This window comes from Pocillopora verrucosa, chromosome 1, assembly GCF_036669915.1.
Source record: "Pocillopora verrucosa isolate sample1 chromosome 1, ASM3666991v2, whole genome shotgun sequence".
Taxonomy (NCBI): Eukaryota; Metazoa; Cnidaria; class Anthozoa; order Scleractinia; family Pocilloporidae; genus Pocillopora; species Pocillopora verrucosa.
Window position 1 is genome coordinate 2,636,653 of NC_089312.1, and position 103,131 is coordinate 2,739,783.

Sequence of the window (103,131 nt, forward strand, 5' to 3'; positions counted from 1 at the left end):
AGCGAACAGGGACGACCTTTGCGTTTAATTCTCGTTACCGTGCCGTCGTGTTCGTAATTATGAATTGTTGACAACTTGATTTGGTCTAAAAAATTTGTATTTAATGTAAACCAATCGAACTAAAGTCAAACCTGACGATCCACATAGGTAAAGTTACAAAATAACAGGCATTTTCTGTAGTTCTCCATCGGTATATTTAGGACAAAGAAAAGAAATTTATTGTTCCGTTCAAACGGTTCTGATTGATTATGGAACTTTCCAGTGAAATTAATCAATTTGGTCGGCCAGTTGTGTGGATCATTCTGAATGACAGCGTCTCGTGGCAGAACTTGCACAATGAAACCACCTGTTTTCCTTCTGTTCGATTAGAAAACCTTAATCTATCGTCTGTGAAGTATCCAAACGTCACGTCCCTTTATATTTTTGTGTCTTTTTTTGGTAAACAGATGTTCTGCTCTAATAAGCAATTTCATTTAAGTTAAAACCATTTTTTTATGTATGATTCATGACTTATAAATTTATTGATGTAGAGTTATCGTAGAACATAAGTAAACTTTTCAAAACAATCACTCAATTTTTTCTTCGATAACTCCACCGTCGACCTTGTAAAAATGGTCCTTCTAGCAGACATTCTTTACATCGAGTTATTCTGATCATCACGTGATCCGTAAACAAAGTAAACAGTAGTACAAAAGTTCCCTGACATTTAACACAATGCAATGAAGCGCATTAGTTTTTGTCACGAGATCTATATATAGCGTGCGTTTCCAAGTTACGGGGTCTACTACATAGACATTCGTACCACACTGAAAAGAGTAAAGAGCACTCGAGTTTTCTTTTCTTAAATTAGTTGAATGATCATTTCGCTGGATTTCTATAAATATATCCGACATCTATATACTTAGCTGGTAACTACTTGTAGAAACAAAAACGTTTTTCATATTATAAAAATAAATCTAGGAAAGCTCAGCGTCCGCTCGAGAAAATAAAATCAAACATATTCTATTTTTTTAGAATATTCATCCAAGAGAATTTTGGATATACTACATATTTCAACCATTGACATATAATTTTTTAAGATGCAATTATTTTAATGCCAATTATTCCCGTTTCTCTGCATCGCAAATACGCAAAGTGGTCTGATTAATTAACATTCGTCCTTGGAACAGGTTTAACTATCACGATCTTCCATTGTCTCCTTTCGGCTTTTCTTCTCTCCTTCTTTCTTTCTTCCTTTTTTTTTTTTTTTTAAACACTCGTTTGGTTTTTGTCGATCAATTAAACTTTCTAGACACGTGCTTATTTGCGCAGAGTAGTCTTTGGTCTAACTTTTCCCTTTTTCCCTTCCTTTCCCTTGTGCTAGTGCTTGGGCTCTTCGACGTTCGTTTTTATTCGGAAAATAAACCTTATTCCTGCGTTTGTGCTTACGCTTGTGATTGCGCCGCTTATGAAAACTGGGCTTTACCGCCGTCTGTTTCGCCTTACAGTGCAGCTGTACCTTTTACACGATCGACAGCCGCCTATGGTTAAAGATATTGAACCTCTACTAAAGATGTTCCAGTTTTGTCCCTAGTCATACATACATCTATTTGGCTTCCAAATCTTACCAATGACACGCACACTTAACTAATGTAGGATGTGGCTAAATCATTTTCTTTATATTGTCGAAGGCAAATGATTATTCGGTTTTTTTTCATATCAGACACTAAAAGAGAGAGAGAGAGAGAGAGAGATTCTGCTGAACGGGTAGAATATCATTCCTTTGAAAGAGTCACTGTTATTTACCCCTAAAGTCACAGAGCTAAACAACGGCCATTAGCAATCATTAGAAAATATGGCAACAAAGGAGAGCGTTACAATAAATTAAAATTTTACTCAGTAGCATTATCAATTAGAAGTCAAACTGGAAAAATAACAGGTCTTTTATATGTTTACGACGGAAAACCATTTCACCCGCAAGCCTCGGTTTCACATGTTAATCAGGAAAGTTTTCCCGAAAAAAAAAATACGTTAAAGGAAACCACAGATTCATTAAAATGCTGGTAAAAACACGCTTGGGGGTTTATTTTCAGTAAACAACGTCATCATGCCAAAGAGCAATTTTCGCGAAACGTGAAAGTATTAAACAAAGCTAAATGAGTCTCTACGCTTTGTTTTTTTTTTTTTTTCAGCTGTTGATCGAAAGGACTGTTGGTGTGTTAACTTAAGCCAACAAAAAGTTAGTTTCATATGATGTTCACTTATTCAAGACCTGCTGTTGTACATGGAGTCTTACAGTGATATTTATGAGGCCATTTATTTCATAAAACGAACCCTAAATAAAACCAAGGGTAAAAAGATTTTATGAATATTCAGAACAAGCGCTTTGTTTTATCACCTCGTCGAATTATCGATTTTAACCATTAAGAAGACAACGAAAGCAAAATGACCACCAGTGGAGAGAGATCAGTTGCAGTTTTCACGCTCGATTCAACACTTCCTTTTCGTCTTTTGTGGTCGGTAAAAGAGATTGTTGAACACAGAAATGGTCGCAAACTTCCTCATTTTCATAAACGTGTTTGTTTAAAGACACTTTTATTTCATTATTAAAGCAATTAGCAGGTAAACATGATGTCCCGATGAGCCAATACAAAGCTCATTTACACATTTCAAAAACCAACTATTACGTTTTCGTGCACTCTTGGTTCAAATTGACAGACGGCTTAATGAGTGCGACAGGACAAAGCTACCATTGTACGAAAAATAAAACTTATTGGAAAATAGAAATGAACACATTGACTAAACCTAGCATTAAATTGGAAAATAGGCATTGGAGATCTAAAAACAGAGAATAGAAATATCACCACCAGCCTCCTTAGTAAATGTGGTCTTTCGTTGCTAGACAATTGGAAGGTTGCGCGTAAAAATGCGGTATAGAATTAAAGGATAAGAAGTCATAATGTGCGTTTTATCTCAGTTATCATTAAAAAGTTCTGCCAGATCACGAAGACAGAACCAACTACAATAGAGCACGCCACTCGCATTACCACACGATCGAAAAGCATGCAAACCGACGAGACATCATCTCCGTTGAAGGCGGACAGCGACAACATCTTCCCTTGCCCATGCAGTGTCTGTGTGCCAACATATGGAAAAGATTTCAGCAGTGAGACAGCTCTAATGGCACCTCCTAGAGAGACAATGTCGAGGCATCATCGACTATTAGGCTTTACTGGCCCCCCGATTCCCATGTTACCATATACTCAGATTCCGGGTTCTCCTACTCGCCTCTTGATGCCGTACGCTCTTCATAGAGCGCCATATCAAAGAGCAGTGTTTGCCCCCGACGCCTGTTACAGATCGGGAAGTGTGCAAGAAACTCCCAAACAAGAAGTCTTACGAGAAAGCCATCTCATTCAGACTGAATCCTTAACACCAAATCCCGATGCTTCTGGGAGATATTGGGACCGATCTGGTAGTAAGTATAGTAATGCTTTAAAATCTTTCATCCTCATCGATGTTTTTCAGTTCGTGTCCAACAATAGGATACAAATCAATGAGCGTTTTTTATGGAGAAAGAGGTTGAAGTCACGTACTTTATTCACTACCATGTTTTTGGCTTTGCTGCATGCTCTCACCTTTTAAGTTTTTTTTTCTCATCCACAAAGCTTCCCAAATTTTCATCGAGAAAATGGACTTATAATAAGTTAAAATAGAAGCTATTAAGGCTGAGCGTGTTTGGGTGTGTAAACAATGAATAATGCTGCCAATTAGAAGTGAAAAGATTCCCAGTTAAGGATATAATTATTGAATTAAATTAAAGTATTTTGATGTCACGACATTTAAAGAAAAATTAACTTTTAAGTTGAACATTTTTCGGGAGACACCGACTCGACATCTAATTGATTGAATCACGTTTCTTATCGTGTATTTGCTTTCATGTTTCAATCCCAATTGTCTTAAACAACGATGTTTACTTTCACATTGACTAATTCTGCGCCATAATTATGAATATTAGCAACAGCTTAATTGCGTATTAAGTAATTAGAAATTTATGCTTAGTAAGTGTGGTGGATAAAAAGATAGCATTGATTTAGTTGGGAGTCGTTTGAATGGTTTCGCAGAGAAACAGTTGTCGAGCTGAGTACTGAAGTCACGCAAGAAGTGGAGTTTCTTTTCAAAGGATACAAAAAAAATAGCCGCAGAAAAGGAAAAACCTCTCTTTCTTTCTTACTACAGGACGTGGGCATAGAATATTAAGTTTCTTAAAAAAACCAGCAGCTTTATTATTCGATTCTCATCTGTATATTTCAGCTTCTAGTGTTAAACTCGATAGCTGACGAGTGAGCGCAGCGAACGATTGAGATGTCGAGTTGAACACGGGACATGTCCCAGCGTTGAAATATTTCGGCCTATTATTCCTTTGTGTCAATATACAATATCTACATAAAGTTTGTCTCCTTGTACTGCTTTTCCGTTTTCAAAAGATGCAACCACGGAAGATCTACAAACGCTTCACATATTTCGAAGTGGAAATGTCCCAGCGTTAAATTACGCCGGCTTATTATTCCTTTGTGTTAAATACAATATCTACCGAAAGTTTATCTCATTGTGATGCTTTTCCGTTTTCAAAACGTGCAATCACGGAGGATCTTCAAACGCTTCATCTGTTTCAAAGTGAAGTCGAATTTTCGTGCGAAATTTATTTCTAAGCCGCTAAATTCACAAGTTGTTGGTTATTCCCAAATTCAAAACCTGAAAAAATTTAAAATATCTTATTTGAGAATTTATTTACGTTAATCAATATTAATTATGTTTTACCATTTTCCAGATAAAGGTCCACACGAGAAATCACGCCGAATGCGCACAGTCTTCTCTCCTCAACAGCTCGACAGACTGGAACGATATTTTAAGAATCAGCAGTATGTGGGAAGTGCCCAGCGGATTTTCATCGCTTCACAGCTCGGTCTCTCAGAAACCCAAGTCAAAGTTTGGTTTCAAAATCGGCGAATAAGGTGGAGGAAGACAGCGCTTAATGGTCAAAAAAAAACTCTCACAGAAGACCAAGAGTCCTAATGAAACTTGTGGACTCTAACGAAGTCAATATTGCTTACGTGTACGCCGGGGGCTTTTGAGAGAGAAAGTCCTAACTCTTCAAACCATACCAACATAAACACACTGGAGGTGAGGGGAGGGGCGCGTACTGGAAAGAGGGCGCTTCATCGAAGGGGCGCTTATTATTCTAATGTACTGATTCCGCTTTAGTGGAAGCTTAAGAAGTCGTAAATAAAGTAACATTAATAAGTAGGTGTCTTTGGGGTTAACCGTTAGCTGGAAAACGGCCAAAAAAAATTAGAAGTGAGGCGTAAAAATTGACAAATTTTATTCGTTACCCGTTAAAAAACTGTAAATTTTTTTCTATAGATTTGAATGGAAGAAAGTAACCATTAGCCTTAAAATAGCCAAAATCTTAACCGGTAGCCGTAAAAGCCATCACCCGGTTGAGACCCTTTAGAAACAGGTTCTCCATACATCCCTATTATTTAAAAAAATTGAGGGAGGAGGGGGAGGGGGAGTTTATTCGAAAGGAGCGCTTGTTTGACAACATCACCTTGGCGATGGGCCCCTATTCGGGGGAGGGCTCTGATAAGAGTGTGGGCGCTTATTCGAGGAATTACGGTAATTGCCTTTTCAAAGGGGGTTTAATTTTGAATCTTTTTAAGGTAGTAGGGTTTCAAGATCCATAGTAAGTACCCAGCAGTTTTGGATTAATTGATTGCAAATAAAAATTTAAAAAAAAGACATTTACAAAGCTTGTCCATTTAAGTAACAGATGTACAAAAAAAAGTTTGCAGTCTTTATGATTCCTGAAGAAACAAGACCTACCTAATCGAAGCTCTTGATTGTTAAACAAATTCTCCTTGTAAGCACCCAAGGAAATGTATATAGAACGGTTTGAAGAATATACACACTGATGACAGGGTGTAAAGGGTGAAAACGAAACCAAGCAACATATATAATTGCTTTGTTGTTACGTTTTCAGAGCGATCAACGGTTAGGGTTTGAGCGCTACACCTGACCAGTTTCGCATTTCACCCAGCCTTCTCGCCCAATCATTATCATCATTCATCATCATCATCAGGTCGAGCTTGCTCGGTATTCCATGACACGCATGTAGGTCTTTTTTGGGCGTCCTTTCGGCTGAAGTCTATGTGTTGGCTTCCAGAGTAAAACATCCCTTGCTAGTTCTTCTTTACCGCGCCAACAATGTCCTGCGAATCTCATTCTTTGTTGCTGTAGCGATTCACTGATTGGCGGGATGTGGCCGTAGAGCTCTACGCTTGTGGGGTGGTCTTTCCACGATCTGTTTAAGGCAGTGCGTAGCATTCTAGTGTATGCTCCGTCGATTTTCTTTTCCAGATGTGTTGTTAAGGTCCAGGCAATGCTCATTTAGAGCATCCCACGCCTTTCCTAGTCTGATGTTTACATCATGTTCAGTAGAGGTGATGAAGCTTCCCAGGTATTTAAAATCTTCCACTTGCTTTATCTTCTCAACATTGAGACTCTTCATCCCTCGCCCAATACTAGCTCTTTATTATCCTCAGTATCTATCAGTTGCTGATTAACGCCTCCCTCTTAGTTAATACAAGTCTTGCTTAGCTCACGATGTTTATAATAATAACGAGTGGCTCATTATTTTTGGTGCGTTTTGAGGCGCTTACAAACTATAGCCAAAGTCATCAAAACAGTCAAGCAATCAGAAGAGAGACAACTGACGCCAAGCGAATGAAATATTTAGAGCTGCCTTGAATGAAATTCCCTCAGCTTCACATGTAATACTCAGTGGTGTCGCATTTGCAGGTATGTCGAGATGATCAAATTTAGTAACGATGTCAAAATCACGCGGGGCACGAGTAGAACATTTTTTACCTGAGAGGACATTAAAAGTTGATTAAGTTTCAGGTTTGCTTTGTTCCTAGTTTAATAGCCTATTCATTGTTCAATCCATGTAACTGAGACAGGAAATAAACGTTTTATTCTTAAAGCAAAATATTATCAAACAAACAATGAATTAAAGCAAAAACCAAGGTAAATTTTAATTGACGAATTTACGAGTGAAGAAAGGAATTGGCCATTGCGATATCAAAACAACACTTTTAAAAGCTTCCTATTCAAATAGATTGTCTGTGTTGCAGAATAAATAAACAATTTCTCAGAGTGGGAAAAAATATACTTTTTATACTATCTTTTTCAATTACGAAGGCACCGGAAAAACCAGGTTTTTTTTTCTTTGAAATACGTGCGGGAGCTGAACAACTCCCTTCTGAAAATAATTTTTAAAATTGCGTTGTCATACATGCAATTTTCATGCAAAGAATATTCGTTATTCTTATAATCAATTCTATTTTTCCCATTTTACCATCGATCTACCAACGGATTACAATATAAATTTGCTTCTGGTATAATACAGTAATGTAGCGATTATTTTTTCCTTGCAGGGGATCTGTTACAAGGGCATTAATTTTCTGCCATAACCTCCTCAAAATTTCACTAATTATCTTTCATAATCTTTGAGATCTATCTTTCTTGTGTTATCAATATACTTTCACTTCAGACAAGACAAGATGTTTGTTTTAAATGGACGGCGGTTTTACGCACGACTTTACATAACAACCTACTAATAGATCCTTTGTGTCCATGAATAACTAACTAGCTTCCTGCATATTAATCCATAAAAAGGTTCGGTTGCTTCGTGTCTTTGCCAGTCTAACAATCCTGAAGAGGAGACATTTTCAAACGTTAATTAAATGTCTTTCCTTTCAAAGACCACACACCGTTGCTACTTTTCTCTAGCTGACCCCGAGCGAAAGTCACGCTGACTTCAAGTCTGTGAAGTTCAAGGTAATGAATTCATATCGTGTTTGGCCCTCATATTTTTTTTTTCTGTTAAGGGAGATGTTACTGTTTCATTTTCTCCGAGACATGATATCTATAATATATATATGTAAACTTTTACTTTAATTTTACCCGCAAAAAATGCAAAAAAGAACAAAAATAAAATCAAAAGAGCGTTTTACTCCTTAAATTTGAAGGAATCTATCGCGAAATAACAGTTTGAATAAGATTGCGATGTGTTCCATTTTTATATTTTGATTTAGTTAATTTTTTGACTCTGCACCGCAATCCATTGAAAATGAATTTTCAGTAAAAAAGCACTTTACGTTTACTTAGCTCAGATTACAGTTTTATCTAGTGTGTGTGATAATTCTAAAGGCAATAAAAGATACAAGCACTTGCAAATTTTGGGTTCACCTTGGGCACATTATCTCAAGTACTCTTTAGCCTTTTAAAATAAAGCCGAAAATTTTAAAATCTTTCGAAGAGATTGATGAATATTCTTAGAAGTTTTTTGGAATAAATTCCTGAAAAAAAAGCTCTTGTTATATTGCGAACCAGAAACAAAGTGCAAAGTGATGTAAAAAAACAAATTATGGTTTGTAAGGAGAACAAAAAGACGATTATTGAAAGACAAAAACATTTACCCTTAACACCAAAGAAAAATCCGTATTTATTATAAATGCGGATTTCAATGAAACGTCCAGTTATAAACTGGAATTATGTTCTATGTTAAATTAATAAAGTTTTTCGAAAGGTCTTATTTTTGTGCTCTTGACCATTACTTGTTTTTGTTCATATATATTTTTTCCAAATAATAAATGTCATCAGATGGATACAAGTAAATTATCTTCTGCTTGGTTTAGCTAAAATATTGCAACGTAAGTCTTTATGAAATGGAAAGATGTTAGATTTATTTGCGTAGTAAATGTAATAAGTTTCAGAACTAAGTTACTTTCCTAGAGTCCTCAGCATTAGGCGAGGTAAAGCACAGGCACCTCAAAAAGAACATTGTGTGGCATCAAACTGCCAGTCAAAATGTGAGAATTTCAGGTGATAAGGTAGTATGTTTCTTTAACATGAAGAGATTTTAAAAGTAAGCTCATTGCACAAAATATCTATTTATTTAAGGAAAAGTGGACGAGAAAAATTAAAATTAGGTGTCATACGACGCATTTAGGAAGGAGGAAAGTTTAGAGGCAATTTGAGAGCCTTTTTGTGAAGAGCATTCAGTGATGACATATCCGTAAGATCAATCATGCATCCGCATTAAGATTTTCCTGTGTCCCATTTCAAAGTATCGATCACGTGCTGTCACTTTCAACAGACACACATAATTACCAGCAGACACTACGTGACCGGCCGTTTCTCGGAAATAAATAATTGGAAACAAGACAGTAGATAGCTGTCATCGGGGACGAATGAACTCAACGCTACTGACACTGTTCTATTGACATGGCTTTGTGACTTTTGAATTCTACATAGACTTTCTGTTTAGCTAAAGAAGTTTCGATTCAATTTTGACCTACCGTTGGCCAGCAGCGACATTAGACTCCAAGATTCGTCCATCAACATGAATGGTATGGTTGCCAAGGAAAAAAAAAGGCGTTTGTTGTAGTTTATGTCAGAGATAGTATCAAAGAAATGATAATAAATTGATTCAAGTAGGACCCAGAGATAAACGAAGAAAAAGTGGATATGAGAAACTGGAATTATTTTACTAATAATGAGCGGTATAATGCGCACAAACCGCGATAAAAACATCGCTAGATATATATCAATTTTTGGGCCATTTCAATTCCAAGCGGTACCTTGGAAATTAAAATCCTGAAAAAAATAACCATTATATTCACGCAGAATCGAGTGAATCTGATAGTCAAAGGTTTGATTTTGATCTCAATTTTAGAAAAAGTATTTGTTTTTATCCTGAAAATGTCAAGGTTTCGAAAGGAAATGAATGTCATTACTTTTTAATCTACGTGCGCGTATTAAAACATTTTTAAATTCTAGTTCCGTTGTTTGCTTATTCTTTGTCTGCTTTCAGATCTTACATAAACTGCCAAGACAGCGAAACCGCGACGGCTATGATGAACGTTCTTCATAATGGTAAGTTTGATGTTTTGGAAGATGAGCTAAGAAAAATGCTGGGGTGTTAGTAACCATGGTAGTATCTGACGATTCAGTCTCGTTTTAAGTTCGGGAAGTGCAAAACTATTTAACTAGATTAGCGAAGAAACGAAGACAATCCCACCTTTAAAAAAAAATGAAGCAATACAGTCAGTTTCCCAGGTGAAATTTGAAAACAGTAAAAAGGAAGTAGGGACGGAAAATAGTGTCTTGGAATCCAAGAAGAAAAGACGCCGATTAAAAAAAAAAAAAAAAAATTGTAAATCTTTGTAGAAGCGGAGACGAAACGAATTACTGCTGCACCAGTGAGTGAAGTTTGGAATTCAATGAAGTCCTTTCTTCTGAATACAGCATCTTTCAAATCCCAGAGAAAATTATTTTATAATAAACTTTTTCTTCTTAACCAGATTCTGATGGGAGCGTCGGTAATGACAGCGACCTGTCACAGTCTTCAATTTCCCTGAAACTTCAAATTGGTATGACGTTTGCTTACGTCATCATCTTTATCATCTCTCTGGTAGGAAACGCTCTAATGATTTACGTCATACACAAGACGCCTCGACTCAGAACTACGACCAACCTATTGGTGGCTAATATGGCTGTAGCTGACGTAATTATCACATTTTTTGCTGTGCCTTCAACTGTGATGTACTTATATCTACAGCATATTTGGTTATCTGGGGTGATTGGTGATATCACTTGCAAGGTCGTGCAATATGGCTTGACATTATCAATAGCTGCCTCTGTTCTCACACACATACTGATTGCGATCGACCGTTTCATCTGCGTTGTGTTTCCTTTCAAACGCGTCACATTCTTTAAGAAAGTTAGACCGAGCTACGTATTAACCTGGTGTGCTTCGTTGCTTCTAATGAGTCCGCATCTGGTTGTTTACGACAGCGCAAAGCTACCAAACGGTAAGAGCTACTGCACAGTAAGCCGGCTTGAATATCTCTACTTTCTTGAGATTTACTATGTCTTGGTGTTTGTAACACTCTATTTGATTCCATTGCTGTTCATTGCAACACTATACGCGTTTATCTGCCGAAAGCTATGGAGGCATAAAGTACCAGGAGTACGCTCCCCTGACCTTATTCTTAAGAGAGAATTCCAAAACAAGAACACCGTCAAAATGCTTATCATTCTGGTAATAGCATTCACATTGTGTTGGCTACCAGTTCACGTCGTACATCTACTGGAGTATTTTCGGCCTGAATTACATTTGCCTCATGTGGCATTACTTTTGTCCTTCTGGGCCTGTCACTCCCACAGCGCAATCAATCCATTACTGGTTGTATTTCTTAATGGATTGTACAGAAAAGAATGTCAAGAGAAAATTAACAAGAAATTGGCCAGCTTATCAATCAAGAGAAGTACAGGAACAAATATAGTTTTAGCTCCACAAATGCGAACTCGAATATCCCGAGCACCATCACCACAGGCCTTAGGATAACTATGACCAGAGGTACACACGGACGTTTGGGTAGTTGGGTGGGGGAACCCCCTGAGTTTTCACCAAGTTTGAGATGGAAAATTTAGAAGTAATGTAACTTTTGATAGATAGGGTACGTAAGGAGTATGGCACCTCCGATGGCATTGGCCCATAGACGATAGCCTCCTAAATAGCTGCCAAAACGGCCACCAAGATGGCTGCCATGATTACTTCCAAAATGGCTACGAAGACGGATGCTAAGAATTCCTCCATCATACGTACTTAAGCACCGATGTTAGCTTGATAATAGTAAATGAACCGTTATGATGAATCTAAAACTGACACTTCTCAAACCTCAGCCGGTTAACAATTCGCCTAAGCGATATTTCCATAGCTGTTCTTAATACGTTAATGCTTGGGTTTGTTTATCTATAAAGGAATATTAAATAGGGATTATCTTATAGCCTAAGGAAAAAAATGAATGCGCTTATTATGTAATTTTTCTATTTCATACAATGATCATTGAGTTTCTCTGTGAGAAACTCATGTGAAATGACACTGAAACAAGCTAAATGGAGGTACTTAATTTTACTCAAGAAATGAACGACAGATTGTATAGCCGCTTAAGAAAGTGGAATCATGGTTTAAGGGCTAGGTATTTCTATGTAGCACTTAACTTTTCCCTGCCGCGCCGGTTTTTGGGATATAACAAAGCTTCCCACACAATTAAGGAAGCTTCTTTCGAGAAGTTTTGTGTGATATACCAAAGAAAGACACTAATTAAAATATAGACGCATGGACTCTAAATGGTTTGACCATAACCTTTACTAAGATACTCTTCAAAATGCCTGAGTGCATCAAGCTCTAATGACCAATTTAAAGCTCTTCCTTCGTACAAGGTTTTTGGATTGTCATACTACACCTCTACAACTTGACCATAATTCAGCGAGAGACGTTGTGTGACCATCCAAAGTAACTGCGGCGAAAGAAGAGCACTTCAGGATGTATAGGTCACAATCAGTAATATTTAATGTAAACATCAACACAAACACGCCCTTGGTTGTCGCCATCATTTTTGTTTTTGAGATCTTCGCCACACCAAATGCGGAGCTCACGGTGTTTTTCCAGGTAAAATGGGACGCCAAAATTTGTGAAGACAAGCTCCTTGGAGTACGACTCATCCACCCCAGGCATCGCATACCACAGAGTCGACAGGTCTTTGAGGTACTCCGTCCTTGGGTAGATGATATTGTTTCTCTGGTCAGTGACAATGACGTTTAGGGGCGTTTTGCTACCTGAATGACAGCCCCAGCGACTGTTGTAGGCCTTGTTTGGCGTGCATCTGGAATCACAGAACAGCGAGCTATGTTGCAATCGTTGAAGTCATTTTTTTTTCTTCGGCGTTCAAAATCTTATTGATTTTGAAACTTTTAGCCTGTTTAAGGCATTCAGTGAGTAAATGTAGCGCGACAGAAAACGGCGCGATAACAGAGATGAAGCGAAAAAGAGAGAGAGATCTAGGTCAGGTCGGTTTAAGGCGCGAACGCAAATCTCTATCCCCTGTTTTTTTTCGCTCCGCCGCTACAATCTTGCCGTTTTCTACTGCGCTCTATTTTACCAATTGAACGCTTAAAATGGAAAATGAAGATTCCGTAGTGCTAGTTCACTAAGACTGGACAAGAAAACAGAAACAAAGGAGATGATAAACCAAGAACAAGTAAAGGTATCTGAGAATGGAGAAGGTTTGGTAGGATGGATGGACGATGAGTCTGACGATTGTCTTCGTTTCTTTAGTTTATAGTAACACCCCACCCCTCTCAGAAAATTGCTTCACTGTGATTGGTTTAAAATTTGTCTTGTTTGATGACTATGCTAGAAGTAAAATGGTGGTTATGGACTGAGGTAACTATGGCTACTAAAGCTCTTTAATTCATTAATTCAATCAGTAGGGACAGGAGAAATTTCTAGATGGTTAAAGTGTTGAGAAACAGTAAAGTGCTGATATAGTTACACAACGTCAATCCCAATTTCAGATTGCAGTGTCATCACTTGTGAGGAAATTTATAAATTTGCTATATTTCAGTTTTCGAAATGATCCATCTCGCTTCTACTTTAAGATTCCCATATCTTTTTCTAACCCACCGGATTTCACCACCTCTGTACACCAATTTCATGGCAGCCACCAAGCGAGGCTCGGAAAGGAAGTTGTATATTGTTCCATGACGGTCCCCGCTGCACTCAAAGCACACCTGTCGTAGGTTCAGCTGTGCCCACTCGAATGACTTGTTTCCTAAGCAACAAATATCATGTTATAAAGCTACTGTGAAAAAAGGAACTTGTCAGAATTATAACTACAGGTTGTAAATGAAAAATCTTTGGAAAGTTTCACATCAGTAGGAGAGGTGAAACAAAACTTTATTTTGCAGCACTATCGAGTGCCTCTTTCATTATGAGAATTTTCCTTGAAAGAGGCAGTTATTGTTTACAGAGAAAAATATGTATAAAAGGATCGTCTTGGTTCTCCTTCTCAAATTTCCAAAACAAAAAAATAAGAAGACGGCATACGCTTGTAAACAAAAGAATATAAAATTTCTTGCTCTTTCTTTTAAATGAATATGATGAGTTCAAAATTGTATTGTTTCCTTAGTTATTTTCTTCTAACGATGTTTAGGTTGTCTGAAGAAACTTTTTGTTTTCCACTTGTAATAAAAACATTAACTTTTATTATCCCTCTTTCTAGAGAGTTTTGCGAGTCAAGTTCGTAAGCAATGAGTAGCTTTACCTCTTATATATATATATATATATATATATATATATATATATATATATAAATGATATATATATATATATATATATATCTGTCTGATGATCGCGAAAGTACAGTACACATTATGATCAGAAATATCTCTATGGATATTTTAACATTTCATATCACAAAAAACTTGGCCTTTAGAGTACCCAGATTACTTATAAACTATAGAAAACCGGAAACTATAGATTGGAACATATTATCAGAAATCTCTTCGCAAGGAATTATGTTTTTCTGGGTCATTTCGATTTATACTCTTATACTCAAACTTGATATAAATGAAGGCATTTAATAAAAATAGTCTTAAACATAAGTGGTACTCACCCGGCTGTTGTGTAAAACTTGGAACTGTAAAGCAAAGCAGAACCAAAATCAAAAGCATTGTTGTAGTTTCGTTCTTCGCGGTGAGACCAGTTCGTTTCTGCAAAGCACTTCTTTGTCGAATGATTTTGTAGAGTAAAGAAGACGAAGTTTTTATTGAAAGAATATTTACTTTCCTATTCAATTAATTGACAGTTCTAATGAAAGAAAATGAATTCTTTTTTATTGCAATCAAGACGAGAAGACATTAATCAGAGACCATACTTTCATCATTTTAATAACTTAAGATGTAAAAAAGCTTCGGTTTTCAACCAAGAATTTGTTTACGTGTCTTATGGCTTTTTTTTTTTAAGGAAAGCGATTGCTTTCCCTGGCGACGTTGGGGAAACTGCTAACCGGTTAGAGATTATATGATTTCTAATAATTAAGTAATCAACCCTGCCCGAGACAAGAAAAAGAGCGCAGATTGGCTTGAAACAAATCATTTTTATTTCTACATGTGATCATGATAGCGATTTTAAGATTTTTATTCCACAGATCTACAGTCGAATGCATTGAGAATTGAAGATGACTCTTCTTTAATCAAATGCTCCCAATCTACGTTGTGTTATTTTATAATTAGAAATTGTCGTTCTATTTGCCTTTTCTGGTTAACAAAACCAAAAAACCAACAGTCTCCGTTGTGAATTAACCAATATATATTAAAGACGAGTTTAACAAGGAAATATTTTTAATTAGCTCAACAAAGGAATTTTAAATGAAATAAGGTCGCATTATTTCTGGTAAAATCACGAGGAAAAAATTCTTAAATCTGCATTTATTTGGTTGTTTGCGTTTCGAGAATTGACTTCAACAGATTGTGACAAATAGCCTTTCATGTATCCAAGAGTATGGGAGGAGCTTTGTCAGTCCACTAGTAAATATAAGCCATTTTTCTGTATTTGATCCGTGTTTGAGATGGCTTCAGTAAAACAGAACTACATGAGCCCTAGAGGAGTAGTAAGACAAGCGTCAATATCTACGGGTGCCTCTTGGGGGGATTGGGACAAGAAGGCGGCAGAAATTTCAGCTTAACTGTCTTTTTACTATCCAGAGAGAATTACGAAATTTACGATTTTTTGCAATAAGTGCATGCCTCGATCCCAACATGCCAAGGGTAAGGTCCGAATGATCGGCTCTCGTCATGCTTTTGAAAGTCAGTCGTTAAACATCGGCGAATCTATTCCTTGTGCTATCTGATTGGCTACAGTGCTCGCTATCTATTCTGTGATAGACATTGAGTAGAATAAGTGGCCCAAAAGTGTACAGCTGTTGGCAGAATGAATAGAAATGCGAGTCTGTGTTGTAGCTAAGTTTTTAAAAAAAAAAAATTTTAATTAAAATTAAACTTCGCTATCGATTTCTACATTTTAGTTCACTGGGGCTTCGTCGTCATGAGCTTTCACGCGACGTAAACCTAAGTCGAGTTCATCATCATTGTAAAATGTTTACTCCATTTTCTTAAAGTACCGTGGAAAATATCAACTGAAAATACAATTCGTTTGAAAATAAGAATACGTGCGTGTTCATGAAGATATGCGTGATGGAAAAGATTAACTAACTTCGACTTTGATTGTTTTTCTTTTGTTTTTCTTTGATTTTGTGGGAATTGCTTTGGAAATGGTTCATCGTCGTACAAAAATGTGACAATTGTAAACAGTTTTACAATATCGCCATAGTAAAAGACACACACGCTTTGCAACTGTTCTCCCATCAAATAAAACTTTGTTTTTCATGTTTAACTCTTTTCCAAGAAGACATTCTTTTTTATTTAATCAAGGTACATTGTTTGCGCTTAGGTAAGAGTCAGTTTACTTTTCCAATAAAACTTCCCTGTCAAATTTACTAGCTTCACTTGCACAGAGTACATCACAACATCAGCATCATATACCTGCATCACTTCCGAATCCGAGAAAAATTGGAAGATTATCCGAGAAGTTGTCACAGAAGCACTTGGTATCGTGTTGCAAGAATGATCTTTAAATTTCTTTTCATCGTTACCATTAGCAGTGTAATTGCAAACGGTAGGCCTATCATTGATTTTCTAAGTTAAACCTAAATGGTAGGACAACTTCTTGGTAATACAACGACCAGTTGCAAAAAAAATTGAGACACATTGAGCAAAAACTTTGTTTACCTCCTACTACAGATAGCTAACAAGTAATTGTGTGCTAAAAAACCAAAAGCTTCCCCCCTTCCCCGATTTAATGTTGACCATCAAAGTTTTTTCATAGTACTGCTTAGTTAACAACATTGCTAAGGGGGAAGAGGTGGAAAACATTATTTTGGATCACATGGTGAACAATTATTGCTTGTCGTGGTAACCTGTCTCAACTACTTTTGCGACTGGTTGAAACTCGGTCTCTTCGAAAGCAGGGGGGTAGCTTTGTAAAGAAACTGTGTTAAATCGCTCTGACGAAGGGCTAACGCTCGAAAAGTCAGCTTTGCTACTCTTTACGGTGACCAATTTACGTTATCAACTCATTTGATAATACTAAATTGGCTTCTTTGAAAGCGCTCGCGTTTAGTAAATTAAAATACGTATTGAAAGATTGGTCAACGTTTTGGACGCCAACTTGGAATAAAATCTAGATAAAATCTATTCACATGATGAAAACGCGATCGAAACGCGCCTTGACTATATGCAATCAAATTGCTTGGTAAAAGTTAATGATTTGATGCCGATTTTTATCGAATAAACGTCCGCGCTAATTAATCTCTGAGTTCATTAACTAACCAAAGTTTAGGAAAATCATCGCTGCTTCTATTATCAACCATTTGAACTGCCAAGCAACGATCTGCATCCTGAAAATATGCTACTGCAATTTAAATTTAAACGGCAACAGATGTTTGATTCGTTTCTCAAAAAAGATACATCTCAAATATCAAATATGGCTCAGTGTTACCTAAAGGCGTCCATACACCCATAACACAAAGTTGTCTGTCAAAGGGTAATGAGTTCAACTGCGCAAACTGATTCATATTTTAGAGGTCAAAATTATCTTGGATCGAACGTGCATTCTGTACTTTATGACGTCATGTATCGTTACAGTAAGGATTCTCACTCAGCTTTACCTACAAGTAATTCAATGGTTGGCAAATTTCTAGCGTTTCAACTTTCTTTACAGCTCAGCAAGAGGACGATTGGAAACAGCTCAGTTTGTTTCCAGTGTGTGTCAGGCCAAGAGATAAAGGTTATGGCCATTTGCAGTATCACGGCAAGAGTAAACTGGTAGCAGCATTGAAACTGAAGCATCAGACTGGGAAGATCAGGTGAGAAAAATGCTGTGCGTCGTGCGTCTGGTTTCAGGCTCGGAGCCTGTCTAGGACCACGGTTGTGTTTTCAGGCAGGATCATTCCCATCCGCAATGCCTGTCGATTTCCAGCCAAGACTGGCGAAAGTATCAGTGAATTGTCAAAACCTCCAGATGACGAAAGTGTTCGGAGCAAGTTAACACCGGTAATAAACTTGCCTACCATCTAGTGTAATACCTTTCTATCTATATGTTTATAAGACAAGGAAAGCGATGCCTCAACAATGCCTGCATGTGATACACTGTTCTCTATGCGAGGAATCCTTCGAACTCCTTACTATGTTTCCACGAGGCTCGACAACTCTTTCCTTATTTTTTCTTGCAAAAGTGGCTACATACATCAAAAGGGTATGGAAGCCATGATAAGTCTATTGGGAATATAGTGGGGGCGCAAAGGCCGGTGGTTGATTACGCTTTTTTTCTTTAAGCGAATCAAAAAAAGCTTTTTATCAGATCTAGAAATGTCTTACTCGGCATTGGCCAAACATAATAGCCCTGAAGAAATCAGAAAGCATGATGTAGCTTCCATATTCAACTATATAATTGCGAGACTTTCTAATTGCTTCCTAAAGGTGTACCAATAATGAGGCTTTCGACAGCAATTGGGGCTGTGCCAAAGAGAATGGATTCAACATCATTGTTACCGACGAATCTAACCATGTGATCTATCCGCGCGAAGAGCTTATCAAAGATTCTTCTGGAATGTGGTATTACCTACCACTGGCTGACGCAATGTAAGAAGGAAATCTTCAATATCTAGATCTATGATTGCTAATCAAGTTAAATCATAAAAGTTGCCAGCCATCCAATTTTTAATTAACACAGTTAATCAGTCAGTCAGTCAGTTGTTTAGAAAGTCTGACAAACCGACTTTTAGACATAATTTGGTTTTATCACTTGAGTTGATAATGTAAATCAGCCACCGTGAAGAGTTTCTTAGCTGACGCTTCGAGCCTTAGCCCTTCTTCAGTGCGAATGACGAAGGGATAATGCTCGTAACGTCAGCTCAGAAACTCTTTACGGTGGCCAATTCACATTATCAACTAAGTTGATAATACTAAATTACCTTGTTATACTTCCCCACCGACGCAGCACCACGGTTTCTTTAGAAACTGACCTCCTTTATTCAGGCAGTCAGTCGGTTAGTCAAACAATGTAAGGCAGTCCGACAGACAGGCAGTTAGTCGGAGTCAGACTGACGATCAGAAAGCCAGTCAGTCAGAGGATCAGTCGGTGAGTAAGTCGATCAAACAGTTCCTCGATGAGTCAGTCTGTAGGGGACTCAGTAAATCAGTCAATCAGTTATTCCGCGATTCAACCAGTCTGTGGGTCGGTCTGTTAATTAAAACTTTGAGTGCACCTCTGGCTCCGTTTAAGTCGCCCAAATCCCTTTTCAAACAGTAAGTAGCTCAGCCTGTCGGGATGTCAATTTGTAAATCACTCAGTATTTTAGTAAGTCAGACAATGAGTCAGCCATTGCCCCAGTCTCTTAAGTCCGTTAGTTATAATTGGTCGACCTCACACTCGGCCATCCAGTCGACATTTAAAGGGCATGTAAACCCAAAAAACGTTCATTTTCTTTTCACACAGATGTTTAGTAAATATATCAAGTACACCAAAGGTACCATTCGTTTATTCTCAAAAGTCCATTTTCACTTTGTAAAAGCTCTTCCAAATTCGAAACATTCGCCATCTTGAATGGCGCCATCTTTCCTGTGACATCACGGGTGGACCCTCCAAAGTCTCGTTTTATAATCGCGTGAGGCACGAAGGGGTCTTTTCTACAGCCGTTGTTTGCTGGTCTCGTCATGATTTTTTCACTTACAGTTTGCTTCAATATATTCGATTTTTTCGTAATGGTGAAGCGTTGTGTCGTCCAGTTTTGTACTGATTCAAACAAAACTGGGCATACAATGCAAATATTTCCAAATGACGCAAATTTGAAGCGCCAGTTTGTGAAATTCGGTTCATGTGAAAATAGCCGATTTCGTCGAGCCGTTCGAACGTTCTGTTGTTTGTAGCAGTCATTTTTCTTCCTTGTGCTGTACCGACGATTCAGGCCTCACTAGAAGCAAATTATTCGGAAGTATAAAAACGACCCATACAGTCGGCAGACGACGAGGATTCGGAAGCGGCCCCCGGCGACCGAACTGAGAAAGTCAACAGAGAAAGTACAAAATCGATTTACATGAAAACGTTTCGTTAATTAAACAACAATAGCTTTATTGGTTCTCTAAAAACATCTTTTTTCTCATCTAATGAAATATTATGGGGAAGCCAGTTGTTCGGGAGCCAGCGCTGAGCCCGTAAAAGACACTGACATGTCTGAACCTTTGCCTGAATTCGAAACACGTATCAAAGAAAGAGAATTCGTTGATATCAGTGTGTAATAACGTGATCTGGAATTTTGTCGTTTCGATACAAAGAATTCTATATAGGATCCCATAATCAACCCTTATGTTCTATAAGAAAATCCAAGCCAGCCCCGCTTGGTTCTTCCTTTGAGAAACCCTGCAGAGAAACAGCAGAAGAATTTGTGTCACGGTTACAGTGAAAATACATTCAAAGGTCAGTAGAACAATATTCATCATTTTGAGTACGACTTAAAAGATCCTGATTTCAGCTTGCAAAACTATCTTTTCAATATTTCAAATCGAAGCAAACACAAACAGGGTTGGATAATTATGAAGGCCACACAAGGAAATGTACATGATACAACTTGTTTATCGATGGAAATGCTTCTGAGATGAAGGATATTGTTTACCGCACAAGAAAGCACAGCGACCTTAAAGTGTTTGCCGAGATATCCCCAACACCAACGAACAAGCTATCTGTAGGCAATTTAGCGAAATTTCCTGCCAGGAAAGAAGCGAAAAACAACTAGCTCTAGTACTGTATTATTGAATCAATGGCAGAAACAACTCAAGTAAATCGATCTCAAAATGTAACAAAACAGATGAAACAGAAAATATTTAGCTTAGTCGTTTCCTGTGTGATTATCTGTGCTTTGCTGCTGCCTGTACGCGTACTTGGCCGTCTCCAGCACCCAGAAATCGAGGCAAATTGACTGAAAACCTGGATGCTCAGTGATACAACTTATCTGGGTTTCAGGCCATTTTGCCACAATTGCCCGATTTCCGTACAACAAACACTTTCATGAGTTGTCGGCATTAGTTGACAAGTTCCACACTCGCACCTTTGATAATTTTATATAAAACACTTTCAGAAGCTCAAGTTAAAAAAAAATTATGTTGCATTCCTTTAGATTGTACTCTCGCTTTATTGCATTTTCATGTTAAATACAAATAAATCACAAAGTAAATTAAATACCAGTCTGAGTTTCCGAGACTGTCGCATCGCCGTCGACATGTTCTGTACTGTCTTCGTGCGGATCGCTTCGGTGAACTCTACGCGGCTCATATTGTTAAGGACGTGGCCCAGACTCTCCTGAAGATTCTGGATTATCCCCAGCGCTGTCATGTACTAAGCCTAAGGCATTCGAGTCGCTCTCTTCTGAAAAAACATCTTCCGAACTACCGCCACTTACACGAACTCCCACACTAGTTCTACTGGGGAATATGTGTTGCGCAATATTTTGGTTCCACCGCTTACGTCACGACTTCTCACTATTGTTTTTACCGGAAATGGAATTTCAGTTGAAAATGCCGATTTTCTCCTAAAATAAGTCGAATTGGACAAAACTAATTTCAAATTCGTTTTCTACGCCACTTTTTACATAGTATAAGAAAAACATGTATTTTTGGGTTTACATGCCCTTTAAGAAAGTCAGCCAGTTAGTCAATCAGTGATTCAATCAATCTGACAGTTAGTCAGTCTATCAATCGGTCAGTAAATCAATCAATAGGCCAGTCAGTCAATCAGTCGGTCAATCAGTCAGCCAATTGGTCAGTCATTCAGTCAGTTAGGCAGGCAGTCAGTCAATCAGCAGTCGGTTAGTCCCTTGGTTAATCAATAAATCAATCAGCCAATAAGTCAATCAATCTATGGACCGATTCGTTTATAAATCGATTCAACCTTTCAGTTAGAATCTCTCGCTTCCTTTCTTGTCCCTCAGCTAGTACTAAAGAACAATCTATCTTTTATTAGAGACTCGACTGAGATTGTCTTCGAGGACTTTTGCCATCCGTTTTACTTGCAGCAGTATGGAAAACTAAGGTTTTGGTACGGGGAAGACTTGAAGAAGCACAGTGACACTGACAACCAGGGGCAAGTCTGTTTCGACGTTCTGGCGCTGTTCATATAATCTCTTGGAAAAGAACAGCTTTATGAGAAATTTGGCGGGTTTATCTAACATTCATGTAATTTAAGCATGTTTAAAGTAAATGGGATTTAATAAAGGAATTTATGGAATTACAGGTTGTTCTATTATGTTACAAATGGCCGAAAAAAAGACTCCTTCAAGCACGGGTTGGTTCTTACTCACGAAAAAGAAAAAGGAGCTCTTTTTGGTCTAAGAGTTATAATAATATGCTCGTATCAGTTATGTTTCTCTCTCAAGAGTGCAATTTGAACCAATGCAAATCCGAAAGCTTCATTGAAGTCCTCTTATCTTTCTTGCAGGCTCCTCATTTCAAAATTAAAAGCAGTCCTGCTTGGGGGCTTCGCCTGAGGCCGAACAATGTTTCATATCAATAACGTCATACAAGACTCTTTACGAACCACAATGCACTTGTTAAACTAGTTTTCCTTTACTTTCATTAGGCTTACTTGTCTAACACACAACGAAGGGTCCCGATCTCTCTCGATTCTGGACAAGTCGTACTTTTCTCTTCTCCCCAGATCTCCGACACTCACGTATTCCATGGACATGCCTTCGGCCAGATACGCACTCGAGGTGGTGTTGCTTCCCCAGGAACGCACTAAGCTCCCTGCGGGCTTGAAACAGCTCTGAAGAACATCCTTATTAGCGCGTCGGAAATTTTTGTTCAGGACTATGTAGAGATAGGGATTTATGGCGGAGTTAAGGTGTGATATGCCAAACGCTATCAAAATTATTATAGGTGATATCGCATAGTAAATTCGTAGATTGAACTTTGCCAATAAGTGAATCACTTGCGCAGGAAGCCAGAAGAGGGCAAAAACAATAACGATAATGACGAGCATTTTGATAGTTCTTTTCTTGCTCGCTTCTGCATGCCTGATGTTTGTAGCTGATGGATTCCCAGGGATTCTTCGCGCCCAGAGCTTAAATGAAACGATGCTGTAAAAGATGGCGATGAGGAACAGTGGAACCAAGTAAAGAGAAACGAAAATGAAAATAAAATAGGTTCGGAACGCCTTGCTGTGATCAGTAATGGGCGGTTCCCATCGCTGAACGCAATGATAATTATTGTCCCCCCCTAATAGCACTTTGTGAGCATACAAATACGGTGATGCAAACAAGATCGACAAGGCCCAGACGATCGAGCTCATCACAGAAATCTTGCGGATTACCTTAGGACGATTAAACGGGTAAACTACAGCGAAAAAACGGTCCAACGCAATTACCACCAAAGAGAATATAGAAGCTGCGATGGACAATGGAACTGAAAACATCAACAATTTGCATGTGACCGTTCCCAAGACACCTCCGAACCACCGAGCCTGTATGAAGGTGTAGGCGACCACATAAGGCATGGCGCTAAATGTCATAATAAGATCTGCTGTGGCCATGTTCGCAATCAGGCAGTTGGTAACTGATCGCAGGTAAGGTTTACTCCACACAATGTAAATCGTCATGGAGTTTCCGGTTAAAGAAAACAAGAACATCGTACTGTAGACGACGGTAATTATAACTTTGTGCGCATATGTTGGGAGTTGTGGAATATTATTCCGCCAAGCCTGGGTGTCATTAAACGAGTCTGGAAAGTAACATTATAACGTAAGGTTAATAACACAGTCACTTTAAGAATTCGTCTAATCATATAATCATTGTTTTGTAGTCCGTTTCGGTCAACCTAACTCAGTCAATAAGCATTTTATCCTATCACCACTGACTTTTGAAAATTTCTAAAATTTTTGCTTCAACTTAAATGGAATGCTATAGACGGGCACACACGGGAAAAACACAAAAATTATACAATTAAAGCTTTCCCTTGTCTTTTAGAGTCAGAAAAAAAATATTCACGATTTTATGAAAAACGCGCCTTTTTTTTACTCTTTTCTTTTTTTATTTAAGTTCTTGTAACAAAGCCGTGTGAGTGCGGGGCCGGACGGCCTTTTCCTTATTCGATCTTTTAAAAATGCGAAGACAAATTGCAGAGAAAAAGCGACATCGTTCGAAAAGATATGAAGGACATTTCAAAAATTTTAATAATCATGATTTACTTTTAATTAAAAGCTTTCTAAATTAGGAAATGACTGAAAAAGTCGCAAGAAACTTACTGCCCTAAATTTGCAGCATTCTATGTCCACGCTGACAAGTGCCCGAGAGAGAAGGAACAATTAATCTCTAGAAGATGTTAACGTAAATATTCCCCGAACTTCTCATTTTCTATCGGACGTCAAAGTTTTTTCCTTTTGCACGTTGTTTTTATTTAATAACCCATGCGCTTGTGCATCCTATCACCATTCCAGTTCGGCGTCTAACTTGCAGCTCGGTTATGCCCCAGTTACTGGAACCCTGAGGCGAGGCGTTACGTCGACCATTTTCATTCAAGGATAGCATTTTTCATCTTTTTTCACCATCATTAAAGCTAATTTCCTCAACAGAGAGAAGTAATGTATTTCGTATAGGATAACTGCTGATCAGCGGCTTTTTAACCATTACCAAAATGAAACGCTTGGGTCTTTCAGTTAAACTGCTCTTTGCCATTCCAACATTTATTTTAGCAGGACGATAAGATTCGGAGGTGTATCACTTAATCAGAAGCCGTATAGATACGAAAGAAATCTCTGTCCCATGTAATCAATGATTTCCCCGGGGGTGTTATTTCTTTCCTTCATCAATCATTTGTTTTCTTTCAATGAAAGTTTAGTTTCTTTTTTTTTCTTTTTTTTTTTTTTTTTTTCAATTTTTCTTAACATATGTAATACGGGCAGGTTCATTTAAGGAATAGTTATCAGCATTTGATCTCTCACTAGCCGACTCTGAAAGGCGCAGTTTTCATTTCCTTTGCCTTCATAAAAACTACGTGGGGGTTTAATCTCTCGATGGATTCTACGGGGGTTAGATTTTGAAACTGACTTCCAATGTCATGTCTTCTAAGGCAGTTGAGTGTTGATAAGTCAACCGAATTGAATGAAAATGTAGGCGAATTGATAAATCTAACGAGTTGGGGGCGACTCAATGCCTTTTTGCCTCAAATATTGTTTTACAGGAGCGATCAAATGTACATTGAAAAAAATCTTTTATGGATCGGAAGTTTGCGATCACGCACAAGACCTTAAATATACAGAGTACTCAAGCACTTACTATGAAGTCTTTATAGTTGAAAATTTATATCTTTAACGGAATTGCTATAGAGAGTTTTAATATACCTAGAAATGTTTGGGGAAAGCTGAGACCTGGTGTACCCTTCCTCGACTTTAGGAAGTCCTCGACTCGAATATTTGCCCAGGATTGTAAACAAAGATTGCGAATATTCATTTTCCGCGTAGTGCTGAGAAAGAAATCGCGCAGGAAGCCTTTGGAAACTGTTCTTTGAAAGGTTCCCCCTACGCTAAAAAGATCGTAATTTTTAATTTTATTTTACTACCTTTCTTCACAATTTCTCTCATGGAAGGAAATATGATAAACCAGTTGTTGTTTCAAAATGAATAGAAGTCACAGTATAACTACCTATTATGGCGATAATTTACTAAACACAACCCACGCCTGCCTGCATGTATGATACTGCCTCAGCTCGGAATTTGCTTAAAATTTCGTCCTCGTTATCACCCTTTTTTGTTTTAATCGTTTATTAAGTAACACTTGTTGTTTACCAGTTCAGTTCAGGCACTCACTCGTAGAATATTCTGTCCGGCAAAGTCTGAAGAAAATGCACCACAGTCAAACCGCCAAGACTTAACATATTTGCCCAGCTTCATGGTGGATATTTTGAATAAGACATGCAATATCTCTAAGACCGTCGTAAAAACTTACCATTTGAAACAGAAACATTCATTCTGATGCTTCAAGTTTCCTTTCAGCAATCCGTCTGCTTTTTGACTTGAAATGCCTTCAAAAAAAGGGTTGACTGACGTTATTATATGGTTTTTAACTCCAGAATGTGTTGCAGAAAATGACAAACATGGTGAATGTTCAGCTGCCTTTTAAAACCTTTCATTGGCCGATTTCCGCGCGAGATGATATGCCAGCGTTTGAAAATTAAACCGATAAGAAATCTTCCTTTATTTATTTTAGTTCATGAAATAATTGCTATTGTTAAAATTCGTGAGAGAAAGATGATTTTATCCCATTTGTGTTTGATGGTCTGACAGTGCCATTTTTAAAAAATAAAAAAGCTATTATCCGGTTTTGACTCATCAGAGAACATCAAACACTACGCAAAGTAAATAGTTGGAAATGTAGAAAAAGGATTTAAAAACAAACCAAAACATTTAAACCAGAATGATACACAGAAAGGGAAAAGGTGTAAAAAGACGAGACAAAACTAAATAAACAAACAACTAATGCATTTTGCCCATGAATCTATTAATTGCTTTTTCAATCAACAGCACGATCTAACCTCCCCGTTTAGAATCCAGTACGTGCACAGTATAAATTAAAGGTTCTAGAGTAAAACGTGCCATGCATCGAAGAGAAAATTACTTCTTAATCTTCCGAAATGATATTTGCCCTTCCAGTACCGATAAATAAATGTAATGAAAGGGAAACATGAGAAGTTTGCAATTTGGTCGGCGACATTGTAATTAACAATTATTCACCACTTTCACCCACACTGAGGTAAATAATCATTTTAGTATATACCACACAGAAACCAAAATAAAAATGTTAATTTTTGTCAATATACCGGAAAATTGGCGGAAATCAAGATCGCAATTTTTTTCTCTTCGCCTACACAGAGTTGAATAGTACTTGTTTATCTTCTTCGAACTAGCCAATCAGCGCGCGTGAAATGAACTATTCGCATGTTGTAGATACTTATTGTTACCATCAATATGGTCCAATAATTGACACAGTGATACAAGCTCACGGAACCACGGAGACATTCAAAGGCCCCTCATTAAAATAAACGTGCCCAGATTGATTTGCTCGACGTTTTATCAAACGACAAATAAAGTATACTAAAAGAGCGTGACCAATGCATTTTGCTGATGTCATTAGACAGTGTGTGTGCGTAGTATTACGTACTGAAGAAGGCAGCGCTGACAAAATTTGTCGAGAAAATGGTTTAATGGTTGTAAATTTAGTTTTTTTGCCCACTTACCCTGCTCTACGAGGAAGGAAGTTGCTCGAAAAGAGCCATTAGCAACCGTAATTGATTTACGCTGATCATAAAACTTTGTTTTATTGTGGCTAATAATGTGTAAAATTGTGTGCAACTCCAAAAATTAAAGACCATTTTGGAAACATTAAGTTCTTTCTCTAGTTGTTAAGGTTTGTAAAAGAAATACTAATTTTCAAAATGACCATAATTTACCCATTTTCAGTTCTTTTTGTGAATTTCCGGTCAAAGTCGACTTTAATTAATCAAACAGAATTACACGACATTTAGGCTTTCTAAAATATAGGTACATAATTTTATTTTGGCGATGGTCAAGGGCAGAGAGGGAAATGAGGAAAAACCAAACGTGTAATGAGCATTTAGCTCCTCTATTAAAAAAAAAAGCGGAAATTTTTTAGTATTGAAACTTTGATTAATTAAGGCCCTCCAAGATTTCTACGCAACATTCGATTGGCAATGTCTTTTTTAATTTCTTGTAAAACGAATTTCCAGGTTTTTTTTTCATGTCTCACGATGGCTATCGCATGAACGTGACTGAAAAGGTGATAACTCATGCGTGATTGGAATTTTTAAACATGGATAGGTGAACCTTAAGCTTTGAGAATTCGTGCATTCACGAATCAGTGTCTTTTCAATAAAAGACTGTTTTTTTGGAATATGAAAGACGAAAAAAATATCCTATGTATGCGCCATGTACTCATATATAAGCCAAAAGCTATCGTGAAAGGAATATTGCGAAACACATTTATACTACTTAATAGTGCATGGAACCTGCCTGATTCTGTTTGCGATAATCTGATAATCTAAACTTCAATTTTTCTCGTCGTCAATAACAAGCCATACTCCAAAACAACTGTCAATTAAGCTGGGTCGCTATGGAGACCACATTATGTCAATTATTTAAACGCGTGTCCCGATTATGACGTAAGAAGGTTAGAAAAGCGATAGTTAATTTTGCAGTTGTCATGGTTACAATTTCCTCAAATCAAGGTATTCCTTGTTAGTTTGTTACGCAATAGGCATCACTGGAATACAGCCCAAAGTAAGGCCTTATTTCTCCTTTTTTTTTTCTTTTTTTCTTCCCAAAAGGAAGGGAGGCACTTAACTCAGCGCGAGGCGTGCTAAAATAAAATTTATAAGGAAAGCTGTATCTGTTTTAATTCTCTAAACTGCCCAGCTTGGAAACACGAAACAAGTCCCTAATTTTCCTTTTCTTTTTCTTTTTATTAATGGGGAAAGAGGCACTTAACTCAGCGCGAGGCGCGCTCATATAAAATTTACAAGGAAAACTGAATCTGTTTAATTCTTTAACTGCCTAGCTTGGAAACATGAAGCAATTTATCACCGAATTCTGTGTGTTCGGTGCTGTTAGCACGAGTAGCACATGGATCAAATCATTTATCATGACTACGACTTCTACACATATACTCAATTTGGTTTGAACCTTCAAGCGTTGATTTCTTCAACCTTACTAAACACTTTACAAGGAAGAATTTTTCGGATAGCTTTCGCCGAATTGCCTGCCGATGTTAACATACTTTGGGCTGTACAGTTTAAGAAAGCAGATGTCGCAGTTCATAATAACCCAATCATATATACCTTAAAATCGACTCGATTTTTTTTTTTTTTTTTTTTTTTTTTTTTTTGTGACAAGAACTGCTTTACAAATTACACAAACTATCTAAAATACCTTTTCTGAAGCTTTAGATGGGACGATTCCTCGTTTCCTTTTTCTCACAAATAAATGATATGCCAGCAAAAGTGGAAGACATCTATATGAGGAGAAAACTACGCCAATAAAAACACTATAAATCACTTCTCATCTTGCGCTCGTAATTCTATTTACTATTTTGCAGTCAACTTCTTGTTTATATCCCGAATTAATTTCCGGTTTAAGAGTGTTTGATTTCGTTCGCTTGCAATATTTGTTTTTTTTTTGTTCTTTTTTTTAGCTCATTTTCTTTTATTTATCATTTATAAAATAAATGTGTTTTGTCACGTTGGTAAGATGAACAACAAAACTATAGACTAGTTACAAAGGGGGTGCTTTTGGTAATTTCGTGATTCAAAAATACTCAGATCAGAATAATAATGACGAACTAAATGAATCGACATTAGTTTCTGGCTGAAGTCGTTTGAGAACTTGATTTCTTTTATTTCACCTGCACTGCTTTTAGTTATGGCGGTCGATATATTTTGCTTTCACTGCAGGAGGCCAGCTCAGGATTTTGTTTGGATTGAAACGCCTGTTTATTTCTAGAAAGTAAATTAATAGTGTGTTTGAAGTTCTGAACGGAAGCTGTCATGTCAATATTGATCTCACCCGCACAATTTTAAAAGCATAAGCCGATTTTGGGGCGGTCGGCAGAGTTAAAGCAAGCCCGCTGGAGCAATTTCGAACACGAAAAGTATGAATGACGATTATATCAGCTTTTAGAACCTTTATCAGCAGTAAACGTAATTTCCTTTTTTTCAAATAGAAAAAATTTAAAATTACAAAATGTAATTTAATAAGACTTTCAGTTTCATTCAAATGCGCCCATCTTCCGTTTCTTTGACGTCATCATCACAAAGTTTCCTTTGTCTGTTTTGAGACCAAATGAAATTTCACTGAGAGACCGACCACTTCTATGTTATTTAATTTTTTTGTTTATTAGAATAAAATCGTTAAAAAGTGGCAGAAATAAGAGGAAGGGGAAGGCCAGGGGGAATGAAAATTATTCGACGGGCGCATGAAAGTCAGTCGCAGTCTGGTAACAATTACAATTTCGCTTTCTAAAGTACATCTCGTAAGAAGGAGGAACCTTTTGCATAACCAAGAATTTTTTTTCTTGTAGTAAAAAATGGAAAAGTGTTACAGAATATTTTCCTTTACGATATGTTCAATTACAATTTCGCTTTCTAAAGTACATCTCGTAAGAAGGAGGAACCTTTTGCGTCACCAATAAATTTTTTCTTACAGTAAAAATGGAAAAGTATCACAGAATATTTTCCTTTACGATATGTTCAATGCCTCTTTGTTAAATGGAATAAGAAAGAAAGCAAAACGGTTTTTGAAAATGTAAGAATTACCTATCATTACGGAAGATGCGACACTTTATTTTACCAAAAAACTGTAATTCATTAATAAATGCCTCGAGATTTTAGGATTGTTCATATTCAGAACCAAGAGACAAAAGTTTTATTTTAGAAATCGTACTTCGTAGATGAGAAAAGATTTGACACGATCAAGGGCGTAGCTGGGGAGAAAAGAGGGGGGGGGTTATTTGTATGAGCCTTTATTTTTAGTAGATGACGACATGGAGGTCGACATGACAATTTGTTGAGTGCCCTCTATCGGACAAAGTGTGACATTCCCCCCCATCCTCCTTCCCCTTTGAAAACTCCAGGCTACGCCCCTGAGGATGTAATTTTCTTTTTTTGTTTTTCATTCGTGAAAGGGCGTGATTCATTAAACTTGCTTCCAGTTTTGGTAGTGTTTATTTAGAAAAGTAAACGGGCATCCAACATATACGCGAAGAAGGCGGGTATGGGTTAGATGTAAAATGCTGGGTGCATAATAATCAGTAGCCGTCTGGTCAAAAATACACTTTCGTTTCTTTCAATACACCTCTAGAGGGAAGACTCTAATGCATAACTAAGCAATGTTTCCTTTTCGAAAAATGGACACAGTTACTGCAAATCTCGTTCTTTTTTTTTTTTTTACTTACAAGTCTTTATTTGCCCATAGCTTCCCTCGTGAATGTGCAGAAAATGATAAAAAAAAAGAAATGGATTTTGGAAAGGTAAATACATCTATTTTTCCGGAAGATGCGAAGCCTTCTCTAACCAAAAAACTAGCATTAATTTGAACGAATGCGTCGTGTTTTATAGGATTATTCAAAACAAAACGCAAAAGGAAGCGAAAAAAGATGTTTTTTGTTTCGTCAATAATACTCTTAAAAAGTTTTTTTTTTCCTTTTTTTTTTCGGAAGAGTCTGATTCTAAAATTTCCTTCCAGTTTTGGACCCGTTTCGTTAAAAAAGTAAAAGGAGCTTCTGATATATTTGAAAATGTGGTTGAACTTTGATATCTCAGAAGCGTCGAGTCGTTTGCGTAAAAAAATTGCGAGTGCCTATCGTAGGTGACGAAAACAACTGATTGTGTTTTTCTTGAAATTTGCAACGCCAAGAGCATAGTGAAGACTGCTCCAGCGAATAATGTATGTAAGTGGAAATGTTCCTGCTCGATATCTTATCTCCAAATAAGAAAAAGTTAACCAGCGACCGGTAATATAAGCTTACCTGGTGTTAGCACTTTGTGATACCTCGCGTAAGACTCAGATCATAAACAGGAAGAGAGCCAGCGTGTTGGAAAATTCTAGAGCTCGCAAGACGTTGATCTACATTGGAAAGCGTTCGGAATGAAAACTTCCTAACTCTTAAGAGCCTCTCTCATTAAAACAAATTCTGAATCTGAAATTGACAGACACTAATTAAAAAGTACGTGTACTTTACGTCAAAATGTATAATCAGCTGGTGTTTTCACACTTAAAAGAACGAAATTTCTGACACTTTAAGTAGCTTTTTTTCCACTGAAATCCATTAAGAATTGTTCATTTTGGGGTTCCATGGTGTTATTGTTTGTATATGTCATTAAAGTTTGAACAAGCTGCATGAAATGAGAAATTTTTCTATCTCGCTGAAGGTGGCTTCCTTAAATTAGATGGGGCTTTCATAGTCTTTCAAAACGGAGCTAAAAATCCAATCTTTTAACAAATATTGCTCATATATGCCCTTTTAACATAAACAGCGACCAAAACATTTTGTATCTAAATGAGGATATTCCTTTATGTAAAGAACAATTTACGTCTTCTTAAATATCGATGTATTATTCGTAATGTGATCAAAATTCGTCGATTTAATTTCAAAGATGAATACATTACACATCAGTAATACGGCTCCTTCATACGTTTTTAGTGGAAGCTGTATATAAATGCTAGAATAACCTCCCTCTACAGAACCACGAAGTACAGTGAGAGCACCACCGTATCCACTGCAAGGATGGGATGGTACAATCTTACGCTTAAATGTATTGGAAAATTGCTTTAACCTTTGAAACCGTAAGAGGCCCAGCATCTAATTCTCCTGGCAGTAACAGAGTGGAATCATTCTTTAAGATCATAAGAATAAAAAAAAAAATGATCACCAACATAAAAAGTTTTGATTGTTAGAAAAATTATCCATGTCAGTGCCGAAGAAAGGTACAATTGAAGAGGAGATGTTGACGCTGATGTTAGGGTGGAAAGGCAGCTTGAAGTGGCACTTGAGGAATCATTCGTTTCTTGTGTTTCGCCTTCCCTCATTCTTCATTTCTGACAATTTTAGCACACACACATACACACAATAACTTATTGCTTTGCGCACAAAGAGCGCAATGTTAGAACAGTGAAGAACGTAGTACTCGTCCCTAAGATTATATCAAATCCTTTAAGCTAACATCTCGTATCGCCCACTCAAATATCTCGCTGTCTTGAGATAAATCTTAGCCAAATAAATAGATTATTTCTGAAGCAAAATTTCTATCTTAAATATTAAAGGAAATAACAATCGGTTTAACGGATCTTTAGAATGTCTTTCTTTACGCTTCGCCCAAAACAGATCAGATCAAACATTTCGTTTTGAAATTGCAACAAATCATTATTATAAATCCAACACTTAAAAATATTTGAAGAGCACTTTTTATAGTTAACCTTGAACACGACTTAGTCCACAATGCGCTGTTGGCTGGAAATCGTGATCACTTCAGCTGGACTGACCAACAAGGCCTTACAACCAGAGTAAATTGAGTGCACAGAATAACTTTTAACTGTGAGTTAATCAGTATAAAACAGCTGCCTTCTATTCTTTAATCTTTTGTTTGGACCTCTTTGTCCCTTTTTTTGCATTCTTGCTGCTTTTTTCGCTAATCTTTTGAATTTTTGTTTGTATTGTTCTTTTCTGTTTTCCGAATCCCTAATAACATCTTAAAGCTCCTGCTCAATTTTTAATCGCTTTGCCTGCTCTGCGGCTAAATCCAGTTCAGCTTTCCTTTTCTGCCCACGAAGCTGTTGGTTTTCCTCAATCAATGAGTTGTTTTCGAGCTCATGATAGAAAATTTTGAAGGAGTAGTTTTTTGCCTTCCACGCATCAATAAGCTTCTTTATACTTTTCCCCCCACTTTTTGACGCTTTCTTGAACGCTGAGTGGAGGAGAGAAATCTTTTTCCTGAAGACGTTGAGAATTCTGGAATTTATAACAACTCCGTGAATCTCAGATTCCCTCAAAATTTTTTCCACGATTCCCCACAATCACAGAATCAGTACTTTCGTCGTTCGGCTCTTGATCAGACTTCTTCGACAGGGAATATAAGAGATAGCTGATTAAAAAAAAAACCAGTTCGGTGAAAAAAAATTGAAAAAAATTGAAAAGAAAAAAGAAACAGGTCGGAATACACTTCGATAAGCGCAATTTTTACTTACTTGTTTATTTCGTAAGTAAACCAAGGCAGTTTTTCCCCTTTTGGACCATTTGTTTCTTCGCCGAAATCGTTTTGTGCATCTACCGCCACCGCGAGAAGAGCCAGCGAAGAAAAAATCACCAGCGCGTAAACTTCGAGTCCCATTTCCCGAACCCAAACAATATCCAAACCTCATGTATTATACATCAAATTGCGCCAAATTTATTGTTTTTTTCGTATTTCGCGGTAATGACCAGTTATAGGCATGCGCTTTAGAGTTATAGCCCCAGACTCCATGGCCACTGCTTGCATGTGGCGTGAACCCCTCTTCGACATGTCTGAATCGCTAACCATAAGTCTCAAAAACCCGAACGAAATATTTTAATGATTGCCTTCAAATGCAGTGGTATAGAAAGCTTATGTACGTTAGTTTTAGAAACTGAAGGTAAGAAAGATAGCAATTCAAATGAAATACACGAAAAAGAGGAAAATGTTCGAAAATTAGCGTGTTTTTGACTGACCTTAGACTGCGTGACATGTCACGAAAATCTACAGAGGCAGATGTTAAACGTAAGTTTGATATGTATACGACTCTCAGTTCTCCGAGTTTTTCTGAATACCTAACATTTACAGCAAAACTATAGACCAGTTTAGACAAGTACGCTTTTCACATCGAGAAAATTTAAGAACAGCTGCCGTTTGATAACTGGTCTTAGTTTCATTACAATAAGTTTAGTTATGACGGTCATTAATTTCAATTTCACTACGGGAGGCAAATTTCTAATATTGATGATAATAAAATCGTATTACCAAAGCCATGGCAATGACACTTCATTCAGTACCTTTCATTCCATTTGTAACGAGGTCTGTAGTTTGGCAAAACGAGTTGTCTAAGGGTTCCACTTAGAGGCTTCGCCGAACCATTAACAAGCTGCGAGTCATTTGAAAATATAGAAACACGATACGAAGGCAGGTGTGTAATGGTCTTTCAGCCGGTTATTTTTCATTTTTCTGGCAGACCTGACAATGTGTCATGAGTTTTCTTAAAACTGATATGGTAAAATTTTAATTCTTTTTAATTCTTCATGACAGAACGGAACTTCGAAATTCTGAGCCTTGCTGGTTTAAAAGGTAAATATTAAAAAAACGAAGTTGAGAATATTAAAAAATGGCAATGATATAAATATTAAACTTAACCTTATTGATAACGACAAACCAGAGAGTTTGGATGGGCAAACACGTATTGACGCCGAAACTCAAACGCACAGAACAGGAGAATATCCCTACAAAGACGGAAAAAAAGAGAAAAGATTCGGAAGGAACCATTGACACCAGCCGGCTATTTATAAAAACGTGGCAGACATTGTAAAATTCTAATATAAAATAAAAAAGGCCAAAATGTCTGTAGCTTCATAATGTAACATTCAGGGTAATGGTAGATTATCTGAATACTTTCAATGGCGGAGACAAGACTTGTTAGGTCCCTAGCAAGTAAATTCTGGAATGGAATTGCGGAAAACACTTCAGAATCTCAGTGGAATGGACCACGTGTAGTTCGAACAAAGTAACAGTTGTTGTGAACACAAAAAACTAGCATGATTAGTCTCAATACGGTTGAGATCGATCCATAAGTTTTGTAGCGAACGCACCGGCAAATTTCAAAACGGTTACACGAACCATACAATTTATTCGTAACCAGTGGTTTCGGAAACAAGATTAACTTAAATTGCACTACAGCCAACTACCGACAACAGTAATGACGATCACAAAGCGAAACATCAAACGGTAAAAGACAACGCAAAACGTACCTGACGGTTTGGATAGAAGGAGTACACGAGATGCAGCAAAGAAACGATCACAGCACGACAAACTGCATAACATTACTGTTCTTTTTGCGCGAAAATTTCAATATATGTATACGGACGCGAGGAGACTGAAGCCTAATTGCAGATAAACCGCTGACCCTTAAATTTGTTGTAACAAGTTTGTTATTACAAGTTTCGACTTAACACAAGTAAACGCTGCAAACAAGTAGATAAAAAACAACAGCACAAAAGATGAAATACAAGCTACTAGTATTGTTTGAAACCTTGACCTTCCAAGATCAAAATGCAGATTCTCCTAATACATGAGCATACATCTTTGTTGATTGGCTATGAGAATTAATTATAAGTGTTCTATCTATATCCACATAATATGCACAGCAACATGGACTCTACTATTCTTACATAGTGAAGAACAAAATCTTGTTTATGATGGCACCCACCTACAAAAGATCATGAGTGAGGACCAATCAAAAAGCCTGTTTGATTCAGCTTATCATATCATAAATATTAAAAGTCAAAGCAAACTGAGTGAACAGAGTTTATTGCAGTTTTGTTTGATATCACATTAAGCTGTGACGATCTTCCACATCCAGCTTCTCTTCAAGGAAGGGTTTTCATCTGGACATTTCATCAAATTCAAACAAAAATCCAATGAGCCATGCACTCATTGAAATCCTCAACAAAAATTCTCAATGTAGCTTCAGTAACTACACTGTAGGCATTAAAGTTATAGTATTAGCTGAGAAAAACCTATAGTTCCATGAACAAAATGCTTTATATGTAATCCAAATACACACATTACTTGTGTCTACTTGATCTAGTCACCAGTCCACTTGCACCAATGAAAATCGTCCATTTTACAGCTGTGTGCTTGGTTGCCGAGCCTTTGAACAGGTGTGAGGCTAAGGGTTATTTTACAAATGTTACTCCTTTTTAAATGTAAATCACTTTGTTATCATGGTAACTAGACACTATCACAACAATATTTATCAATCTATCTCTATCACAACACATTCCAAATCAGAGGCTTGGCAACTAAGTGCACAACTGTAAAATGTCCTACAATCTTTGTGCAATTTGATTTCAGTTACAGACATTGCATGAAGGTTTGCTGTTACATCAGATCACAATAATTAATGCTGACAGCCACTAACTAGTAATTACAGTTATCTATGCCTACAGGTTCATTCTCCAAAGAATTTAAATCTTTATCTTGAATGTAATTTTTACAGATTCTACAACACTTTTCCTTCAAAACAAAGCAGAACCAAAAACATGTATTATTTTAAGCAGTTGTACATTTTAAATAATAAATAAACTTGATTATTATCATTATTATAACAGCCCAATTTATCACCTTAGATTTTTTTTACAACCTGTTTGTAGGACTTATTAATGCAATGTAGCTTTGTTATTTAGTTTTTTCCATTTACATGACTAGATGCTGTCCCACTGGCTTGTTCCTCCTGTTTGGGGACAAACTGCAGTGAGTCAGAGAAGATTCAGAACCTTGAGGAGATTCCATCAGGGCCATCTTTTATGAATTCATGTCCTAGACCATTGCCACATTTACCACAGCTAACCTTCACAAGAGAAAATAAAATAAAACATGAAATTCACTTCCTTCAACATGGTTCAGATTTTATTGGTTGCAATTGCAAATAAGCCAGCTGATGTTACTTGAAAACGAAAAGCAGAGAAATACCAGGGAAAAAAATCAAAGAAAAATAAAAACAATAAAAAAAGAACCTCTTTGGATCTTACAATAACCCCTTTGTTCCCTACCTGAGACCCATGTTATTAACCCTTTCACTCCCACGAGTGACCAAGACAGAATTTCTCCTTACAATATCAATACAATATCAAGCAGGCAGGTGATGAGAATAGAGAAGAATATCAATCATGGGATTATTAGTTGATCCAATACCAAATTCTCTGAACTAACATCATAAGAATTGTGTGGCAGATAGTAAGGAGAATTACTAATCAGATCTTGGGAGTGGAAGGGTTAATGTAACCCCTCCCCACTCCCCTCTCACCCTCTGCCTGATTTACCCTTTAACTCCCAGAAGTGATTAACATATCCATTCAGCAAACAGGTAATGAGAATATTCCAACTTATCAAGAAGAAGCTGCTATCTTGATTTAGCACTAACTTCTCGTAACTACAAGGAAATGAGTCGCAGTTAGAGGAGAGAATTAACAATAAAACCAGAGACAAGGTTTTATTAACCTTTTGATCTCTAGGAATGACTAGCATCTAATTTCTCCTTAACCCTTTAACTCCTATAAGTGACCAAGACAGAATTTCTCCTTACAATATCAATACAATATCAACCAGATAAGTGATGAGAATAAAGAAAAATATCAATGTGAGGATAATTAGTTGATCTAATACTAAATTCTCTGAACTAACATTATGATAATTATATGGTTGACAGTAAGGAGAAATACAAATTTGATCTGGGAGTTGAAGGGTTAATAATTAATATCAGCCCTGAATCACACACTAAGATCACAAGAAAAAAGGGCCATGATCATCAACTAAAGAAGCTCTTGATTGTTAAACAAATTCTCCTTGTCAGCACCTCAAGAAAAGTATAGAGAACAATAAGGAGATTATGAATACTGATGTTAGGGTGTAGAGGGTGAAGAAATGTAGTGGAACATTCTCCGCATCTAAAGTTTAAATAGGTCAGTCCATTGTAATTTAGCCAGAGAATTCTATGTCATGGTAAAAAAATTATCCACCCTTAGATAATTATGTGTGCTGAATGAATGCACACAACTTGATTGCCACAGTGACCTTCTTGCTGGTGAGAATAATGCCTCCCTCCTTTGTTGCTATCTTAAGGGCATCTACCCTCCAATTATTGAATAAGTTTTTTTAAAAACAGGTAAAACTGTTCAGATGAGAGACTGCAGTATACTAACTAGAGAATGCATCTCACTGCACAACTACCTTTAGCGCTTTAGCCTTACTGCTTGTCTGAGGTTCAGTTTCATCAGCTTTTGACACACTGTCTGCTCTGATTGTCTCTGTAAATGCTGGCCAAGGTGTATTATGCTTGTATTTTGCCTTGGCACTGAAGAGCTTGTGACCGCATTTGGGACAAATATAAATTCCTGCAAAGAGCAACAAAATGCAATCATCAAAATACCACACAAATAAAAATGCAATCACACTATCTAACCAAAACCCTGACAAAAAGAAACCAATCTCAACATTCAACCATTTCACTAAAAGTGACCTACAAGGAAGTTCTCCCTCCAATATCAAAACAGCATTAACAGGAAAGGTGATGCGAAAGATATTAATAGATCAACAAGAGGATATCATTTCATAAGCAAAAAGTTCTCAGTTCTAAAATTGAAAGAAATGTATTGAAGACAGCGAGGAGAATTGATTTAGAGATATTTGTAATGGAAGCAGTGCAACATACAGAGGTTGCTGTTTAACCCCCTTTTCCCTCCCCCCCCCCCCCCCACCTCCCCTGTGGGCAGAACCCTCCGCAAGGATGGAAGGAAACTCAGCTGATTCACACAAGAGAAGACTTTTCCATTGCTGTCCTGAAAACTTCCTCTTAGCAACAGTTAACTCAAGAAATAGATAGATTTTATCATCACAAACTCACAATTTATAAAACATCACAGCATTTGACAATGTTCCCAATGAAAAGTTCATGAAACAGAAGAAGCATTTTACAGACTTAAGTTGCTATAGAAAGTCATGGTCCAGATTTCACCTATTATAATTTTTAAAAAATCCAAGACAATTTTTATTTTTTAAATAAGGAACACTCCTAAACCACCCCACCCCAACCCCCCTTCTCAGTACTCCCCCCTTCCCTTATGATGACTCGTGTTGTCAAGGCCTACATGTATAAATGACTCAGCATTGTGGCTGCGATATCAGCCGAAGCACGTCATCTTTTTAAACCACAACCTTTGGCTAGATGCATCAACAAATACTTTTTAAACCGCTCTAAAATTGCCAGCATGGCTTGGGCCTGATTTCGTCGCGTCTCTGATTAAGAAGAACAAGCGCATTCGTTCATTTGTACAAATTCCTCAAAACAAGTAGCTAATTTGCTACTTTTTGTATGTACCACAAAATGCAGAAATTTGAACTCTCCTGTTGAGATCGCTCATTTCTAGTCGTAATTTAAATTCTAATACTCTTGGATTTGTCGAAAAATCCTTTGTACCGACAAATTAAACCTACATAGTACATGCACGTAATTTAAATTTCGTCTGAACACTTGTTTGCATAATCAAAGCGAATAACATACTCGCAATCTCCATTGATCATGGCATTGCTGGAGAGAGAAAGAAAATATTATGGCTTACGAAAGAAGAATAATATAAAATTAATACCAGCTTCAAAGTGGTTTCTGTATTTCTCGCCTCCGTCCCACGAGCAAAACGACATGATCGACTTCAAAACGGAGTGGGATGGTGCCTGTGATACTTCTTCTACAGCGGTAACAAGCTCAGTCTGTTTCCGTTATGTAAGTTAGTATAACTGTCCCTGTCGCACAAGGGAAGTTTACGTTGGAAATTGCGGTTTTAAATTCTCATTCTGAGCACCTGAGTAAATGAAAATGGTTGTCCCTTTGTAGTTTTTATTTTTTCTTTATCAGCCCAGGCCAGGAGCCCATTAATGGCTCCTTGCCAGGCTAACGTTGGCAGTAGGTAGCACATATTGGTATCTAAATAAAGGTTTTTCAAGGAGCCACTACGGTAATGCTCCTGGTTTTGTAAACTAAACATTCAGAAGATAAACGAAACATATCTTGCATCTCCAGAATTATTCTGAAATCTGATGGCCAGGTAAAGTGAGGATAAAGATTTTTTACTTTTTTTTTTTCTGTTTTTGTTTTTGTTTTTTAAGTGTTTTTTTTTTTTTTTACTGTCTTGTCCTTGGTAAAGTCAGTACAATATTATACAACGAACAAAAATTATTTTCCCAGGGGGAGGAGACTCGATGCAATTGCAGCAAAATTCTTCCCCTAAGGAGAGAGGACTGGACACAAATGCCAGCAAAATTCTTTCTCAGAACAAGAAGACTTGATACAAATGACAACACAATTATCTCCCCAGGAAGAGAGGACTCGACACAAATGGTAGCGAAATTTTTCACCAGAATTTGAGAAAGCGATTCAAATGGTAGCAAAATTCATTCCTGGATGAGGACTGGATACAAAATTCTGTCCTCAAGAGGAGATGTCGCGATTCAAAAGACATCAAAATTCTTTCCCCATGGGAGGAAGGCTATAAAGAGTCGCAAAATTCTCCCCGCAGGAGGGGAGGACTCGATACATTGGCAGAAATAGAACTGTTTCCTCGGGAAGAAAGGTTTGATTGCAAATATTGTCGACAATTTTTGTTAAGAAGCTAACTGGGCGTATTCAGTGGACCTTCATGGAACTCTGCTAGCAAAAGTACATGACTAAATGAGAAGATCAATCAGTAAGGGTCGAATTCTGTTTAACCGACCTTAATGAAAGAGATATTTGTAATACCATTTAGTTCCGTTAGGGCATTTAAGAATACACATGTTAAATAACTTTGTCTGAAATGGCTACAACGAGTCTTTCATGGAATATAACCTTTTTTTCTATCTTTTTGGCAACAAACCTTTTCGTCCCCCACGGGTTTGCTTAATCCTTTAATTTAACCTTTTGTCTTTGTTTAAATAGATAACAGCTTAAAATTGGCGTTGTTCGGATAAACATTAACTAGGATCCTTAATCTGCTTTGAGGAGCAAACGGGGAGAGACATTGGTCTAAATATCCTTATCCTTTAAACAATCAAAACATTTTGTTTTACTAACGCACCTCAAGTGCAATTGTACTGAATTACCTTCTTTCAGACACTTTACTCACCAGACTTGAAATGTATGCCGTATTTCCTGAATTGTGCAATCAATTGTATGTGGGTTACTGAAAATGTCCTGGCCTTAATGATTCATCACTTCTCGCTAATTCATGGCTTCTCTTGACTCCTTTGTCTTACTTTCCGTATTGAATTTGACAAATCTTCTCCATCTTTCAACCGCAACTAATCCTTTTGCAGATCATACCAGAAATCCGATAAAAAAAAAACCAGATTTGACTCACTTTCAATTATTTTTGTGATCGTTTTTTGATTTACCACAACAAATTCCAATGGAAACCACAAGGCTATGAAAAAAAAAGCCAACGTACTCCAAAATGAAACAAAAACCGCGTTCTATTCTGTTCTAATAACATAAATAAAAGCCAGTCTTTTCAGTTTAGTCAAGTGCTGTTGACGGAGCTCTTTTCTCTACACGATAGCACTGCTGAAATTTTTTCAACCTGTGTAGAGGGTCAAATTTGTTGGCGTATTTCATATTGACACTTGTGATCTCACTCAAAAACGTGCTAACACGACGCTATTCTCAGCACCGAAAGCGATTAACTGAGCATTAACAAAACTGTCTATATTCTATTCACGATCAGTGCCAGGTGTTCACAGCAAGAAACCAAGATGTTGTTGTTACAGATACCCACCTTGTCACGCGAATCGTGACCAAGGAGTAGTATTGACCGGAAGGGAGACAAAAGACGTAAAAGATAACTATCTCATTCTGTAATAACCAGCGCGTGAACAAGTGAGAGGGCTATTTATTCAAGAACATTCAAGTTGCGTAAGGACATCACGAAAATACTAACATAACAACTCCGCTACACATACAATGGTAGGAACAGCGATTGAAACTTTGTTACGCGGCCAAAGATGTTACAAACTTTGTTCAGTTATTATTCGTTAACCTAGTTCTCTTAGCGATTTTGTCTGTCTTTGTTGTTACAGGAGAAGTGTTCCTATCATCCGGCCGCAGCTTATGAGCGACCACCGCTCAAAAGTCCGATGGTGAAGAGAAGAAAGAACGGAACAACTTCTAGTGTTAAAAATGTTCAAATTGCAGTTCTGGGAAAGGACGGTGTAGGAAAATCAGGTAAATTTACTCCTTACTCGGTCATTAAACCTCCGCTGAACTGTTAAGGGTTGTTAGCTATGTACTGAACAGTAGATCAGTTCTTACGCTCTACATAGAATCTTTCCGCAACAATGTTTACTAATAACTAGAAACTAACATTGAAGTAGAAACGAGTTTCACTTTCATTAAGATAAAAACCACGATGATTTCAGACAATGAACTAAAATAAACATAGCGGAAGCTTGGTAGAATCTCGAAAAGCTGGTTTAACCGCAACTAGTGAAATCACAAAACTGGCGAGATCACATCACATTGTTTGTGACCAAACAAAAAGCTTTAATATGTATCATTTTTGACAAGGCGTTGAATACGTCTCACTTTGTTTTGTAAAAGAAACCCAACATAGAAATGTTCATTAAAAATCTCCCTCCGAGGGTAAAGAAAGGGCGAGCTGAGGAAGAATTTTCAAACAATTGTCCGGCTTTAAATTGGCGAAACCGCGGGCGCCCCACCTGCGGAGAAGCGAGCATTAATAGTCTTAGCCCAAGGAAGCCTTGGCGAGACGGCATCCGAATTACAAATAAGAACCTTTCAAAGGAACAATAAGTATAGGCAGATTTTTTCATTGTCAAAGAGAGAGTTTATTTTCATAATTACATTCACACTACATAAACAAGTATTAAAGTGCCCGAGTCTCCGCTCATTTGCCCGACCTCTGCTTTTTTTCGCTGAGGGCTCTTTCAAATGGAAGAACAATCGTCAGAGCGAGCAGATTACTCGGTTATTTGCGCGAAATTGTCAAAGAAAACTTCTTGACCTGGTAACGTGGTACGTGTTAACTCTACTGAAATGTCCAACTACGATGCATCAAAAACCACCGTCGCTGAGGTCGCGTTTGACATTAACATACTTATATATATATAGAAAGGTTCCTAGTCATTGACTGTTGTAACATATGTTCCCCAGCTTGATAGTTTACAGTATCAGATACCCTAAGGAAGATGAATTGACACGAACTCTCTGGAAGATAGGAATTATCTTTTATTAGCGTATGAACTATAATCTGCTTTTGCGATTGCTCTTTAAGACACTAAGCAAGATCAGCTTGTGAAAAGTAAAATATTTAAGTACAGCATTCTCTTCAGTAAATCTATTGCATTTAGTTCACGTGTCTTATCATTTTTTGGGCCGTTGTTCAGCACGATTACAATCAGTCTTTGTATCACATAATGGTTTGACGGGTATATATAAATATAGAGATACAAATATAACTTTAGGCTCGGCTCGGCTCGGCTCGTTAATAACTGTCGTGTCTATTAACACGGAAAATCTCGGCTGTTATTGACGTGCAATGAGCCGCATAAGAAGGGCCGCCCGTCCTTTGCAATTTCTAGTATTTCAAGCACCTGCTAGTATCGACAATTAACAGAGTCACGACTAAGGATTTAAGAATAAAAAACACTGGAGTTATCAGAGAATTTTATCGTAGGAGTTCATCTGTATTTAGGCTATGATTTAAGAAGCTTCATGTCACGAATTACAAAACCTTTTTTGCGCTATGAAAACATGGCTACATCGAGTTTGAAAGTGACCGTGCAATATTAATTTGCAAGAAACAAAGATACTGAAAAGACAACCGTTAACAAAGTAAGGGACAAGAGAAGTCATGGATGGAGAGGCGCAGATTTCAATCGGCGAACTTGGCTCAAAAACTTGGCTAAATCATGGTCTTCAAACCGTTGATGCAGTTTCATGCGCAAGCTGCAAAACCTGAAGTCAGAATTCGTTTTCTGGTTGATTGCTATAATTTAACATGAAGTAAACAGTCTTAAACTGCTTTTTTAATTCACTCTGAGAGCAGAATTGTAAAAGAGGGAAAAATATTACCTTGTTTTCCTCAAATACGTTTTTATTCCCTAATTTAATTACCTTACCCACAGCCGACTTGTACGTTCTTGTACGTTCTACATGTTCTGTATACATAGGCAAATGGGATTTTTACTAACAGGGTTTATCATTTTTCCACCCGATCCGCCAGCATTTACAGTTAGAGCTCTCACCAGACGTTTCATTGGAGAATACGACAAAACATTAGGTAAGCTTACGTTCTTATAACCGACATAGCAGTCACTACGTTGCCGGCAAGTTTACAGTAGTTCTGCTACACTTAGATAAGCTCTTGTTATCGTTGAATTGTTCCTTGGATAAATGGTTAATTACCAAAACCATCTTAGTGTGGCCATCTTGTCACTTTTCAACTAAATGCGCTATTGATTTAACTGTGAAATCTTAACAAGGGATCTCTACCCACTCATTAGCCTAAATTTAGGCCATGTATTGCAAGACGAAAATAGCACTGGAAAGGTCGTGAATCTATCAAAGGAAAAAGTCGACGAACATCACGAAACGAAACTCTATGGTTTAATTTGTAACTTATAAAGAAATTTGGAGATAGTTTTTTTCCGAAAAATTGTCTGGTTTTAGTATCATCAAAAGGGCGCACGACTTTGTGTAATTCTATATTTACTAGTGTTAACGCGGTTACAAGCTCATCAAAATTCGCCCAACTTTTCCCTTCATATACGACATGCAATTCACTAATAAAAACTTACTGAAAAATGAAAAAATAACTGAAAAAAAAGCAGAAAAAAATGAAAGTAAATTTATGGACCGTTTATAAATCTCTCACCCTCTACTCGAAAGTCTTTGTAAGTCGAGAATTGTTGTTATCGCCGCCGAGATAGAGGTAGATGACTGAAGTAAACCACATGAGGTTTATGAATCTTATCTCGACGGTTGATGTGTCATCTAGGTCAACATTAACACGACCTCTTCCTTTTAATGCAATGCCATGTCATTCTAACAGAAGCCTCCCTTGGAACAATTGCTGTTATTTATGGTATCTCTTATCATGTTTCCTTTATTTCTTGACGTATCTTTGGGCTTTCTATCCTCCCACGGAATAGGTGGAAGTTCAGTGTTTTATCGCAGCGGAAACATCGTATTGAAACTTTACCTTACATTAGCCGAATCACGCAGTCGCCCGTGATTTTATAGAAAATGATTTGACTGATTAAGATAGAAGGATAGTGCTTTAATCTTTCAGTAAAAAGTTGTTTGCATGGCGTTCAGTTTTTCACAATAGGAGAATGAGTATGAAATCAGTTTGAAACCGTAGGAGAAAAAGTGAACCTTCATGTATTTTCTCGAACATTCAATGATGGGCGCAAAGAGAACTTAAATGCATACTTCATGCGAGGAATTCTAATGTGCTTTTTTAATTTGCTACAGAATCTACATATCGTCATCATGTAGAGCTCGACGGTCAGTTTCTGTCTCTAGACGTCTTGGACACAGCAGGAAAGGTAAAGCAGGCCGTTTTCACGCTGAACATAACTGTGAACTAAATCTTGACAGGCCTTGGACTTCTCTGGATAAATATGAGTAGTATTTGCCATCTCGGTTCCGTCTGACGCCCTCTCTCCCTCAATCCACTCGCGAATTTCTTCACACGTGAAGAACGTGCGGATCAATGTCAGTATCTGAACAACTACGCACCCATCCCCTCCCCCCCACCCATCATTAATCCTAACTTGTTATCAGTTGACTGTTGATGGGTTAAGGGGGGTGGGGGGGGGGTAGATACGCAGTTGCTCAGATACTGATCATTGCCGCATTCAAGGAAGGTTTTTTTAAACGAGGTTAGAGTTTGCACCATTAACCCTCCCCTCCACTGCAGGTGATGATGGAGCCTGTCAGGGAGAAGGCTGAGCTGCAACTAAAATGGTAATATTCGTCTGTGCTTTTTCAGAACTCTTTAGAAAAGATCGATAAGTGCGTCCACACAGGATCAGACTTATTTTTCGTCCTCTACTCCACAATCGACCGATCCTCGTTCGAGGAAGCTTCCTTGCTCTGTCAGTACCTCCTGAAAACCAAAAACGTGAATCCGGCTTGCTTAATTCTTGTCGGCAACAAAAGCGACCTGAAGCATTTCCGAGAAGTAGATGAATATGAAGGACGTCTATTGGCTCAAGCCCTGGAGTGTGGTTTCTACCAGCTGTCGGTATCGGAAGGATTCGATGACTCTCAAAATGTTCTTTACAGTACCCTCAGGCAGTACGTGAATACACAGAAACACGGATCGCCTTCCATCAGATTGTTTATTGACAATGTATTGAGTCGGAAAAAGTCAGTAACTTAGTCTGTGTTTATTCGCACGCGAATGTATTGTATCAGTATTTTTTTTAGGTAGGGGAAGGCAACCTGGTGTTTTCATCGGGGTGGGAGGGAGAGTCAGAAAATTACCAGGATCATAAGGAAGGCTGTTAGAAAAGTGACGAGTTACAAGAATAAGAGTTTAGGGTTCTACTTCCAACTAACGAAATACCGCATCACACAAGAATTCTTTATTTATGTGTCTACCCCAAATACTTTAGCTGAAAACAGCGTTCGCTCACGGAAAGCAAGAACACATTAAACCCCAAAGGCGAATTGGTGAAAATAATTCAAATCATTAAATAATGAATTTCGTGACTGATAACCAAAGTTCTAGCCGCTCACGGTGCCATGGCAGCATGATTCCATAAAATCAATATGCTCATTTACCTCCATGCGAAGCCCAGAAGCCTCATCTTGTTCCATTATGATTCCTTGGCCGAAAAACGTTCCTCCCTTGAACAAAAAGAGCTTTTAGAGATAGAAGAGTACATAACCCTCGAACCTAGCTAAGTTTCTGTACCTGTACATATTTACAGTAGCATAAATAATTAATTGTATTTATTAATTCTGAAAAGATAGTGTAAATTCTAGGCTAGGAAATATTTTGTATAATAGTGATAGTAGGCTCAAAAAGCACAACAGAGAATGCAAAATAAATGACACTTCCCCACAATCAAGTTCCTAATGCAATCTTTGGCGCTGTCTAACGAATTAGATAAATTTCAGTTAGGAAGGAAAGCCAAACGCTGAGCAAAAGAGAAATCAGACTGAAGATGGTTCCACCCTGGGTATTCAGATGGGGTAAATAACTATTACCAAATACAACATTTCCATTGCTAAGTCAAAACGGACAAATCTCGTCCTTAAACCCTTCAATTTACACCCCTCAACGTTGTTCCCGGACGGATCATGGTACATGTATAGATGGAGTTGCGTGAAGGTAATTCGAAACTCGCGTTGGAAATATTTGCATAACTTGTGAGGATGAATTTTTCGGCGCTTGTTGGGTTAGTTTTGCTTTATCATCTAGAAATCCAAACATCCAATTACTCTTTCACGAGAAGGACTAACGATCGAAATTTCAGCTTTAAAAACTCGTTACGGTGGCCAATTTACATTACCAACTCAGTTGATAGATCCATCGACGCAACACCACAGTTTCTTTAGAAACTTACCCCTTTATTCAGAAGCAGAAAGACGTTTTGCTAGCGACCCGTCTTTTGGCAAACGTAGCTCTAGAATCAACTGATCCGAGCACGACAATCTTACTCGTTATAAAATCAGTCTACAGTTTGTTTACTTGTAGTATTTGGTGGCCATGGTTTTCATTTACTTTAATCTCATTTGAAAAGGGATTTTTCGGGGGATGTACACCTTCTGAATTGTTTTCTGACTGCGTAGGTGTTGTTTATTTATAGTCTTACGTCTCCCAGCCAAAATACATTCCTGTCTTACTTTTCAAGTTTAAAACAAAACTTGTTTTAATTATGCTATTTTTTTGGCTATGTATCAGCGAAGTTGCAAGCCTGGACAAAACATTTTTTTTATCATACACAACAAAGCTGAAATAGGAAAATAAAGCATTTATAAGTATTCCATTGCGACATGACTTCGAATCTGACGAATGGCGCAACACTGCTTCCATTTTTATTCCAGGTTTATTTTTGTGTCAAGAAGGCTAAGATGAACCCTCTCGTAATTTCCACTTCGTCATGAAATACGTCAAACAAGGGAGATAACCGAACGGAATCCAATTATAGAGGACGGAATTACTGTTGATAACCACTTCTGCAAACGAATGCAAACAAGAACAGAACTCAAGTGTTTTTTTTTTGTCGCATTTTCAAAGAACCCAGCATTTTAAGAGGGTTTAAATTCCTGTTCATGCTCGATAGCTTACGTTTGTGCTTCTCCAGCAGGAGATAACACCGGAATTCAACCACAACTTCCCGATGACTGTCTTAGTTGCTAAGGTCACTAGCTAGCACTTGCAACAATATTTAACGCCAAACAGTAGGACATCGGACGCGAGATCGAATGAGATACGTGCATAGCAGGTTGCCGGGCAAGTTGCCGAATTGGAAGAGGCGTTTTTAGAGACTAGACCTTCTAGAGCTGTTTCTTAATTTAGCTCCTAATGCCCGAATTCAAGATGTCAACCTGGATGTTTAAAAGTGGAAGGCAAAGGAACTCTAGTCCGGTAATGTGTTTTTAATACATCTTGTGAGTCATCGTATGGTTTCTGTGAAAGCTTCTGACTATTGGAGACTCTGGGGAGATTGGAAACTGAAAGTGAGCAATTCAGACCAGTTTCTTTCACCTTTGACATACAGAGTATAAGTATTGATTTATTGAATTTCTCAATTTATTCTTACTAGAGAAATTTTCTTCAAGTGATAGAGGAATTAAGAGATTTCAACGGGATAAAGGACGATGAAAGGAAACTCGGTTGAGAAACGGAAAAAGATGCTAACCAAAACTAAATACGTTACCAAAATTTCATTTGTATGTAAAAATTCTGTTCCTTTTAATCTTTATGAGACATGAGAAAATCAAGTATGATTATTTTGTGCTCCCAGTCAAAACAAGCGCGGTTCTTGGATGTGTAACATGTGCATGTCTTCCAAACGATAAATCTCATGTAATCCATTTTATTTAGCCTCGAACACATTCAAAGCAATTTTACACTGGAGAGTTAAGAGTAGATTTAAAAGGCCTTCAGAATTCTTTTTGCCCATGTGATTGTTTGTTAACACCTACAGAACTCACATGCCGACGTTTCTACCCTGCAGAAAATATCGAAAAAAGCATACGCCATCCTTAGGGATTTTTATTCCTAACATAGTTAAGACGATAGCATCAATTTTGCCAGGTAAAAAGGAAAAGAAAAAAGAAAAGATGAAATGGCTTGCGAGGCAGTCTCGATCCTAACAACATTAGTGCTAGCCCACACATTACAGAGGAGGAAAATTTAAAGTTTCATTTAATACCTTTAAAATCTATTAAGGAAATACGCAAGTCTGACTTACGTTTAGGGAAGAGGCGTTCATTTTTTGATAAGATCGCATGGGAGGAAAAAAAACAAACAAACAAATTGGCATTAGTGCACCCACTTAGCTAAAAGACGTGTCCAGAATATCTGATAAAGATGAATCGATTTCAAGTTGCGGATCTATGCGAACCGACAAGGAAACCACAACGCCCTTTGATTATCACCTCTATTCCAAAGATTCTTTGTTGTGTGTTACCGAAATCAGACTAAGCAATAAGATTAACATGACCCTCTACAGTGATAATAGTTTAATGCTTGGCTAAATGCATTAACACATTAACAGGAACACAGCATGCCTTTGAATTGAAGAGATGTATTCATGATCGTATAGTTTCCAGTACAGTCGGATCTCAAAAATTCTATTCCTCAGTAAAAAAGCGCGGCCTATTTTGAGGGTTCACATTTGTGAGAATGTCAAAGGTTATTTACTGATTCCTGTTGATCGATGGGAAGAGAGACAAAAAATTTTCTTTTTCTTGATTAAAAGAGTCTGCGTTGGTCTCCAATTCAGTTACCGCTTCATGCACCACTGAAAACAGGGCCAACATCTTTAATGTCCTTGCCGAGAGCTTTTGTGTTTGTGGCTTTTACTGTGTAATTGCCAAGCTTATAGTGAGCAAATATACTTGATTAGTTTATTAATGAATAGACCCCACTTGAAGTTTGGCGTATACACAAGTATTGAATCGAGTATAGAGTTTACCAACAAACAAACAGCAGTGCATTATACGAGGGCCGTCCTGAAGTTTCACATATTACACATGTGTATAATATTCTTGTTTGTGATGACTAACGAATTTTAAAGGACCCATGAAGAGTGCTCTGATTCTCAAAAAAACAATTCTTCTCATAAACATAATTCAAATTGACAAATATCATAGAGCGAAGAGGGACGAGGTTAAGGTTTACGTCTTTTGAAAATTGCAATGGCCAAAATATTATTTGGAATTTTTTTAATATTATCACTTGCATCTATCCTTGCCTCTTCATGTTTGTTTAGAATGCTTCTGTTCCCTCTTTCTATCTCAGCCACCTAAAATTTCGTGGAGGTAGTTTTGCTTTGTGAAAAAAAAATTAAAAGAATGCTGAACTCAAAACGCCAGGTTACTACTTGAAAACAGGCCGGCAACACGTGGCGAACAGACGCCATCCTACTGTGTGTCGTGAGGATATGGAAAAATCTGGCTCAAAGCGGCAAAATAACACGGCTAAATGTTTTCAGTAATTGGATCACTTCCTGTCGTTCGTTAATTTTGGCATTCCACAATATTTTAACTCAGAAATGCATGATTCATCACGGAAACTGAATAAGGGCAGTTGTAAACATTAAAGCACGCGAGATATTTCACAAGTCACGAAAAGTATGTTGTGTGAAACGATGATATAAACGATGGCGTAAGAGAAGAAAAATGAAGGAAATAAAAATTGAGATGGCTGCTGTCAATCGAATTTCGCTCAGTCATTACCGTTGGCGGTCAGAGAGGAAAAGTTAAAATCTTTTAACTCGGGAAAATAATCATCATCACACAATAATTAAAATTATTTTGTGATGAGAGTAAACAAGCTCATCATTAATGCCTTTGTTTATTTAAAGAGCGCGAGCGTTATCTTGCTAAAGCACTAAATTATCGTTTTCAATTGATTCCAGAAAAAAGGAAATGACAGCTGAAAGGGAAGATTTCAAAAAGAGAAAAGCATCAGTAAATAACATTATCTTGATTAAAACCAAAGTATAGTCTAGAAACTGCTGTGTGGCAGCTAATAGGGAGGATTGCCAAATAGGAAAAAAAATAATCCGTTTAAGAACTTCGTGTGTTTGTTTACACATAAAATTCTCGTCAACAGTATGTTCGAGAAGGAGACGTGCGGCAGCTAAAGGGAAAGATTGCAGAAAATGAAAAAAAAAAAAAAAAAGATTCAGTTTAAAACGTCATCTTAATGAAACACCAAGGTCTAGTTACCAAGTAATTCTAGAAGGAGATGGGTGGCTGCTGAAAGGGAAGATTGCAAAAAAAAAAGAAATCAACTAAAGAGCTTCGTCTAAACAACATCAGAGTCACAGTCTGATCAATTCTCTAAGAAGATATCTGGTGGCAAGAAGGCAAATTTGCAAACATCAACAAAAAAAGGCCAAATCGATAAGACTACTTTTTAATCGGATAGCCTAAAAAGTTTCCGCATTGCTGCTTTGTGATTGGCCGTTTGCTATTCCTTCTCGTTCTGAGCCCGTAGATTAAGATTTTTTGCAGCGGAAGTCGAGCGATTTTTCCCACGTCATATCTAAGCGCACTGACTGATACCTTGGACTGATGTTCTTACTATAATCATAACTTACAGCATGTGTTTACCACAGTGCAATCTACGTTACTCACAAACTGACCAACAACTGACAAAATACAAATAGATTTGTACATTTTTAATGAGAGAGCAGAAAAACAGCCACATCACCAATTAAGATACTAAAAATAAAACTACCAGATATCCATTTAATTTACATAGCAGTCTTTTGAAATCTATGAATTTTGCCTTAGCCTGAGTAAAATGTCATTGACGTAGATCTTGTCGCAGTAATTCGTCGAAAATTATGTGGTTGACAATTCTCTTACCAGGGGCTGCCTAGCTATTCTATTGAATGTATTGTTCGGACGTTATGCGTTTTCATCAAACGTGAACAATTATTACCGACAAAACATAATTGAAAACTTGTTAATTACCTTATTGTACCTGCAGTCGTCTTTAATTACGCAATTTTGATATGAAATTCTCGCTGAACTTTACCTAAAAGATATGAGATCCCACTACAGACTATTAAAAGAATTTTTTAAAGGTGGATTCAAGTTATACAATGAGATTTAGGAGTCGTAGACACGCTGAGACCGGTAAACTGTTCGCTTGACAAACCTTGGAAGTAGCGCGCATTTCGTCTGCAACTGGTGGACGTAATTAATGTACCATGTCTCAAGGGTACAAACACATTAATTGTTTTCGTACCAACTGCCATGTTTCTTTTATTTGAGAGCCCTGTACGTGATGGAGTAAGAAAGATAAGCATGTCACAAATGTTTTTAGTTTTAAAAAAATCTTAGTCGATGATAAAGATTCATCTAACTTGAAGGCAACTTAATTGGTAAGTTTTGTAGCCAACACGCTTCTTAGCCTCTCACAGAAATCGGCAGAACTCGACTAATCCGAAATATTTGAGTATTTACGTTTATGGCTTCGTTTATTGATGAAAATTGTAATAACTGGGTTAGTTACACTAAATCAGTGATTACGCCATAAGCGCCTAAGCGAAGTTCGACTAAATCTCATTGAAAAGGCGTATTAGCGCGCGTACTTCCGGCAGCCCGCGGAGGGCAATAATTACAAAGGTATCACCACAGGAATGACGTCAACAACAACGTAAAACAATAGTTCAAAATAATTGAACAATAACTTCATTTGAGATTTAATATCGAAGCGTTACGGACCTCCAACATTTTCTGAGCAATACACAACTGCTTTTGAGAGGAGTTGCATACACTGAAGACACAGAACTCAAATATGGTATGAAAAACAGTGCGTGTGTAATGAGTGGTCTTTGTGGCTTTTTAGACATAGAAGTCTTGAAGTATGACTTTTAAAATCATTTTGAAGTGCAGTTGATTAGCAGTTTAACTTGTAATTATCACCTCTAGCTCTTCTTTTATTTCTTTTCATCGGAATGTACGCCTGCTCTGAAAATTCTGACCACATACCTCGAAACATAAGGGCATCAAAATGGCTGTGGTAAACAAATGGAATATTCCACATATTAGTCTATTATCATGGAGGCGATTTTAAAACGATTGTTGACAGGAGGTCTCAACGGGCATTGCATAAAAATAAGGTTCTCTAGAGGTTGACTTGATATTTGGTTATCGGTACAGCCAAGATGGCAAGTAAGAGGTCGAGCTGTTTATTTGGAAACGCTAGTCCTTGAGTGAGATTCTTCAAATTAGAAGTGAATGATTTGAAGTACATGCGTGAGGTACTGTTTGTTTTTCAGCTTAAAGTTCTCATTTCCGTCTTCTTCCTCCAGGATAGAACCATGGATAGCTTGACAATTCCATCGAACTTCCAAAGTACAACAAAGCCTAGAGCAACCACTGGGAACAACAATGGAAACTTAAAAAGTATTCGCTCCGTCGTACTGGGAAAGGATGGAGTAGGAAAATCAGGTATTTGAAAGCCAAACATGTCAAATCGTTGCATGTTTTCTTTTGTTTTAAGCTGAAAGCTTGAAATCAAACAAAGCTTGAAATCAAACAAAGCTTTATCTCACCGCGGGTCGCCGTATAAGGAATGTTTAAACAATTTTCTTTACATTGAAACGTTCTTCTAAGTCACGAGTTGTTGCTGTGCACATTTCTCGTGATGCCTTTTTATGCGACGTGTGGTTTTGAGATAACAGAGAATGAAGAAAAACATCACAGTAAAATTAATTGACACCAATGTCGAATGTCGACAAAGTCATCGCTTCAACGCTTTAGCGTGAAAAACATTCTTTCATATGTTTGCAACTATGTTTATACACTAGCGACAGGTGAAAGGTCATTGTAGTTGTTGATATTACAGTCACGTTCCATAGCACAGCTAGTTTCCCCGCTAGAAACATTTGTTTTTAGAATCCATTCTAGGCTATCTTTATGAATTATTTCGAAACTGTTGGCCGTGTGTTGAAGTTGGTACGTGCGCAAAACAGCGCTTATTCCGGATTTTTTTGGGTCTTAACACTTAAAACGTAAAGTTGCATGACCTGCTTCCGTGAAAGAAATTCGCTTTTCCGCCCGGGCGAAAATAAATTTTCCAGAATATAAGGACTTTTCAATCTTTTCGTAACCATATCAAATATTTTCATTTCTAACTTCTACTAAACGGAGATTTCAGCTCGGAGCAACATATAAATAAAACTTGAACTCAAGGGACAAGGAGGGACATCGATAGAGAACACAAAAACAGATAGCTTATTATGAAATTGAGAAACAAACGCCGAACTTTAAAAAATGCGGCAGAACCCTTTCAATGCGAGAAAAATTTAATTCTTGAAAGTTTGAATACTCGAGCAAACGAACAGAGTATCAATGGATTGCGTGTCAAAAGGCTGTACGCGCCTTCATAAGTAGAGGAAGACACGAAGATTTGTGGTGGTTACCATAAAAGGAAATCCACCCCTATAGTAGACAATAACAATAAAAGCAAAGATGAACAATTCCGTATGCCAAGGGCCGAAATTCTAACAAATCAAGGCTGTTAAATTAGCAAAGCAAGGTTTGCACTAAAGGTTAAATTCAAACTTTGTAGACATATTCCCAGATCTAGAAACTTCGTATCATTTCTTTTCGTGACTACTGGCCATACATGCTGCAAAGTATGTTTATCAAGATAAATTAACACAGCTATTAAAAACAGATTAAAATTGTACAACCGCACTCGATTTTAATTTAGGATAGCGTGGAAGTTTTATCAGCGTGTTTACAGCGTGTTTACATATTGCACGCAAAGTTCATTCCGCTTACTCTGTCAGCATTCCTGTGAACCACACCCAACACAGAATGGAAAAAGTTAAAAATATAGATGGATTATGCAGGGGTTTCAAAAACGTTCCCAATAAGCGGCCTCTGATGATTTAATAGGCGGCTGTGCCCGGAAAGGGGTCGTAAGGCAAAACCGAAAAACAAGAGCCTGCTCCGGCAGGCTAAACAAAGGGCGGTAAGAGGTCTTACAAGCAGCAGTAAACCGCCTGTAACTGGCTTTGAATGAAACGCGAGATTATGGTTTATAAAAGAGCTGTTTTGAAAATGTAGCTTGAAGTTAGTAGTAAATAAACTATTTAAAATAGCTAAGTAACATAAAGATTGCTTTTTGATTACTAAAGATGATTTTAAGTTGTTGTTGTTATCGTTGTTTTTAGCCTTCACAGTCAGACTTCTCACAAAGCGATACATTGGAGAATACGACAGCACTTTAGGTAATGAAAAACATTTTCTTCTTGTTCAATTTCATTGGCCAACAGCTTACCACGTGACCTGTACTGTAAAAGGGTCGGCTACACCTGATCAAGTTTTAGTTTTAAGCCAAAAAAGTGACAGATTATATCTAATTGCTACCATTCCTTTAACTTCAGAAGAAACATATCGTCATCGCGTTGAAGTGGACGGACAAAAAATCCTTTTAGAAATCTTGGACACTGCGGGACAAGTGAGTAGATCAAGCTGCTTTTTCAAAATTTACAAGAAATTTATAGCTTTCACAAAAAAAGAGTCCATCGCAAGTTACGTATCCCTTTCTTAGCGTTTTTCGCCTTAGTTATTCCAGTGACACAAAACCGAACCCAAGTAATCACAACAACCAATGAGGAGAAGGAAAAATTTCCTCAAGCGCGGGAAACCGCGAACTGTTGATAAGCATCCGATTGGCAGGGAAAGTAGTGCCAGTTTCTAGTCCAATCGTGGGCGCTGTAACGTAAAACCAATACAATCCCATGATACTTTCGTGCCACTGTCTTAAAAATTGCTCTTCTGGCTTCTCTTTTCTGGAATTGTAATTCAAAAAGAGAGCAGGTCGCTTTTTCCATGATGCTCCTATAGATTTCTACATGATAAAGATATCTACGTGAAATACTTTTCAGTGACAACTAATAAACTGATGTTTTTCATCTCACAGAACTCTGTGGAAAAGATCGATGCATGTTCCTCGGCAGATGTATATTTCGTTCTTTATTCAACGACAGATCGTTCGTCGTTCAGAGAAGCAGCTCTAATCACTAAGTACCTCCTTGAGACAAGAAACGTCAATCGGGCCGCGATATTTCTAATAGCTACCAAAAAGGATCTTAAATACGAACAGGATGTGACAGAATACGAAGGAAGATTATTAGCGATGGAGCTCGGATGTGAGTTTTACACCATTTCAAGCTACGAAGGGTTTGATGGTACGCAAGATGTTCTACGCGGTTCGCTTCGATTCTCTCTAAATAATAAGGGAAATGGTTCAAAATCTCCACTTATGACGCGGATGAGAAAAGGACTAAAACACAGGTCGCACACAAGTAGCCCCACTCCACAAGTGATTGAAAACAGGGACAGGACTTCGACTCTTTGATTTATCACGTCACCAAGAACTGCGCTGTGCAAGGTGAAGAAAATAGTTTTACGTGACAACATCTGGGCTAATTCACCTCAAGGGAAAGAAAACGTTTCAGAACAATTTTAAATAAAATCTCCCTCGACTCAAATCATTTGTAATGATTGCAAATTTGTGAACACGTGATAGAGCAAGTTTATACTATGAAATTGTTCAAGTTAGAGTCTTTCCGTTTATTTAAAACATAGGAGAACTCTTAAGTTTATCAGTAATTTTTGAAACACCAGAAACTCTTGTAAATAGGAATCCAAAAAAGGCTAAAAATATTTTGTCTATAGCCCCAACAGTGTACCTTACCCTCTCCATTGTTCGTCATATTTAAAATCAATATCAAGCTGGACTGATAAATTATGAATAACAAGGCCTGGATACGTAAGTTTCTATCGAGAGCAGGAGATGGAATAAGAGGTTTTCATTTCATTGAACATCAATGAAAGGAAATTAAAAGAAACTCCAAATATATAGTTGTATACTCTATCAGATATGACAATCGAATACATGCAGTCTTCGTTTACATCAGCGTTTTCGGGAAGGTTTTAGTGTGGATGACAGGCAAACATGCATCGAAAAGTTGCATTTTTGAACAAAAACGCGAAAGCGTAGATGAGAGCTGAAACGGTTGGAAGTGTTGAAAACATGTCAAGAGATTTAAATGTGTTTGTTTATAAATGGAAAGGTAGGTATAGAAAATGGCCAAAGGAATCGATTTTTTTTTTCATCTCCTGAGACTTTAAGCTTTTTAATCTGGAAACGTTTGGAATTTTGAGCAAATGTTAATACCTTGTGGGTATTTTCGTATTGATTGACCTTGCCCTCCCATCAGACTTTACTCTACGCCATTATTCTGCCGAATTCTCCGAGCACCCCTGTATCATGCAACACTTCACAAGATACAACCAAAAGACTTTTCTTCGTTATAGGTTTAAGAACTGATGCCTTAAATATCAACGAGCAAATCATTTACCTTAAGTAACTTTAGATGTAAATACTGTGCAACAGATGAGACGTAGTCCTGCAAAACGTTAAGAATTTTTCCCTCATTCAACGCAAACACATGATGAAAAGACATCAAGATGTACAAACTAAAGATTGTGGTTTCTGTTGGACAGACTACCAAAGGTCACACGTTTTGTTTAACTCCTCACTTGGAAAACATTACAGAATCATTAAATGCTAGATTGTTATCTCAAAAGACCATATTTCGCATCTTTTCACAAATACGACCAGAACATTATACATCATCAGTTCTAGCAACTGCCACACGTAAACTGATTTATGAAAGAAGGCGAAAAAAAAACACAAAAAAAAAAACAAAACAAGGAAGTAACACTCGTCCAGGTTGCTGAGGCTTGGTTGCGTCTCAAACAGGACTTTGATTCCTACATATTTGAACTATCCCTGTAGTTAATCACATTTAAGCCTCTATCACGTACTAATCCGCTAATTAAAAAGGCAGATTAAGGAAAAATTAAGCTGGCTAGAAGACAGAATTTTGTCGCTGGGAAACTAAGGAGACTAGGTGATCAATTTATACACGATAGATTTTATTCCTGAAAGATACCATATTTAGGAAAATACAGTTTCTATAGTAAACTAAAATTGATAGATTAAGTACAGATGAATCTAAAGATTCAGGATGTACTCTCTCTTCCTTGTTTCACGCCCCTCCTTTAAACCTTAGAGCCTTGATTTGCTTTAACGCTGTTTGCTTTCTAAATAACCCTGGGAGGGCCGAATATTTGCTTTGACAAGTTTTGATGTTTTTCCATTAAAATGGTCCGAAGAAAGAAAACTCCACAGTGACCTTACACCCCTGGTATCGATAACAGTCACTTATAATTTGCCGCCAACAATGGTTACATCAAAAGCGACGTAAAGATTTGAGTTTCCGTGCCAGACTGGCTCTTGTGTTATATTTGACCCGTGTCCAACTAACATGCGTTGAATAGGAAGTATAATTCTCTGCAGTCATCTCGCAAAGATACGTTCGTCAATAATTTGAACCCTGAGCTAGGCGAACAAGCAGTTGTAAGCATCATTAGCCTCGAATGGAGTGAACCACGTTTGAGAAACTGTTGACCAGAGAACTTTTTCTTCTATTTTTCCACAAGGTTTAATACGTTGTTGTGCCGATCAGAGATTTGCCAAGAGTCGGATCATATACACGGTGAAAAATGGAAACTAAAGGTGACCAATTTGGAAGACGAATGGTAAGTAAATTTAACTGGGTAAATGTTTATTTAAACTCACTAAAAGTTGTGATGTTTAAATTATCATAAAACTTGTTCACTAAGTAACAAAACATGCGACAAGGTGTATTTTTCCCCGATGTTAGATTTCTTATGCATTCTGCGGTTAGCTCTCGGAAAATCACTTGGCTGTCCACAAAGGAAATCCAGTAGCAATGCATTTAGATATTTGAGTGTTCTTTTTGCATCTTGCGGTGAAAGGTTGAGATGAGCGATTCCGTAGAGAAGTTAGTAGAAATAACAAGACGGAGCGATATGCATATTCTGACATTTAGGGAACAGCTAATGCATGCATGATTTTTTTTTGTTTTGTTTTGTTTTCCTGAAGTCTTTCCCACAAGATAGCGCTGGCCATTCAGTGTTTCCACGAAAACCGCGGAATCTCAGCGTAGGGTCAAATAATAACATCGAAGAGGAGAACAAAGTCATCAGAGCAGCTGTGCTGGGCAAAGATGGCGTTGGAAAAACCGGTGAGTGGAGAGCCTTTCATGTATTATATTAAAATCGCGACCTTACGAGGCCTGTCGCACGCGCCTGCAATTGAGGGATTATCAGCAAACTTCTCTCGGAGCTGACGCGGCAATAAAATAGTTTGAGAGAGCCTCTTGCTATCACGCACTAGTTGCCGCATGCAAGAGACAGGCATCCAAGGAAGTTCTACCAGGATAAAACGAAATGTCATGATAAAATCAAACAGAGGCTTCTTTACTAAGATTTTGTCACCGGATGTAAAAAACATTAACAGCGTTGTAAGAGACTATTTAATGCCAAAATATCCTAAAATAAGTCAGGTAGAGATTTTCTCTGTATGTGCACTGAAAAAGACGTCATTACTAAGCAACTTTAGAGCGGAGGAATATTGACTGCTCGTCAATCCTGAAAATATTACTCGAATTTTCTTGTAAGTTCGTTGTTTGCAGTAGGTTTTCACGTATGCCATACGCCTTTCTTTTCAAATTACCCCAATGTTTGGCGTTTTTCTTCCCTAACAAAATATAGTTTCAAGATTTTAACCTTTGAAAAACACAAAACACACTCGTCTGTAGCTCTACTACACAACAGTTGAGAACGATAAAAAAAGTTTGCGTGAGTACAGCATCTTCTCGCAGCAGGGAACCGAACATCTTTAGTGAAACCCACTCCACTCACTCATCAAGTTTCCATTTCTAAACTTCAACATATTGACTTTTGGTAGGCGCAACAATGCTTATCGTCAGTAATCAGATTTCTTTTATATCCTTCCGGCGTTTCGTGGTAAAGCTGTGACCAAAAATATCTATGTACAAATTCTTAAGAAATGTAAGGTGACATGAAATAAATTAATCTTTGGACTCTCTTTGATGGGACGACAATTATTCCGTGTTTTCGTACTCAAAAGTTACATTCATAATTTTATTTTAAGCTCTCCAAAACGCCATTGTACAGTTCAGCGAAGCGTCAAGCCGCTCTGTTATGCTCCCAATTTTGCATGATTTCCCGATGAGCCTTTAAATGGGGGTTTGTTTGTAAACTGATAAAACTTCCAAAACAATACTGTCGAAAACAAACACCTTGCTGTACGGCGAAACCTTTTGATGTTTAATCTTTCAGTTTTGTCATTTTGTGTTTTTTTATTTGTCTTTTCCTAATTATATTTACTTAATTGTCTAGTTACTTTTGTAATTTTACGATCACAAATCAATGTTGCCTAGTAGGAGTAATTCTAACTGATCTTTTACCTAGCTAGTTAACTCCTCAAACATGATACTTATAGTTCCCTGGTGTGGTTGTTACACTGTACGAGTTGCCTAGTGAATTGGAGATAGGTTGTTATGTCGTGATCAGACCCTACAGCTGACATTTTTTCACAAATACGTTTTTTCTGGATAATATATTGATATTCCAGGGTAACATGAGCAGAGATTAGTTGTTACTCAGTGCCACAGGTTAAAATTTTCTTTTAGTTTCATTCTCTTTTCCTTCTGCTAGCCTTCACTGTTCGTCTTCTGACACGTCGTTACATTGGGGAGTACGACGGCACATTAGGTAAGTTGATAAACACGATAAATACTACCTCACTGTAACAGCTAGTGACTAAATCAATAACGTCCTCTATTCTTGAATCTCTATAAGAATCACTTTATGAACAACAATCGATTTTCACTCGGAATGTTTTTTAAAATATTTAAATAATTTCAGAGGGGCGACACTTGTTTACGAGTTAGTAGAAAAATTACAGCACGTAGGCGGAAAATTCTGATCTGTACCTTTCTCTCAAATAACAATTTATTTCTGAGTCACCCACTTATCAACAGAAGCACAGAGATAAATCTAAACCTTTTGATACAAAGTTCACGCAATTAGTGCAGATTGTAAGCAGTAACAGACGTACAAAATACCTTCAACTTTTCGGTACAAATTTTAAAAACTTCAAAGAAAGAATACTACTGACTTCGAGAAAACGTTTCAGCAGGGTTAGAGAAATTTCAAACATTGGCTTTGCTACCAGAATGTACCGCTAACTAAACAACATTGCGTTCGTTCACGTATAAAAGCATAAACCTGACTAACTCGCTAACAGACTGAAAAGATGAGGATCGCGCAAGGTGTTATCTTGGGAAGGCATTTAATTAGTTTTGAATTAGCGTAAACAGTAAAAGAATTCCTCAAATTTTTTTTAAACCACAGAGAGCTGGTATCAGCATCGCGTTGATATAGAAGGACAAGAGGTGTTATTTCATGTTTTTGACACAGCTGGCAAGGTATCAACCCTTTCCTTGTTACTTATCTTTTTTTGCAATCCTGTATTAGGTGCATGAGTTTCGATGTAGAAGATTTCATCGATTTCGGGGAATTATAGTTAGTGATGTCTCTGATCTCTCCACAATTTTTATTTATTGGTTCGTGTAAAGCTTTATCTGGGTATTGTAACAGTTATTTAGTGATAACAGCACAACATGAAGGCGTACAATTCAAGATGTCTGCAATTAATTATTAATTCAACTGCTGTAAACAACCAGTTTTGTCAAGTAAATTATCATTGCACTCCCAATTAGGATTGACCTTTTCTTTTGCGATGAGCAGAACGAAGTGACATTTCTATTAGTAAGCAAGAGTAATTTAACTTGTTAATGACTCCAATATTAGTTGTGAAGGAACATCTCCATCTATATTCCAGTCTTGCAGTAATGATATGGCAAAGGCTATTAATAGCTTTCACGGACAATCAATTTGACTACGCATGTGCATACATTTAACGCTTGGAATCCATGACAGTATCTGAGCAACTGCTCACCTATCCCTCCCCTCACCCGGCAACAGTCGATTGATGACAAGTTAGGGTTAATGTTGGGTTAAGGGAGGGGTAGGTCCGCAGTTTCTCAGATACTGAAATTGATCCAAGACTTGGATACCGATGCGTACAATCCTGGCAATTGCATATTAATACACAGATAAGTCGAAATCGAACTTTTGACAAGGATTCGAAATCCAGTGCAAATCACAAGCCGCCTTCAAGCCCCTTTACTTCTTCATCTGATCACTTTTCATCTTTTAACTCTGAATATTGAAGACTAGGAATTGAACCTCAGAGGTCCTTTAGGAAATCGTGTTCGTGTGACAGGGCCCATTTTTTTTTCGACGCCCCATAAGCGCTAACCCAAGGCTAAATTTTAATCCGGGTTTCCTTAACTCCTTTGTTCAAAAGCCTGTTTGGGATGATTTTCTCTGTTCTCATTAAAGCATCCAATCACAACACTGTAGACAAGAGAAATTCAGCTGGATTTTCTTTGAAAGCATTCAGATCTGACATCAAATTTCGCACTTATCTTGGGTTATCTTAACCCAGCTTTGAACAATCAGGCCCTGCAATTTTCTAAAATTTATTAATTTCAAAATTTTACACCTCCCTCTCCCTTTTTAACGTCTAACAGTTTTATTTTTAATATAATATTTCAGAATTGCAAAGAAAAAATTGATACCTGTGCATCATTGGACATCATATTCGTAGTTTACTCCATCACTGATCGCTCATCGTTCCAAGAGGCCACCCTCATCATCAAATATCTACACGAAACAAAGAATATTCCCTCGTCAGCGATTTTTCTAATAGCAACGAAAGCAGATCAGAAACGACACACAGAGGTGACAGAATTTGAGGGAAAACTTTTCGCCGTGAACATGGGTTGTTCATTCCATCAGCTATCAAATTCTGAAGATTTTGCTGAGCACAGCAAGATATTGAAACAAACTTATCTAAGAGTATCCCTTGGACATGTACAAAAGACGCCCAAGTCTCCACTGATGAGGAGATTGAAAGGAGGTTTCAAAAACAAGGGACAAACTGTCATTACAGAACACAGGTACCGATCAGGAAGTGTCGAATTTTAGAGGCAGTCAGTTTCCAATGAAAACAGTTCGCGTAAAAGACCAAGCTGAGAGACGGATCCTTACAAAATCATTCCTTTTCAAGGAAACTAAAAAACATCCTAATATTTCTAGCAACCAATTGTTTGATGAAAGGTTACGAGCATATTTCCTTTCTCTTTTAATTTTCGCTTTATTTGAAAAAGCTTCTCACAAATTTCTAATCATTACTCATAAACTGACTCTTATTTAGTTAGCGGCCAAAAAATAAACACAGTGGTATTTCTAACAGTTTGTAGGTCTGCTATGGTTGTATTCTATGTCACAAATATGATCAGTCACGTAGGGTCTGCAGCAATTGGAAATTTGTTTGATACCATTTTCAGGAAAGTGATGATAACAAAAGAATCCTATGAAACCATTTTGAACCTACTAAAAGTATTCTTAGATCAATTCCGCTTTTGGGGGATTTCAGCAGGGTCCAGAAATACTCAATCACATGTCAGGAACTTTTTGGCACGTGGAGATCCAGTGCCGCGTGTGCTCGGTCTCCATATTTGAGCGACGCGTACGGGACATAAAAATCATTTTAACCAGAGGAAATCAGTCTCTTAGAATGATTGTCTCTGAAAGCAGTACAGTACCGTGGATTTCAGACGACTGATCATCGGTTTATGCCAGGAATCATGGCATGAACTGTTCCCAAAACCGCCTGCTCTTGCTCCTTATTAAAGATAAAACAGACAGTGTTTCCTTTTACCTGATGATGAATACTTTACGCCGGTAAGGACGAATCCAGAAATAAAAATGTGTAGAATTACACTGTTACCTCGACTTCGCTGATGTTACCTAGAATATTTCGAATTGATAATTTGGTTATAGCAGCCAGTTGATCATGTAAATTGGTCACCGTAGAGAGTTTCTAAAGCTTACAATGAAAAACCTGATTGATCAAGAGCATTCTATCATTGGACAAAAGCGTGTGAAGTTAACATGATAAATGCAATATCTGCAGCGTGTATTATCATTTCGAGTACAAAGTATGCCTAGTTTCCAAGCCCCTCGTCCGTGAAGTATTCTCAAACTTTGGCAAACTCAGTGAGGAGTGTTTTCTTTGGCAGATTGTTTAAAAATTTTTCAATTAAACAATTAGTGAGTTCGCTCCTCGGATTATCATGAACTATGAAACCTCGTGTCTGTGTTACCTGTTTCAGCCTTTGGCTTCGGCAAGTAACGCAGACTTAGGTTTTGATAACTGATGACATAATGCTCAACCTCATCCAATAACTCTTAATTCCCACGGTATCAACGACTGGTATTCGACTTATTTATTCTTGTTTTCTTGTCACCATATTCCCACCAATAGCGTAGCTCTATTTTCTATATACAAAAAAACATACAACACACAATTCCTCCATTCGCTCTGACGAAGAGCTAACACTCTAAACGCCACCTTTGAAACTCTTTACGGTGGCCAATTTACGTTATCGACACAGTTGAAAATACTAAATTGCCCTGTTATACCCTCCCAGCGACGCAGCACCACAGTTTCTATAGAAACTTACCCCCTTAACTCATCCAATAACTGCTTATTGTCTCAGTAAACATCTTGTAAAAAATATGAGCTTCCAAGGTTTAATATTCTTTTGTTCTTTGCTCCTTTTTCACATTATACTGAATCAAACGACATAGTTACTTCATTACGTGAAGGAATTTAGTTTCCAATGCCTCATTAAGCAAGGTTAAACGTTGATTGGTGTTTTTCACATTTATACATGGGCGATAATTATCAAAGCAGGTGTTTCCTGTGCTTCAATAGAAAATAAGATCATTTTCCTATAAATTTCTCATACGATAGGACAAACAAATTTTGATTTATCCACTAAAAATAGCTTTTTATAACCTGGAGCAGTTCATCCTTTCATCGATACAATTTTTCTCACCCGACCTCATAAAGGATTGCCTAAGGCCAGTTACTAAGTGAACATACAAGGTCATCTTTTCATTTGTTCAAAAAACTAACCAACTGAAAAAAACGTGCCTCTTTTGTTTAAGATATGTAACACACAGCATAAACTCATTTTTCGCACTTCGTTAAAGCGACATCAAAATGAATTGGAACACTCTTAGCTGTAATTTAGTTTTCAACAAAAATAGCCAACCTATCCCGTGAAGGGAAGATCATCAAGTTTGTGTTAATATCACGACAATTTTCTGCAAACCCTAAAAATAACTTCCTCAGAGCTGATTTTACATTTAAAGGTTCAAGATTATCGAGGTCTTGCCAGTATAGTCACATGCTTAGAACTAACAAGTGGAAAGTTCAACCCCCATTCTATTTGAGGTATGTTTGAAAATCGTCTCATCATTTCTTCATTCAGAAAATTCAATTTCATAGTTTTCGTTTAGGAGGAAAGACTAAATAATTACATAATAAGAGCAAAAACAATTGGAACGAATTATAATGGCGCAAATTTTCTGATTACTCAAAAACCTGATCTTATGTCGGCTATATTAACACGAGACATTGAACTCATGGAGCTCATTCTGTATATAACGTGGTGGGTCTGTTTACAACGGTTCAAAGGACCGTAGCGTGATTCGTGTCCAATCAAGAGAATAAGAACTGGGTTTGTGTCTAATCTACTGTAACCGTAAATTTAAGGCCGGCTCTCAACAGCCCAGGCCTTGATGAGCTCGTTCGCAAACAAGTAAACACGAAATTCAAGCATAATCATCCGAACATGTCACTACGGCGTTCCTTTGTTGATATCAGCGTCCTACTAAAAGCTGGAAGGAAAGAGTTTTCACCCCATCAAAGCCTTGATTTTTTCTTTTGTGCGACGACCTTAAAAGCGCTCAAACCGTGAAGATCAACCCTTCACTCAGTGGCAAGTTGTTTAGCTTTTTGCTCCAAAACAGGTTAGGAGAATGCCTTGGAGCTTTTCCTTTACTTTCAAGTTTGTTGCATGTGATTAAAAATGTGACCAAGACCATCTTTGTGCATGAGTTGATTGTAGATGCTGTCTTACATTCGCTCTCTCTCCGGCATGAACGGCATGCTCTCTCTTCGTCCTAACGGTAACCAAAATATGCTACACTTATGTAATTTGACATAATCTCTGCACTGAACACGTGCATTACTAGGTCAAAGAGAGGCAGACATGAACATTTTTTTCACTCTCGACTTCCGATAACCGGCCTACCTTTCTTATCAATAACACTGCTAATGTAAGCCCTTTACAACAAATGTTGCGATACATGGAATGCTTGCAATGATAGCAAGCATTTCAGCACCTAGAAAATAAGTTGGAATATGGAACCGCTTTATCTTGAAAGGCAATACCAGCTGTAAGACGTCTCTATCGATCTTTATAGGATTAATATAACATGGCTACTTAATTAGCTTTAGAATATGCGGCGTGTTCAACGTTATTGCATTAAATGCAACTAATAAATCCCTGCAACAAGGAAAATCTCTTGATTTTTCAGGAATTGATCCGTTTAACTAAAGGAATCTTTTATTACAGATCTATGTTTGAAATCAATTTGCACGTAATAATGCTTACCGACGAAACTCTTCACATGCATTATCTGAGAGTTAATTAAATAAATGGTATGAACTTTTTATTGGATTAATTGAAAAATTCCGAAGGCTGGCAGGGAGGTATATCGCGGTGCATTCTCTTGATGTAATCAGCCCTACAAGCAAATTGTACACATGATAAAATGTACAGTCTAAGTGTGGGCGACGTAAGGGACACACCTTAAAAGTACTCGCAGCTTCCGCTTCAAATCTTTTGGGGAGTCATGCCGGTTTAGCTAGTTTCCGCTCGAAAAGCAACTTTCACTTATTGTAGTCTGGTTATTTTGGCACGTTTCCACTGCGAATTAGTGAACAAGAATGTTATTTTGCTCTTCTTTTTTCCAAAAACTTTCCTTTATCGATGGATACTTCCCATTTTCGTATTTCCACAACTTTTTTTTTATACCTTTTTTTGTTTGACTGTTCCCACCATCCCGAGGGGAACTGGGACACAAAAAACGTGCAGAAATACGCGCCCCTGTCCAAAGTTTGTTCGCTGAGCGATCATCAAACACTTCACTTGATTGGCCGGTTTCCATGAGAAATCCAATATTCACATGTTTTTGTACCTCATACGTGCTATTGTCGAAATGCATATGCTTTTCAAGTTGTATCGACCGTGTGAGAAAAAAGAGTCATTCAATTTTGAGAGAGTGTATTGAGGAACGCGGTTAGAGTATTTCCACAGTGCAAGGTGCGCTTCTAAATGTTTTGATTAATTTTTTGTTTGTTTGTTTTTCTTTCTTGCACCTATATATATATAATGAAAAACCGATTAACGTCTAGTCTGCAACTCATTTACAGTCGTTAATGTATATTTATGCTTTATTGTTGTGCTCTGACGCTGACTGACCACAAAGAGAGCATGAGACGTAAAAGAACGTGTTCAGCGAATCCTTCAAACATCACAAATGTCCACGCGGTGGTGCTTGGGTTGGATGGCGTCGGAAAATCAGGTATGTCAGATAAGTTATAGCCTTGAGTATCACTGTATCATTACAACAAAAGCTGCAGTTGACTCTCAAAATAGCCCCCTCCGCCAAGAAAAAGGCACCGGGGAACTATCGAGGAACTATCGGAGGAAACGGAACGAGATTTCTTGGGATAACCAAAGATGGACTGGTGTCCCATCCGAGGGGAGCCTGTAGCAATATTGTTTATCATTTCATGCTACGGGAATCAGACCGCTAGGATCATAAACTGGCCCATGAAAACAAACCTTAAATTCAACTTTCCAGCAACGTAGTCCATGAAAAGGCTTGACTTCTGAAACCAAACTAAGACTTTCGGAGCTATGAAGTAATCTGTTTCAGAAGTAAGGGAACACAACAAAATGCCAGGAGTTGGTTGACATTTCTAACTCATAATGTTAAATTTAAAGAAGTTATATACCACGTAAAATAAATGTATTTATTTTAGTGGACGATAATTCGTCTTTAAAAGGATGTTTAACAGCTTTCATCAGGCGCAGGAAAACCGATAAATTATGCATATCAATTACGAGAGTTTTATCGATTATCTTTGTCTTGTAGTGATTTCGCAATCAATTATGATCATCACTTTAGGAAATTGCTTTCACTAACAAACAGAAAAGTGAATAATCAGGCCAAAATAATTGATTTTCAGAGGGTTCCTAAAATAACCCAGCGTATAAAAACATATGTTTTGATATAATTTTTCAGTTATCAGTCAGGCATCGACGTGGGTATCATAAAGATATCATGAGCGATTGCAATTGTTTCAGAATGCGATCAAATCAAGTGGCTTTCTTATATTCTCGAGATTAAGATCGCGGTCTTTTTCTGAAAGCTACGCGCGTGTTGACGTTTTTTCAAACACCGCAACAGTTGTCCAATTACGATAAAAGGTTCACCCCAAGAAAGCGGCCAAAAAAATGGAGATATATAAGCTAAAATAACAGATGTTGACTTGGCTGCCAGGTGTACCTCTTCAAACGCTCCCAGTAATCGCTATTTCAATAAAGTATTTTCACAGAATTTCGCACAACGCCCAGCTGAAAAGTTTTGTTATTAGTGGAACATTGGAAAAAGAATGACAAGATCTGTCGCGCACCTGTAAGGCAGACGCGGGCGCAGACTGAAATCTCTCTAGCATCTTCAGATAAAACACTTGACTATCAGCAATTCAGACACCGCCAATGAAACTGAGTAAATTCGCTTTAACTTCAAAGAATTCATTCAGAAGAATGACCCACAACAACCCATGAGTGGGTATCAACAGTACCACAAAATAATGCAACAATGAACATTTACCGAGGGAACAAAACGGGTGCATATGCGTAATCTTTTTTATCCTAATGAAGTGCTTCGCGTGAGAACTCAGTGGAACAAAGTGAAATCACACTTTAAGGCATCCAAGAGGTCACGTTTAAGGGTGTACTAATCGTTTTCAAATAACGATAACAATGAAATGAGTTCACTAAGCTACGTCTTTGTCTCAACAACTGCTGGCTCAGTCTTTAACACTCAGGGTGAAGTCCAAATGAGATACAAATACTTCCGGTATCTGAATACACTGCTGTTGAAACTTATCTAACATACAAAATAGTGTAACACAGTGAATAACACCGATTCAAACTGAACTTCCATGGAAAACTGGAGAAGATACTGAAAGTAAACAACTTCACCCGTGGCACATGATGCTGGATTTTACATTTGAACGTATCCAACATTCTATGCAGTGCGTGCTAACATGATGGGTATTTCAAAATTATCAGTGTTCTCTCAATTATTAAGTTGCATAGAATAAGATACGTGACACTTCAGACTTTTTCATGTTCAAAAACGTTCACCACATTCAAGTACTGAGGGCTTATTGTTTGAATTCCTTTCATTGCTTCGTAGTTCTTAAAGTTCCATAGAAGATCATCAATGAAGTGGTTGTTTCAGTAGTTACATAGAAAAAAATCCCACAGTTGCAATCGATCTTCGTTTGCACAATGACAAAGAATTCTATACAAACAAAAGGACACGGAAAACTCTGTAAGACGTTTAACCAAACGAAAATATTTTTTCAGAACCAGGGAACGTGAGAACAGCGAGTAAGAGAGCACTGAACAAAACGTATGTAAGAAAAACTCGGTGTCACAATGAGACCTCCCTAAAGACCTTTGGCAATAGAGAGCTTATATATATCATATTTGGTGATTTCAGTTAAAATGGCATGGCCTACGTGATACAAATGGATCTTAACGATCATCAGTTACTAATACTTAACCGCAGAAACCATGACATTTCCTCTTTCTACGCTGCAGTTCTCGAGGTCAACGTCTTCAAGTCTGTATGCTAAACCGCAAGACAACTTTCGACCATTTAGACAAAAAACAAAACAAAAAACAGGCGCAATTTTTTTTTTAACGAAAGGATCGCATGACTTTTTTGACATACCCCTCAGGGCACAGCTGTGATATATTTTTTTTTCACACAAAGTCGACAAATAAAAGAAACGAAGAACCTTTAGATAAAAATCATGTCTGGGTGTCCAGCATACCTCCTCTCAGACCGTCAACTGTTGACTTTTCCCCTTGTGATCTAAGTATTGGCCTCGTTCAAATTTCAATTTCCTTGTGAAGGAGATTGTTCTTGCAAACTTTAAGGCCATCTAAACGGTTGAAATTATTTTCTTTTTCTTGATTGACTGGTACAGAAGATAAGAAAGGAAACCTTATTTGAGTGTCAGGTCTAAAATTAAATCCAGAGACACTAAGTGTGGAAACTGTCCTTAACTTCTAGGCTCCTAAGAATTTGAAAATCAAAATCCTTAAGTTTGAAATTATTCTGATTACTATTATTATTATTAAGAGAAAATACGTCGCAGATAAAACTTCGAACTGAGTACACAATGTATGCACAATAAACACAACTTAATAAATAGTTTGATAGGGTCAAAAACTTACTAATTCATGAAAGAATTCTTAAGAATGCTTAAGGCGATGCCTATTTATCCAGTGAACTTTCTCTTGGATTAACTCTCGTTTCAGCTCTCACTGTCCGATTCTTGACCAGACGGTTTATTGGAGAGTATGATGAAAGTTTAGGTGAGTGGCAAACTAAAGCCCCCAAGGACAGCCCCTACTTCACTATGAGTACAGCATCTAACTCAATCCATCCCCTCCTCCCACCGTCAACTCATCCATCGACTATTCGAGGGTCTCAACAGAGTTAACCGTAAGCTGTAAAAGGGCCAAAAAGTTCAACGGTTAGGTGTAAAAATGGTCACTTTTTTTACCCTTAGTTGTGGAAAAAGTTAACCGTAATTTTTTTTTTCAATCGTAACGGAAAGAAGTTTACCGTAAGCCGTAAGAACCCCACAGAGACCTTAAGTCCTCTTGATTCGATGATGGGCAACCTTAAAACTGTGAAAAATTATTTTGCACAAGCTCACATCAGACAAATAAATGGGGTCAGCGAAGAAAACTTCATACCGTCTCTCCCTTTTTGACATTGACAAGCTGAAACGAGGATATTACAACTTAATATCTGACAGTTTTTTCTTTTACAACCTGCATTTCTTTTGAACAAGATAATTTATAATGATACTGTAATTGACGTCATACATTGAACAATGTTTGGTATGGGCGAGATTGGAGAATTTCCTAATGTTCGTCTCCGTTTTTATTCAATTTAATAGAGATGACTTATCGACATCACATGACACTGGATGGGCAATACCTAGCCCTTGACATCATGGACACAGCCGGAGAGGTAAATATCATATGCATAATCAAATTGACGGGGTAGAATAAAAAAGGAGCGGTGCGTATACCACTCTATCATTAAATAACCGGAAACATATCGCAACACTTTCGCAAAGGTTCGCGTAAGGTTCGCGATGGCCCCGAAAGAGCTGCAAGTCCAACAAAGTGGTGATCACACTGCCGTATGTTAATGTTTCCCCGATAGTCCGCTGGTATCCACTTAAACCCCTGGGTGGGAAATATCACTGTAACAGTGATATGTTTTGCTCTCAAATTTTCTTCATACAACCGAGCAAGGCTACAAAACAGTCCTCTCGGACTACAATCCACGAGCCTCGTGAGTACCAAAGTTTCCGTGGAACTAAACACTGGGCCACCGCCTCTAACTCAACAAGGCAGGTCATCAACTACAGAAATTATTATTTTTCTTTCCTCCAGAATACGACACAGAAGTTGGAGAAATGCGCATCTTTTGGGGAAGTTTTCTTTATTCTCTTCTCTATCACTGATCGAGTTTCATTTTTGGAGGCGAAACGTTTGGGGAAATACATACAAGGAGTGAAAGACAATGATTGTGTTATGATTCTAGTTGGTACAAAGACAGACCTGTGTCGTTACAGAAGAGTCTCGAGAAACGAAGGGTATGAATTTGCTAGGGAAATAAGGTCTGTATTCTGCGAGATTTCAGTCTCGGAGGGATTCGTCGAAACAAACTCTCTGTTGAATGATTCACTGAGACTGCATTTGAGCAATAAAACCGACCAGGAAAATGGCGACAAAGAGAAAGCGGGTCCTTTGTCAAGGATGAAAGAAGGTTTTAAAGGGATCTACACAAGGAGAAAGTCATGCTCACTTTAAATATTCTAAGACTGGCTTTGATGTATTATTGTATCGCGCTTAGGAACGAGGCAATTTTATTGCCTGGGGAGGGGGGAGGTGGCGGAACATTTTGGGGGATCACATGGTTTTCGGGAGGAGCGGAGGGGGAGTGGGGGATCAGTCGTCGCCAACAGAGTATAAAAGGAGGGTAACGCATGTAGAGAATCGACTGCCAAAGGGAAGGGGGGAGAGAGGTCGTCAAAAGAATATTACAGAGCCTTATGGTGTTATCTGGTAAATTTTATCATGACACATCCAAAATCCACTGACCCCCCCCCTCCCTCCCTCCAGGCGAAAAACGATGACAGGTCCCAAATAAAAGATTGAGTACTTCTAGTGGAACTAACGCATCAAATCATAAAGTCAATTCTACGAATCAGCCTGTCTAATACGGAAGAACATTCCAACCGGTCATTTCTAGAAAAAAAAGATGACAATTGGCCTTGATTCAATCAAGAGAGTCTCGCTATTTTGGAAATGAAAATTGATTTGAGCGAAAAGTTTGCTTGTGTTAAGTTTTAGCTTGGTGAAGGCAGCTTGTTTGAGGTCAATGCTATCTAAGTTAGTGTAAATAGTAGGCAAACAGAAAAAAAAGCGGTACTGATGTTCTAGGATAGTATATTGTCACGTATTGAGATATTGCGTGACGGTAAAAGTGGTAACTGCAATAAAAAACAATCTGAGTTTTGTCTACATACAACGCTTTGGGAAAAGTAAACTTGGGTGAATCACTCAAAGGATGGAAGAGCCATGCCTGCATTTTCTATTAAACGAAATACTGCGAGGAATCCCCAGAACAAAGACGGGAAGCAATGCAAGAGATCGAAGATGGTCGGTTCAGAATTGCGCAGGTAGCGCGCGTTTCGCTATTACACTAGCTCGATTTGGGGACGGACAGAAGAAGTCAATGTCATTTCTACACGTACTTTTTACCCTTCCTTGACCTAAATTCAACTTTAACGTAGCATCCATTCTCCTGATGGACAAAATAGAGTTGTTTTAAACTATGTCGCCCGCTTGTTTGAAAATGCCAACCGAACGTCTCGAAGGAATCATTCAGTTCTCCGAGCTGGCTATTGTTTTGGCTCTATCAAACACCAACTGGTAGATATTCCATTACATTTTAAAACCGCTTTAATGAACATGTAAAATAAATTTCAACTCACCGAGAATCCTTTTCGTCGACTTTAGTTGGGATCTGGGAGACTTGTCTGTCACGCTTGTTTCTCGCGCTAAGTTGTCACGTCACCTTGTCAAATGTAATGTCACACAAAATACCCATAATAACCCCTCATCACTGGGGCTTCTCGTCATGTGTCACAAAGTGCAAAGTGCATGTAGGACTTTTTCTTTACCTTCTTCATAGTTACAGAATAGCCGTAAAATATGTAAATAAAGATGTGATCATTGGAATAACATTTCTTTCCTATAAAATTGGATGGAGACTTTGAAAAGTTCTGTTTCATCAAGCGAGTTCGAAAAGGTGAATTTCTGTAATTTCGCTCCACGCATTTACTTATCACCGTATTTGAGTGGGAGTTACGAGCAGCGAAACCGTGAAACCAGGTGTAAAGAAACATTTTCTTTCAAAAAAACTTACCGCCCACCCTGATGGTACGCTTCAAAATGTTCCTTGTCGCAATAAAAAGGGTTTCCTCAATAGAAAGTCTGACTCGTCTTATTTCGAAATTGGCGTTTTTTATTCAGAAGCTCTGAACACTTTCTAAACGAGAAAGCATCAATTATTTTTTTGTTCCGAATGTGTTAATTATTATTACATAAAATGAGCATTTTATGACTTGATGATAGGTGAAGTTAATTTGTTTTAACAGATGAAACTCGTAAAGCCAACAAATGACAAAAACGTGACTTGAGTATTTGTCGCATGAATAACACATGGTTATTTTTCTACTAGAAGGGGAAAAAAATTACTACGGCTGGTGTTCAGACTATTCTCGAAGTATTTGGAGTCCCCCTTGGTTTTAAGAAGCGATTTAGAAATGTTATGGCCACGTCTTTACAAAAAGATCGGTAGGTTCTTTCATATCTGAGAACAATAGCAAACCCCCAAGAGACCTTGACGTCCGTGTGTTATTAAGCGCAGAAGTGCCGTCCGCTCTTAAGACACACTCAAGACTCTCTCTTTGAATCGAGAGGTTGTTTGTTTTGTTGTCGTTACCGAAGGACACAGGGGAAAATTGTGTTCTAGTTTTTATTTGGAGTCACCATTATTCCCGTCTGTAACCATGAAGAAAAGACGCAACGGGGCCCATGTACACCATCACACTTTGAAAACCATTCGAGCTGTTGTTCTGGGAAAAGATGGCGTTGGAAAATCAGGTAAGTTCATAAAAGTATTCTATACGTTATAGAATAGAATTGTAAATAGCTCATTAATTGAAACCAAAAGTTCAGTTCTTATTAGTACTTAACCTTCCACTAATATGACTTCAAATCGAACGAAACACGAAGAAGATTCTAGTCGTGACACCTTGGACCAGGAAATTGTCAATGCCGCAAAGTATCCAAACACGTATGCATGCTATTATGGCTAAACATAAAAATCCAGAAAAAAAATCCGCTTTTGTTTCCCTTTATCCCGAAGCTTATGAGGTTTTATAATAGGTTTTGGCATGTCTGCCCTTTATTAAAATGCCTGAGCAACGCCGAATGAATTTTAGTACTATTTACTAGTAAATATTGAGTTCTTGCTCAGAATTTTAGCACATAAGTGCCCTGAATAACATCCTCTACCTCTTTTCTTTTCCTTTAAAAGAAGGCAACGCGAGACACACAAGCGTAACGCGGCCTGGTCACAAGATTGTTAAATTTAGGAGGGTTTTCTTTAAACACCTTAAAAGCTGTCACTTACGTAATCTAGAATGTTTGGTAAATGTTTGCAATTAAATTTTGCTTTTTCTTCGCGTGAAAAAAAAATAATAAAAAATGGAAAAGAAAAGAAAAATAAATTATACAGCAATGTTTGTAATTTTAAAAGTAGCTTGTAATAGCTTTCGATGCAATAGATGTATGTGCATTCAACTTGACAGTAGAATAGCAGGAGTCAGGCGATAGCCAGATTGGTCTTCACAATGGAACCAAAGTTGGCCTTTGCTTGTCGTGTCAGTCGGAAGAAGTATTTTATTGTGAATTTCCAGCGAATAATTTAATGGGAAATAGGCGAGTATAACACTAGGCTAAATCATGTTAAAAAAATTGTTTGAAAATCTCGAGAAACAGTTGAATCTTTGCCAGATAAATTAAAACGAACTGAATGATTGTATTCATAAAAAAATTTGATTGGGTTTTCAACCATAAAATTTCTTTGGTTTCGGGTATAAATTTTTCCTCCCATCGTCCAAAGTCAATCTAATCTAGCGTCACGTTTTTTATCGACAGTAAAATAAGCAATGTCTGGTTTCCTCATTTTAACTTCGTTTTAATTGCGTCGTGATGATCCGTTAGAACAAGAACCCGTGTAATCTCATTAACGTTTGTGTAAATTTTCCACCTGCAGCTCTCACAGTCCGGTTCCTGACCAAACGTTTCATTGGCGATTACGACAGTACATTGGGTAAGTTCGCAAAGTGATTAATACCAGGATTCTCCACTTTTCCGATCTTGCCAACATCTGAATAAATTTAAAATGGAATAAATGTTTTCCTTTGAAGATTAGATCACGAGCAATCCATCGCTCTTTCTCAGTAAACACGTTGTCGGATGCGCAAGTTAAAAGAAGTCCGCGCGTTCGCCCGGCGCGTACTCACTCTTTACCTTTAATATACCTTGACTCGTCCCACGGCCTAAGATGAGAAACAGGAGGCCTTTCTAAAGCTATTTGGAAGGCTAAATACATATTGAAAATCCATGCTACTAACTAAGGCAAAGTTTTACAGTAGTTTGTCACCTTCAATTCAAGGCCTGCTGTATATTTCAAAAGAAAAAGGAATATGCTATTCTGAATAGTTGGCCCGAAGTGGTATTTCTGGATATTAGAGCAGCAAGGAAAAAAGTGCTAGTTAATTTAAAATCTCAACTTTTTATAGGAATTTTTCATTTTAATTAAAAAAAATTAGTAAAAAAAAATTAAAATAACGGCGCCGCTGGGGATTAACTGATGATAAAGAACGACGCGCCGCCACCTTATCAGACGTAGTCGTAAATGTATACTCTTTGTTACACTCATGGCTGAACTAACTCGGAAGCAAAAAGCTCTTCAAATCTGAAATGAGTCAGTAAGCCGTAAAAAATCATGACTTCAAAAATAAATCAGGGTTTTGAAGTGAATTCAAAACGATTTTTTTTCTCGTACGTGCTCAACCTTTCCTGTAAAAATGCCTCTGACAACAAAGTTCCTGCGTGGGGTCCGCTCGGTTTACAAAGTAACTGTTTTACTTAATAACTACTGAGTTATCAAGAGAGCCCCACTTGGTCAAAAACCCATCGTTCATTTTAGTGGTTAACCCATAGAAAATTTAAGTTTATTTTCGTTAAGGTAATAGATTGCACTTTCTATCGGTTTACCGGCGTAAATATTAGGAGAAATCAACATCTCGGCCAAGTGGTTTATTACAGCGGTAAACCGATTGAAAAATGCAGTGTAATGCTCAAATAATTGCGTTGAATAGGCTGGAATCATAGAATAAACTTCTCGTCAAATTTCCCCCAGAGAAATGCAAAATCTGAGTGGTTTCCCTGGTTTCTCCTTAGTTTTGTCGTCTTTTTTACCCTCACATTACTGGTCGAGGACGGGGCAACGGGTAACAGCTGCTCACGTTTTTTGGGCCATGTAATTTTACCTGTTTTGTTCCGTGATTGTATGTAAGTGTTGACAGGCAAGTCTGGGTTGGAGAGTTTTAATCGTCTGAGTGACCCGACATCATGAGCAGCGATGGCAATCAATCGTCAACTGGGCCGGTTTACGACAGATCAACAAGGTTACCCTTGTTTTGTTAAAACGTGACCTTGGAGTACGCAGTATGCGCAAAATTTCTATAAAAATCTTTTGTTGGCAAACAAAATAAAATTAGAGCGAACCCTGTGACCCCTAGGGGTAGCTTAAGTAGCCTCTAAATTTCTGATCACAGTATCTCCTCTGAAGCAAACATTAATGTCACGATAATAAAGAAAATTATAACCGACTAAAGAAGCGAGCTCCTGATTGTTCACCAAACTCTCCTTGCTTGAGCTACAGGAAATCTACATATTATGCCTTTTTTCTCGTCAGCGCGAAACTACATCGATCATCAAAAGTAAATGAATAACAAACTCTAATATTTGTTTGACGAATAACCTTGTGTTGGTTCAAATGTGAGGGTAATTATGAAATATTTCTTTTCAAATGCAGAGGCAACTTACAGGCATCACTTGTTAGTTGATGGCCAATTTGTGTCCTTGGACATCATGGACACAGCAGGAAAGGTACACTAAGGACTAATCTTTATTAATCTCCTAAGAGGCAGGGTGGGATGGGGTGGGGGGTGGGAGGGCAAAGGATTTTGGTTGTGAACCTCTTACAAGGCTCTGCAATATTCCTACGAGTTCACCTCATTGGAAGTGTATTAGTGGCAAATTTCCTATAGCTCTCTCTTTCTATTCCGTTGGCGACGACTGATCCCTCTCTGTTCCCCCTGAAAACCATGTGATCCCCCCCATAATTCTCCACCCCACCCTTCCCCCCCCCCTTCACGGTGTTAAATGATGACTGTTCACTAAAACATTATCAGATCTTGTGTGGCGCCCAGAAATCTGAAAAATCAATGGCGCACAAGGGGAAATGAGAACCGATTAATCATCTCTTTTTCTAAGGTCCTTCTCGCTATTCACCGCTTCTTCGCCATTCGTGTAAGCTTGGCTAGAAAAACTGAATGAAAATCGGCTATGGCTGACAGACTGATTCTTTTGGAGGATCCTTTACCTATTAAAGATCATTTCTACCCAGCACTGATAATTATTTTCAAAGCTTTCCGATGGGTTGTTTATCTTCTAGGATATTCACCTACTTGAATTCGATTTTTCATAGAATTCCACGGAAAAGATGCAAATGTGTATGTCTTTCGCGGAGCTCTTCTTTGTTGTCTACTCGACAACTGATCGCACCTCCTTTGAAGAAGCATCACTTCTGGCTCGTTACATCCTACAAGGAAAACCCCTGGGTCCTGCCGGCCCCACCATAATGATAGTGGGAACAAAGGCCGACCTCGAGTTCGCCCAAGAAGTCGAAGAACAAGAAGGAAGGTTGTTGGCCGAAGAATTAGGCTGCGGATTTTATCAGGTGTCCAGTGCAGAGGGTTATTTGGAGACACAAGAGCTGCTATTTGATTCAGTAAAACGTTGCTTCGACAAAAGTAAAGCTTCGACGTTGTCAAGAGTAAAAGAAGGAATTGTAGAAACGGCGAAGTCATTCCGAAAGAGATCACTTGGCCACGAAGTGGCTAAGGCCCAGCGCGAGAGGTTGCAGTTGAGACCCAGGTCATTCAGCGATGCTGATCCTATCCACGAGGCTTCTAAGCCTAAATCTTCCAGTCATGAAGATTTATCCCAAGATGGAGATTGCCATCGAAATTCAGTTGTATCGACGGCAAGTTTTTAAGTATTCCTTGTATTTTAAAGTATTCCTTGAATGAAATTTAAAGAAGCAAAGGCAAGGCCATGAGGGCATCAAAAATTGTCACACGACACAGAAACGCAGATTAAGAGGGAGGACGAAAATTCAAGAGGAATCCAATGACAGCAAGTCGATAGCTTAATTTAAGCCGAAATTTTGATGATCCAGTAGTGGGATTAGTTGAAGATACCAAAAGAAACTTATCAATAACTGTAATTTTAGCTGTTTAATACGATTCTTTTACATGTAAAATAAAATAAAATTCCCATGGTATATCCACTGATCACATTTCTTGGAAATGAATGGTATTTTAATATTAGTAAATAAAATGTTATATTCAAGTCAAGCTTTCTCACAAAATCGATCTTGTGGGAACGATAGGAACTGCACCTTTACGTTTTTCATAATATGTGTTTTTGTTATGACAGTATTAGCTAACTACATAATTTACTTACAACTTCAAACTTTACAATTTAGCTATTTACACTGACATCAAACACATTCATGTAAAAGGCGCCTGTGGTCACCACCCCGTAGGTCTACCTAAAAGGTCAGGCCTCGTTTTCTGTAAAGTGACTTGGTTCGCATAAGGAGGCCCTCCCTGAGTTTCCTTAGCCCCAGTCCCCTCTTTTGCCGGTCTCGATCGGTGTACCGCGACTGCAGATGCACTTTGATCGCATCTTGAAACAGTTTCAGTGTTTCTTCGTATCCTTCAGCGCTGGAGATCTCGTGATAGGTTCCTCCGAGCTCATTGGCGAGTGTCCTCCCCTCATCTTCGGAAACCTTTCGGTATTCCGACAAGTCTCGTTTTGTTCCAACAACGCTAATGCTGTACGCGCCGCTCGTTTTCATTGTCTTCAAATAATGACCGAGTCGATGAATTTCTTTTAGAGATGATCTGTTGGTGATGGAGAACAGCAACAAAAACATGTTTCCGAAGGATGAGCACTGACTCAGCTTCTCTTCAGTATTCTGTAAATGCGATTATTATCAATATAAAACATTATTTTATTAATTACGATTATTGATATAAATGAACTTTTTTTTACCCATCATTTATGGCGTCAATTTTAAAAGCTTATTCAAAATCCAGAGAACAAATCACATGACTGTTGTTGTATTAAACACTTAGCGAAACATGGAGAGTAATTATGCGGTAATTTCAGACGTAAAATCATGACGACTGGAAGATAAGAATCTTTCTTCAGTTTGTAATTATAATGGCTTTCATACTAGCTTTCTTGAAATATTGTAATCCTTACAAAAGGCAGCTTTCAATTGTTACTTCTTTGAGGTTTCTTTTGTTTTTATTTCTGGTGCTTTTTTAATTTATGAACTTGTAACAGTTCACCAGTGGTAAGCACGAAGCGAATGTGAAAGGCGACTTAACTTGCGTTTGCCTCTGCTCAAAAACCAATTTCGTTCTCGGGTTACTCTCTTGAGAATGAGTAAAAAAGAAACCCTGGGAACGAGTAAGAGAGAACCCTGGGAACAAGATTGCTGAAAACTTAAAGTATTCATTATTATGCTTGTTTTGAGAATTAATTTGTGGCTAACAAGTCTTTTTGTGGCTGACAAACCAAATGAAAATAAATAATATTCGAGCAGTGACAGTACAATAAATTCCATTTCTTTTCCATTTTTTCCTTGTCATACACAGGTTTCATAAATGTTTCACCTTGCCGGCTGTGTCCATGATGTCCAATGCAATGAAGTTCTCTTCTAGCTTAAAGTAATGCCGATAGATTGACTCTGAAATTAAAAACAAAAGAGAGAGAAGGACAAATCTAAATTTTCAATTTCAGAGGGAAGCTAGCCCGCTAGCCTGGCATTTTGTAATTACCGGCAAAGCCATGGGAAACGAGTCAGTTGGCGAAGCGGCGACTCACGATCAGTGAAATAAGAGAAGGGGCCTTATGGAGAGATCAGACAGATTTCATCGTGGCTTAACCAAACTTCTTCCTTTGAGAGCGTTGGAGCTTAGTTGTAATCGTGTATTTGAAAGAGTGGGATTTTAAGCTTTAAAGTTTTATGCGCATTTTTATCCAGATGAACGTCATTACTTCAGTGTCATTGTAACAATTATAATTTGCAATTATTTCGTAATTGAATGACGTAACTCGAAATTCATTCAGGAAAAAGGCAATCATCACGAAATGACCCGCCTCCTAACGTGAGCGAGCTTCTTCTCGCTGAGGCACCGCATGTTCTCAAAATCTGTTCACCGTTTACCGCTTCGCAGTGTTTGCAATCCACGGCGCTGCCTCGTGCTTTTCATAAAATAATCGAACGCCATTGTACATTTTTTTATGTGTTTTGTTTTGTTTCCTTTCTCTTTCTCTACTCCTCAATGAAAATTTTGAAGTAACTTTTAATGGGATGGTATGCGATCATTTCTTTATAAAAAGCTTAGAGCTGTAATACCATGCGCGTACTAATCTGATGAAGGGCTGTCTGCGGTCATACTTTTATCATCCACACGCCCTTTTTTGTGAGAATTTTTTTCGATTGTAACTAAGTAAAAAAACAAAGAAACGCAATCTTTATTGGTCAACGTTATCTTCCTAAGTAGAAACCATCTGTTCCACGTATGGGCTCATTCTTTGAAAGCCAAACTCTTCACTGAGAGTTAATGGCACGCATTCATGACCAAAACAAAGGCAGAGAAAGACTTAACGTCTCCTTGCAGAATAGCATGTTATTTGGCAGACCACATTGCGACAGCGATATCTTTGCCCTTAATTTTTCAGAAAAACAATAAATTTTACGTGAAAAAACACCTAGTGTTCTTTCACGGTATCAGTTCCCATTTTTAACTTAAAAGCCGCTATTGTCTTGCCTTATTCAACTCCAACATTCAAATAAATAACTCTACGTCCTAATCATAACTTCACGGGAAATATAATCTGAAACAGCCTGAGTTGGCCATTTCATGTTTTTGTGAGAATAAGGGCAGAAGAGCAAAATGAAAAACGTTAGACGAAAAGAAATGCCCTTATAGTTTAAAGAGAAACAAATCAAGAATTGTTTCCTTGAGCTGCTTAAAGGGGAAACCGGCTTTTAAATATTGTAGTTTCCCGAAGCTAAAAATTTAATAATGCATATCTTATTTTGACAAGTACCAGTACCATTTAAAAACCTAAAACAATTTAACAACAAGATTAAAAAACGCAAAAGAGACCTTTTTAGGTGATAAATCCGTTTAAATTCTAGACCAAGAAGATATTTGCATGATATGATTTGATATTTGCCGTCGCAGCAAGAGGCGCGCTAAGTCAGCTAAGAGCCCAGCTAATGTAATTTGACAGATGCGATTAACCCAATTAGCTTTCACCGACGCAGGCTACATTTTTATATTGAAACTTACCAAGAGAGCTGTCATATTCGCCGATGAATCTTTTAGTGAGAAGGCGAACCGTCATAGCTGCAAGAGAACGGGCAAAGAAATCAAAAGGTTTGGGCATACAACACCAGCAGCGAACGCAACAAATCAAACTGTACAGTCGTACAGCGCCAGGCGCCTGTTTGCAAAAACAACATATTTGTTGAAATTGTTTAGATTGGCATCCTTACAAAAACATCGAAATCGACAATAGTGTAGTTTTCGAGTGTGTTAAGGTCGTTCTTAGCAAGCTCCATGCAGGCAAACTTCTTGTCAAACAGAACACGTTTTGTATAGTCATGTCTGCATGTGTTCCCATAGATTTTATAATGAAAAAGGTGGATATCTCCTAAATTTTACTAAACAGGGTTTTATCCCTTTCCGGGCTTGACCTCCGAAGGCAGCCGCTGGGTCGAAATACATTGATCTTTTGCAGAGAGTAAAGGCCCTTACAGAGACTGTCCAACAAACTGATGTACTGATAAAATCCATGAACACACCTTAAACGGAACGATTTTTTAGGAACTGAATTGCTAAAAAGGGCGTAAAGGCGAACTCGGGCGCTACCGTTTTGCCTTAAGACCATAATGTACTGAGCAATAACAACTTGTTCATGATAATCATTCTAACCAGATTTTCCGACATCATCTTTGCCCATCACCACAACGTTAATTTTCTCCAAGCTGCTGGAAGGAGTTCCAATCTTTCTCTGTCCCATTTCTTGTTCCACAGTCCGTCAGAGATGGCTCTCGGTCGTCTTGCACAAAGTACCTAATACAACTGATGTGAATTGGAAAAATGGCAGTTCAGAAGAGTGCTTCTCAGCTGAAATGCTTTGAACTTATCAGTTGTGTCTTTGCATTGGATGTCGCTTCGAGTTGAAAATTGTTTCGTCACAAAGGTTGACAAGACGGTTAATGTGACAAGAGAGCATTAAGATGTAGAAAATAATTGCAATGTTGTTAAAAACTTACGGCTTCAATAGTCTCCCAGAAACTTCTTCCTCGGTATTGTAATCAATAACTATAGCTATGATCTTCCCGGCAGTGCATTCACCGAGTGTTGCTGCTACAGCATTAATATGTCTCTTAATGGCTCAGTGCCGGTACCTCGTATAAAAATATCGTTGCCTCTAATGACCCTATTGTGATGATATGAAAACCAAAACATGTTTGTTGACGCCGTTACGTAATTCAATCACGTTTATACGTCACTTGTTCAAGCTTTGAGCTCTAACATTGGTTGAAAACCGGGTAAGTACATTCCAAACACTTATGTAGTTAGTATATTATATAAGACGAAGATAAACTGTTGACAAATGATAGCACGTGTTATTCACCGAGTGTTTCGCATGTTTCGTTGTGAAATTTTCAACGTGGCCAAAAGCCGGAAAACTTTGGTTTGCCCTGGTCTTTGATCAGTTTCACTTTCCTGATATTCTTGCACACTCTCTTTTTCGTTTTTCATAATTCAGGCAGGTTCATTCCCTTTCAATGATAAATCAAAATTTAAAAGCTCTAAGAGGCATAGTAAAGTCAATGTGTTATTTATGTCTTTTTAAAACGTCTCTATCATCAAAGCCTCAGTTACAGCTCTCATTGGTGTATCTACCTGTCAAACGAACAAACGGCATGCCTCACATGTTCAGCTTTTTTTCAGAACCATTTATGGAAATGCGGCTTCTTTCGATAAATTACGCAATGCTTTCACTAATATTCTCTAGTTTTTTTGGGACTTGCAACATACCCAAATCCAGATGTGAAATCGACACTGTTAGTGCCGTCAGAAGAGAAGGTTGGCCCCTTCCAGACGTAACCGTTGTTCATGTTTTTAATGGAAAACGATAAACTAAGCGTCTACACGTTGTGCTTTTAAATCGCTTTTTCCCGTCCATGGGAAAGCGTAACCGGCAATGAATTCGATAAAAAAAAGTATCATCATTGATAAAGTTGGCGTATTCAATCGTATCGTCCACTAAATTGTAGATATAGCCACGACTCATTGTAAAATCCTCCATCCACTCTTCTGAGATGACTATTTGGTTTACAAGGTTGCCCCACCGCTCACCCGTGCATCCTGATCGGCTAGGCCGTGCTTTTCGACTTCTACGATTTAATTGTTTGATGTTCTCACACTAACCCGGAACTGGCAAGGAAATAAGCCCTATTATGTTGCGTCGCCCCTTGCATAAATATAATCGCCTTAAACATTGAACATCGCAAAAATTCAACTGAAAACATGCCATAATGCTTGCATGAAGCCCAAGTGGCAGCAATATCCGCTATGCTAATTTCGTCTTATCTCGCGCGCAGGGCAGATTGAGTCGAACACCGTTCGTGACGCTATCAATCAAAACGGACACGTGTGGACAAGCCCTGAGTTTGGCTGAAAGCCAGTTCTAATAATCGCTGGGTGCATTTTTTCGGAACACATCGAAAAAACTGAAAGCAGGATGAAAACTTGATCGAAGCTCTGCGTAAACGAATTTCACCGATTTTCCTTAACATTAAAGCGATGGACTAAGTAATGCTCAAATGACGAAACGAAAAACCACCAAACACCACTTAACCGATGATGTTTTTAATTTTCTCCATGCAATTCCCCTATACATTAGCTAAGGTGCTGACAGAGAAAACTTTTTTTACGATCATGAGCCGTTTGTCATTTGGTGATCACTTTCTTTATTATAGTCATCTTCTCGTGAAATTAGATGTTAGTCACTCTTACGGGTTTAAGCGATAAACGAGTGGCAAACAGAAACGCGACAGCTGATAAGTAAATATATACTTATTTACAGTTGACATTATACATTTGCAGTATAATTTATCTAATCACTTTATTGATCATAGATATTATAATGTTAAAAGGAACGCCTGATGCTCAAACGCGTTGCCCATGATAAATTTTTTCCATCAAACTACTAAGCCTAAATGATGCATTTTTATTACCTTAATTTATGCATATCCACCTATTGCCTGGGAGGGTTAGGAGGATTTTTGCGTCACGATAACAATTTACCCCCTTACGGCTCTTAAGGCAATTGTTTGTACTACTCCCCGGATGCATGTTGGACCTGTTTCATCTCTAACTTGTCATCTTCTTTCACCTTGTCATCTTCCTCAATAGGTGGCAGTTCCATGAAGCTAATATTGTAAAAAGAAAAAGCAGTAAGCGTCGAGTTCTTTCACAAAGTCGAAATGTTACCCTCCTGTCACAGCGCCCATGTGAGTTTGCGTTTGGAAAGGGACAGAAAGTTTGAGCGTGTTTTTAAAACCGTCCACGAGCTAAGATAACGTCAAGTATAAACGGAACAGTTATGGCTAACGCCATTATCTAATTACGTTTTGTTTTTGTGGTAAATGAACGTTTGAGTGAACTCACAGAAAGCATCCGTTTGAGGGCGTTCACAGATACAAATTGGGATGATCACGTGGTTTTCAGGAGTAACGGAGGTGAAATCAGTCGTCTCTACTAAAGTTTCAAGGAGTGGTTTTAGGAAACTGACTGCTAACTGGGAGGAATTATCAGAATACTCAGGTGAACTTTAGTGTGGCACAACCAAGATCCTTTGACTCCCCTACCCCTTCTTCTCCCTCATTCCCCCTCCTACCCCCCGGGGATAGATGTAGACTGGACCCTGAGTTAAGTTGAACCGTGAACTTAGAAGGACCATGTGGCATAACGTAGCGTTGAGATAGTCAGCAACCACACTTACCTCACGAGAACAAAGGGAATAAGGATCAACACTGCACACAACAGGAAGACCAGACCTTGAAACGAAAGAGAAAGCGTTGCCTGGTAAACTGTGTTGAAGAGCACGGCGCCTATTAGCTGCATCAATGCAATGACCATCTCATAAGCAGAAAACATGGCACCTGGAACATGAACAGAACAGAAAAAAACTGGTAAGTATCGAAAAACTTGGTCATTAGACTTTGTGTATCGAGGCAATTCTGGCTAAGGGCCATTCGAACAGAATGATCACATGCCCATACATCTGCGATAGATTATGCATGCATATTTCATTGGAGCATTACCAAAGAGATACTGTAAATAATTAACTGCGAAAACGGAATGTCTGAGGTTCAAATCCTGCATGAAAAGCCTCAGGTTTTGACTCTGCCTAATACTCCTGGTAAAGGTTTAAATATATTTTGATTTCTTAATTGTTGGCTGTACCTTGCTCTTCATCTGACACTATTCTCGACATTGCTCCCACCAAAACTGGATCAGCTACTCCGTAGAAGACACCGACCACGACCGCTGGAAGCAACAAAGAGAAGCAGTCTTTTTAGTACTTAGAGGGAGGATCAGAGGGGGGAATATTTGGTTTTGATACAATAAAATTAACCCGGAACCCCCATAAGGCTTTGTAGTATTCTAGGGATCTCCTGTCGTTGGCAATAAATTTTCTATAGTCCCCCTTTAAACTCTGTCAGGGACGACTGCTCCCCCTCCATTTCCCCTGAAACCACATGACGCCCCCAAAAGATTCTCCCAAGACTGGTTCCTTATTTACCGATGGTGTAAGGATGTCGGGCCTCGGTCGTGAGACGGGAGGTCCAAGGTAGATCATCTGATCCTCCTCTTCCTTCTCTTTACTTTAATACTTACCAACAAACACCATCCAAGTGCGATCGGAGAACGCCAACATAACCAAAGCCAGAATCACGGAAACCAAACTAATGCGGACGACACTCAATTCTTTCAAGCAGCGTCCGAAGCAGTGAATGCCAACCACGCTTCCAATACCATGAACGAACCCTTCAAATGCAAAATAATACCCAACCAGGTGTGGGCCCCAACAAAGAGGACTTCTCAGAATAAACAACCCTTTTACGCCAGCAATGCCCAAGGTCGATAGGAAAATCACGCCTTCGCAAACCATCAGCAAGAGAAAATTATTTCGTCCAGCCTTTCTCTGCTTTCGGAAGACATTGATAAAACATTTTATATTATCAATGCTGAAAAATCCAACCATTTTTTCGTTGCTGTTTCCTCGGGGAATTTCCCGCACGCAGAATAGAGCCCAAACTCCAGAGAGAACGTAGCAAGCCAACATGAACCAAGCAGAAGGAATGAATCCCACATTTTGAATCCAAAGACCGCTGGTCAGTTGACTGATGACTCCAGCGAGGAATACGTGCATGTACATCACCGCTGGAACGTTAGGAAAGAAAAACAAAACAATTATCTTGCACAACGTAATGACACATTGAGCTCACCTGGTAAGCAGTTCTCGGTTGTTAATAAGCGTATGTCCGCTTTGAGTTCTCCTATGCTCCATTAAATAATCCTTTCATTTGATTTGCTATTGAAATTCCTTTGGTTTGGTTTTTACGTTACACAATCTAAAACCTCTCTAACGATATGTCAACGTTCAATTTCTCATTATACTCACCAATTCGAAAAGCTCTTTCTTCTTTGCTGGAAACGTCAGCTATGTATGCCGTTGCTCCGACGAACAAAACTGTCGCAAATCCCGACAAGCCGTTCAAAGCCGCGCCCACGATCAAAACGTACACTGACCAGTCAAAATACATTACCAACAGGGTAATGACCATCTCCAGACACGCCCCCAATATGGCAACAAGCAAGGCAGGTTTTCTTCTGCCGCCATTATCAGTCCACGGTCCCCAGAGCGGCGCCACAACAAGGGAGAGCAGGGTTAGGACAAGATTGTAAGTCATGCCAAGCTGGGAAGCCAGAGTTTGCACCTGAAATGAAACAGGGTATGAGAAGCCTTTGTTTTACGAGACTGATGGCACACTGTAACATGTTGGAAAGCATCTGGTTTCTTCAGCGTCAAAAGACATTGAGCAAGGCCGCTCTATCTCAGTGGAATGCTAATCCAAGCCACTTAACCAATCTTTAAGAGGAATTAGAGAATAAGGTGAGAATCGGCATGACACAGTGATGCCATCCATTATCAAAACCGAGATGAATTAAAAGAAAAATGAATTCCTGGAGATTAATTTTCGAGAAAGACGGAACTTATCACACTTAACGTACTGCCTTAGATAGACTCAGTTACTTAATCATAAAACAGTGAGAAAATCAGTTCTATTAGGTCATACTAGTCATACTACAACGACAACACGTCACTACATCGAAGGACAGTATCCATGACAACAACAACGTGAATAAATGAGTGACCTCATTTTCCAGTTCCCCCAATGTTGAATTTTGCCCCAGGCCTTCTCCTCCGCAGCCGCTTCCGTCATCGCTTTGGCTGAGGTTCTTGTACGGAAATCCTTTCTCATCACTGATTCGCTCGTACACGTAAATTGTCAGGACTGGCAGGTTCATAAGAAACCCGTAGAAGTAGAAAAATATTACGAGTTCCACCGTAAAATATTTCTTTAGAAACTGGATGACAATGGTTGAGAACATCTGAATGAGAGAATCAGAAGAGGAATTGAAAGCTCCACCAATAGTGTTTTCACGTGTGTGACCGCAACCTGTTGGTCGCAAAACAGGTCTAAAAGCCCATAGAGTAGTGTAAAGGACTCATGTGGTGGGAAAACTATTGACTTTGGCAGGATGAAGTCTTACTCCTTTTAAGGGGATCGAGGCTCTGAACTGAGAAAAAAACTGGGAAATTTATTTCTGTGTTCACTTGTATTGCTGCCTATAATGTTTACACTTTTTATCGGTTGAAAACCCTTTCTCTATCGAAACACATGTAAGCAAACATCCTTCCGAAAACAACAGTTACGTCCTTGACTTTGTCATTGACCCTCGCTCGTGTGACAAACGAATAAAAATTTTTAGTTAATTCTAAAGATCGAGCTTGATATACGAATAACGAATTACGAATCTCTTGGAACACTCTGGTTTTTTCTTTGTGTTACGCTTGTGAAAAAACGATACTCCACTTAAATTGCCAGTTATCAGGAGCACTACATATTACAACTCCTAAACTGGTACGTATGATTCAGATTATTGTTGTTACTTCTAGTGACGTCACCTAAGGTCATACAGGCACGCGTCTGGGCATATGACTGCGACATTACTTAAGTACAAGCGTGTCTTTGAGTGGAAAATTTTCGCCACTTGCAAAGGTTCTACCGTCCAATAAGTTTATCTCGACATTTTTCCGTTCAACCTGATTTTTCCACGAGGAAAAGAATTTTGAATTTGTTAAGAGCAACAACAACTATACAAAAACCTGACACTTCCATTAACAGGTCACAAAATAAAACTCCATCTAGATTCTTTGTCAACAATTTGGTTTGCTTAAATTCTAATCACTGGGGGAACTGAACTCAGTTGCATTTATTGTTCCCTTTGGGTGATTAAGTGTTTAATTTTGCCTGTGTGACGCCGGTTAAAGAATGACTCTGTTTGACATCTCAACAAGCCAACCTAATCCTGCGTGACATATATATGGTATTTGTAGCATACAAAATTAGCTTGTTTTGCTGTAAACCATCTATACAGCTATCACCTGAGCAGCATCAACTCGCTTTTACAGTGCAACACAAAATATTGAAGATGCATTGAAAGTGAAAAGCAAAAATCTCGGAAACGCTGATCTTTGTCTAACTCGATGTGGCTCAGTGAATATCTCTCCGGTCATGTCCGATATCCAGCGTCGCGCTTTGCACCGTTTGGTCACGAAAAGGAAAATTGGCCAAAAAAAAAATAGCAAGTGGGTTACCTTGCCCGAGCACAGCTGAATAATAAAGTTTTTCCTGTCAACGGCAGCCGCTGCACTCCACTCAAGACGAACACTCGCGGGTTATGACGCACAGTGCCAGCTTCGTGACGTCAAGAACCATCACTTAGACCCCTCCCTCTCCTAGTGAGGAAGAATGTTAAGCAGTTGTCCTTTGGAAGACTTCAAGCAGTCCAACATCTAACTCAGCTGTTTCCGAACGATGGTTTTTCAATTAAGCTCGCTAAATTTTACGCTCCTTCTTTAGATTAACAATTGAGAGTGGATTTACTAGTCTCCTTCGCAGTCGATGTTGGCCTGGTCACCCAACAAACCCTTCCTCCTTAGGCGAGATATGCGTTGCGTGACAAGAAGGGAAAAATGCTAGGAAGTTGAACTAAGTTTATTTTATGCCTTTGCTTTTACGAACATGTGGTCAAGCAATGGCACAAACAAAGAAAAGACAATAACAACAGTTGAAGTCAGTCTTCCCACGTAAATGTACGATGCTCAACCTCAATCAGAATATCAAATCAGGGCTTGACAATCCAAAAAAAAAAAGGGTTTGCATTTTGTTAAATTATGCCTGCCTCCTCTTAAGCAGTCAATTTTCTATAGTTTCCCCCCTTAAACTCTGTCGGTGACGACTGCCCCCCCCCCCCTCTGTTCTCCCTGCCCCCTCCCCCCCTCCGGTCATAAATTTTGACTGGTCCCTAGGCCAAGTAATTTTTCGCCATTTGTTTACACGAGCGATCGAAAAAAATCTTAGTTCACATCGCGTGAGAATTGGCCCTGTGCGAAGTTGATCACCAGATATTAAAGGCTCCTTATAATGGTTGTTCTTGTGGCCCTCAGCCCAAAGTGATTTGCCGTCGCGGAATTTTTTTCGCATAATGATTACAAGGGCAGGAGTAGACAACCCCTCGAAGTCATGCATCGTGAATCAGAAAATAGAGCTACATTTTTATTACTTAAAAAGGATAAAAAGCTGACAAAATTTTTTTTTCCCAAAATGTAAATAACAAGGACTTTGTCCTATAAAGCTGTCGATTTGAAATGCCTCGATCTTCATCGCCTGGAAGGGGGAGGAGAGGGGGGGTTGAAGTTCTTTTTTGGGGGGGGAGGTTTTCAGGGGGATCTAGGAGGTGATCAGCAGTCGCAAACAGAATATAAAGGGCGAATGTGAAAAATGGACTGCTAATAAAATGCAAATGAGGGGCGAGGGGAGTTGTCGAATGAATATTACAGAAACTTACGGGAGGAACAGGTAAATTTTATCTTGACGAAACCAAAATCCTTCGCCTTCCTCTCCCTCCCCTCCGTAAGGCGCAAAGTAATGACCAGTCCCTCGGAGAATGTGTTCCTCTTCTTCTGATATTTACATTGCATAAAAAGTTTGTTTGGCTAAGTGTATCATGTCCAATAAACGCTGAGTGCATTGCTTTTGTGTCTGTGCCGTGCATGCGTATTATTCTAACTAGAAGGCTTTGTCAATAAATGCTTCTTAAAACTATTCTTCGAACGTTTTACGTCGCCCCAATTATTCCCCGCTACAAGATTCAGTTGTTTGTCCTCAAACTATGTCTTAAGAGTCTTAATTCCTGAATCACATCAGCTTGTGGCTGCCATATCCTAACCTACTTATCGAAAAAAAATATTAATATAGCGATAAAAAACCTGAAAATTGTTATCGAGGATGCCATCGAAGCTCTATTGAAGGTTATAAGCCCCTGGATTTTATTACACAATGTAAAACCTACAAAGCATGATCTATTTCGTGTCATCGTTCTGTTAATTGTCTGTCTGTCAGTCTGTCTGTCTGTCCGTCTGCCCGTCTGTCGATGTGTTGGCCTAGCCTGCGTTTTTTTGGCTTCCTATAAATGTCCTATCGATATTCCTAATCATCTGTTGGCTTCATTAGCTCTATCGCATCAGGGTCAATCGCGACGGCTTCCCTCGACGTACCATTTTCATGTTTGGTTTCTTGGTTTTCGTCTTTTTCCTTTTCCTTGAGCAATTTCTCGTCCTGTTTATTGCGATTTTCGTCATCATCCTTCAGTTCCAATTCTTCTCCTTTTTCCTGATGCTCTCCGGTCGGTGGCACCTGTACGCAGCTGAAAAACAAGTAAGGTTAGCTCCAGAAGGAACACTTTACAAAACCCCTCATATATGTCCATCTTTTTAAATCCTCAAGAACCAAGAACCAGCCTTCTCTCCCCTAATATGGCCCTTTATCACTTATTTATCTGTAGATAAACAATGAATTTTTTTCTTTAATAACGAGGCACATGCATTGGTTCACTGGTTAATACGATGGATTCCGGATTAAGTGGTTTGGTTTCTGCCCGAGCCCACAACAAGGAACTCACGGGAAAACATGACAAATATTATGTAGGGTAAAATGACAAAAACCGTTGTTCACTTCATACTGAGGAAACCAGTCATGTTCGAGCGATATGAGCCAATCGGTTCATGCGCAAGGGTTAAGCTGCACAGTTCTGATAAAGAATGAATGGATGATAACATGCCCGGACAATTGCTGATAGCTTTTTAAAAGATTTTTGAGACATTGGATTCTATCTTTTTTCGTAACCTCAAATGACTTATCATCTACTGTTCATCGCATTCACTAGCTTCAAATTACTAAACGAAATCTCTTGCGACTACGAAGAAATGTTTACCTACCTGAAGACACAGAAAGGAATTAACTTTATGGCGGCGCATAGAAGGAACACGAAACCTCCGAATGTTAGGTGGAGAGTGCGTTCGTATACGCTGTTGAAGAACATCATGCCCAGGTTTAGGGAGAAGATATTAATGATGCCAATGGTACAAAACAAGGAAGCTATGACAAAGAGATAAGCTGTAAGGTTTTAGATGTTTTATCAGGTAAAAATGGATTGATCAGTGAAAAGTGGATTCACAAGGAACGGTTGACCAAATCTCTGGTCTTAAACTAAGTTTCGTTGACATTTTTGCTTGCAGTTGTTTGACTTTCTGAGCACTATTGTAAGCTAAATTCTACTTTGTCTTTCCATTCGTCTTTCTTTCCTGTTAATTGGTCTATTGTTTGCCTATTCCTGTCTGTCACTCTGCCTGTCCTTCTGTCTGTCTTTCTGTCTTTCTTTCCTTTTTCGTCTGTCTGTCTATCTGTCCGTTCGTCTGTCTGTCTATCTGTCTTTCTGTCCGTCTATCCGTTTGTCCGACTCTCCTTTCGTCTCTCAGTCTATCTGTCTGATTGTATGTCTGTCTATCTATCAGCTGTCTCACTGTCCACCTTTTAATCTGTCTATCTGTCTGTCTGTCTACCTGTCCATCTGTCTGTTTATCTATCTGTCTGTTTGTCCGTCTGTCTGTCTATCTATCTGTCTCTCTATATGTTTGTCTGTCTGTCTATCTATCTGTCTGTCTAACTGTCTATCCGTTTGTCCGTCTGTCCATATTTATCTCTTTCTGTGGTTGATCACATCACTCTGGTTTTTGTCATTATCGCACTAGCAGTGAACCCTGGCTGGTTCGTCTCTTTTAAAGTTGTCTTTGTTGATTTACAGCCGTACATACCTTGCTCATCATCACCAACTATCCGTGACAAAATACTCGTAATAATGGGGTAGGCAGATGCTTTAAAGCAGCCCAGTATTGGTGCTGAAAGGAAAGAGGAGTTCAATAACTTCAAATACCTATTCGTAGTGATGGTGTGACACTTACTCTGAAGAAGGCCAGTAATGTGTCTTTCTTTTCAACTCTAATAGAAAGAGAGAGAATTTAAAACAGGAAAGGAACAGCGTCACTGGACGTCCTCTCACTGGCAGCAATAGGCCTCATGGTTACTATAAACGTCAGTACATCCAATTCTCATCCCAAACCTTGCTTAGGATTGGTGAATTTTAACAAGAAAGTATTCATAAAGCATTGGGATCGGTAGAAAATGCCCGTGAAAAAAGGTAACATTCAAGGAATATGTGACGCAAACCTGCTTGGGGACAACCGTTTCACTCTCAATATCTCATTAGTAATTATCCTTACTGTTTGCCATAAAATACTTATGATGTCAATTTGGAGAATTTGGTATTGGATCAACCTGTAGTTCCCTAATTGAGTTTTCCTCTTTGTTCTCATCACTTGTGTGCTTGTGTGTATTAATATTGTAAGGAGAAATTCTTTCTCAGTCACTCATGGGAATTAAAGGGTTGATTTTTAGCAAAGGACGTAATCCCCACGTATATTAAAGAGCCACTAAGCTTTGAAGAGCGACAATTTTCGACGAACTCTCAGCTTTTTCCAGGTTTAACCTATCGAAAAGTTCACGAGCCCCTCCGGAGCTCATCTCAGTTTCAGCAGCATGAAATGACCAGGAGTATGCTTATTATCTCTAGCTGAGATGCGTATTCATCGCGAGACTACTACCCAGCAATTCGCACCGTTTATCCCTCGGTGGAAAGAGACACTGCGAGGGCAAAGTGCTTTTCCCAGGAAAAGAACACAGTGACCTGCCAGGCCTTGGACCCAGATATTCCGACCCAGAGCCCAACGCGCTGATTTTCCTCTTTCACTCATTATACTCACCAGCAAAAACCAACCAGGTGCGAGTTGCGAACGCCAGGAAAACCATCTCAACAATCTGACTGACAACTGATATCCCACATGTAGTTAACTCGCTGAAAAACTTTCCGAGCAACTTGACACCAACGGCTCCTCCCAATCCATCGAAGAACATTCTACATGCCAAAAAGTACCCAACGAGTTTAGGACCAAAACAGAGGGGCTTCTCATGACGAAAAGATTAGTTACACCTTCAAGGCCCATTGTCGTTAGGGTGAGAATGGCTACAACGAAAACGAGTAGAAGCAAACTTTTCCTTCCGACTTCCCTTTGTTTTCTAAATATGTTAACAAGAACCTTTAAGCTCTTGATATCGAAGAAATTGTGTTTCTCGTGGGTGGCTTTCTCGTGGCTTTCCGGAACTAGGAAGATAACCCAGAGGCCACATATTAAATAACATCCCAGGCTGAACCACGTTGGCACGATAAAGCCGAATCTATGGATCCAAAAACCACTGGTTAACTGGCTCACGACACCTATCATAAAGACAAGCATCTGCATGATGGCTGCAAAATAAGAGCACATGTTAAATATACCATAGAATGTATTGTAGCTCTAAAGAGTGCAAGCGACTACAATCCAAACCAAACTTAACTCGTATGATTGTATTTTGCTTTGGATTTAAGTTTATAAATAGGTAACCATATGAAGCTGTTTACTTTCAGTTATGGTAAATGTTATAATGATCTATTCACCAGTCAACAACTCTAAGGAACCCTTCTGTTTAATTTGACGTCATATTTTCCCCGGGATCTGCGGGGATCTGCATACTACGCATAATACAACCCTTCGACATATGAGGAGTTTGCCATGCTAGATGCGCTTCAGGTCGTTTATAAAAAATAAATGTGCTACGCCCCCCTCAACCGCCAAGTATCACTCATGTACATTTTCCTTACCAAGCCGAAAAGCAACTTCGTTCTTTTCAGTGGTATCAGCAATATACGCCATTACTGCTAAGGAGAGGGTCGGTAGAAAACCAGAGAGTCCAGCAAGCGCCGAGCCGATAAACATCACGTACAGCGGCCATTCAAAGTACATGACCATGAGCATGACCACATTGCCAAGAAATGCACCAATGGCAGGAGCGAGGAGCGCGGGTTTTCTCCGCCGTGATTTGTCAGTCCAGGGACCCCAAAATGGTGCCACGATGAGCGCAGGAATGGTCGAGAAGAATGTGTTTCCTGTGATGATTTTAGTTGCCAAACTTTGTACCTGAGGAATGGAAGTTTTAAAAGAGAATCAAATGTTGATTTGGGACGCTCCATTTTTACATTATTTGTAATGGTCTAGACTATCCCACTATGACAGGGGGATATTATCCTCCCATAATGCTATTTGGTATTCTCATGATCACACCCTATAATTGGCAGTCACTCTTTTGACATCTTTTTTTTTAAATTTAAATTTGAATCTTTATTAAGTCATAAGATAAATAATCACATATCCTATGTTACAACATTAAAAGAAGGTATATATATAAATTACAGAGAAAATCAAGATAAAAATTATAAGACTAGATTATGTTTAAAAATTAAGCGATTAACAAACGTGTTTTTGAACCTATCAGTGTTTATTTTAGGATGGTGACTTGTCTCTTTCCTCAGATTGTACTTGGTTAATTTCTTTTTTGGCATTATAGCTCTTAAAGGGTGTATTGTATTATTAAAAACATTCTTGAAGATACGCGTGTCCTGTTGAACTAACAATTCATAAACATTAATGTGATCGGATGTATACTTGCGCTTATAACATCGATCTAAGAAACATTGGATTGTTGTTAATTCGGAATTTACAGCGCCAAATACGGACAGCCCGTATAATATATTTGGTAGAACCAGATTTAGAAACAGATGGTCTATTTCGGCCTGATTGTACCCTTCTTTCCTTAAAGATCTTAAAATGAACAGGCACTTGTTTGCTTTAATTAGTTTTTCCCGAATATGTGTTATGAACCTACTGTCTTCCTGAAATGTTACCCCTAAAATAGTAAGCTCTTTTGTCTGTGGTATTCCAGACACCATCGGAAACTCTATTGTACAACCTTTCTTGCGGAAAATGATTTCCTTGCACTTAGATGGATTGCTACACATACCATTACTTCTAGACCACTGGGAAAACTGATTAATCAGTGCGATAGAATTGTCATTATCACCTATCACAGGCGAGATAATGGTTGTATCATCTGCATATTTTACCAGCACGCTCTTATTGTCCAAGTGTATCTCTAAATCACTGAGAAAGACATTGAACAAGTGCGGCCCGCTGACACTTCCTTGGGTGGTACCTTTGTTGACACTTTTCCATTTTCCAATAAACCCATTTCTAATGACTCTCTGCTGCCTGTCTTCCAAAAAGCTTAGATACCAGTTAACTATAAAAGGATTTAGGGGGAGTTGCTTCAATTTGTGTGAGAGGAGATCGTGTTTCACACTATCAAAAGCCTTGCTGAAATCCATAGCGAATAGGCGTACCGCTTTGCACTCTGGGATATCAAGATATTGATTGACAGTATGTTGGATAGTCAGTAGAGCATTGGTACAGCTCCCTCCCTCTATGTATGCAAACTGTGAGATCCCAGAATGTTCATCGAAGGTCTCCCTTGCGTGTGTTCCTAAGACAGCTTTCTCAAAGCACCTTGCGATGACAGGTGTCACATTTATTCCGCGGAAGTCTGATATTCCCTTAGGTATATCAACCTTCGGCAAGGGGTACAGGTCTGACTTTTTCCAAGAGACAGGCCAGGCGTGTGTTCTAAGAGACAGATTCCAAATCCAGGTGATCACTGGAACGAATAGCTCGGCGTGGTCTTTCCATATAGTATACGGGATGCCATCTGGTCCGGTTGCTGTTTTCTTTATACGCATAAGAGAATTCAGGACTTGTCGCTCTGAGATTTCTGGGACTTCCTGATCTTCACTAATCTCCAGAGGTGTTGGCTTTCTGTAGGCGTGGTCAGTACATAGGTCACCAAAGTAGTCATTTAACGCGTTGAGTTCGTAGTGGCCAAGAGATAGAGAAATCACCGGCTTGCGGCGCTGAGATGTTTTATCCACTTTTTTCCACCAATCCCGAGTTCCAATAGAGGCGATAAAGTCCCTTCTGTTTCTGAAAATCACTTCAGAGATCCTTTTATTCATAACTTTAAGACGGTCTAGATTACTGAGTGATATGCGTGATTTGGCTCGTATCATCGATCGAACGAGCGGAGTCATCCAGCCCGGGTCTCTAGAAGACATGCGCACTGTTTTCAGAGGCATGCAGCTATCCAGGTGCCCTAGGATGGTATTTTCGAGCCTACCAACCACTTCATCGACATCAGTTTCCTGTATCATATCATCCCAGTTTTCCTTCGCCAACGCGATATACAGATCACGCTTTCTATGAGCCCTTTGGTCACGCACGTATACTTTACGGCGGATAGGTGGAAGCTTTATACCGGGTGGTAAAATAACTCCCATGTGATCCGTCTTGGAGAGCATGTGAAAGGGATAGCACTTTGAAAAGAGATCCGTGCGGTTCGTGAAACAGTTGTCCAAACAAGAATTCCCTCTGGTGGGGAAATTAACCAGAGCATTCCAACCAGACATTTCTTCGAAGCGTTTGATATCCAGTTTGTTGACATCGCCACCGCACAACACAACTGTTTGTGGATGTTTGTCTAGTATATTATCCACGGTATTTACAAGATGATTCATTAGATCGATCTCTGCATAATTAAATTTTGGGGGATGATAAACTCCACATATTACAAATCGATGTCCCTTGGGAAGTCGCAGAGTTATACAAATTAATTCATAAAGACTAGAGCGGTAAACATCCTCTACTGCAAGATTGTTCCTGATGTATATAGCAATCCCACCCTTATTGCGCATATCTCTGCCATTCCAATTTCTGTCTCTACGAAAGATGGAATAGTTCTCAATATTTACAATCGCATCCGGTTGTGCCGGTTTGAGGTGTGTTTCCGATACGACACAAACATCAATATCTTTAGATCGCAAGTCAGCCTCAAGTCCAACCGCCGCACGCACTTTGTTCTTAGTTTTTGCGAGACTGCAAATATTGATGAACATACACTTGGGAACGGCAAACTCCGAGCAATCGGTAGATGATTTAGTAGGCTCTCGAGGAATAGCTGTAAGATATCTGTTCTTAGCGGGATCTTGGAAGCGATAAGGTCTAGCAAACCGCCGGGTTTTAACAACTTCAATGGGTCGACATCTGTCGGAGTGTTGCGATGCAGAGATATTTTTAGTAATTTTCCCCAATCTTCGTAATCCCGGACCTCTGTATTTCAGAATTCCCAGGGATTTAAGGGTATCGAAAACATGAGGCGCAGGTCGGCCCGCCGAACGTCTCAGCGAAAGTAGCCTGTCACGATTGTGAGAGCAATGGATTCTGACTGACCCAATTGCAGGTTGACAAGCAGAGTCCGAGGAGTTGGAGCTCTGTTTTCGTTTACCGTGGTCATTATCCACTTCTTCAGGTCCAGGATGTGGATGGACATCCATATTAACAGTAATGTCGAGCACAACAAACTTCTCAGGGGCGGCCAGGAAGACCATGCCTCGACTGTCCCATTTCACCATAGCCCTTCTTACCCGGAGATTTCGAGACCGGGATACTCTCAGCTCAAATCTAGCCATCCAACTAATGCATCTTGATGTTAAAGATTGATTTCGATAAGCTCTTTCGACTGATATCATAGTTATGAAGGTAAAAATATAGAAAACTGCAAGAGCTCTAAAGAGCTTACATCTTACCTCTTTCTCTATATCCCCCAAAGTATTGTTTGCACCAGCGAAGTGTACTTGACATCCTAGGCCCTCTTTTTGTAACAGCAACTGTTCGTAGGGGAAACCCTTTAACTTGCTGATGACGCTGTACACATACTGTCCTAAAATCGGGAAGCTCATCATCAGACCATACGCGTAGAAAAATATCACGGGCTCAACTGTGAGGTAGCGTCTCCATGTTGGAAGCTTTTTTCGTAACATCTTGACAATAAGTCAATCTCCTCAAGAAGACATAATTCACTAGATAAATCATGTGTTGATAAAATAGTGCTGTGACATATATATATATGGTCACGAGTTATAGTTTGTCCTAGTACCTTAAGCACCTTGGTCGGAATCTTAAGAATCTTTGCGGTGCCCTCCTGAAAACATTTCTAAGCGTGCTATTTTTCAGGAAACCACCCCAATCGTTAAACATAATTATCCTATTTGTTTGAAGTGGGGTATTTCGTCGAGGTCACACACCGAGCTTTGTCTCCTAAAGGTTAAAATCGTGTTCCGCCTTCTCAGAGAATTGTGTCAATACCGAGCTCATACTGTGAGCTATCAGCAACCAAAACAAGCTGCAATTACGTCGATAGAGCTTATACTAGATTGTTAGCATCGTCCTCTGAATCGTAAGAAAAACAAAGCCATTCAATCCTCACGATTGCGTCTCCGAAAGAACCTTTCAGTGGAAATTCACTTCGTGAACACTTTTGACTGCCGTCTACTTAAGACAAAGCCTGGCTCCTGGGTATTTAGACGCTACGATCGCCGTTGAAATCGCATTGAAAAAATCGCCATGGTGCTTCAGCCACACAACAGAATGTTAATGCTTTTTTTATTATTACCGATCCACGCAAATTAAATACTTCGATAGTGAATGATAAAATTACAATATTTTCAACTATACAATTGAAATTTAGCCCACCGTACGGTGATATACGATCCGTTAAGTTGGCCAATCACAGAACAAGTACTAACTAGAGATACGATAAACTGCAGTTTACCCTAAACTCGACATTACTATTAAAATTCTATGGTAATTAGGTACGTGTCAGTTAATGGATATAATGAACATGAACTGGTGCGTGATGTATGGCAGGAACATGTTCAGGCAGGACTCTGAGAGATTATGCAGGACAGCGTTGCTAGCAGCTCCACGATTGCGATCCACGCAAATTAAATACTTTGATAGTGAATGATAAAAATTACAATATTTTCAACTATGCAATTGAAATTTAGCCCACCGTACGGTGATATACGATCCGTTAAGTTGGCCAATCACAGAACAAGTACTAACTAGAGATACGATAAACTGCAGTTTACCCTAAACTCGACATTACTATTAAAATTCTATGACAATTAGGTACGTGTCAGTTAATGGATATAATGAGCATGAACTGGTGCATGATGTATGGCAGGAACATGTTCAGGCAGGACTCTGAGAGATTATGCAAGACAGCGTTGCTAGCATCTCATAGAGTGACAGAACACTAAGCAGTTGGGTCTGGAAATGTTTCAAAAACCTCAATTGTTACAAAATCTTTAACAATCATGGATTTCGTGGGTCATGACTTATTAAAAAATGAAATTTGTATACAAAAGTAATTACAAACATTTGAATATAACGTCATTCGAATCATGAGCATTTTCTCCCGAGTTCAAAAGAAAGAGCTCTTTAAAAGCCCTCTTTGCGATTGAAACATTTGCAGATCGCTTACACCCTGTATATGCCAAACCTAAAAGTCTCGTAATCACAAAAAACGGCAAAAAGAAAATTGATTTGCAGTCGCTCTGTTTTAGTGTGACCGAGATTTTGCACGTATCACTAACATTGGGGTCATTGTAGGTGGTGATATGGGTTACCGTAATTCCAAAACTTCAGGGTAAAGCGGCAAATGTTCTCAGAACTGAATGGGGGATGCTGCAGTAGATATCTTTCCGATCATTCTGACTTACCTGATAATTTCGTTAGAAACTTACTTCTTGCTGGGATTAAATCAAATTGTTTTCCTGTTAAGGATTTATCGCTAGGTCAATAAGATTTGTTTTTATTATGCATTGTTACGTCATGTATTCCCACAAATTATTTCTCTGATCCATTGTTGTCAGATTGTCATCTTAGGTCTGTATTTAAATCAATTTGCATTTTAGGATGTTCATTCAACAGACAGACCTGAGATATTGATTGATGGATTCACACCAGGATTATTTATCTTTATGTCTGCTTCTATTTTATTTACCCTTCATATGCATATTCTCCATTCTGTTCTCTATACATTACCAAAGGTGCTAATAGGGAGAATTAGTTTAACAATCAAGAATCTCTTTAATTGGTGATCATTTCCTTTCTTCTTGTAACCTTAATTCTTGAATCGGGGATGATTTTGTAAGAAGAAATAAGAGGTTACTCTTGGGGGTTAAATGGTTAACGTGCGTCAACGAAAATGCTGATCTTCAGTCAGCATTCACGGCAGAAAGAGAGGAAAGTTTCTTGTCCTTTCCTCTGCTGTAAGAAAAAAATAATGATACCAAATTTCCATTGAACTTGATCTCATTTCCCTATTCCCCTTACTAAACAACGACGTGATAAGTTGATTTATTGAAATTCAATAATTACTTCACCAATCCCAACAAAGAGCTCTCATCGTGATCGTAGCCATCTTTGAATGATGATATTCACGGTTTGTATGAATTTTCAACCCAGTTTCAAATAAATCTCGAAATGCTTTTGTAATGCCGTCGATATTTATTGATTTCAAGCATGCTTTCTGTTCAATGCATGTTATTTTCTGGTGACCGCCATTTGGTCGGTCAGCCGTCTCCCACAACACTTTTTACGATGAAGATAAATCCGGAGAAAAGTGATTTTAAATCGCCGCGCCGAAGCCAGACGAGTTCTCCGCACAAAGCGAAAAAACTATCTCGAAAATAGAAATTTCAGATTGTGATTTGAAAAGTAATAAATCGACCGATTATCTTTGAAATACAAGTTAGTACATTTTAATCAAATAACTTGATTTTGCACGGAGAAAAAAATGCAAAAACAAACAAAAACAAAAAAAGCAAGCAAATTAAAATTTTGAGCTACTTTTGAGTTTCTGATTATTATATACGAAGTAGGTCATGGCTTTCACTAATCACGTAGCTTGAGGCAAAAAAATATTATTTTGACGGAAATTGTGGTGCATTTGCGGGCTAAAGTGGAGATTTTGGCGGACTAAAAAAATGTATTTTAGCCCCCACGTACGCTTGCTTGCTTGTTCAGACTGTTTTCTTGACACTTTCTCAGTTTTTAATTTCTCAGAGC

At 38.3% G+C, this 103,131-nt stretch overlaps 12 protein-coding genes and 1 pseudogene across 23 annotated transcripts in view; 8 read left to right on the forward strand and 5 right to left on the reverse strand.

Annotated features, from left to right (window-relative positions):
• LOC131794100 (homeobox protein notochord) overlaps window positions 1–5,733 on the forward strand; it is a 6,138-nt gene extending 405 nt beyond the window's left edge. Inside the window, exons 2-3 of one of the 2 annotated variants that reach the window (XM_059111612.2) lie at window positions 2,957–3,457; window positions 4,811–5,733. In XM_059111612.2, the coding sequence (XP_058967595.2) occupies window positions 3,043–3,457; window positions 4,811–5,055 (660 nt within the window). In that variant the 5' untranslated portion in view covers window positions 2,957–3,042 and the 3' untranslated portion in view covers window positions 5,056–5,733. Of the gene's footprint in view, window positions 1–2,405; window positions 3,458–4,810 lie in introns of those variants that run through there. The other variant, XM_059111611.2, reaches the window with a different exon arrangement.
• Window positions 5,734–6,727: 994 nt separating this feature from the next.
• LOC131794119 (QRFP-like peptide receptor) lies at window positions 6,728–12,229 on the forward strand. Of its 3 annotated transcripts, none has more exons than XM_059111636.2 (4): window positions 6,728–6,840; window positions 7,806–7,881; window positions 9,920–9,981; window positions 10,410–12,229. In XM_059111636.2, exons 3-4 carry the CDS (start codon window positions 9,960–9,962, stop codon window positions 11,453–11,455), a joined length of 1,068 nt encoding a protein of 355 aa, XP_058967619.2. In that variant the 5' UTR covers window positions 6,728–6,840; window positions 7,806–7,881; window positions 9,920–9,959; the 3' UTR covers window positions 11,456–12,229. The 3 variants fall into 3 exon arrangements, with proteins under 3 accessions (XP_058967619.2, XP_066015282.1, XP_066015279.1); XM_066159185.1 differs by having other exon boundaries at window positions 10,524–12,229; XM_066159182.1 differs by having other exon boundaries at window positions 6,814–6,840; window positions 7,834–7,881.
• Window positions 12,230–12,241: 12 nt separating this feature from the next.
• Window positions 12,242–14,677, reverse strand: LOC131794099 (uncharacterized). Its single transcript, XM_059111610.2, has 3 exons — window positions 14,568–14,677; window positions 13,577–13,724; window positions 12,242–12,776 (listed from the first exon to the last, which is right to left on the reverse strand). Exons 1-3 carry the CDS (start codon window positions 14,623–14,625, stop codon window positions 12,452–12,454), a joined length of 531 nt encoding a protein of 176 aa, XP_058967593.2. The 5' UTR covers window positions 14,626–14,677; the 3' UTR covers window positions 12,242–12,451.
• Window positions 14,678–16,447: 1,770 nt separating this feature from the next.
• Window positions 16,448–22,288, forward strand: LOC131794087 (uncharacterized). The gene is made up of 4 exons (XM_059111592.2): window positions 16,448–16,627; window positions 17,732–17,876; window positions 18,490–18,651; window positions 22,025–22,288. Exons 1-4 carry the CDS (start codon window positions 16,576–16,578, stop codon window positions 22,179–22,181), a joined length of 516 nt encoding a protein of 171 aa, XP_058967575.1. The 5' UTR covers window positions 16,448–16,575; the 3' UTR covers window positions 22,182–22,288.
• Window positions 22,252–34,664, reverse strand: LOC131794086 (pyroglutamylated RF-amide peptide receptor). Of its 4 annotated transcripts, XM_059111590.2 has the most exons (4): window positions 31,590–31,656; window positions 28,997–29,078; window positions 26,001–26,076; window positions 22,253–23,778 (listed from the first exon to the last, which is right to left on the reverse strand). In XM_059111590.2, exons 3-4 carry the CDS (start codon window positions 26,020–26,022, stop codon window positions 22,616–22,618), a joined length of 1,185 nt encoding a protein of 394 aa, XP_058967573.2. In that variant the 5' UTR covers window positions 26,023–26,076; window positions 28,997–29,078; window positions 31,590–31,656; the 3' UTR covers window positions 22,253–22,615. The 4 variants fall into 4 exon arrangements, with proteins under 4 accessions (XP_058967574.2, XP_058967573.2, XP_066020205.1 ...); XM_066164108.1 differs by lacking the exon at window positions 28,997–29,078 and having other exon boundaries at window positions 31,590–31,698; XM_059111591.2 differs by lacking the exons at window positions 26,001–26,076; window positions 28,997–29,078; window positions 31,590–31,656 and adding an exon at window positions 34,626–34,664 and having other exon boundaries at window positions 22,252–23,778.
• Window positions 34,665–36,133: 1,469 nt separating this feature from the next.
• LOC131794092 (methionine-R-sulfoxide reductase B1-like) lies at window positions 36,134–40,092 on the reverse strand. The gene is made up of 3 exons (XM_059111601.2): window positions 39,987–40,092; window positions 38,572–38,735; window positions 36,134–37,192 (listed from the first exon to the last, which is right to left on the reverse strand). The coding sequence occupies exons 1-3, from the start codon at window positions 40,039–40,041 to the stop codon at window positions 37,025–37,027; spliced, it is 387 nt and encodes a 128-aa protein (XP_058967584.2). The 5' UTR covers window positions 40,042–40,092; the 3' UTR covers window positions 36,134–37,024.
• A 1,976-nt stretch (window positions 40,093–42,068) lies between these two features.
• Window positions 42,069–47,468, forward strand: LOC131794094 (ras-related and estrogen-regulated growth inhibitor-like). Its single transcript, XM_059111602.2, has 5 exons — window positions 42,069–42,334; window positions 42,448–42,592; window positions 44,613–44,669; window positions 45,866–45,939; window positions 46,386–47,468. The coding sequence occupies exons 1-5, from the start codon at window positions 42,332–42,334 to the stop codon at window positions 46,776–46,778; spliced, it is 672 nt and encodes a 223-aa protein (XP_058967585.1). The 5' UTR covers window positions 42,069–42,331; the 3' UTR covers window positions 46,779–47,468.
• A 1,248-nt stretch (window positions 47,469–48,716) lies between these two features.
• Window positions 48,717–57,616, forward strand: LOC131794108 (ras-related and estrogen-regulated growth inhibitor). 4 transcript variants are annotated; one of them, XM_059111622.2, is made up of 6 exons: window positions 48,717–48,995; window positions 51,496–51,547; window positions 53,908–54,046; window positions 55,780–55,836; window positions 55,993–56,066; window positions 56,532–57,616. In XM_059111622.2, the coding sequence occupies exons 2-6, from the start codon at window positions 51,506–51,508 to the stop codon at window positions 56,967–56,969; spliced, it is 750 nt and encodes a 249-aa protein (XP_058967605.2). In that variant the 5' UTR covers window positions 48,717–48,995; window positions 51,496–51,505; the 3' UTR covers window positions 56,970–57,616. The 4 variants fall into 4 exon arrangements, with proteins under 4 accessions (XP_058967605.2, XP_058967604.2, XP_058967606.2 ...); XM_059111621.2 differs by lacking the exon at window positions 51,496–51,547 and having other exon boundaries at window positions 48,719–48,995; window positions 56,532–57,608; XM_059111623.2 differs by lacking the exons at window positions 48,717–48,995; window positions 51,496–51,547 and adding an exon at window positions 53,247–53,393 and having other exon boundaries at window positions 56,532–57,607.
• Window positions 57,617–58,843: 1,227 nt separating this feature from the next.
• LOC131794088 (ras-related and estrogen-regulated growth inhibitor-like protein) lies at window positions 58,844–64,439 on the forward strand. The gene is made up of 6 exons (XM_059111594.2): window positions 58,844–59,039; window positions 59,123–59,221; window positions 59,589–59,730; window positions 61,229–61,285; window positions 61,928–62,001; window positions 63,197–64,439. Exons 2-6 carry the CDS (start codon window positions 59,186–59,188, stop codon window positions 63,626–63,628), a joined length of 741 nt encoding a protein of 246 aa, XP_058967577.2. The 5' UTR covers window positions 58,844–59,039; window positions 59,123–59,185; the 3' UTR covers window positions 63,629–64,439.
• A 1,427-nt stretch (window positions 64,440–65,866) lies between these two features.
• LOC131794089 (ras-related and estrogen-regulated growth inhibitor-like) lies at window positions 65,867–72,813 on the forward strand. 3 transcript variants are annotated; one of them, XM_059111596.2, is made up of 5 exons: window positions 65,867–65,948; window positions 68,051–68,146; window positions 71,191–71,247; window positions 71,841–71,914; window positions 72,346–72,813. In XM_059111596.2, the coding sequence occupies exons 2-5, from the start codon at window positions 68,056–68,058 to the stop codon at window positions 72,763–72,765; spliced, it is 642 nt and encodes a 213-aa protein (XP_058967579.1). In that variant the 5' UTR covers window positions 65,867–65,948; window positions 68,051–68,055; the 3' UTR covers window positions 72,766–72,813. The 3 variants fall into 3 exon arrangements, with proteins under 3 accessions (XP_058967579.1, XP_058967578.1, XP_058967580.1); XM_059111595.2 differs by lacking the exon at window positions 65,867–65,948 and adding an exon at window positions 67,747–67,884; XM_059111597.2 differs by lacking the exons at window positions 65,867–65,948; window positions 68,051–68,146 and adding an exon at window positions 69,795–69,909.
• A 1,899-nt stretch (window positions 72,814–74,712) lies between these two features.
• LOC131794079 (ras-related and estrogen-regulated growth inhibitor) lies at window positions 74,713–79,674 on the forward strand. The gene is made up of 4 exons (XM_059111580.2): window positions 74,713–75,126; window positions 76,304–76,360; window positions 78,134–78,207; window positions 78,809–79,674. The coding sequence occupies exons 1-4, from the start codon at window positions 75,033–75,035 to the stop codon at window positions 79,376–79,378; spliced, it is 795 nt and encodes a 264-aa protein (XP_058967563.1). The 5' UTR covers window positions 74,713–75,032; the 3' UTR covers window positions 79,379–79,674.
• Window positions 79,675–79,717: 43 nt separating this feature from the next.
• LOC131794082 (ras-related and estrogen-regulated growth inhibitor-like) lies at window positions 79,718–83,549 on the reverse strand. The gene is made up of 4 exons (XM_059111586.2): window positions 83,406–83,549; window positions 82,761–82,817; window positions 81,072–81,145; window positions 79,718–80,365 (listed from the first exon to the last, which is right to left on the reverse strand). The coding sequence occupies exons 1-4, from the start codon at window positions 83,491–83,493 to the stop codon at window positions 79,937–79,939; spliced, it is 648 nt and encodes a 215-aa protein (XP_058967569.2). The 5' UTR covers window positions 83,494–83,549; the 3' UTR covers window positions 79,718–79,936.
• A 2,230-nt stretch (window positions 83,550–85,779) lies between these two features.
• Window positions 85,780–101,864, reverse strand: LOC131794077 (uncharacterized; annotated as a pseudogene).
• Window positions 101,865–103,131: the final 1,267 nt, after the last annotated feature.

Bases quoted from the DNA above. Each gene is read 5' to 3' on its own strand.
- LOC131794119 (XM_059111636.2), top strand. From the start codon at position 9,960: ATGATGAACGTTCTTCATAATG. The intron at 9,982-10,409 runs GTAAGTTTGATG...CTTCTTAACCAG, and splicing joins GATGAACGTTCTTCATAATG to ATTCTGATGGGAGCGTCGGT.
- LOC131794099 (XM_059111610.2), bottom strand. From the start codon at position 14,625: ATGCTTTTGATTTTGGTTCTGCTTTGCTTTACAGTTCCAAGTTTTACA. The intron at 13,725-14,567 runs GTGAGTACCACT...TTTGTTGCTTAG, and splicing joins AAGTTTTACACAACAGCCGG to GAAACAAGTCATTCGAGTGG. The intron at 12,777-13,576 runs GTGGGTTAGAAA...CTGTGATTCCAG, and splicing joins TACAGAGGTGGTGAAATCCG to ATGCACGCCAAACAAGGCCT.
- LOC131794087 (XM_059111592.2), top strand. From the start codon at position 16,576: ATGATCTTTAAATTTCTTTTCATCGTTACCATTAGCAGTGTAATTGCA. The intron at 16,628-17,731 runs GTAGGCCTATCA...CTTTCTTTACAG, and splicing joins TAGCAGTGTAATTGCAAACG to CTCAGCAAGAGGACGATTGG. The intron at 17,877-18,489 runs GTGAGAAAAATG...TGCTTCCTAAAG, and splicing joins CATCAGACTGGGAAGATCAG to GTGTACCAATAATGAGGCTT.
- LOC131794086 (XM_066164108.1), bottom strand. From the start codon at position 26,022: ATGAATGTTTCTGTTTCAAATG. The intron at 23,779-26,000 runs GTAAGTTTTTAC...GTTACTTTCCAG, and splicing joins GAATGTTTCTGTTTCAAATG to ACTCGTTTAATGACACCCAG.
- LOC131794094 (XM_059111602.2), top strand. The intron at 42,593-44,612 runs GTAAATTTACTC...CCGATCCGCCAG, and splicing joins GGACGGTGTAGGAAAATCAG to CATTTACAGTTAGAGCTCTC. The intron at 45,940-46,385 runs GTAAAGCAGGCC...GTGCTTTTTCAG, and splicing joins TCTTGGACACAGCAGGAAAG to AACTCTTTAGAAAAGATCGA.
- LOC131794108 (XM_059111621.2), top strand. From the start codon at position 48,933: ATGCCCGAATTCAAGATGTCAACCTGGATGTTTAAAAGTGGAAGGCAA. The intron at 48,996-53,907 runs GTAATGTGTTTT...TTCTTCCTCCAG, and splicing joins GGCAAAGGAACTCTAGTCCG to GATAGAACCATGGATAGCTT. The intron at 56,067-56,531 runs GTGAGTAGATCA...TTCATCTCACAG, and splicing joins TCTTGGACACTGCGGGACAA to AACTCTGTGGAAAAGATCGA.
- LOC131794088 (XM_059111594.2), top strand. From the start codon at position 59,186: ATGGAAACTAAAGGTGACCAATTTGGAAGACGAATG. The intron at 59,731-61,228 runs GTGAGTGGAGAG...TCCTTCTGCTAG, and splicing joins AGATGGCGTTGGAAAAACCG to CCTTCACTGTTCGTCTTCTG. The intron at 62,002-63,196 runs GTATCAACCCTT...ATAATATTTCAG, and splicing joins TTTTTGACACAGCTGGCAAG to AATTGCAAAGAAAAAATTGA.
- LOC131794089 (XM_059111596.2), top strand. From the start codon at position 68,056: ATGAGACGTAAAAGAACGTGTTCAGCGAATCCTTCAAACATCACAAAT. The intron at 68,147-71,190 runs GTATGTCAGATA...CTCTCGTTTCAG, and splicing joins GGATGGCGTCGGAAAATCAG to CTCTCACTGTCCGATTCTTG. The intron at 71,915-72,345 runs GTAAATATCATA...TCTTTCCTCCAG, and splicing joins TCATGGACACAGCCGGAGAG to AATACGACACAGAAGTTGGA.
- LOC131794079 (XM_059111580.2), top strand. From the start codon at position 75,033: ATGAAGAAAAGACGCAACGGGGCCCATGTACACCATCACACTTTGAAA. The intron at 75,127-76,303 runs GTAAGTTCATAA...TTCCACCTGCAG, and splicing joins AGATGGCGTTGGAAAATCAG to CTCTCACAGTCCGGTTCCTG. The intron at 78,208-78,808 runs GTACACTAAGGA...GATTTTTCATAG, and splicing joins TCATGGACACAGCAGGAAAG to AATTCCACGGAAAAGATGCA.
- LOC131794082 (XM_059111586.2), bottom strand. From the start codon at position 83,493: ATGGGACAGAGAAAGATTGGAACTCCTTCCAGCAGCTTGGAGAAAATT. The intron at 81,146-82,760 runs GTAAGTTTCAAT...TTTTAATTTCAG, and splicing joins CGAATATGACAGCTCTCTTG to AGTCAATCTATCGGCATTAC. The intron at 80,366-81,071 runs GTGAAACATTTA...TCGCATTTACAG, and splicing joins TCATGGACACAGCCGGCAAG to AATACTGAAGAGAAGCTGAG.